Genomic DNA, 144,179 nt, shown 5'->3' with positions numbered 1-144,179 from the left:
AAATGGACTTTCACCGAAAACCTTCCAATCCTCAAACAACCACCCTGCATGTGTTAAAATACTATGGCCGGGAGGGTTCGTGGCGTGTAGACAAGCCGTGTGATATTTCCCATCCTCCCAAAGGACCTCGCCTAAGCCCGAGGATCCAGCTGAGTCTCAATGCTCTTATGTGAGGATTTCACTCGTCTTACACCCCGTTTACTTTACTTTGTTCCATGACAGTGTGCTGCGTTCATTTTGACAGCACAATTTGGATTTAAGCTTTAGATGTCCATTTAGTTTGAGTCATATTTTTGTTCGTATGACATGTTTTGTACACTGTGCAGTTGTACACTGTTACACTGTATGGTATTGTCGTTGTAGGGACTTGTCTTGTGTGGCCTCCATGGTATGTGGGTCCACACTCCTGTCGGTCACTGTGACCATCCATGTCTTTGTGTAATAAGGCTGAGAGTGCTCCTGGCACAAGCATTTCATTGTATCTGGTCTGTATGGATATGTGACAATAAAACTGAACCTGAACCTTTTAGTTTTAGCATAGTTGACTTAAAGTTATAGGCCTACCATGTAACTTTTTTTATAAAACAAATCTTAAAAAAAACTGTTAAATCGCTAAAGTTTTAGAACCCCCACTCCGTTAATTTCAGCTTCTAAAGCCTTCTCTCTATATGTTTTCTATGAGCCGTGAGGGGGGGAGAATTTTGCGGCAAAATGACGTCATCTGCATCATGTGTATACGTTGTGTATACGTTGGCCAATCATATTGCGGATCATAAACACATGGTACACTACCGGCCAATCACAGGTGTATCTGCAGTATCTTCAGGAAGTAGCTTCCCTCAGCTACAGTGTTTACCATGGTGAAGGATTCTTAACCTCTTAATCCCCAAATCCTGGCCAGAAAATTACATTCTACCATGGTTTTACCCCTCCACGGACTCGTATCGTCGTGGTGGTTTGCGGCGCCGCTCCGGTGGTCCGCGACGACTCCGGGCGAAAAACGTCCGAAAAAAGCAGTACCGCTACTGACCACTAGTTTAGCAACTTACACAGTATAGCTTTAAATATCATACTAAATCGACAGTTGATTTAGTCGACTAAAATCTATTTTGCCGGGCTATGATGCCGTCACAATGCCTGGTTTATGCATAGCTGCATGCCGAAAATAGCTCAACCAAGATTAAAATAACTTTTTCTAGAATAGATAATTTTGTCCAGTTTTATTTGTCAACAAAATAATTCATAGGGGGAATACATAATACACCAGTAAGACGCCTCAGGGCGACAAGCGTCCTCGCCCTAAGGGTGAGGTTGTGCCATGTCTTGGCCATCCGGCCAAAGGGATTTGGTTCCCCTGGCATCACAGGGATCTCCATATCTCCATATATGGGCATAAAAGTGATTTGGTTCCCCTGGCATCACAGGGATCTCCATATATGGCAATACAGTAGCTACAGTAAACCTATACCCCGGTTTAGAAGAAGATATAAATGAGATTGAAGATGCATAATAAAACATAGTGTAAAAGAGTAAACAAAAGAGGCAGTAAAAGAAAGTTCTAAACATGGTTTTCTGCAAACTATAGGCAGACACTAGGGCCAGATTTATGTATTTGTAATTGGCGCTCAAAATGTGTGAAATTAAAATCGTATTTTCCAAGGCTGTGGTTCTCTAAACTTGTTTTGAGCTCTGGGCCGCTAGCATATTGGTCATAAAACAAAAGTTTTCAAATAATTGTAGTAAAAAAATAAAAACAAAAGAAAATGATTCCAACATTTCCCTCTGAAGTATTGAAAGATGCAGTACTTGACTACATAGCAGTGGTGTAAAGTAACTAAGTGCATTTACTCAAGTACTGTACTGAAGTTTAATTTTGAGTTACTTTGACTTACTTGAGGATTTCCAACTTGCAGTGCTCTTACCTCTACTCCACTACATTGCAGAGGCAAATATTATACTTAAACCCTACTTTAACTCCGCAATTATTTGAAAACTTTAGTTACTAGTTACTTTGTAGATTTTGATAATTATTACAAACACACTTTACCCACTTCAGCCCCGGCAATTTGAAAATAGCTGATCTACAAGCTCACAATGACGCAATGTGAGCTTTTTTAGATATCTGCATAATGAGTACTTTCTAGTTTTGGTTCTTTTAAGTACATTTTGATGCCAATACGTTTGTACTTTTACTCAAGTGAATTTAGAATTCCGGACTTTTTCTGCCACTACTGTTCCACGCACTGCTGAATGACCACCCTGCCATGCTGTATTATGTTCTGATGGGTGCTCAGTGTCCAGGGGTGTCACACCAAATTCTGGGACCCCCCCCAGAAGCAAAATTTGAGTTACAAATGTTCGCTTAAAAATACATATATTCAAAGATTTGCACACATTTTCACGACTTTTCAAAAATAGCAGATCTACAAGTAGAGTTGTAGACTTGTAGATCTGCTATTTTTCAATAGCTAAAATATAATAATTAAGGCTCCCACCACCTTGGGCCCTAGTAACTCAGTCCCCCCCCCCCCCCCCCCCCCCCCCTTGTGACACCCCTGTCGGTGTCAATAATGTTATATTTATGTGATAAACATAACACTCCCCCACCCCGAGGCAATGCATGTTCCCACGGCTATGTGCAGAGCCATCAACCAACTCCATGAGTGAACTGCAAAGATCAATGCGCTGAAATATTGATGAATAAAAGTAACAACAGCAAAATGCTAAGTTTCGGAAGGGACACGACAAGTTCCAACTGAGAGAAATACAAGGGATACAAGCAGTGTGGTTCCCAAACTTTATTTTAATTTATTCTTTTTCAATATGCGACAAAACAAGATGAGATATAAAACCTGGTCCCGCAGGCCCGGGGAAATTCAGTCGCCAAACTTGTAGATGCAGCATGATAGAAAGACAAACGCATTTGCATGCAAAATGGTGTGAGTAATCAATTAGATAAGTGCTTAGGTAACTACTATTTTTTGTTGTGGGTGTCTTTTTCAACTGTTCTCAACACTGTATATGTATATTTTTTAACTTAGTATATTTTTTAACTTTAATAGTATGGTTGATTCTCCTGTATTGTTGATTCTTCTTGTTGTTTTTGTCGCTCGGCTGTACACAACAGTCCTTTTTCTTTTTCATACCTTCCTGTAACTTGTAACTGCTGTGCCGCCTCTGGGTGACTGAATTACCCCCTTGGGATAATAAAAGGTATCTATCTATCAATAGAAATAGTCATTTTGGTGGTGAACTACTCCTTTAATCACTCCTTTAAAGTGGGGCCCACTTGCTATATCCTCATGACCCCCTAAGTGGATCCGGGCCCACAGGTTGGCATCGCTGCAGTGCAGTGCATCATTCAGGACTCACAATAACAAACTTGAAGATGCAAAGGCTGTGCTTTATTGACAAGCAGACTTTCCTTTCCATGCCGGTGCAGCTTCTTTGATCAGTCATTCAAAGCACGGGGACGTCTTAAGCAAGGTGCAAAAGGCTTAGTGAATGAATTCTACCTCCTTTAAGTGCCTGCTTATAGTTTGTGGAGCCTGGCTGGCTGTGGTGTCATCGCCAGGGGCGTCACAAGGGGGGGAATGTGGGACTGCGTTACTATGGCCCAAGGTGGAGCCTGAGGGGCCCTAATTATTTTATTATTATTATTAGTATTATTTCGTATTATTTTATACTCTTCTTGCTTCTAGGACGTCCCTGGGACTAAATGTTTTGAGATGGGGGTCCGTGGCCAAATACATATCATTTTGGGGGTCCTTCACGTGAAAAGGTTTGAGCACCACTGACGTAGCAACATAGGTTTTTCAAAAAAAAAAAAAAACCTTAGAAGGATTTGAAATAATTTATTCAAAGACTTAAAAAGACTCAAAAATAGCAGATCTACAAGCTCTGTGAGCTTGTATATCTGCTATTTTTCAATAGTTAAAGCACAAAATAGTTAAAGCTCATTGGGAGGGGCCCCCGCAGTGAATCCTTGCACCCAGGGCCCATAATTTGGTGTGGCACCCCTGGTGCCATCGCTATACGAGGAGGGACACACTACGAGATGTACTGGGCGGGGGATGCAGAGTGACACGAATCCCCCATGCGTCCAGAACACATTAATTGTGCATAATGAGCTGTTTGCGTACGCTAGACTGCGGTCTAGTCACACTCCTAGCCGTCTGGGATGGTTGCATAACAGAGGCAACGTCAGGACAAGATGAGAACGGGGGATCTGTGTGTCTAATGCTGTGTTCTTCACACTGGCAGACAAACAGCCAGAAGCTTTACCATTCACTTTGAATGGAAGCCAGAGACACGAAGGTACAAAGCTAAAGGCTACCATCCATCTTCAGTGGAAGCCATGACAGTCATGAAGACGCAAAGATACAGTTCTACCAATCATTTTTAATGGAAGTTTGTGGCTGCTACAAAATCTACAAAGCTCTAACCCTGCAAGACCCGAATTCATTTCTACTTACCAACAATAAAAAATCTGATGGTGTTGGAGCCTAATCACAGGAAAATGTACAGTTTAAAAAAAAGTATTTTTAAGTTTTATAACCATACATCATAACTCATGCTCTAATTGGATACGCTGCTTTGCTTCATACCTTTGTATCTTTTGTAGATGGGAGTGTGAACGCAGCATAGCAGCATAGCAGACTGTAGTCTGTCCAAGAAAACTCCACTAGTATCTCAATCCAACCGCAACCCCGGCCCCACACAGGGCTAAACTATTTACTGTACTAGCCCCAACTCTACCTACACATGTCTGATGCCGCACAATGTTTCATCATCATTTCATTTCATTTCCGGGTTCTCGCTGGAGGCTGCGTGGGGGGAGTACAGTAAGCTATGTGTCCGAAGAGAGAGAAAAAATAATAACTCATTACTTGTACATCATGAGCTAGCTGCCCACGGCAGTCCTTGCATTGCATCATTATCCCTGGCAGACACTGCTTTGTAGTACTATAGGCTCCAAGACCTCCGCACTGTTCAGGGGTCTGAGGGGAGAGCAAACGGCACAAGATAGAACCGTCTGAAAGAAGCCGGTGGAAGTTATGTCTCCAGATATCCCATTAATGTCTAGATTATATGCTCTGCTGTGCGTTGGTTTCACGTGGGTCGGCTGTTGCGGTGCGCAACACTGCCGTGTGACTAACTAGCAACAATCTAACACACTATCCCTGCCGGTCTGACGGCATCAGCTGTGTGCGTGTGTGCGTGTGTGTGTGTGTGTGTGTGTGTGTGTGTGTGTGTGTGTGTGTGTGTGTGTGTGTGTGTGTGTGTGTGTAGTGGCATCATTACACAAGGATTTGGGACGGGCACATTTGAGTGGTACAAGATGTAAAGACAGTTATCTAATTTATATTGTTCAGTTATATTTCTTCCTCTTTCCGACATATTTCCGCTCATATTTCTGTATTTTATTGTTCAGTAATTAGTCAGTTATGGCCTTTCTTACTGTAGTATTGTTTACCTGGTGTAAATGTACAGAAGTCGTTCATTCATTCATGTACAGAATATGAATGTAAATTGATATGTTACATTCAAATTAGTATTGTTTAGGTTCTTTGATTACCTGAGATCCTAGTTTATTGAGGCACTAGTACTACAACTACTGTCTCTGCTTCTACTGTATGTACAGTATAATGTGATTACCTTGCTTATTGTAACTCACTCTCTACAAAAGTATCTGCTAAATGCAAATACTACATTATACTATCATCTTTACAAACAGCTGGTATAGGTGGTCTGCTTTGTGATTTGATTAAATCTCTATCTTCAGAGTAGTATCTTTTGTTAACAATGAAGGCATCCCGATCTTTAAAAAAATATCTTTTGTTTATGACTAGGGCTGGAGCTCGTTAATTTTGTATTAATAATGAGCACCTTATTGATCCTGCTTATTGAGACGGGCTTTTATCGAGTTCACTATTGAACGTTTTCTAATATTTCGTGGAAAGATGTGAGACGACATTTTATTGGCCAGTTGTTGCAACTGTGAGTTTGTTGCTGACCACATACTATGAAGATTACAATTGACAAAAGTAACAAATATAATTAAATATCATTAAAACAATCATTCATTAGTGTGCAATAAGTGTTAAATGGCTTTATATTATGGATATTACTGTAATAATTTCTTGATCGCCTCGTCTTGATTGTTTAAACATGACATCATGGGCCGCTATGCTCGATAACAAGCTTGATAAGCCCAAAGCTTATTGATACAGGGTACTCAATAAATCTGTTATCGGGTTATCGAGCTACCCTTGTTTAGGGCTCCGTCCCTACTTATGACAGGGAGACCCCCGTTTGTCACAAACACAATAGCTTACACCTCTTTTAAGTGTAAAAGAACAAAATAAGAAAAGAAATGCAATGTTATTGGAGAACTAGTCGACCCCCTTTGAACTACGGTGCTGAAATATTCAGCTTGTAAACACGCTAACGTTTGATCGTGCAGCTTCACCTCGCCTGCAGGGCAGAAAGCAACCTTACTGGAGACAAACACTGCGTGCTTTCATGTGTGTGCGTACCTCTGTCTTTCTCATCCTGATCTCTAGAAAGCGGTCCGTTATCTCCCACAAGCAAGCTGGGCTCGTGGGAAATCCTCAGATCCTCGTAGTTTAACCCTGGTGGGTAAAACATAGAATAGTTGTCTATGATAAGTAGCCGAGTAGAGGTGCATTATGATAGAAAAATATAAGTACTCAAGTAAAGTAGAAAAATATAAGTACTCAAGTAAAGTAAAAGTGCCTGAAAAAATTGGACTGTACTTGAGTAAATGTACTTTGTTACCTTCCAGCAGTGGAGATCCTCACGGATTTAACGCTGATGTTTTGCCTCTGAGACGTAATGGAGTAGAACAGTGGTTCGGGTTTCCCCTGTAAATAATGTTTTCATCAACGGCACCCCTGAATTACATTGTAGTGCCTTTTGTCACATTAATGGCACGTAATTATGTAAAGAAAACTGGAGAGAATATCTGTTTCCATTAGGACAGACTGAAAATTACTTTTATACTTGCCGTTTAACCACAAAATAGCAACACAAAGTATCTACAAGCTCACAATGTGTCACATTTAGACGCGTTGTGAGCTTGTACTGTTAGGTCTGCTATTTTACTGGTGAAGAGACTTGGTGTATAGGCTTACTGTAGCTTAAAAAAAAGTACAGTTTAACGCAGGTCCTTTTTACTAAGTATTATGTTTACTGAGTGGTGGAAGTGATATTGATAAATTACAAATGTTATCAAAGTATTCTGAGGCACCTCCGGACGTGAGTCAAGGCAGCCTTTGAAAAACCCTGGAGTAGTTCTAAGCATAGCCTACATGATCAAAAACTAGAAATGCTCAAGTAGTCAACTAAAAAATGTAAGTACAATACTTGTTGAAAAGTACTTTAAGTAGTTACTTTCCACCACTGAGATCCTCACAGATTTAACAGTGGTGTTTGGTAGCCCCTCCCCCAGCCTCCCAGGGGAATGGCGCTGCCAAGCCTCATTGTTATTCGCCAGATTAGTGGCCCGGTTAGCCTATGGGGAGTTAGCAGCGGGTTCCATGCTGGCTCCAACGCGGCAACGCTAACCATGCAGGCGTACTCCCGCAGGAAATGAGCTAATCAAGCATGGCATGCACTGGGCCATGCGGGATGGATACAAACCCCATGAGATTGTTTTTGAGCCGTACCTGAGGCCGTCACGTTAGCTAGCTGTAAGTACATCGCATAAGCTATGCGAGCACAAAAACAAATATGTCCCAAAAGCCTGTGGCGTGATGGGTTTAAGCCCTAGATTTAAATACAACAGCCACAATACCTCTGCAAACAAATGTTATTATTTTTACTTTTTTTAAGGTTCGAGCAATACCGTAGGTGTGTAAAACTTAAGGTAGCCTCTGTCCAAAACAGTTTGTGTTCAGAAAGAAAAAGGTAACTAAAAAAAAAAGTTATTATTTAGTTTCAACCTCTTGTTGATGCTTTTATAAAAACCACAGACACGCTGAAGTACTTTCACTGTAATCTTTCTTTAAATAGCTAGAATAGCCAATCTGCGATCTCAATATGTGTCGTGAGCTTGTAGGTTGTCTATTATTGCTACTTTTCCACCATACTCTTCCCTCAACAAAGTAGAGCATTAATTAATGGAGAAAAAAAGAAAGAAACACAAGTTTTCTGCCCGACAACAACATCGTGCCAACTCCAGCACAAAACAAATATTTCCCAAGTGCCTATAGCATGATGGAAAAATAATTAAAGCAGCCCCACTACCTCAGCATACCACTACCTCAGCATACATACCAGTGTTGCCATGCCGGCTTATTATAAGCATATCATAATATGTGTGGGACTTTTTTTTTAAATGGATGGCAACACAGCACGCTGCAAGCTTGAAGATCTGTTATTTTCCAATAGTCGACGTACAATAGGCATATACAATTCCAATGTTAAGCTTATTAATTAATGTATTATTATTTCTTTTGGCTTCTTTTGCTTCATTTGTGCCTGTTTTTCTTGTTTTTTTTTTGTTTTTTTTTTGACCGGGCCGCTTGTTTCCCTCACAAAAACTGGCAACACTGCCACATACAATACGTGTTGAAAGCATTTCCCTATAGGAAGCCACACACACACACACATACGCACGCGCGCGCGCGTGCACACACACCCCACCGGAAATATTGAAATAAGGATTTGATCTACAGTAGGGTATGGAGGCCTGTAGGCAGTCCCTGTGGCCGGCGTGCACCAAATCATGCAAAGCCTTGGTGATAAGCCTCAGTCACGGTTCAGCAGCCCTATACGGGCTGGAGAACAAGCTGTGTGCACGCACGCTCTCATCAATGCAGCTCTCCCATAGGAGGCAAAGCATGACTGCTTGCACATGCCAGGGGTGGGAAGGAAACCAAGTACATTTGCTCAGGTACTTTACTTGACAGAGTAGTTCACCCCTAGCCTGGCTTGGCCCGACTATATTCTAATGCAGCTAACTATATAGTACAGTGGTTCTCAACCTTTTCAAGCGGTGACCCCCAAAATAATCATATTTTAACTGGGGACCCCTCCCCACCCTGACGAGCACTTGGTTGTAAGACTTGAGGCATTACATTTTGTTTAACACAGTTCTATTGTGAAAACAGCAGATCTACATGCTCAGAATGTAGATCGGCTATTTCCACAATTTCTGCTTCTAATATGACAATATGGAGAATGTTATTTTATTTGATAAAAAGGTATTAAAAGTCCTTAAATTGTCACTTTAGAAATGTGCAGATACCGTCTATACACTTATACTGTATGTTGGTTTGTTTACTGTTGATTGAGGAAAACAATGTTTCACATTAAGCTAATCATCTGGGGACCCCCCAACATAACTTAGTGACCCCCCTGAGGGTCCCGGCCCACAGGTTGAGAACCACTGTTATAGCAGTCTGGAGCCTATCCCATTCAAAAACAATTCCATGATGGGAGGTTACAAAAGAGGGGAGCTGGTGAGGGGGGAGTCACTGTCACTGTTTACAGTATACCCAAACTATCAGCTAAACACAGCAGGTGACATTCCTATTCAAAGACAGAAACCTCAGGAATGCACCCACCAGGAGCCCTCAGTATGCAAATAAGACCCATGTTGTCTGTTCTGTTGCTGCATGCAGAATGAGATGTGCTCACACGAGACATGCTGCGAGAGAGACAAAAACTAGCCAACCAAGGGCTACTCGCGACTCTGGAACATGTAGCCTGGAATTCATGGAGATTTCTTTGGTTTTGTCGGCACTCCTGAGGCAATAATTTTACCACTGGGGGACTGGGATGTGTAATTGATAGAACATAATACAGTATCTCTTCATGGGACAACACTGAAGAAATTACACTTTAGTAGTCTGTGTACAGCTTGTATAACATTGTATTTTTTTTTTAATGGCCCCTCAAAATAACTCTACACACAGCCATTAATGTCTAAATAAACCGCTGGCAACAAAAGTGAGTAAACCCCCTAAGTGTCAATATTTACTTTTCAACACTGCTATAACCCTCTTGGTCATGGAGTTCACCAGAGCTTCACAGGTTGCCACTGGAACCCTCTTCCACTCCTCCATGACAACATCACAGAGCTGGTGGATGTTAGAGACCTTGTGCTCCTCCACCTTCCGTTTGAGGATACCCCACAGATGCTTAATAGGGTTTGGGTCTGGAGACATGCTTGGCCAGTCCATCACCTTTACCCTCAGCTTCTTTAGCAAGGCAGTGGTCATCTTGGAGGTGTGTTTGGGGGCAGTTATCATGTTGGAATACTGCCCTGTGGCCCAGTTTCCGAAGGGAGGGGATCAAGCTCTGCTTCAGTATGTCACAGTACATGTTGCCATTCATGGTTCCCTCAATGAACTGTAGCTTCCCTGTGCCGGCAGCACTCATACTGCCCCAGACCATGACACTCCCACCACCATGCTTGACTGTAGGCAATACACACTTGTCTTTGTACTCCTCACCTGGTTGCTGCCACACACACTTGACTTGACACCATCTATAAAGACAAGTGTATCTTAGTTACAGACCTGTAATGGTCAATTAGGGCTAGCTCCTTTTAGAGTTGCTAGTTATTACCTTGTAGATTTTGAATGACAAAATATGCATGCAAGATGGCGTTGTGCAGCGTGTTGCACTGCACACATTTTGCACTGCCAGGTTGGGAAATGCGCCTACAGTACATAATCCATGTGCCAAATCCCTATGGTCAACAGAACAACTCTGGATATGTACTGTACTAGGGGAATTCACACAAGCCATTACAATATCATGCAATAACAATAACATAACATGGCTTTTTCACCGCAATCCATCAAAAAAATGACACATGCCCTGTATCTATTTGTCATATAACACCTACTGTATGTGTTATGGTTCCCAATAGAGGCAGGGGAAGATATAGTATGGTGTTACACATTTCATAATCCCAATCCTCTATTGTTAATACAGAATAATATCCTGTCTTTTCAGAGCACACATTATGAGCTGTGGAAATGGGTGTCGCAATAACCTTTACCACAACATAACTCTGCTGTCAGGCACTAGCATCATAGGTCTACTGTATCTCAATGTTTTTTGACGTAGGGTTCTTTTTTTATTTTATTGTATTTATTTATTTTGATTAATGCTCTACTTTGCCATATATGGTGTAACACAAAATGGGCAAAACAGCCGATCTACAAGCTCACATTGTGTGTTTGCTAAATTGAATCAGCTTTGAAAGTGAAGTGAGTAAGTGGGTGTTATAAATAGTGTTGTATGTCCAAAACCGTTAGTTTTATATTCATTTTAAAACTGATTTAAAACAGTGAAAATATAGTGTACTTGTAGATTGGCTATTTTCACTATAGTTCTGTGTGACAGTCTTGCATGATGAAGAGCTTTACTTTCCAAAAGAAAACATACAAATTCTAAACGCTGAGATACAAGGTTTCTGCCCGACAACGACGATATATATCGCTTGTGACTTTTTTTCCCATGTGCTGAAAAAGTAACAGTTTTAGACATACAACTTTCGACAGTGGCAGTGTGTACTGTACATGTACTGTACATAATATTCCATGGCCCCTGGCTCAAATAAAAGGCAGCGAGCCTCTTGTCATCCATCTTCCCGGACGTGTGTTCTGTTCACCACCTTCTGTGGGAGGAGAGCCAAAGTTCCTCACCTACACCTCCATAGTCCATCATCCACAACACGGTCGGATCACCAGATGCATCAGTCACACTGGAAATAACCATGTCGCGCGAGCAGTGGAGTTCTCAAGTTCTGTTCTGAAAAGCTGCACTATGTAACTGTCCTGTTCTAACCCGGGGTTGAACCCAGGTCTCCCTCGCAAGTGCTGTTTTTCGCGTGTGTGCGCGCGCGCGAGAGTGCGTGCTTGTGTGTGTGTCTCTCCTCATCCAACAGCTTGGAGGGTGATTGCACACACATATGTTTAAAGAATGGGGAGTAAGATAGTTATTAAACTATATAGAATAGCATTCACTATATTGTTGCTACAGTTAGGTGCCCTCCACACTAGGCGCAGTTGCCATCGGGGCTGCCGCTAGGATCAGTGGTGGCCGCACCACGGTGAGACACATACACACTCGCTCAGTGAGTAAACGCTGCACGGTATTTCACAAAGATGAACACAATCCATCTCTCACCGCCCGCGTACGCATGCACAAACGAGCACGCTCACGTGGATTTCGCCTGCTCTCCTCGCCGCCCCAAAACTTCGCTGCACGGCCGAAATAGCCGCCCGCCTCTCATTGAAAATGAATTGCTAGGAGGCGGTGACCGCGCCTAGTGTATGAGGGTACCTTATGGTGTGGAGTCTGTGGACTCTACCATTCACTTGATTTTTTAAACTATATTTTCATAGTTATATAGGGCTTGGTGTGGCCGGAGTCAACTCATATTGGCCAGCCCCCCCGGGTCTGGCAAAGATATTATACCGGTAGGCAAGTCACAAATCATACAAGCTTCTAAAGGTGTCATGGCTGACATGCTTAGGCTATATTGAATAAGCTGTCGCCTCCAACTACTTCAAAGTATTTCCCTTTGAGGCATGAAGCACTGAGTGCTGGCAGCTTATACCAGAAACAATATCACAAAGCCACAGGATTAAAAAAACTAAAAAAAAAAAGAACGTTCTAACCATTCAGCAGCAACCCATTAAGCCATTTAGGTCTAGAATTATTGAATGCTTTAACTATTGAAAAATGGCAGCTATACAAGCTCACAGCGCGGCACCGAGTGCCGTGCTGCGAGCTTGTAGATCTGCTATTTTTGAAAAATCCTGAAAATCGTGAGTCGTAATTATATTTTGAGATGGGGTCCACGACCAAATATATATCATTTTGGGGGTCCTTGACCTGAAAAAAGTCTGAGAACCACTGACATAGAAACATAGTTAAAAACAAAAACGTATAGAATCGGGTCAAAATCCGGTCACAATTCAAATGTTGACGATTTTTCAAAAATAGCAGATCTACAAGCTCGCAGCACGGCACTCAGTGCTGCGCTGTGAGCTTGTAGATCTGCTATTTTTTAATAGTTCAAGCATAAAATAATAATACGCAATAGTGCGTACCCGGTCTAAATGGGTTTTAATGTAGGTCATTACCACATGCATGTTGAAGAAAGTCATGGCCTGTCAGCTTAAAGAATACAATGTCACATAGTGTACCACACTGTACAGCACCCATAGGGGACTTGAGACCGTATGCTTACATAAATGTTCTTAGAAACAAAACGCAAAAAAAAGCTTTGAATACAACCCATTCCCACTCTCAAGACGGAAAACGGGTCCATACTGTCTCCGACCACCGAACTTTTAGGTCCGGTTCAAAGTACAAAATGACGTCAATCTCAATTTGCTGAAAAGAATTACCCTGAATTTGAGTACAATTTGTACAACAAAAATAACATACACAACAAAATGGAAAATAAAATCATCAAGTTGAAATGAATGTACTGTATTGTAGAAGTTTGTAGTACTCTTGTCTTTCCTGGTGTTTCACGTTTACGCCTGAAGATTCAGAACTGGTTTTATTGGCATATCACAGGTTTCCAGATGGAGAGAAGAATTGGTTGAATCTTTAGTTGTTTTTTTTGTGCAAGCATCATCGTTTGTAGTTTTCAGGAAAGTGGGAGAAGAATAGAGGTAGAAGAGCGAGCACATCCTGCATGTGGAATATCCTGTGATAGAAATAGGTCAGATCATCAAAAGTTCCTTGTAGAGTGAATACATAGTAAATATAAATACAACTATACAGCAATGTAGGTCATTACAGTACAGGCAGTCAGATATTCCAGATAAGGCTAGGGCTCCACCAAAAAGACAGCATCCTGCTGGCGTCGGACGGCGTCGCTGCGCGTTGTGAGCTTGTAGATAGGCACTTCTGAAACATTTGTTTTCTAATTTTTGTATTCATGAAAATCTTAGCTTTTTGGGAATGTTTTTTGAAAATGCTTTGATAAACCCCCCCATTTGAAGAATATAAAATCACAAATAAGAAATGGAGTGAAAGAGTTTCAAACGGTGCCTCCTGAGCACTGAGAAGATTTATTTTCAACACTGTGGCCAAAACATTTCAGTCCAGTTTTCATGTCAATAACTATAAAACTTTCAAGCACATCCCAGGTGCCTGGTATGTAATTTGGCTCACAAAAATGTCTCCATGTGTCATCATTAAATATAAATGTTTTCCCCCCTCCCGATTGAATGTTTTTTTTAATTGTTTAACTACAATATGTCTTTTTTGGGGGCATTTTTCTTGAGTACCTCCACCTACCCCTAGTCCAGTTGTTATATGAAAAAACCTAAAACAAATTGCAATAGTAGCAAACTCAACTGATTCTGTATCCTCATTATGTCCTTAGTGAGGGAAAAAAAGTCCCAAGGAATCCCATCGGGGCAAAGTTTTGAAAACCTTCACTTACTATACACTACACTATAAAGGAAAAAATGACTCCCAAAAAATCTCCTTTAAGTGGGATGTGAGGGGTCAAACTAGGGGTTTTTAATTATTCTGAATCCATTGCAAGCATTTATTTTGCATGAAAAACATTCCTTGGGCTAAAAACTGACCCCAAAAGACTGTGAAAATCACTAAACCATCGTTTTGAGGGGCCATTTCTTGCCCAAGGAATCTTGCCCTCACATCCCACTTAAAGGATATTTTTTGGGAGTCATTTTTTCCTTTATAGTGTAGTGTATAGTAAGTGAAGGTAGGTAGGTCGTTTTCAAAACTTTCCCCTGATGGGATTCCTTGGGACTTTTTTTCCCTCACTAAGGACATATTGAGGATACAAAATCAGTTGAGTTTGCTACTATTGCAATTTGTTTTAGGTTTAGCCTAATTTTGGCCTAAAATTACTGGACTATAGAGAGAGAGAGAGACACTGCTGTAAGTAACAGTTGTGTAACAGATGCGATGTTGCTTCTACAAGCATCTGTGTTCACGCCCGCATGGGATGGCAGTAAAGGTTTATCACATCTTTTAGACACACAGACATGCGGCCAGAGTCTACAAAGACAGATAGAAACAGATATAAGGAATGAGAGATAAGGCATCCAGCTCCTCCGCCTCAGAGGGAAAGAGAGAGGTACAGCGCGGCACGGGGACACGACAGGCGGGGTAAACAAAACCCTTTCATATGTAGCTGCACTCTGCTCCAGACCGACACACACCCTGCAAGGATGATAAATGACCCTATAGTGTGTGTGAGAGAGAGAGAGAGAGAGAGAGAGAGGGAGGGAGGGAGGGAGGGAGGAAGGGAGGGAGGGAGAGAGAGGGGGAGAGAGAGAGAGAGAGAGAGAGCAGGGGTGTCACAAGGGAGGGGGGGGGGGGGTGTAACAAGGGCCCAAGGTGGATGGGGCCTTAATTATTTTGTGCTTTATCTGAAATATATAGCAGATATACAAGCTCACAGTGTGGCACCGAGTGCCACGCTGCGAGCTTGTACATCTGCTATTTTTGAAAAGTCGTGAAAATGTGTGCAAATCTTTGAATATGTATTTTTTGCTTCTGGGGGGGTCCCTGGAACTAAATATTTTTAGTTGGGGTCCGTTGCCAAATACATATCATTTTGGGGGTCCTTCACATGAAAAGGTTTGAGCACCACTGACATAGAAACATCGGTTTTGTTGTTCACGATTTTTCAAAAATAGCAGATCTCTGTGCCGCGCTGTAAGCTTGTATATCTGCAGCAGTGAATCCTTGTACCCAGGGCCCAGAATATGGTGTGACACCCCTGGATAGAGGGAGAGGGAGAGAGAGAGACCAGCTGACCACAAGTGTCTGTATAATATTATAATATAAATATTGTCGTTGTCGTATGAAAACCTTGTATGTTCGTTTTGCATTTATCATTTTAAAAATAGAGAGTAGTAGATCTGCTGTTTTCACTACGTTTGTGCGACGGCCTTGTCTGATGAAGCAGGGCTTTACTTGGATACAAGGTTTCTGCCCGACAGTGGCGATATGTAGTTGTAGAAACCTTGTATCTCCATATATGTCAAAATGTTTACGTACTTTCTTTACTCAAGTATACTGTCCTGTGCTTTGAGGTGTTTTTTACTTAACATGAGTATTTCAATTGTTGTATACTTTATACAGTACTAAATCATACTACAAAGCACACCTACAGTAATCGCACGGACCTCGACAGTGGATCAAAAAGTTTACATTTTGGTAAGGTATTGTAAGCATATATTTTTTTTACTCAAGTAATACAGGACTCATAACAGAGTATTGGCAGATCTGTTGGCATTTAGCAGATGCGCTTATCCAGAGGGAGTAACAATCGTCACAGCGTCACAGGGGGGGGGGGGGGGGGGGGGGGCTAGTGGGACTGAGTTACTAGGCCCCAAGGTGGAGGGGCCCTAATTATTTTATACTTTAGCTATTGAAAAATCTACAAGCTCGCAGTGCGGCACTTGGTGCCGCGCTGCGAGCTTGTAGATCTGCTATTTTTGAAAAGTCGAGAAAATTGTGTGCAAATCTTTGAATATGTATTTTTTAAGCGAACATTTGTAACTCGAAATTTGCTTCTGGGGAGTCCCTGGAACTAAATATTTTGAGATGGGGGGGTCCGTGACCAAATACATATCATTTTGGGGGATGGGGTCCTTCACATGAAAAGGTTTGAGCACCACTGACATAGAAACATAGAAGGATTTGAAATATTCAAAGACTTGCAAAAATATTTTAAAAAATAGTAGATCTACAAGCGTGCAGCGCGGCACTCGGTGACGCGCTGTGAGCTTGTAGATCTGCTATTTTTCAATAGTTAAAGCACAAAATAATGCGTAATAATGCGTTCCCAGTCTAAATGGGTTAAACCCCCTCCCCCTATGAAGAACATTCATGGGGGGCCCGCAGTGAATCGTTGTACCCAGGGCCCAGCATTTGGTGCGACACCCCTGCTAACAATACAGTGCACTGCCTCAGTAAACTAGGATCACAGGTGAACCAAGGACACATCGGTCTAAACAATATACATGTGGCGGAGAGAGTCGCAGCCCCAGCCTGAAGCCTCAAAAGTCTAGTATCTGCTCTCGTTCCATAGGGATGTCCCTTTGGAGTAATGGTTAAGATACTGGACTTTCACGCGGGAGACCCGGGTTTGAAGCCGGGTGGGGAGGTTCGGATCACCTCCGTTACATACAGTCCAACTGATAATCTGTACGCTGAAACTTTAGGGTACCAGGTAAACAATGAACCATCATAGCGACTGAATAGCATGCCAACTAAACCAGTGGTTCTCAAACCTTTTCATGTCAAGGACCTCAAATTGACACTATCCCGCAGACCCTCAGAGAGAGAGGGCGAGTGCTGGACCCCCATTTGAAAAGATATGCCACCAACAACCATACAAGAGAAGATGTGTACGGCTCTAGCAGTGATTCTCAACCATTTTAATTTCAAGGTCTCCCAGTTTGACATGCATCTATATATCTTTGGAACCCCAATTTATATAGTAAGATCAATGTTAATTTACACACTCATAAGGGTCCATTTGGTTCCTAACTTTGAGAACCACTGATCTAAATTACATTGGTACTGCATTGTAGGTAGTACCGTCAGTAACAAAAACATGAGAACAAAATAATTACCAAGTTATGTCTGCGTGGCCGTCATATCTAGGTCAAAAAATGCAATTGTTGGCAGTATTTTGTTTATTTTTCTATTTTTGTTGCATTGTTGTTTTTATGTGTGGGGGCTGGAAATTAAGTTAAAGTGTTTTGGGCTGCTACACTGTGGTATTGCTACTTTTACTTAGTACAAAAAAAGTACTTCCACTGCCGGTATACGTGGCAACACACATCATTAAAGAGCGGAGCGGCAAACAACTAACGCTGCTAGCATCCAAGGCACTGATTCAGGATCAGAAAGCCCTTTGTTCAGCTCTGGGTTTCATGTTTTTTGTCTCATTAGTGTCCTGACGCCACAACACGACGATAGAAAAACAGACACTTTAAGCTGTGCTGTGCGACACAGGGCCTCTAAGGATAAAGCACGCTAATTATGATCCGTGTCAAGCTATAGCGAGCAAAGGAAGACGCACTTGACTCCAAGCGGCGGATAATCCTCCATAGTGGGGACGCGTCGTTTCTATGCTATGTTTCCTTATGAAACCTTTTACACATCAGCCCATGTTGTGAACGGTTAAAAGGAACTGCAAGCAACTAACGATTGTAGATCAAAGGGATTCTACGGGGCCGGCGCGCCTCAGCCTAATACGGCTAGTCCTGAGCGTCACACAAGCAGGGGCAACCGTGGCAGAGGAGAATGACTCTAGAGTTAAAGATTTATAAGGGTCCGTTTGGTTGCCAACTCTCAATCATTTAGCTGGGGACCACCTGGATTGATTGATAGGAAGAATTTATTAGAAGTTTGCATAGGAAAAAGTGTAAGTTTGCATAGGGAAAAGTACAGTTCCATGACAGTAGAAATCACTGGGTACAAGGTCAACTAAAAGGAGATCCTAGTAAGCTTTTTGGCTTATTTACACAAGAACCACTTTGTGTATCTCATGGTTGAAAACCATTCCTATAGAGCATGGTTCTTCAACAGGGGGTCCCCAGAGTTACTACAGGGGGTCCTGGGGGAAACTTTTTTTCCTCCTTTTTTATATTAACCACTTGAACCCTAGTGTCCATATTCGGAGAACTTTAGCCAAAAATAGCGGATCTACAAGCTCACAACGCCTCGCGCTGCGAGGCCTTGTGAGCAAAGAGCTTTGGTGTAGTGGGGGAAAAGAGCAGACTAAGTACAGACTGAAAGGTCAAGTTTATTAAGTATTGACGGCTCAAGTGGTGAAATATCTGAAAACACAAATTGACACGAATCCAAAATACACTGATGGAACACTATTATCAGATCGACAAGCTCACAACGCGTCCATCGTAGCTTGTCAATCGGCTATATTCAGCAAAAGCTATCCTCACGACAACAGAAAACAGAAGATGCAGTAGTATAAAGCCCAGAGGGACTCAGATCAACCGTATGGGGTTTAAGTGGATGCTATATAAATTAATGACTGACGTTTGGATCTTTCAGACTTCCTCAGAGTCATAAATAGCAGCAACTAGGGAGGCATTCATTTACATACAGAGGTAGTTGAGGGCTGTGCGCTCAATGAGCCAATGGCATTTGGCTCTCTGTTACATTGTAATACCCTGTTCTGCACGTCTCAGGAATGCAGCAATCAGTAGTGATCGTCACAGGGTTCTGGCTCTGAATACATAGATATTTACACACCATTTGTCCATTGTCCATATCGTCGTTGTCGTGTGGAAACCTCGTTTCTCCAAGTTTCAAATTTGTTTGTTCTTTCGCAAAGTAAAGCCCTGCTTCATCGTACAAGGCCGTCGCACAAATGTTGTGAAAACAGTAGATCTAAAAGCACACAACGCCTCGCGGTGCGAGGCGTTGTGTGCTCGTAGATCTGCTGTTTTCACTAGTTTAAATCATTTTTAAAATGATAAATGCAAAACGAACGTTTTTGGACATACAAGGTTTTCACCCGACAACGACGATATGTATTGTCATACAAAATAGAGTTATAAAACAAGTTAGTGTGTACATAGAAAAATAAGGGCCAGAAATATTTAGGCCAATGCAATTTTTAGCATTGGCAAAATGCTTGTTTGCAGTCTATTTCCAGAAGCTTTCAGACTGGGGAAGCATGAAAGGCTCAACTCTTCATTTAGGCCGCTGAGTTCTAAAGCGTTGAGACTGTGTATCTACAGTGCTTCTCTACAGAACAGTGTGTTTGTTATGTCAGTGTGTGGATGGGTGAAGAATTGTGTGTTTGATGAATTTGAGTATTGGGCGCATGTTGGCACATTTGTAGAAGCCCTGTGGAGGTTTAGGGAGCCAGGGATTCATGTCCGAGTAGACTAGACGGTCTCTGAGGCTTCTGAAAAAAATGCCAGGTAGTTTTTTTTATAATTCAGAAATGCAATTCCGTTAGCGATTTTCATGCTTTTACCTTATTTCGAAGGACCCACGGAAAGTCACGGGCGTGACCACGATGTGTGTGTACACGCTATGTGTAATCTTCCTTCGTATGTCCTTCTTTAGCTATGGTCTGTTGAAAAAAAAATGAAAAAACATCCTGGACGATTTTGGATGATCTGGGAATAGAATCCCAGATAAATCCACTTTTCTGAATTCTCTGGCGTACCCGGAAGACTGCATCTCCCGACGGATCATGGGAAATTTCCATGCTTTACTGCGGGGTGTATCAGACAGCCGTCTGATATTAATAGCCGGGGATCCAGTCCCTCAAAATGGGAGGGGACCTGTGATGTTCTGCCGCACTTTTTATTTCTGTTTTATCTATTAGTTTGGTCATTAAGGTCCACAGAATGAGAGGCCTGCTCTGCCAGAAACATCGCGAAAAAAAGTTATGGCCATTTGTATATTCACTGTCCCATTGACTCCACTACACAGGAAAGGAAATATATTATAAACAAGCAAAACATCTGCTTTAAGTAGCATGTGAAGGATCAAAATGGAGGGTTTTCATGATTCTGAATCCATTGCAAGCATTTGTTTAGCTCAAAAAACATTCCTTGGGCTAGAAAACAAACCAACAAAAGTGTGAAAAGTGATGACTCATCACTGTGATGACTGTGAAAAGTGATGACTCATCACTTTTCACACTTTTGTTGATTTGTTTTCTAGCCCAAGGAATATTTTTTGTGCAAAACAAATGCTTGCAATGGATTCACAATCATGAAAACTCTCCATTTTGACCCCTCACATGCTACTTAAAGCAGAATTTTTCTTGTTTATAATATATTTCCTTTCCTGTGTAGTGGAGTCAATGGGACAGTGAATATACAAATGGCCATAACTTTTTTTCGCGATGTTTCCGGCAGAGCAGGCCTCTCATTCTGTAGACCTTAATGACCAAACTAATAGATAAAACAGAAATAAAAAGTGCGGCAGAACATCACAGGTTCAACCCTATTCCTTGAGCTTTTGGGCATGTGGATCCCGACTATAAACAATGAAAAGAGTTTACGCGTATTGGCCAACTGCAGTAAAATCTGAAAACGCGTTTTAGCGAAAATGGCGAGAAAAGTGTTAATTATCCCTGTGGAGTGGGTGCCTGCTATGGGTGCTATGCTAGGCACAGGGGCACGCGTTCCCAACCAAAATCAGCCTATACTTCTCTGAATTCTAAACTGTTCCTTGGGGACCCCCAGCGGACCCCTGGAGGTCACCAGAACACTGTTTGACTGTTTGATCAACCGCTGTCCTACTGGACAGCGCAGAACATCCATTCAGACAGCAGACGTGTTGAAGGTGTCACACACTGTTGATATTAAGTGAAGGTGACCATGTCGGTGCTTAATTATCTCACTGTCACACCAGGAGCAGTGGGGGAAGAGCTACTCCCATGTACTACTTAAGTAAAAGCAGCAATACCACAGTGTAGAAATGCCAAAGTGCAAGAATATTGGCAGCAAAATACCAGTACCATAACTTTTTCTAACTTTCTTTGACAAGCTTGTAGGTCGGCTATTATTGGATTGGCAAAATATTAAATGTGGCTTAAAGGACAACTTTGTTTTTTTTACAACAAGTGTTCATATTTTAGAAAAGATGATTTTTAAAATGTTTTCATTTACTTCTATGGTTTTAGTGATTTTAACGATTTTGATTTGCATGCATGCCCCAGGTTGGGGGCATGCATGCAATTCAGTCATTTGCAAATCCCGCCCCATTCTGCCCTGTTACTATGGTGGTACATTTGACCCTGGGCAGATTGTTTTTATAGTGGCAGTGAATGGGGGGAGAGGGTATTTTCATTGCCTCATTATTGCAATTTAAAGTACCAAAGGAAAAACATCTAGGTGATATTAATAAAAAGGGAAGACAAAGGTACAGTAGTTACATTGCAAAACAGGGGGTTTCCCCGAAAATATATGTTTTAATTTGTTTAATCCCAGTGGGACAGAATCACCATTGCAGATTCTTTTATAGTGGAAGTGGATGGGATTTTTTTTTCATAGCCTCATTACAGCTATATAAAGTACCAAAAAAACACATCTACGTGATATTAATAAAAAGGGAAGAAAAAGGTACAGTAATTACATAGCAAAACAGTAGTTTTCCCCCGAAAATATATGTTTTAATTAGTTTAATCCTCTGGATCAGAGAGAGAATAGAAATAGAAAGAGAAAGCGCAGTGCATCTTGGGTAGGAAGATGACAGCCATTATAGTTCTCCTCACATAATAGGCTGGCTTTTCGTAATTCTGCCCATTTAAAATATATGTACCCAATCGTAACTCTTAGTTACATTGATAAGGTCCATGTGAACTAGTTTGTTGAAGCTTATTCATTATGATGAGCGAGATCGCTATCAGCTCGCGGCGCCGTACTGCGCGAACGCCGTGCTCCGCAGAGCGGACCGTTGTTGAAAGCCTGAAGCAACATTCTCCACTGCACAAACTCCACCCCCGATAGCAAAAAGTGAATGGTTTTTTCTGGTTGGCCAGTCAGGGAGTCTCAGGGACGAATCAGAAGGCTGACAAACGGTGAATTGGCTAAATATGTCTTTTTAGACACAATAAGCCTATTCCCAAGATGCACTGCAATGTCACACCAGGAGCATCTTTCATGGGCAGATGTGACTTATGGGTGCTGGTGTAAATAGTAACAAAGAAATTGCAGGCTTATTGTGTCTAAAAAATACTTATTTAGACACTTGTACGCATGCCCCCACCCACTGAAATCATAACACTAAAATCACTATAACAATAGAAAGCAGTAAAGGAAAACATTTTAACACTCATCTTTTCTTTCCTCTAATTACAATCATGTTTTGGTAAAAAAAAACAAAGTTGTCCTTTGAGTAACCAATCTTGCAAATTTAGGTTATTCTTAGTTGTATACCATAATATGGTATGTTTTGTAATTATAAGTAATATCACAACAATTAAATTACAACTATAAAGTTTTAAAATAATTGTAGTGGATTCAAAAGTAAAAGATTTGCCTTTTGAAGAATAAAGTATTGTAAAATGTACATATTGTAGGTAAAATAAAAGTACCTCAAAATAGTACTAAAAGGTGTGGTGAGTGAAACAGAAATATGTTTAGTTAAAAGGTGAAAGCTCTATGTTCTGACATCATTGCTATAGAGAGTTTGTTCAGTAACAGGAGTCTCCCCCCCTAAATAAATGTTAAATGGTGCATTTATATAGCGGATAGCGCCTTTAGCCAAGGCGATTGTGCATTACATTCACCCATTCACACAGATTCATACAACAATAGCGGAGGAAACCATGCAAGGCACCAACTAGCTCTGGTCCATATAGCGTTAGTGGAGTTCTCCCTAATGCTATGTTCCTCTACATCCCGAATCCTTGGCAAATCCGGAAAGACCCGTCGTCTGGACCGAAAAATAACATAAACTGTTTCGCCCCTCACCAAACCAAAGGTATCAGTGGACAGTTGAAAGCTTACTCTACTTAGTGGACGCGGTCTGAGCCCCTCACCACACAATTAAAATACATTTCTAGGGCTAAATCGAATCGGTCGAAACAGATTTTGTTATTTTCGGACCAGACGACGGGTCTTTCCGGATTTGCCAAGGATTTGGAATGTAGAGGAACATAGCATTGGGGAGAACTCCACTAACGCTATGAACCAGAGCTAGGCACCAACCTGCTCATCTGGAGCAACTAGGGATTCAGCGTCTTGCTCAAGGACACTTCGACACTAACTCTGCTTAATATGTATCCTGTCTGAGTTCTCTATCCTGATTGGACAAAATTGGTGTCCCGACCTAAAACAATAAATAAATGTTTAATGAAGAGCTGAAGAGACTTGGAGATGCCTCAAACACTGAATGATTACTATCCTAATATAGAGCTATTTAACACTTATTTTAACCCAAGAAGATCACTATACGCACTTGAGTAGATGTATTTAGTTACCTTTCCAAGTTGCGTCCACAGGGCAGCAGACAGACACACTGTTAGGATGGGTGATATTAACTGAAGGTGACCATGCTGGTGCTTAATAGTGTGTGTGTGTGTGTGTGTGTGTGTGTGTGTGTGTGTGTGTGTGTGTGTGTGTGTGTGTGTGTGTGTGTGTGTGTGTGTGCGTGTGCGTGCGTGCCAAGGCCTGTAGTAGCAGCAGCAGCAGTGGTGACGGATGGCCACGCAGTGTCACTTCCCATTACTGCGCTGTCACCCCAGCCAATCATTTGTAATCTATATCAGATTGCAGGTCCGTCTGCGAGATGCTGTGGTGGCTGCGGCAGCAGCACACCGGCCACAGCCCCGCTCCGCACAGTAAATGGGACACAGTGTTATTTTCTTTTATTTATACTTCAAAGGGTTATTTCGCTTTCGAAACAAGTTCGGGGTCATTTTAACGTCTACTCTGGCTTTTGTGTGCAACCCAGCAACCCAGACAGGTTTTAAAGGTAGGGTACGTACGTATACGTTATTGTTGTTGGTTAAAATAAGTGTTAAATAGCTCTGTGTTATGATATCATTGCTATAGAGTGTATTTCTCCAGCTCTTTACATACACAGGATACAGAATTACAGATTAAACCAGTAAGACTCCCTAATCGGGAGATAAGCGACCGTCAGGTCACATACACAAACTTTAGAAAGCAATCGTATAGCCAATCAGGAGGGAATATGGAAAATGGGACAGATCCATGTTGATGACATGACTTTAGAGATACTGTGTACCGCTTTGCATGATTTTAGGCCAAAATCTGTAGGAGCAGTGTATGTGTTTTGCAAAAATCAGCCTGATGGTGGCGCTAGAAGAGGGCCATGTGAGAAATGAGGGGTGGAGGTTGTGAGTTGCCATCCAAGGAGTGTGTGTGCAAAGTTTGGCATGGATAGGGGCAATGGTGCCAGAGATAAGAGTAGGGCAAAAGTGTGACGTGACGGACATACGGACAGCCGGTGGAGCTTTTCATAGTAACTTGCGACCTGACAACAAGTGGAATTGAAAGTGATGACCACAGAGAAATGAGCAGACAAACTGGAACTGGAACACTAAAAATTAAGCTTTCGCAGGAAAATAGCAGGTCGACAAGCTCACAACGCGTCGCGCAGCTCTGCTTTCCCCACCGTAACAGAAAACAGAAAACACACTAGTATAGAGCCCTGAGGGACACAGAGGGTCAACCGCATGGGGTTTAAGTGGTTTTAAGGGCTTTTCAGAGGGGAGAAGAGTAGACGCACTGCCTGCGTTCTCGCTTTGGGTCAACGGGGGGTCTCACTGCACTTCTCATGTGAACACGCCGGACCCTCTTCGGGGCAGAGCAGTTAGGAGTTCAGTGTCTTGCTCAAGGACACTTCGACTCATAGACAGGGGGGTGGGAGTCGAACCGGTGACTTTCTCATTACCAGACAGAATCCCTAAGCTAGTATACAGCAGTGGTTCTCAAAATAATCATATTTTGGAATTGTAGGAGTAGGCATTACATTTAGTTTAACTCAATCTATTCCATTGTGAAAATAGCAGATCTACATGCTCACAACGCCTCGCAACGCAAGGCGTTGTGAGCATGTAGATCTGCTATTTTCACACTTGCTCTCTATATATTTGACAATTGACCAATGTTTTGACCAGAGGTCAAACTAAAAGGTCTAAAAGGTACTAAAAAGTTCTTTAAAGTCACTTTAGAGAAAACAATGTTAACATTTAGCTAAACATCCGGGGACCCCCCAAAATAATTTGGGGACCCCCCAGGGGGTCCCGACCCACAGGTTGAGAACCACTGGTATAACAGCATGCTGATAACAGACATTTTTTTAAACAGAATATTGCGCTGTGTTATTGTTCTGGTTCATTCAACCTCATGTCAGCTGTTTGGCTGCTGACTGCATCGCTTATTCTGTTAGCATGGAGTGACTCAACTTGACCCTGTACCTCTCTGTACTTAACACAGCTCCAGTGTCCTCTTGAAAATATCACCAAAATGAAATCTGAGCTATCATTTTATTATTATTTTTAACAATGGTTACAGTGTGTGTGTGTGTGTGTGTGTGTGTGTGTGTGTGTGTGTGTGTGTGTGTGTGTGTGTGTGTGTGTGTGTGTGTGTGTGTGTGTGTGTGTGTGTGTGTGTGTGTGTGTGTGTGTGTGTGTGTGTGTGTGTGTGTGTGTGGCTACTTTTTGTCACTACAATGGCATTAGAATTTAGACCAGGGGTCTTCAGCAGGGGGTCCCCAGAGTTACTACAGGGGGTCCTCCAAATCTTTGTGTGATACAAACTTTTTTTCTCCTTTTTTATATTAACGATTTGAACCCTAGCGTCCATATTCAGGGAACTTTAGCCAAAAATAGCAGATCTACAAACTCACAACGCCTCGCGCTGCGAGGCGTTGCGAGCTTGTAGATCGGCTATTTTCGGCAAAGAGGTTTGGTGTAGACTGTAGAAGAGAAAAAGAGCAGACCAAGTACAGAGTGAAAGGTCAAGTTTATTAAGTATAATATCTGAAAACACAAATTGACATGAATCCAAAATACGTTGATGATTGTGCCGTCAAACGATGAAACTATATGGTAACTATGGGTAGTGGAGGGTCCCTGCTTCATCTCGCTCTCGACTAAGGGGTCCTTGGCCTGAAAACGTTGAAAACCCCTGATCTAGACATTTAGCAGACACTCTTTATCCAGAGTGACTTACAACAAGGAAGCAAAACATGAATGGAATGCAGAGAGACAGTGTAGTGCCCCAGTAAACTGGGAATCACAGGTAAACCTGGCATCAGTCTAAAACAGGGGTCTTCAACGTTTTCAGGCCAAGGACCCCTTAGTCGAGAGAGAGATGAAGCAGGGATCCCCACAACCTTATCATAGATTCCATATACCGTAGTTTCATTGTCTGACAGCACGATCATCAGTATATTTTGGATTCATGTTAATGTGGGTATTCAGATATTTAACCACTTGAACCGTCAATACTTAATAAACTTGACTGTTCACTGTCTGCTCTTTCCAAAAATAGCCGATCTACAAGCTCACAACGCCTCGCAGTGAGAGGCATTGTGAGCTTGTAGATCTGCTATTTTTGGCTAAAGTTATCAGAATATGGATGCTAGGGATCAAGTGGTTAATATAAAAAGAAAGGTTTCTATCACACAAAGATTTGGAGGACCCCCTAGAGTAACTCTGAGGACCCCCTAGGGGTCCCGGACCCCCTGTTGAAACCCCTGGTCTAAAACAACTACGGTATGAAAATAATAAATATCTCTGTAGCACGCACGCATGCACACAAGCTACATGATTGATAGCTGGCAACATGACAACTGCAACAGTCACTGTACGGATGGCCGGGATCTTTGCTAAGCCATTTGTACCGCTAACATGACTGACAATGACGGAATGACTTTCCTCTGGAAATCCATCCATTATGGCTGAAATCAGTTCACGTCCACGATGATCAAATCATCTGTGTGTAAAATGTCCAAATAAATACTTTAGTCGGTTTCAGCTGCCCCTCAAAACAAAAACAAAAAAAAAGATAATGCTGTGACACTGCCCAGCTGGCAGCTCCTCTGCCTCTCTCCTGTCAATATGTTGTTGTTGTTGTTGTTGCGACCATCAGGTCGCAGTTACTATCAAAACCTCGACCAGCTGTCCGTCAGTCTGTCAGTCAGTCTGTCACACGTCACACGTCACACGTCACACTTTTGCCCTGCTCATATCTCCGCAACCCTTGCCCCGATCCATGCCAAATTGTGCACACACAGTCCTTGCCTGCCAAACCACAACCTCCACCCATCTAATTCTCACATGACCCTCTTCTAGCGCCACCATGAGGCCGATTCTCGCAAAACACATTTTTGGACGCTTCTCCTACAGATTTTGCCCTAAAATGACGCAAATCGGTACACAGTATGTCTACACTCATCTCATCACCATGGATCTGTCCCATATAGCGCCACCATCAGGCTGATTTTTTCAAACACATTTTTGGACACTGCTCCTACAGATTTTGCCCTAAAATCATGCAAATCGGTACACAATATGTCTACACTCATGTCATCAACATGGATATCTCCCATATAGCGCCACCATCAGGCCAATTTTTTCAAACACTTTTTTGGACACTGCTCCTACACATTTTGCTTTCAAATCACGTTGCGACCTGATGGTCGCTTATCTTCCAACGATTAGGGAGTCTTACTGTTTCTTTTTATTTTTTTAGGACTGCCTCTTTCTTTCCCTTTTGCCCAGGTGGCCGTGGTTATATGCCTATAGGCCAAACAATGAAGTCTTGATTATTTTTTTTATTTTTTATTCTTTTTTCAGAGTTGTCTCCTGTAATGATTCTCCTATTGACCAACCACCCAGTCATCGAATTATTGGCTCAGGAATGCGATGACAATAATAATAATACTAATCTCCATGAATTCAAGACTTCGTGGGGTGTGTAATTCATAGAAAAAAAGTCATTTAGGGCCCCCCCGCTGGCCTACCGGTCCAGGCACATACCATAAAGGCTCTGATGCCTGACTGCATGTTGCAGGTTTCGAGTCCTGATCCCGACCTTTGCTGGATGCATAGTGTGAGCAACGTAGTGTGAGCTTGTAGATGTTCTATTTTTAAAAAGACTTTCATACATTTGAATACTTGCAGCACAGGAAATTCTGCATAATGAGTATACTTTACTGTTTTAATGCCAATACTTTTGTACTTTTACTCAAGTGCAATTTGATTACCGGACCTTTACTTGTAACAGACGATTTCCACATTGCACTATTAATAATTTTACTTGGGTAAAGAAATGTAGTACACCACTGATGAGGACATTCTCCAGTACACCCGTGGCCCGATCCTACCCACACATACCACTGACATGTGTGGATTCATCTAGTTGATGAAGGAGGAGGCTATGGGGGAAACCCCAGGCTAGTAGCTCACATGGGTGAATGGATGGAGGGAGAACATGAGGAAGGTTGGGGACGGGGTATACACACAGTAGGGCATTCGCGAATAGTGATTTTTAGTATTCGAATTATTCAACCTCAAAGTATTCGAACAGTCGAATATTCGACAGGACTGGCCAAACTGTCAAATATTAAGTAAGCAAGAGGCGAACATTGTGAAAATAGCAGATCTACATGCTCACAGTGCCTCGCGTTGCGAGGCGTTGGGAGCATGGCTATTTTCACAATATTTATCTGTGGAACCAAGTCACATTAAATGTAATATCTATTAAGTGCTTGTCAGGGTGGGGGTCCCCTGTTCAAATATGTTTATTTTGGGGGTCACGGCCTAAAAAGGTTTGACAACCCCTGGTATAGAGCATTAACAAATTCATCCACCATGGGCATTTGTATGACTTCCTATCTAGACAAGCTTATATCTTTTCTGAAGAGAAAAGAATATAAAAAAAAAATACAAATAAGTGAATATTCGACTTCGGTGAACAACGTCGAATAGCGACTTTGATATTCGAATATTCGGTGAATGCCCTTGTATACAGACAGAAAAGGGTGTAGAAGTACATTGATATAGAGAGATAGGACAGCCAAGCAATGCTCCATCTCTTAATCTCATACTGTGTGTGTGTGTGTGTGTGTGTGTGTGTGTGTGTGTGTGTGTGTGTGTGTGTGTGTGTGTGTGTGTGTGTGTGTGTGTGTGTGTGTGTGTGTGTGTGTGTGTGTGTGTGTGTGTGTGTGTGTGTGTGTGTGTGTGTGTGTGTGTGTGTGTGCGCGTCCATATTCTAACATTGGAGTTTCTTTGTAAATGAATGCCCTCCTTGAGATCATACTACAGTGTCACACACACACACACACACACACACAAGCATCAAAAGTAGCTGATCTGCATTCGCGCCACATTACAAGCTTGATGATCTGTTACTGTTGTTCATTTTTACATTTGAATCCTGAAAATGAACAGTTTTGAACATATGAGGTACAGTACACGCACACACACACACACACACGCACACGCACACGCGCGCGCACACGCACGCACGCACGCGCGCGCAGACAGAACGACATACAATCACTTTGCCTTTGTGGTATTGTTCTCACTGTAATAGCTAGGGTAATTCAAACGCAGGTTGAATTGTATTATGCTCTCCTATGTGGCACTAATCCTATTGTGCCGTGTTACAGCTTCATCCAAACACAAGATGAATACATATTTGCAAGAATTGTGCTCTTTATGTAAAACAATAGCTATGGCTACTGCCTCTGTTTCTGCTACATTTTCTCCTCCGTCATTTTCTTTTCTTTCTTTTCTTTTTCTAACCCATTAAAGGAGTAGTTCACCCCCAAAATGTAATTTTTTTCTATTGATTACACACAACATGGAGACTTGAGTTCAATAATATCTTTTGTTTTTTGTCATAATTCTAAGACAATAATTTGATTATAGTAAATTTACCCCCATTGATTCTGGATGGGACCCAAATGCATTTGGGTCATTTTGGGGGTGAATTACTCCTTTAAAACCTGAGGCCCGATTATACAATGCCTTCTAAACTTCTTTCAAGATTTTTAAAAATCTGCAAACTTTATCGTATATCTGCTATCTTCGAATACCAAAACTAAAATAAAAATTTAAAAAAATCCCACAGGTGCTTTTTCCCCCACATGATGGGGGAATGATCTCAAAAGGCATATTGTCCCAGTCTTTGGCAAAAAAAAACCTTTGACACCTTGTTTTCTAGATGTGAAACTTGAGGTCTTTTAACACCTTGACGTCCGAAATAGAATGGTGGTTGGTAGATTAGCCGTGACATTTCTATTATTGTATTGTGATCTGAGACATAATATTATGTTTATAAACATGACCCCGCAGCCCCTCCATCTTGAACAGCGCCGCTGTTTTTTCTTTTTTTTTCCCCCCCAGGCCAGTAACTCACCATGATTTTCTCGATTTCCGTTGGGATAGAATGGGGGTTTTGGCCGATCGTCGATGTCCCCGTGCGTTTCGCGTGCGCGATCCTTTCACGTAAATGTCCCCGCAAATAGTCCATGTGTGACTGAAGAACAGAACTGAAAAGTTTCGCTAGCATAGCCCCAAGCATGGCTGCAGGAGGAGCTCGAGTGTGTAGACAGTAAACGGATGGGTGGAAGGTGCCTTGGAGAAGGAAAGGCGCTGACGTCACCTCTGCTTCATGCACGGTCTGCATGAGCTATCAGTGCACGAGTGGTGACTAGGGAAGGTTAGACGATCGCCGATTTTCGGATCAAAAGCTTTTATTCCGGTTTTAAAGACAAAGTCCGGGAATGTACGACGTGGCTGAGAGTCCCTGGGGGGATGTGCGATATAGTACGGTTTTAACATTAAGGGGCTCCCCTTGGCTTAGAAGGTGTTAAAAGATGTCTTTCAAAAGTATTTCTCAAGAAGTCTGTCCAAATTCTTTCTAATGTGAGAGGGTGTCAGACTTGAGTCTTTAAAAAAAAGTCACTGGTAGTGTGTGTGTGTTTGTGGGATAACATAAACATGTTGTCAGATACAACCACTTCGTATTGCACGCTCCCAGCAACACAAACACAGATCTTTTTATTTTTTTATTTTTTTGTGACCAACTTTTTATTTTTATTTTTTTCTTTAAAATATTCTCAGAGTAGGAGACATTACATTGCATTGCATCTCATTACATTAGACGTATATATCGTCACTGTCGGGCAGAAACCTTGTATCTCCAAGTTTCAAATGTGTGTTTTTTTTATTTGAGTAAATTAAAGCCCTACTTCATCATACAAGAGTGTTGCACTAGAGTAGTGAAAATAGCCGATCTACATGCACACAACGCCTCGCGGTGCGAGGCGTTGTGTGCATGTAGATCGGCTATTTTCGGTGCATTTAGATCGGCTATTTTCATTTCTTTTTAATAATTAATTGTTGTATTAAATGTTTTCCATTTTCCCAGAGAATTATTAATAAATAAATGAAAAACGTTATCGAAAAAACACGTCCTGCTCACATAATAGGAGGGTAGTATGAGTCAACAGAAAAAAAAATAATGAGTGTTTTTGATTAATCTATCATGGTTAAAAAGGAGTTTGAAGTTACAATGGGTGTATGTGGAGCATTTACATCAAATATTTAGATATTTGATGTAAATGTTATCAGGAGGCTTGATCCAAAGATCAAGCCTCCTGATAACATTTACATCAAATATCTAAATATTGAATGAAGCATATTAAAATCTGTTCAGGGTGTTCATAAAAGCCTGATTACACGATAAAATGACCAAAAGTTTTTTTGAAAGTGAAGTATCCCTTTAACACCCAGACCCAGAATTTTGAATTAAGCCAATTTCAAAGAATAGTGGAAAAAGCAGCTCTACAAGCTCACAACGTGCCACATCTTGAGTCAATGTGAGCTTGTTGATCTTTCACCATTTCCTCCTTCATTTGTTTTTAGAAATGTCAAACGAAATAGAAAGAAAATGTACCTTGCAATTTGAAAACTTGTATTCTTAAAAAAAAAAGGAATTAGTCCAGTACTTTAACTCGAGTACAGTACTTGACAGAGCAACTTTCCCTTGTAGTTGAGTACTATTTGACCATGGAAGTATCAATATCTATCTATATAAGTGCGGGAGTTGGGTTACTTTGTCTACCGCTGCTATAGTGTTTTCATCTGCAAAACTCAGACCTTTTTTTCCTCTTCTCTCTCGCACGATGGATTGTGTCTCCCTGGAACTGCTGACCGTAGTCTGTGATGACTATGTTAAGGCGTCCGCGGCGTGAAAGACGTCGATCAATGTTGGTCGGCCTACACAGACAGCTGTGTGCGCGTGTGTGTGTGTGTGTGTGTGTGTGTGTGTGTGTGTGTGTGTGTGTGTGTGTGTGTGCGTGTGCGTGCGCGCTATCAGCATGTCTCATACAGCTACCGTGTGACAAGCCCCCTGGATTGATGTGCTCTAAACATAATGATGACACCGGGTTTCGCTCCAGGCATCTTATAGATTTATCCATCTTTCACGCCGCGAGCTTCGGCGTGGCGTGAATACCTCAAAGACCTGAGCTGTGAAATGATGGCCTTGTTGCCCGGGCGGAAAGCGCGTTTCACCTTTTCTAATGTTTTTCTTTGTAAAATAACCACTTAAACCCATGTAGAGAACGTGGGTTACAAGTGTAATATATATGTCACGGTTAGATAGAGAAACGGTTAGATAGAGAAACGGAGCGCTCGCCGTGCCGCACGGGGCGGAACAAGCGGTCGCCACAACAACGTCCTCCAGGCGGAGCCGCTCGATTGTCCACGACATTGCAAGCGGCGCGAAGGCCAGCGGACCTTGGTCCTGCTCTTCGCCCCCGAGCGCCGCAGGCGCGAGTGGCCGCGAAGAGCGGGCCATGGCCGCGCGCCGCGCGAGTTACGAAGCCATGGTGAATGCAATCGTTATATTTATGCCCAGGCCGTAAGGCCTGGGCAAGCTAGGCTAGGCTAGGCTAGGCTAGGCTAGTAAATAAAGAAAGAGAGTCGCAAACGAGTGACGTCAGTGCCTTCACTAGTGAATGGCTGTCGTCGCCATCTGGTGGTGATTGGTGTGTGGTGAACGACAAAACAAGCGCTCTTACCACAGTCTAACCGAGTTACCCAAACTAACCGTAACATATATATATATATATATATATTTTTTACAAGTGGACATTATATTTCAACACATATGGACAAACCTGCACCTTGACATGAACACATTGAGATTACAAACATTTATCGATAGACCAAGAGTAGCTATATGGAATGGAATTAGTAACAAAAAGTATTTAGACCCCTCTTTTTTATTTTCCCTCTTAAAATTGCTAAATACAATTATTTGCATTGCAAAACAATTTGATACCGATTATCTGCGTTGTAAAACGATACGATACAAAACGGTACGATATTTTGCTTTGGCATATCGATAAAAGTAGATCATTGCAAATCAGTGTTGTTTTTGACATGAGACTATGACTAATTTTAGTCATAGTCTTTTGAATAAAATGTCTTTTAGTTTTAGTCATAATTTAGTAACCTGAAAAGTTTTAGTTTTAGTCGACTAAATATCATAAGATTTTAGGCGACTAAATCTACAGTTGTTTTAGTCAACTAAAATGTATTTTGGCAGGCCTTGATGACATGGTAATGGCTGATTTTACACTTGGTTGCGTGATGAAAGTAGCCGATCTACAAGCTTGGCTATTTTCAGCACGCAACACCTGAGAGCAACCAAACATACAGTAAAATGACTTTCTTCTCCACTAGTCCCTCCCTAACGTTTTAGTGTAGTTTTTATTTTGTTGACGAAATTGTCAATATATTTAGTCTTAGTTTTAGTCATCAAAGCTTAGTTTTTATTTAGTTTTCATTCCGTTTTCGTCAGTGAAAAAAAAAAAAAAACGCTGTCGACAAATATTTTTCGTCATAGTTTTAGTCGACGAAATCAGCACTGTTGCAAATTAAAATAGATTTTCCGATTCAGTTACTATATCGTTACACCCCTAACCTACACACAAAGCCAGACGTAGGAGCGGTTAGCACCACTAAAAAAAAGGACAGTTTTGGACATGCAAGCTTTCCGGCCGACATCGGCGATATATCTCTGTCTGGCTTTGAAACGCAGTGACACCGTTTTGTTTGCAGGCGGCGTACCCAGAGGCTTTGTTTAATACTTTTCACTGGTGTTTTGACATATCGGCTGCAAACCTGCAAAGCCTTGCCCTGAGCCAAGCTCTGACCTGACTCGCCTTATTTTTATTTTTTGTATTCTTTTATGTGTGACGACAGTTGGTGTTTTGGTCCCCAAGTAGGACAAGGTAGGAAAACAAGAAGGTTGTTGTACTAATAAATAAAATAAATGAATAAACAGATATAACAGATAAAATAAATAACAGATTTGTTGTGAGGGCTGAGGCCGGGCTAACTTAATTGGTCGAGTAGTAGAGCATAACATGGACAGTGTTTTTATTGTATTTATCCGGACACTGTTACAAGACAAATAGAATACTTAAAAAATGAACATAATCAATTATAAAATCTCATGTACTGTATGTAGTATAATAGTCTAATGAAAAAACATCACAAGGATGCAACTGGGACGTATCATCAGTGATGTAGCCTGGGGTCGACGGGTGTTTCGGGTCTCGCAACATCATACACCCTCGCCCAGGTGACCCAGGCGGGGTTGATCAAGTCCCGACTTACGTCCCAGTAGCTATCCACTATCAGTCCTATTAGGGAAAGACCAGGGTCACTCAATGTGCTGCACCGGAACTACTCTGCCGGGATTGGGGGCAGCACCACTCTGGCGCATGGAAGAACTAGGCTCTATGGGTTGACTCCTGGCCGGGCTCCTCCTACGTCTCACCAGGTCCTCTCCTGCTCTCACCAGGTTCAGAACCTGTGTGTTGCACCAGACTCCCGATCCAAACATTCCATTCAGCTGCTGCAGGTGGTTGGGCCGCAAGGGTTGGCCAGTGGTAGTACTGCAAGCTCCACTTGGGCAAGGTGGTGCTGCAGGCTCCGCTTGTGGCTGGAATGGCCCTCCTAAAGGCCTCACCGTGGATTTGTTGGGCTTCTTCCTCACGGAAGACACAGGCTGGGGCGTTAACCCAACCTGCTCCTGGGTCTAGACTAGAGTGCTCAAAAAGGACAGGGCGAGGTTTAAAGCATATCTAGTTTGAGTGTGAATAACGTGTGAGCATGAATGCCTTGCTTGCCTCGCCTAGAAGGACATCTTGCTTCCTATCTTCGTTGTCGGGTGGAAACCTTGTATGTACAAAAATAGCCGATGCCGATTATTGTCTTGTGAGTAATCAATAGAAAAAAAAAGACATTTGGGGGGTGAGCTACTCCTTTAAAGGGGCACATTGTGAGCTTGTATAATGGGCAAAATATTGAAATGAAGCTTAAGGGTTTAAACTGTTCCTCATTTTGCTGGGGACCCCCTCGATCTCCCCCAAAGACCCCTGGGAGATTCCCCGGACCCCAGTTTGAGACACGCTGACCTACAATTATGACTGTGACAAACATGATTAGATAAACAATTTCCAGCACTTGCTTTTTGGAAATTGCCTATCGAGGCTGCACTTCCCGGGCGATACTCATGTGAATGTCATTTCACTTACGGCTCTGATGACCTTTCATGGATAAAAGGATTCGTTTTCAAGGCTGTCGGGCAGAAACCGCGTACCTAGCTCCATATTTAAACTTCTTATTGGTTTCTCTCGTAAATGAATTCCCTACTTCAACATAGAGTGCAAGAGTGTTGCAAACAAAAGTAGTGAAAATAGCCGGTCTACAAGCTCACAACGCCTCACGCCGTGAGGCATTGTGAGCTTGTAGATCTGCTATTTTCACTGTGTCATCATGTTTTTAAAACAATAATAAAAGCAGATATTTTAGACATGCAAGGTTTCCACGCAGCAACAACGATATGCTCTTTTTGCGCTTTCCAAGTGGAAGTGAGAGTGGTTAAGCGTAACACTTTTGGACATACAAGGTTTCCTTCCCCCTTGGATGATTTGATAAATGGTGATAGAAACGCCTTTGTTGAACGACAGTTCTCCCCTTCCCCCGCTGTCATGTCGTCGGGGGAGTGATGTTGAGTGATGTTGAATTGAGCGTGAGCCGTGACCACGCACTTGTTGTCTCTTATGCTTGAAATCTCCTTCAAATGACCACGGTAAATATGTCCTTTTAAAGTACACGCAGCGGCCTGTACCACTGGCGTTGTGGCGTATATCGGTCGGGGCACCGAGGCTCCAAACTAGCCTGACAGCCCGCTGCGAGTTCCAATCCAGTCTTTGCTGTGTCACTCCCAATCTCTCTCCCTGTTTCTGTCAAACTAGGATTATGACCTATCAATAAAGGCATAAAAGCCCACAAATAAATCTATTTTTTTTAGAAAAAAAGTACACACAGTGTTTGACAAATTAAAATACGAGTAGTCTCATCCTGCAACCTTTCAGCTCAGATGGGGGTTTGCTTTCGTGACTCTGCTGTATTGCTAATCCAGTGTTCTGAGTAAGGGGTGTAACGATACATTTTAATAGCGATTCGATACATATCACGATACATGGCTGACGAAACGATACATGGACAATTAAACCTCTCTTTCTTCTTAAAAATGCTAGTAAGTAGGTAGGTATTGATACAATCGATTATTTGCACTGACGATTCGATTAGAAAAACTATATTTCGATGCAGTTACTATCGTTACACCCTTAGTTCTGAGTCAAACGGACCTGTGTTTAACCCTTTTCTTTTTTCCTTGTTCTAATCTATAACGTCAAGGCATCGGCCAGACTCTTTTGAACAAAGCGGCAGTGGCTCAGGAGGTAGACCGACCGTCTTGGAATCCTAAGGTTCTATGTTCTAACCAAGTTACAAGTTTGAAGGAGGGGCCAAGCTTCTTCTCCGGGCTTTACGTGTCCAAGTGTCCTTGAGCAAGACGTTGAAGCCCTAACTGCTCCTGATGGGCAGGTTGGTGTTTCCTCCGCCATCGGTGTGTGAACGGGTGAATGTGAAATACAATGTAAAGCACATTGGAGGAAAGTTATATGAATGTACTCCGTTTACCATTTAGCGAAGCAAAGCGAAGGTGAAAAATACAAAAAAATGTACTGGCTCCCGTGGCGACTACAAAACAAACAGTCCCTAACAAGAGATGGTGAAACAATAAAGCGAACAGACCCTGGTCTCTTGTCACACAGCGGGGCCCGAAACAGGAGCAGCTGGTGGCCGGTTCCCCCGGTCCTGACCCAATAATTGGAGTCAGTGACTTCCACTGCAAGACACTGTGTGAATGCTAATGTGCTACTGAGGCCTATATGTTTGGCTGCTTTTACTTTAGATGCAGGGCTGTACCATCGAGGGCTGGCTTTTAAATCCCCCTTAACCCATTAAGAACCAGCTCAGAGGAGGCCTTGTGGTTAGAGTGTCCGTCCTGAGACTGGGAGGTCGGGGTTCGAACTTATACTTGGACATCAAACTGCCTCACGCTACAGAAACAGGAGATAGGCTCCTACCGGGCCTCATGGCTTACTTACTTTACTTAACCCATTATAGGACAACTTTGTTTTTTTACAACAAGGGTTCATATTTTAGATTGCAATTAGATAAAATAAAGGCTGGTTAATTTATTCCTTTCTATCGTTTTAGAGATTTTAATGATTTTGATTTCGGTGGCTGGGGGCATGCATACAAGGGGCTGAATATGTCTTTACACACAATAAGCCCATTCCTAAAGATGCAGAAAGCCATCATGATGCATCGTTTGGAAATGTGGTGCAAAAAAAAACAAAAAACAAAAGCCTGCTCTTATATTGTCACTGATCAATGTTATGGAATTTAACTTAAAAAGTCTGGCCTATAGTCGTTGTCTTTCATTGTCTATTTTTATTTTCATTATTATTTTTTTATCCATGATTTACAAGTGTCTCATCCAAAAACAACCGTGGTGTGAGGTCTGAGAAAGGCCATTTTAGTACCAGCGGCCATCATTTGAGCCATCTGTCCTATCCGCTATGACTCTCTTCTGTCCTATCCGCTATGACTCTCTTCTGTCCTATCCGCTATGACTCTCTTCTGTCCTATCCGCTATGACTCTCTTCTGTCCTATCTGCTATGACTCTCTTCTGTCCTATCCGCTATGACTCTCTTCTGTCCTATCCGCTATGACTCTCTTCTGTCCTATCCGCTATGACTCTCTTCTGTCCTATCCACTATGACTCTCTTCTGTCCTATCCGCTATGACTCTCTTCTGTCCTATCCGCTATGACTCTCTTCTGTCCTATCCGCTATGACTCTCTTCTGTCCTATCCGCTATGACTCTCTTCTGTCCTATCCGCTATGACTCTCTTCTGTCCTATCCGCTATGACTCTCTTCTGTCCTATCCGCTATGACTCTCTTCTGTCCTATCCGCTATGACTCTCTTCTGTCCTATCCGCTATGACTCTTCTGTCCTATCCGCTATGACTCTCTTCTGTCCTATCCGCTATGACTCTCTTCTGTCCTATCCGCTATGACTCTCTTCTGTCCTATCCACTATGACTCTCTTCTGTCCTATCCGCTATGACTCTCTTCTGTCCTATCCACTATGACTCTCTTCTGTCCTATCCACTATGACTCTCTTCTGTCCTATCCGCTATGACTCTCTTCTGTCCTATCCGCTATGACTCTCTTCTGTCCTATCCACTATGACTCTCTTCTGTCCTATCCGCTATGACTCTCTTCTGTCCTATCCGCTATGACTCTCTTCTCGCTGCTAGGGATGGGACGATATGAACATTTCATATCACGATGATTGTGAAAAAAGATTGTGATTTACGATATTATTGCGATAATAAAAAAAACATTATCCTGGGACGGAACATTTGCCCAAAAAATGCCGATCTACAAGCTCACAACACGTTGTGAGGTAGATAGACATTTTTTTGGCAAAGACATTTGATAGAGTGAAAAAAGACGTATATTATAAGCAGTGTTGGGCAATATTACTTAGGAGAGTAATCGTTACTTATTACTTATTACTCCTTGGAAAAAGTAATAATATTATATATATTATTATATTATAATCAAGAGTAATATGTAATATATTAAGTTATATTACTTTTTTTTTTCCCTGCAAAATCTGTTTAGCCAGCTCCTTTTAGAACTGAATCCAATGTATTGGAACAATAAGAGTCTCTGGGATGCGATTAAAGAAATTATAATTGCAGGCTTTGTAATTAATTAATCTCAATTAATCACATTTTAATCACACATCAATATATGACCTGGGAACAGTTTACTTTTTTTAATGGATTTTGGTATAGGCCTACAAGCGAATCAATTAATAATTAAGACTATAACCCAACAAAACATTGCTTATTTTTTATTACATTTAAAACTCTCAGCTCTGTTGAAGACCCCTGCCTATATTATCCTTAAATAATAGGCTACATATTTTCTTTTCTGCCTAAAAAGTGTAGGCTATTTTAGACGTGAGGTGCAGTGGCTCTGGGTGTTCCCACTAAGGAAAGTAGGCTTTCAACTCCCTGAGGGTGCTGAGGCCTGCTTTGCACCCTCATTTTGGCCAGGGAGCACCCCCACCTCAGTAATTCCCAAAATTTACATTATAATACAGTAGATCAGCATTGGCTGGCCACAACCGGTTTGGCACACACTCCCATTGGTATGCAAATTTAGCCTTTTGTTTTCACCTGGCCGATTTGAGTTGGGTATCCTTCACTTAACTCATTGAGTGCCTATCCCGAATTAGTTCGGGATATATTTTCGCATCCCAGAGTGCCTATCCCGAACTAGTTCGGGATATTAAAAAAAAAAAAAAAAAAAAAAAAAAAAAAAGAAATTTGAAAAAAAAAAAAATTGAAATTTTTTTTTTGGACCCCATCAAATCTAGTGAACATGATTTCAATCGCGATTTTGCATGTTCCACCCCCATACAACCCCATCTAACATACAGGGCAGCCATGTTTGTTTACATAACATGTAAAACATAATGGCGATTATCTCAAGAATGCCTGAACGGATTTCCAATCAGATTTTTTTGTTTGAAAGCTGTGAACAAACTGCACAAATCCACTCCAATGCAATCCAGGATTGCATTGGATTTTTTAGAGCTCATTCTTCTCTGTTTTTTTTCCCATGCATGAGGTGTGCAAGGTTTAATCATGGCTAAGTTGACGAAAATAAGGCTTCTAAAATGCTTGGTAGCCAATAGCTAACTTCAAGCTAACTTCATCCTCTTCCTGTACATGCACAAAGGAAAGTGTTCAGGCAAGTCATGGCTGCAGGGCTTCTGCATATACCAGCATATCTCTATGGGATTTTCTATGGCCACTGGGCGCCCTCTAGTGGTGACTAGGGTGGCACTAAATGAGTTAAAGCATAGCACCCTCAGCCATAGCACCCTCAGCCATTGTGGGCTGCCGCCGGCCCTGACATGACAGACAGTGGAGGCTACGCTAACTGGCTAACCGCAGCAACTCAGTCCGCAGTGGTCCACGGTGGTCCCGCTGAGCTCCGCGGACGGTCCGCGGCGGACCCCCGCGGCGGACCCCTCCGCGGCGGACCCCGCGGCGGACCCCTCCACGGCCGAGAGGAGTGCTTGTAGATTGTAAACGTCCCATCCATGTAAGCGCATCGCACGTTGTATGCTCTCTCTGTGACTGTGACAGGCAACGCAGCGCTGACACTGGTCCATGCACTGGTCTCATGACATAAGCAACGTCATAACTGTGCGCGCTGCGCAAATGACTGATCTACAAGCTACATCGCATCTCTGTAGATGTATGTTGATATCTTGTAGATCTGTTCTTTTTCTGCAATCGGCTAAAATGGCTAGTAACGGAGTAGCGAGGCTTTTTTTTGCGAAGTAAAGCGTTATATATTACCATTTTTTTAGAGTAATACCTTACACTACTCGTTACTGGAAAAAGTAATAATATTACAGTAATATATTATTAGTAATTCGTTACTGCCCAACACTGATTATAAGTACCTTTTACCAATTCTAAATGGGTTTAAGTGGTACCGGATATGCAGCTCGGCAAATAAAAGGTAAAATTGATCCCAGTGCATGACGGAGGACGATATCACGATAAATAAAATCTACAAGATATGATTATCATGAGTGTTTTTTTTTATCACGATAAACGATAATATTGCTTATCGTCCCATCCCTACTTGCTGCATAGTAACCTCGCAGCCGTGCGACATCCCAACAGCTGGCTAGCTCAGCACGGCCGCACCACAAGGTGACAAGAACCTGTTGATCGATTTGGTTGGAATTACTACAGTGGTTCCAAACGTGTGGATCATGGTTAGGGCTGTATTAACCATTGGGCCGGTGGGGCCGTTGCCAGGGGCCCTTGGCTCTCAGGGGCCCTTGGGGAACTGGGCCGCGTGGTCATTGACAATTTACTAAAATTAAATGTATACGTTAATTCAATATCAAATGTGTGGGCCCCTCCTCTGTTGTCTACAGGTGCTTTCTTGGCCCACAGATGATCATCATGGCTTAAAATCCGAGGTAGTGTGCGTCGGTAGGGAGGTGGGGTTATGTTGGAGGGTGGTGGGGCCCTTAAAAGATTATCGACCAGGGGCCCTCGCGGGGACCAGGCTGCTCTGCTGGTCCATGAGGGTACTGCAAGTGGGCCAGCAAATAACTGAAAAAGATAATTAATTACATATATTTTTAATGCATTGTACTTTTCATTTATCCCATTAAGAACTAAGGCTGATTCTACAAATGCCTTCTAAATCTCAAGCTTTTTCGTGGCAAGGACCCTAGTTAATTAGTCCGTATTAGTCCATCTGAAAATGTATTGTGCCAGGAATATAACATATTTAAAAATGTATAAAAAATGTTATGAGCTTGTATATCTGCTATTTTTGAATAGCCAATGCAAAAATCTAAAAGGTGGCTTTCCCGGTTTTAATGGGTTGAAAGTTTTCATAAAGAACCGAATGAATAATAAATTGTATACTATGTTGGATCCACTGATCCAAGGTGGAACACAAATCGATCCACTGATCATTGAAACAAACAACTTACTGTAAGTGTTAAGTGGTCATGGTGGACCATTTCAAGATGTAGAAACGTTCACACGTGACATTTAATCCGTTATGCATCAACAGGCTAAGAAACTCTTCACAAAAATATAGGCTACTAGTCGGGTGTGTTAGGGATATTTCTTGCTAATCAGTCTAAAAGCGCCACATTTTGCACAGATGTAGCCCAGATCATGCTCTAATGATTTAGCAAGGTCGCCCAAGCCGCGGACTTTCGGGGTCGCCACAGCGGCCAAATCAAGTTGGGCTCCCATCGACTTTTTATACAGGAGGAAAAAAATCTGCTTCAAGTAGGATGTGAGGGGTCTAACTAGGGGTTTGTCATGATGCTGAATCTATTGCAAGCATTTTACGATGAGCCCAACTTGATTTGGCCGCTGTGGCGACCCCGAAGGTCGCCGACTCGGGCGCCCTAGCTAAATCATTAGAGCATGCTCTGGGATACATCTGTGCAAAATGTGGCGCTTTTAGACTAATTAGCAGAAAATGACCATGTTATCTCCCTAATGCTCCCGACTATACTGAATGCAATATGACATCAGGTGCAACAGCGTTTTGTCCTGGATATACTGACTGCATACCAACATATATACGGCTCTAGCCTCTAAGCTGCCTGACACTCGGATGTTTTAACTTTCAGAAGCATTTGTTGTGCAATGTGTTTTGTTCTCTCTCTCTCTGAACCTCGTGCTTGTTTGAAATGCATGTACAATGCTGAATTGTTTATGCCGCCTCCTTTTTCTTTTTTGTCTGTTGTTTGAACATTTCCCTTTGCAGTTCAGCATTTGTGAGACTTTCAGGTTTATTGGACCGAAGCATGTTTGTTGACATTGAAGATTCTTTTTGCTGTTGAGTCGCGACTTGGGAGACATTTTTTTTCTCTTGGCAAAAAGACAGGCAACCCCTGAATTATTCTTAAACAATATTGTCCTTGACATGAAACTTGCTTGAAGTGCTATAGCCTAGTGTTTTGTACACAGATACACTGTGCAATAGGTAAGCAGAGGCAGACAGTAGAGAAGGCTCTAGTCTAGTGCAGTGGTTCTCAACCCGTGGTCCGGGGACTCCGGATGAAAAGGGTTGAAAACCACAAGCAGACAGTAGACTCAAACTCAGGCCCGCGGGGCCACTTCCGGCAGGATAAAGGTGATGTCATAGAGAATGCTGCTTCCTCATTGGCTAAAACGTACTCCATAAAAAGTTTGAACAGAAAGTCATTCTAACCCAAAATGGACGGCTGCTTTTGCTTTCATTTTACCATCACAGCTAATTCAATACAACTACCGGTATGTTTAATTTGCCTGAAAACGGTGTCAGTTGTTAAGATCGACAATATAAGGCACCAATGAAATACAGAAGTCATCAAGAATAATGTTGTTATTTTATCAACTGGCCCCTGGCCCCTTGTCTGTAATAATGCCCACAGGTTCATCTATTTGAGTATCCCTGCAGTAGAAAAGGCTCTAGTCTAGTGGGTTGTGATCCTTTAGAGATGTGTGAAGTGCATTACCGTGTACATTATCTGGTACAGATGTACGTTATAGACCTGCATGGCTTTCAATGAATCAGCCTGGAGGAGAAAACACTGTATTGACTTCTGTGCCTTTTCCTGGAAAGGAAAACATGAAAATACATTGTCTCTGTCGGGTCAAAACCTCACATGTCCAAAACTTTTCAGGATTCAACAACTACACGTGCGCGATGCGTCGCTTCGCGCTGTGAAGTAGCCGAAGCCTTCAACAACCTTGCACGCAACGCGACACGTTTGTAGATCAGCTATTAACTGCTGTAAACAATGCAAGAAGCAGCATGTTGAGTGTTGTTAATGCATCCAACGCCATCTGTTGGTCTCTAAATTCTAGCCCTTTGAGTTGGCAAAATGATTTCACTTGTACTGTACACCCAATGTGACTCTGTCTGTCCTATATTGGGCATTCACAGCCAGCTAAAACACTTTCTTATAATAAATCCAGTCCAAATACAACACCTGCCTGTTCCTTGGAGGAGAAGGAACCGGTACGGGCACCTAGACTCATAAGCAGCCTAGCAGCGCACCGCAGGTTCGAGCACCGTTAAAGACAGTCAGGGGCGTCACAAGGAAGGGGGAGTGGGACTGAGTTACTAGGGCCAAGGAGGAGGGGCCTTAATTATTTTATACTTTAGCTATTGAAAAATAGCAGATACATAAGCTCACAGCGAGCTTGTAGATCTGCTAATTTTGAAAAGACTAGACCTTACCCGTTCAAAGATATGTGCTCCAAAATATGTGTGGGTTGTGGGGAAAGTTACTGTAACTGGTGCGTGCGTGAGAATATGTGGGAGCATCATAATGTAAGCAGCAGCCCATGGAGGAGTGTATATTTATGATGGATACAACTAATTTAACAGCAAAATTAGGTGAATAGAGGTATGGGGATGTATGCACTTAATCCACATAGTTTTTCCATACCCGTTGAAAGATGACCCGGTGCATGCATGACCCATGCATGAGAGAGAGAGAGAGAGAGAGAGAGAGAGAGAGAGAGAGAGAGAGAGAGAGAGAGAGAGAGAGAGAGAGAGAGAGAGAGAGAGAGAGAGAGAGAGAGAGAGAGAGAGAGAGAGAGAGAGAGAGAGAGAGAGAGAGAGAGAGAGAGAGAGAGAGAGAGAGAGAGAGAGAGAGACTCTTCACTGCAACATTCCTAACTGTGAGAGAGGTGTGTGTGGGGCTATGGGATCCCATGGCCTGGAGGAACGGACCGTAACCCTGACAACAGGCTGAGCTGAACAGGCTGTGCTGTACAGAAGTGGTGAAGAAACGCGAATTAATAGCTTGAATTTGGTAAAAATGGAAATCGGGCTCCGTCATCGTCTGTATAATGATAATGGCCAATGCCATGTGAAAATTGGGATCAGTTGCTGAAGAGAGAAAGGTGGCAATGCATATTCTGACTGACTGACCTACTGACTGACCTACTGACTGACCTCCCTAATTATAGAATGGATGTGCAAATCTTTGAATATGTTTTTTTTTAAGCGGACATTTGTAACTCAAATGGTGCTTCTGGTTGGTCCTTGGAACTAAATATTTTGAGGTGGGGGTCCGTGGCCAAATACATATGATTTTGGGGGTCCTTCACATGAAAAGGTTTGAGCACCACTGACATAGAAACATAGTTTTTTTTGAAAAAAACCTTAGAAGGATTTGAAATATTCAAAGACTTGCACACATTTTCACGATTTTTCTAAAAATCGCAGATCTACAAGCTCCGAGTGCCGCGCTGTGAGCTTGTATATCTGCTATTTTTCAATAGTTAAAGTACCCAGGGCCCAGAATTTGGTGTGACACCCCTGCCGAAGGTCTTTGCTGCTCTCTCCCCAACTCTCTCCCCAACTCTCTCGTTTTCTGCAGTCTCTGCTATGAAACTATAAATAAAGGCAGAACAAGCCCCCAAAATATCTTTCAAAAATAATTGTTGGTTAATGTGATTAAGTCTTGGTGGGTTAGACACATATTGAACCAATGACAATTATGTATTATAATGACTTCCAATGGAACACTCCCCCCCACCCCATTTCCTGAAAATGAACCGTTTTGGACATACAAGGTTTTCACCCGACGGTGGGCATTATATATGCGGGGTGTGTTTGTTTTCCTGTGAATCTGTGTAATTCTACTCTAAGTCCTTGCAGAGCTTTTATGGCAGACGGCACAAGCCAAGGCCGCTGTTCTGTGAAGTCATAAAAGAAGTGTATCTTTTTTCTTGGTAATGCTCTGTGAGAAGTGCACAGTTTACAATTTAGGGATTCAACAAATGCTCTTATCCGGAGCGATTTACAAGTGTGAGATCAGAATGAGCTGAGTAAGCATGAACTCTAGACAACAAACAACAGCGTAAAATCGTAAATAGTCGCGTAAATAGAGTGCAGTGGCAACAATGTAGTGCCTCAAAGAAACAGGATAGGCGTACCAGGTAATAAAAAAAAAATCTGCCTACACAGGGAGGCTCTCTCCATTCCGACATGTTGCCACTCCGAAATTGACTTCTTATTGTCGGAGTGGCGACACTCCCATGGGCCCAAGGTTTAGGGTTAGGGTTAGAGATAGGGTTAGTGTCGGAATGGAGACATGTCGGAAAGGAGACATGTCGGAGTGGAGAGATGCACTCGCCTACAAATACCGTTGTTTCCTGTTGAAATTGACACATTTCACCCAGTTTTTTTTTCTCTCAAAATAAAACAATTCACAGGAGGCAAGCAGTTATCACCCCATGATGTGCACTGCAATGTAGTTTCAAATGCACTAAATTGCAGGCGCTTTTTAGAGTGAAAAAATAAGAAGACACATGTGACGTGATCTGGGCAGCTTGCCCCAGGAAATGTGCCAAGCTCAATAGGGAACAACGGTACCACATGCCCTGGTATGAGCGAATAAGGGAAGGGCATCAACGTCACATGCTGTTTGACCGGGCAAAAACTTGGACGTGTGTCTCAAAGAATATGATCATTGTCATCATTGTCAGAATTCCGGAAAAAAAAGTTTGAATATTTGGAGGTCCCGTTTTCATTTTTCACAATTAGCCCTATTCACGGCCCGCCCACTCAGCATCCCCCTGGTGCTGAAGTCACATTTTGAAGGGTAAAACCCTGCTAAAAGCCCATAGAGTTAACACAGAAATCGCAAATCTAATGCAATTTCCGAATAGTAAAGTATAAAATACGGCTAGCATGATCAAGAACACAAGATAGTAAAAGGCACAAAGCATTATAATTTTGCGACTTGTTGTGAGCTTGGAGGTCTGCTATTTTCGATGCTTGATGCCACACTGAACTAAGCATAATCAAGTCAATACTGGAGATGTGAGCATTGGTTTCTACACAGAGAGGGCAATTCTTTCAACATGAGAATGCATTCAAGTTAAAGGAGAGTTTGGACAAGGCAATTCTCTTGAATGCTGCCTTCAGGTATGGCATGGAATGGGGGCATTTGCATTTCTTTCACCATAGTAAAAACTCTATTCATGGTCTGGAGAATTAAGGCGCTTTCTTACAGACAAATAAAGGGCAGGGGCTCAAACCCCTTTCGATGTCTATGTGTGCACGTGCCTGGCGGAGACGTAGGAACACATTCAAGAATGAAACCACCAGAGTGGTGCATTATGGGAATGTACAAGTGGACCAGGAGCTGCTCGTATGGGGTGTAGAGACGCTCGGAGACGCAACGCGACTGCAACAGCCCTCGATTTATCCACTCTTTTTAATCCGCGTTGTTATGAATGGAGCAAATAAATAAGCAATGAGTCAGTCGGTAATGTGATTTCTTTTTGTGCTTTTCATATTTCATATTTCTCTTTTTATCCGTTTTGTATTTTTTCATTTGCACTCTCGCCGTGCCAGGGAGATATTCCTCTCGTGTGTTTGTCTGCGAAGCAGGCTTCATGAATAATTTAATCCCGCGGGGGGGAGCGTCACCAGATGGAAATATATTTAGCGTCTTGGCGGTTATTAATGTTAATAGTGGTAAGCCTGTTTGCTTCCAATTCTGCCCGTTGACAATGCAATCTCCCTCAAATTTATTACGCACGCACACAGCCCCCACAAATATCGTGTGATATTATTATTTTTTACCGTTCTCCTGCAATCCAGGACCGCGGCTGTCTCCGGAAAAATGACGAATGGCGTCTGTTGGCGAGACGTGTGAGTAATGGTGGTGCATTGGTAAACAGCCGCTGGCGTTTTCTTTTTGGTTCATTACGGACGTCATCCATCTTCAAGGCTATTAAAGAGAGACGTTGAGATCTATTTAAACATTTATCTGAGCGTGAAAGTTGACTATTTGCTGCAGCCAAATGTGGTGACATGTATACTGGATTAGTATACCGGATTATTAATGATGTCGGCTTATAGTACAGTACTGCTGTCTGCTACACTGATATGTTTTACAGTGTACCTTCTCCTTTGAAATAAACACATGTCTGCCGAGTCGGTGGCTGGATTACAAATTCAAGGTTCAACACTATTATCGGTATGGTTGATTGGAATTTGGCTCAATCTGGCATCCCTATTTTTGGGCATGGCATTATTGGACAGAATTTCACCAGAGGATAAAAACTGTAAAAAAAAAAAGAATTAAATTAAATACATTGACACAAAACGAATGGGGAATATATTGTCACTGTCGGGCAGAAACCTTGTATCTCCAAGTTTGAAATTTGTGAAAAAAAAATCGCAAAGTAAAGCCCTGCTTCATCATACAAGGCCATCTCACAAAAGTAGTGAAAACAGCAGATCTAGATCTAGATTGGCTGTTTTCAATAGTTTAAATCGTTTTAAAAATTATAAATACAAAACAAACGGTTTTGTACTTAAGTACAATTGTGTATTACAGTATGTACAGTATGTAGTACAGCCATTCTTTGAAAAAAATATTTTAAGTTTTTCAGATTATTTTTCTATGAAAGCCAAAGGTGTAAGCTATCAAATAGTTTTGGAATTTTGTTTCTAACTGCTACAGAGGCAGAGTAATATGTTTTCCAGAAAAACAGTGGGTAATTTTCAAATCGGACTTAGGCCTAAGAATATATTCATCTGAATAGGTCAACCAAGTCGACCTATGGTCTGGAAACGTGAAGTGGCTTGGAGGGTCTAAAAACGATGAGCTGAACGGGTAACCTCAGCTGATATTGCAACAGTCCATGGACAGTTGGCTTTTGCATGGCTCATTGCATGTGGCTCATCTCATTAAAGACCACTCATTTCTTCATCTGTCATTTCTTCATCTGAAATCCTCAACAGCACTAGATCTCAGAGGGGACTAGACAGAGGGTCAGAGGCTGTGAGCGTGGCGTTTTAAAGACTGCTCTGTGCGTCACCGCTGTGTCCTTGTGCGTCCTGGCTGAACTGTCACCAGTGTAACCACAGCAGCGATACCAAACGAATGCCCTGTCACACACACATGCTGAGAGGGCAGGAAATACACCGACAGTGAGCGAGACAGACAGACAGACAGACAGACAGAGGAGAAATAGTCTACTGTGGCAGAGAGAAAAGAGGTAGATGCCCTCGAGACATGCAGACATTCAGATCTTATATTGTTGTTGTCGGGTGGAAACCTTGTATGTCCAAAACCGCTTTTATTCATCATTAAAAAAAAGTTTTTAAAATAGTGAAAATAGCGGATCTACAAGCATGCAACGCCTCGCACCGCGAGGCGTTGTGTGCTTATAGATCCGCTATTTTCACTAGCTCCGTGCGACAGATCTTGTATGATGAATCAGGGCTTTACTTTACTAAAAAATGTATCACATTTGAAACTTTGGAGATAACAGGTGTCTGCCTGCCCGACAGTGACAATATGCTCGATTACCTTTCCCACCTGCAGAAGAGTCCTTTCCAGTGTTGTAAAGTAACTAAATAGATTTACTTGAGTACTGTACTTAAGTACAATTTTGAGTTATTTGTACTCTACTTGAGAATTTCCAACATCCAATACTTTTACTTCTACTCCACTACATCTTGGATCCAAATATTGTACTTTTACTCCACTGCGTTTATTTGAAAACTTTAGTTACTAGTTACTTTGCAGATATAAATTATAATGTTATAAAACCTACATAAACCACTTTAGCCCTATTTTATACCATGGCTATTTCAAAATAGCCAATCTACAAGCTCACAACGCTCACAAACTTTTTTGTACTTTTACTTTAGGTACTTTAAGTACTTAATAATGATGCCAATACTTTTATACTTTTACTCAAGTACATTTTGAATTCCTTACTTCTACTTGTAACAGAGCATTTCTATATTGCAGTATTGATACTTTTCCTTAAGTAAAACAATTGAGTACTCTTTCCACCACTGGTCCTTTCTACCTTCCTTCTGTTATTTGACCCGTTCTTTTTCATCTCTATCCTCTCTTCTTCTATCCTAACAATTCCTAGTAAACACAACGTCAAGAGCTTCATGCACAAACAAAACAACGCCTCGTAAATCTTCGATTGTGTGGCGCGTGACAATAAATTGACTCCGTTCCCGAGATGAAAAGGAGAGAGGGAGAGACAGAGAGCCTGCAGAGAGAGAGAAAGCAAAAAAAAGGAGAGATGGATCGAGACGAGGCTGAAGGGAAAGAGGAGGGGGGGACCAGAATTGTCTCGGCGACCGGGGTGGCGTCTGGCTGTCACCGCGGGGTGCCCTGTCCCACACAGACGCGTGGCGAGGCTGTCTGTCTGCATTCCCTCCCGCGCTGGCTGGCTGGCTGGCTGGCTGGGCTGACGCGTGTTGCGCGTGACGTCCCGCCGCCATGTGTCTGTCCTATAGACGAGTGGCACCTTCACCTGGAGAACAGCTGTGTGGCTGTGACGTTCCTGACAGCCTCCTACGGGCTGCTTTTAACTGGAGCCGAGGAGGTGGCTGGTGGAGGTCTGGGCGTCACGCGGCTTTCTGGAAGGTAGACAGATTGTTAATTATAAACAGCTCCAAAAAGATGCATTTGCTGTCTCCCCAGGACTAAAGCTATTCCAAGCTTACAAAATGCATTATTATGTATCCCAGGCAAATTTCTCTTGTGGGTCTTGAGCTCAAAGTTTTGAGAACCACTACGGTAGATGACATACAACATGACATCATTATATACATGTCACCACATTGGCTGCAGCAAGTAGTCAACTTTCACGCTCAGATATGTTTAAATAGATTTGAACGTCTCTCTTTAATAGCCTTGAAGATGGATGACGGCAGTGGCTGTTTACCAATGTACCGCCAACAAGTCTCGCCAACAGACGCCATTCGTCATTTTTTTTCGGAGACGGCCGTGGTCTAGAATTGTAGGAGAGCAGTGAAAATAATATTACTGATATTTGTGGGCCGTGTGCGTAATATTTATTCTGTATCTCCGTATGAGTGCTCTTTCCTGATTAGAATCTGAAAATGTATTTTCTGCGGCCTGGAGAGACCCCTGTTACTGAACAAACACTCATTTGCAACGATTACCATCAAAATTCTGACCTATTTTACACTTAGTTTAACAAAAACAACAAATAACTTGCCATTGTGTTTAAGCCCCCATTTCAACAACAGCGAAAAGAGTAGCTCTTAATAAGCTCACAACATGTCACATTTCCTGAAAAGCGACGGTTTCGGACGTACAAGGTTTCCGCCCGACGGTGGCGATAATATAGTGGTCTCGAGGCTCCAACTGAATAGTGACAACACTTCACTGCTTGTCAACTATATGCTTCACTACAACCCACACTCTCTATGGACACATTCATGGTGATTTATTTTGCTTTCCTTTTGCTGACAACTTCATTGTCATAATGTCACGGGCGCTGACACTGTTAGACATCGACAATTTGCCAGTTAGAGAGAGAGACTGCAGGGGCGAAGCGACTTTATTTCTATGGCACGCAGGGCCGTCACAAGGGTGGTGGGAAGTGGGAATGAGTTACTAGGGCCCAAGGTGGAGGGGCCTTAATTATTTATTTATTTTAGGCTTTTTATGCCTTTATTTGATAGGATAGTAGACTGACAGGAAATGGGGAGAGAGATGGGGAATGACACGTGGCAAAGGTCGTCCGGATCGGGAATCAAACCGGCGACGCCAGCAGGCATCACAGCCTAGTATGTGGTATGCGCCTTGACCACCAGGCCAGCGGGCGCCCCGGAGGGGCCTTAATTATTGCAGATATACAAGCTCACAGCGCGGCGCTGCAAGATCTGCTATTTTTGAAAAGTCATAAAAATGTGTGCAAATCTTTGAATATATGTATTTTTTAAGCGAACCAAATGCATATAATTTTGGGGGTCCTTCACATGAAAAAGTTTGATCACCACTGACATCAGAAGGATTTGAAATATTCAAAGACTTGCACAAATGTTCACCTATTTTTCAAAAACAGCTGATCTACAAGCTTGCATGTATCTGCTATTTTTCAATAGTTAAAGCATGGGGGGCACAGTGAATCCTTGTACCCAGGGCCCAGAATTTGGTGTGACACCCCTGGAGGCAACTTTATTTGTATGGCACCTTTTTGACAAGGCAATTGACTGTGCCTTTCGCCTCGCATTGGGCATGAAGACATCAAGATATAGAGCAGAAAATAAACACGTTGTAAGTAGAGATGTTACCGATCAATCGGCAATGGATCGGATCGGGCCGATCACAGCGTGATCGGCGATAATCGGTGGTTTAGATCAAAAGGTAAATTCACCGATCCGATCCGATCGGTGCATCCGATCAACCAGCCGTTCAGTTTGCCCACTTGAGGCCATTTTGGGGTATTGATTTCCACAGTGCTGAAGGAATAATTAGTTACTGCTATGATAATAAATACATAGTAATGCTGGTAAATAACTATAAGGCAAATATATAAATTAATTCATGAGTGAATTAATTAATTAAAGTTAAAACATTAACATTTAGAAAATATAAATAACATATAAATAATAACTTGATCGGATCGGTGATTGATCGGTATCGGGTGATCAAACTTTTGTGATCGGTGCTCGGTGATCGGTTCCAAAAAACCTGATCGGACCATCCCTAGTTGTAAGGGCTTTCGAGGACGATAAAAACATGAAAATTAAACAGAGAAATACTAGAAAGTGTAGAAGAACAATGCAATTATTTTCAGTACAAGGCAGCAGCAAGCAATATTGTTGTGTGATTTATAGGTTGGGTGCCGTGATATTGCCGTGATCCCCCCCCTAAAACATGATCATCAGGTATCATGATTATACTTTTATTTTAGTCTTTATTTTTTTCTCCAAAAAGTGTACAGAAAGTGTTAAAGTTATGAGGCCACGTCCATTGCACCACCCACCTGAACAGTCCCTATGCCTCCTCCTGCAAGGTGTTAGTTAGCCACACCCACATCCGGGATGATTGGAGGGGATGATTTTATGTTATTAAATCTGTGTATTTCAATTGGACTTTTTGACTCGGAGGCTTTCAGCTGTCAGGAAAAAAACAAAAATACACAGGGAAAACATATTTGCACACTTGGGGGTCTATTCGAGTAATGTTAACTCCATAGACACATACTGTACAAAACAGAAAAAGTACAAAACTATGGTACCACCTCTTTAAAAGAACAGAGTTGTAGCAGGCCTGCAGTTTTCTGGGAGTTTGTTCCAGATTATGTGTGGTGAGAACTGAACGCTGGCCGCTTCTCCACGTTTAGATTGGATTCTAGGGACATGAAGTAGACCTGTACCTGATGGCCTGTGTGGTCTGGATGATTCATGATATAGCATAAGCTCAGAAGTATCCCACTGAGCACAAAACCTGATTTAGACGTCTAGTCTATATCAAGACCTAATTTCACCGGTCTATTTTTGGTCTTTCTTTAGACCAATTCTAGCTGATCGAATGATATGCATTATTCCATACTTTGTTGCTTATAAAAAATAGCTTTAATTTGCACTCTTGATTGTCAAATATTGGACTAAATGCTTTTTAAGAGGTATTGGTATTAAAATAGTTTGTTTAGTTTTAGCCGTCATTTGGCGTTTTCACTTGAACCATATATCAACGTTTTGATGAAAACCATTTTTAGACCATAACATATGTTTTACATTTTTATCAAGTTGTTCATTATCGGATGCTAACAGTATAGCTTGAAATGATTAGATCTCCCGGTTCTACCTTAATAGTTGTAGTTTGCATCCACTGAGCAGTTTTCTGGCCATTGCACATCGTTTACCCGTCTAAAAATCTGGTCAAGGTTTAGTCTCAATGTTTCATAAAACAACATGATATATTATGTTGAAATCAATTCTTCCAGAAAGTTGTCAGTGCACCACTAGGGCGTGATTGTCAACCCCAGTTATTTTATTTGTATTTTATATTTTTTTCAACATTGCAAAACGGAACACTAGGGAATGATGGGCATCAAAGTTATCTTTCTCCAACCCTTGTAATTAAGATTTATTATTCACTGTTATGCCAATTACTTCCAACATGTATGTGTCTCGCACTTCTGTTGTCGCCTACTTGCTCACCTGCCAGTGAGACCAGGAAGAGTTGCCTTTACCATATTCCTCCTGGCCAGAATTCCTTACCGACAGGCACCGAGAGCATGTATGCTTGTATCTGCTATTTTTCAATAGTTAAAGTACCCATAGGGCCCAGAATTTGGTGCGACACCCCTGACCTTTGCCATATTCCTCCTGCCCAGAATTCCTTACGACAGGTCCCCCACCCCAGCCTGTAGGGGGACGAGCAGTGACAAATATCACCCTCCCCACCCACGACTTCCCACCCGGGAACACGACAACTATCTTCTGCGTTTGCAAAGATTCTCAACAAAAGCCGGATATATAATTATGCTTTTAATTTGATTGAAACGCAGTGGTGTGTGTATTATGGCTTAAAAAGGTTAGTCCATAAAATCCTCGCAAGACTGACAAAAGCCGGACGGGAAAATGATGTCTTTCGGTTGTTTCAGGGAAAGGGGCGGAGTCCACTTCCAAGCCTTATATGAAGGAAAAGGTCAGGTGAAATGCTAGCCATTAATTTCTACGCTCTCCTACTAGGACTTTTCTCTCTAGATGGAACAATAATGGATGGGTGAGAGATTGATAATACATAATATGATAAATGTGACAAATGTTCGGCGATTAAATATTTATAACGCCCACAGACTGACTTAACCTTACTCTTTTTTTTTTTCATTTCTTTTGGCCTTTCCGGCATACAATGTTCTATATTTTTTCGCACTTTGTTTTATGACACTTTTTAAATCGTGTGCAAATTAAAATGTTTCAAATCTCACGATGCAACGTGTTGAGAGGTTCGGGCTATGTTTCCTACTTTTGGCGTGACATTCTTGTACGATGAAAATAAAGAAAGACAATGATACGCAATTTCAAAAATAGATGATGGATGGATGGCAGTGTGTAAAGTTTGCTTAAGCACTGTAATTAAGTGCAATTTTCTGGTATTTTTACTTTACTGGAGTATTTTTAATGTTCTGTAATTTTACACATGTCAAACGCACAGTACTTTTACTCCACTACAATTATTTGACAACTTTAGTTCCTTTGTATAGAATTACCGTAGATTATTAATACAACACATGCATTAATTACCTTTTCCACCACTGATGGTTGGACGGACGGACAGACAGACAGACAGACAGATATATACCGTTGTTCCCTATTGAGCTTGGCACATTTCCTGGGGCAAGCTGCCCAGATCACACATGTCACACGTGTCTTCAATCTTTTTCACTCTCAAAAAGCACCTGCAATGTAGTGCATTTGAAACTACATTGCAGTGCACATGGTGGGGTGATCACTGCTTGCCTCCTGTGAATTGTTTTCTTTTTCTTTTTGTTTATTGTATGTTTATTTCGTTGCTGAGTGAGGTCAGCAGACAAAGTGACGTGAGTGAGAAGATGAAAAAACCTGGGCGAAATATGCCATTCTCAACAGGAAACAACTGTAGATAGATAGACAGATAGATATATAGATAGATAGATAGATAGATAGATAGATAGATAGATGAATGAATAGCTTCTAAGCTGCTAAACAAGTGGAATGTCTACAATAGCTACATCATAATATCCATTGTGCTAATGCACGGTACATCACCCATTGCTCTAGGGGGGCATTTGCTCCTTTCAGTTTTTTTTTTTGCTTTACAGAAAAATCCCATTCTAATTCCTCCTCGTGGAATGAAATGGATATTACAAGATCACTTGACGAGCCGCTAATCCCGTCATGCTACCTTGGCCCTGAGCGCTGTAATCTCTCCAATAAGCGCTGAGGGGTTGGGATCCGTGCCGTGTGTGTGTGTGTGTGTGTGTGTGTGTGTGTGTGTGTGTGTGTGTGTGTGTGTGTGTGTGTGTGTGTGTGTGTGTGTGTGTGTGTGTGTGTGTGTGTGTGTGTGTGTGTGTGTGTGTGTGTGTGTGTGTGTGTGTGTGTAATGTAAATGCACGCTCCGAGGTGTGACATGTCACCGCGTTTTTGTGTGAGGACTGCTTTAGCGCAGCTGCCGCCGCGGCTGCTTATGCGGCTGATTATGCAAGAAGGGGGGGAAATCCAATATGTCACCAGCCCACGCCGGTTTGTAAACGAAAACATTGTTCCAAGGGAAAATCCACATCCGCTCCTCGCAGTGGCGGCTCCAGGGAATAGTCAGCAGGGGGGCCTTCAATTTTCCAAAGGGGCGCTTTTATTTTTCAACACACCCCCTATATATAGCAAGCTGATTTTTGTGGCATTTTGAGAAGCTCCTTTCGGAACCCCTCCCTCCGCTGCTATGCAGCAGCTCCGAGATGAGGTTCCTCCTCGTAGTCAACCAGAATCTTTCTGCTGGGTGGAAGATCCGCCGTTAGCGATCACTTCCTACCTTTGGTGAACATTCTATCCAAAAAGTGAAGGTTTTCTGCTGATCTCTCATCGTTTTACTTCTCAAGCGTGGAAGAAATCGAAGCAACGTGTTGAGATAAAGAGTTTATATCGCTCATTTTGTCTAATATAATCACAAAGTCTAATCTGGGTGGGCTGGGCATTGTCCCCCAGTGGAGCTGCCTATGGCTCCTCGCCGTCGGCATGCTTGATGATCGACCGCAACGTTGTCTAAATAAGAGGTGTCGTCAAAGACACGTCTAAAAGGTAACATGTCCTTGGTTCGAACTCCCTTTGGTCCGACCACCTAAACCTAACCTTAACCCTAACCTCAGTAAAACTAACGCTGGTGAATGATAACCTGCTGACTAGCTAACCTGCCGACGCTGGTGAATGCTAACCTGGTGAATTTTAACCTGTTCAGACCAACGGGAGTTCGAACCATGGGGCACGGGGCAGTCCCCGTCTAAAATGAATGTTAAAGAGGCATTTTTTTATTTATTTTTATTAACAAAATGTAATCTTGTCCAATCTGTATGGTAGAGTATGTTAATATGATATAACTGGTGGTTAAACTGATTTTGATGCGATATCAACGCATTTGGCCGGTGAACCCTTGGACCCCACTTTGAGAACCGCCGAATTAAACAAGTTATGTTTTGATATCTTTCACAGCCATGATTTTCACAATAACCATTCCACAAATTATTATTCCAGGAACACATGTATAATCACGTTCAGAGTAATGATAGCTATTTGAATAACAATTACACGTGGATGAATGACAAAAGGTGTGTGTGTGAAAACAAAGAAACAAAGTAAACATATTATTCATTGTCGTTTCTATTTTCTGTTTCCACTGGTTGTTCAAGTCATGGCAGGAGAGATGGATTTCTTTTCTTTTTTTTTGCTGCAATCATTTCATATTTTGGGGATATTTCCCAGTAAACAGAGCAGTTTCTGCTTGTCTGTTTTTGGAATCATCATTTGGGAAGTGTTATATTTTGGAACTGTGTCTTCGGTAAAAGTTTGGTTGTTTGGACATGATCTGTCTGTCTGTCTGTCTGTCTGTCTGTCTGTCTGTCTGTCTGTCTGTCTGTCTGTCTGTCTCTCTGCCTGCCTGCCCAGTGCCTAGGTTGATCTCCATCTATCTGTCTCTCTCTCATTCCCTCTCCCCCCCCCGCCCCCCCCCCTCCCTCTCTCTCTCTCTCTCTCTCTCTCTCTCTCTCAGATCCAAATATTGTACCGGTACTTTTACTCCACTACATTTATTTGAAAACTTTAGTTACTATTTTGTTTTATAACTTGGCTAATTCAAACATTTCGTACTTTTACTTTTGGTACTTCAAATGTACATTTTGATGCCAATACTTTCATACTTTTACTCGAGTACATTTTGAATACGGGACTTTTACTTGTAACAGAGAATTTCTATATTGCAGTATTGATACTTTTACTTAAGTAAAATATGTGAGTACTTTTTTCCACCACTGTGAAATGAGAGAGAGAGAGAGAGAGAGAGAGAGAGAGAGAGAGAGAGAGAGAGAGAGAGAGAGAGAGAGAGAGAGAGAGAGAGAGAGAGAGAGAGAGAGAGAGAGAGAGAGAGAGAGAGAGAGAGAGAGACACACACACAGTAAAGTGTGTGCATAGCGTGTAGGACGGTGTTTGCAGGAGATGACATCTTCAGTAAAGTGAGAGACACCATGCAGAAAATTAGCTGGCCCTCTGCAGGGGGTCCATCTGCATACTGTACACACACACACACACACACACACACACACACACACACACACACACACACACACACACACACACACACACACACACACACACACACACACAGAAGACTGATTGAACTGCTCTGTGGTGGGAAGAAGTACTCAGATGTGTTGCCCACGTTAAAGAATTTACATTTTGTTTCACTCCATTATTCATGGGCGTTGCCAAAGAGGCAGTCTTCTGCGATTGGTTCACCGCCTGACCAATCACAGCAGTAGCAAAGCAGATGACGTAGTTGTTATTGGTGTTATCTGGCTGGCTAACCTAGCCTGTTGCTACTTGCTAACCAAAGAAACAGGCAGAATAGGAGCGCTATACAAACTAGTAATCAAACACAACAAAACATGTCTGCTACTGATGTTTCATAGCGAGAGCGATACGATCGCACGTTACCGCGGCGGGCGACGCGATGTTCATGTTTGGGAATGTACGGTGCGGCGCTGGGTTATTTGGAATCGCACATGAGTTCTGGGAAAATCCCACCCACGCTGCTCACAAGCCCCCGACGTCATCGAGTTGAAGCGGCGCTGATTTGCCCGTTCGGAATATCAACCGAGAAACCCTCTCCATTGAGAGAGTCACCAGACCGCCTAAAACAAATGTTTTAATGGGAGTGGCTAGTGATTCAGGGTCTGGAACCAGGCTGGTACATAGGATGTTGTTGACGGGAATTCCTCAGGGCTCTATGCTAGTGTCTTTTCTGTTTTCTGTTGAAAATAGCAGATATACAAGCTCACAATGTGCAGCGATGCGTTGTGAGTTCATCAGTCAGCTATTTTCTGCAAAAGCCTTCCCCACAACAAGGGATGCGGGGGCTTAAGTGGTGAAGAAAAAGCACACTCAAATTCAAATAATGCTAAAAGTATTATTTAAATATTGTCCTCTGCAAAGTAACAATATTGTTCAAATAATTGTAGTGCAGTAAAAAGTGCAATATTTGCTCAAATGGAGAGTGTTTTGTTTTTTTGTTTTTTTTACATAATGTTTCTAGACGGCAGGGAAACAATCATATAAATATGGATAAGTCTATAATTATTTTCCATGTTGTGTCGTTGTATGCATCCAGGTGCGGTAATCCACTTTACACGTTTAAAGCCTGTTGCGATAGCATTATGGAAAACAGGCTCTTTTGGAAGGCTGAAATAAAGCCGAGTAGCTACTGAGCACGTTTCTAAACCCTACCTATTATCCTGTACATAGGCTAACCGCTAACGCAACTACTTAGAGTACAGGCACACAGCCAGGCTTTGTTCTCAAGTACTCAATAGTTGTATTTATGTATTTAAGTAACAGTAGCAAAAGCACAATTTAGAAATGCTGTTACTTAAGCCCTGAATTTTCAAATTAAGCAAAAGTACTTCTTTAAGGGATCTTAACATGGATTATCATGGATGCCTCACAATGTGTCACATTGTGACTTGTTTGTGAGCTTATAGATGAGCTTGGGCTTAAGTACTTAATGTTCTGTGTATTAATTGTAGTGGAATCAACATTGCAATATGTGTCTTCTGTACTGTTGTGTACAGAGTATAACTATAAATTATTTTAAAAACGGAAATACAAGGCGCATGAGTGTCGAATCGTCATGTTGCATTCAGCTTTGTCAAGCGTCTATATGAACACAATTGGTGTGTTCGGGGAAGAGAAGCCAGGCAGGTTGGGTGGTATTTGTAACTGCACACGATCCTATAGACTATATTCACAACGCGGCCATCTTTGATCACATGACTTCCTGGGATAGCAGCCTGCATTACAAACCATTGTGAACCATGGTCCCAAAATATGAGTTCAATTCAACCAATTTATTTTCACCAAATTGACAAATGGGCAGATGACAACATCAACATCCCTAAAAGGATTAACTAGAAGGGTACATTCACAATATTCATGGTAGTTAGGTACTGTGTACAAAGACTTGCTATCTGTGCAGTGCTTGCTCCACTATATCATATTAACTATTTGTTGTTAGATTGTTCCTGATTATTATGCAAAAATCACGATAAAGTAATATTAACTAGAAAAATATTGTTCCTTCGAAACAATTGTGGGCTCGCTTCAAGCCAGAAAACAATGGCTATAAAAGTACAAAATGTCAAGATCGCAGGCAGTGCTCTCTTTGACGTTACTGACGTCAAAGATTGGTCCATTTTGTTCCAAAAATGTGTTGTGCAAAAGTTGACCCGCTGGTGGCGCTATAACAGGCCAATGTAAGAAGGGTGGTATCTGTTCCTTGACCTATTGGGAATGTGCTTGCAAGATTTCACGCACATTGCAGGCTGTGTTCATGATTTGAGGTGTTTTTGGCTTTGGCCACTTTATCGCTGCTTGCAGCTATATTCATTATTATTATTTTTTTTGTGTGTGTGCACTTCATAGGCATATTAGATAAAGGTCCTTAGATTGTGTGTAGAATGTTTCATGCAAATTGCAAAAAAAAAATCCTAACGGGTTTAAGTGTTTCACAAACTGCTCAAAATGATATAGCGCCCCCCTTTGGCCAATTGGGGTAAGATTGGTTTTAGTGATATTTGGACTAACACTCTACATCTTTGCCAAATGCCATGAACATGTTACTTTGCATGTATGATTTAGAGGCAGAAGAATAATTTGCATAAAACTGCAATATTCATTGAATTTATTTTAAAAAGCATGTTTCAATTTTAAAGAAATCCGATCTGACAGATCTTTAGATATCGGTCCAAAGTTCACGTAAAAAAAGTTTTGTGCACGTGGAGCGAAAATTCCAGAATAAAAGCGGGTTTACGCGTTTTACAAACTGTTCAAAATGGCGGAAAATCGAAGGGCGGAGCTTACTTAACAACGACACAGATGTCTTCCGCTTGAGTCAAAGCACGCGTGTAACAAGTTGCATGTCTTCAAACGAAACGAGTCATGACTTATGCCCGTTTGAAGTTTGAATTTTCAAACGCTTCGTATAGCGCCCCCCTTTGGCCGATTGGAATAAAATTGGTTTCAGTGATACTTTGACTAACCCTCCACATCTTTGCCAAATGCCATGAACGTGTAACTTTGCATGTATGATTTAGAGGCAGAAGAATAATTTGCATAAAACCGCAATATTGATAGAATTATTAAAAAATTCCTACTTCCTACAGCGCCACCATTTGGCCGATTGCTATAATAAATAATAGCACACTTCGCCACTGTAAGCTGAACACATTGATGTTTTTATTTTCATTTTCTCACTAAGTATGTAGGAGTAGAAAGGAACCGAAGTTCCCGTCTACAGTATGATAGATAAACAAACTAGAAAATGTGCAATTTGTGAAATTGCGAGTGTGGTTGCCCGCCCCGCCCCGGCGCGAGTCTCGGGGATGTGCCGCCGGGACCCCGAGGAAAACGCCGGGGCCCGAGGGAGACGACGTTGGGGCGGATACTGTCGGGCCGCGAAATGTGCGATTCTAAAAGGTGCCGTTCGGATCCTGTGTTCATGATGTAAGGATGGGGTTTCTTGTTTTTAAGAAATAGGCTCCTCCCACACATTTTCCAAGGTGATTACGTTCTCATGTCACTCCAGAGATTGTTTGTGTTTCGTTTTGAGAGGGTTGTTCCCCCTGAAAAACACATTTTGGCATGAAACAGTTACGTTTTGCGCGTTTGTGGCGCCCCCTATGGGTCGAAGTGGAAATGCTTTTGGGGATTTGTTGAGTATCCCACCCGCAACCTGTGGTTAAAATTTGATGTTGACTGGACATTTCGTCCGTGATTTATGGCTATTTCTTGCAAAATAGGCCCCTACCGCTAACTTTGGAAGCCTGTTACGGACGAACGGTTTGGACTATCGAAATATCGCTTGAATATGTTTATCGCATGGGTCCAGAGATCATTTGTACCGATTTTTGTGACATTTGGAGAAAATATGTAGGAAAAGGAGCAAAAAGTGTGTTTTGAAGAAAATTCAAAATGGCGGAAAATCTATCCTGACGCAAATGGGCGTGGCCTATATAGGGAGATGCGTCATGACCCAAGGAATCCAGGGAAAAAATAATTTTAATTTTCCAACCTACGGTTCAAGAGTTATAAGCCAAAACGTAAAGTGAGCTGTTATAGCGCCACCATGAGGCCGAATGATGTAATTATTTTTCAGTTAATCCTTGCCTGCATTATGAACCTCCTCTCCAAGTTTTGAAACTGTAGCCCCAATGGTTTGTGAGAGAAAAATAATTGAATGTGCGTTTTTGTGATTCCCATTATAAGTCAATGGGCAAAATGAATTCACTAATAAATTAATATCAATTAAACGATACAACCTTTCTCTTAGCAAAATGATAGCACACGATTCCCGATGAAGCCGGTCGATTTGACATATGGCGCGAGTGTGTGGCGCAAAAACTGTGGGCCGTGAAACGCGCCGAAAAAAAAGTTTATCTAGAAGAATAAATAAAGAAAAATAAAGTTTCCCTAGAACTATAGTGTGTTGCCCTGTTAGGGCAACCACACTAATAAATAAATAAATAATGACAACATCTAGAGTGTGCTCGCCTTATAGGCGAGCCCACAACTAGATGATGGCAGAGCATGCAAGCACTAGTCTGCATACTGTAGCAAGTCTTTGTACAGAGTAACACTGCAACCTAACTAACATGATTATTGTGAATATACCCCAAACTGTACTGGCATAAACATAGTTAGTTGCTCTCCACAACTGCGGTCCACCTCTAATGACGGGTGTTGGATTGCAATGTGTTACGTGTTTGGTGCCTTCCAGCGCTTCCAAAGTGCCTTTGGGCAACGAGGCTTAATTCAGAATTCATAAATGTCAAATGGGGATGTCAAATGGCGTTTTGAAAGTGTTGTGAAAGCCATTTAGATTTTACTTTTTTTTTTTGTATTTAGCGTCCTACAGGAGAGTCGGCAGCACTGATGCATTTTGTCAAAGCCACTAATTGCCTAATGAAAACAGCTTTGAGCGTCTTTACAACACATGAGGGTGAGGGACGGGAAGTGAGAATGATGAATTGATGTGTGTTTGTTTGAAGTTAGAATTGCCGCTTTCGGGCAGAAACCTTGTATGTCTATTTCTTTTCTTTTTTTTTAAGGAATTTAAAGATCATGTTGTCATAATTGTTTTGTTAAAACAAAACTTTAGCCATTAAAGCACTATATTATAATTGTAATAACTGCTACAGAGTGTAGCAACCTTTTCATAAATTCCATGTCGTTTCGTTGTTTGACAGCACAATCATCAGTGCATTTTGGATTCATGTCAATTTGAGTTTTCAGATATTTAACCACTTGATCCGTCAGTACTTAAGAAACTTGACCTTTCACTCTGTACTTAGTCTGCTCTTTTCTCCCATATACACCAAACCTCTTTGCCGAAAATAGCTCAACAACGCCTTGCAGCGCGAGGCGTTCGTGAGCATGTAGATCTGCTATTTAAAATAAAGTCTGGTTATGCAAGGCTATCTCAACCTTGCCTATCGTGCTTTATTATCCCCAGACCTTCTAACCCTGGGCTGATCCTCTAATGTAGTAGTTTCTGATCGTGTCCTTCCTTGTCACTCCGAGTCCTAATGAGAAGCGCGGCATCTTTAATTCTGCCACGTCTAGCAGAATCATGATTCTCATCAGTAGTGAGCTCCCAGTATTTTTTTTATAATTTTTATCCCACGATTTTGTAACCCATGCACCCAGTGCCAATTGCCTATGTAATCCTGGGCTCTGCTCTCCCTCTGCCTCGCCTGGGGAGACAACGGACTGACCTCATGCTTCTTTCTATGCATGAGGAGTCCAAGTTGCTTCTTTTCACCTGACAGTGGGGATTTCCCTGTTTTGAACGTAGCGCGTGGAAGGAACACGTTATTCCAACCAGTTCCTTTCCCCTCCATCACGCGCCTCGGCTGGCAAGGGGGAGGCATTATTGAGACCAGGATTAAAGTTGAACCACTGAAACCCTGTACTGTTGACCCCGGAATCCCCCAGGGATTTGTACTAGTGAATTGTCTGTTCTATTTTTCTATCTACGCTAAATGTATTCACTGAAAATAGCAAATCGACAAGCTCACAACACTTTTAGTGAGGGGATATCTTCAGAAATAGTGTAAAATCCTGGAATACATTCCTTACCAAAAAACCTCTTTACCAATGTGTGTAAAGGTCTCTATAGTAACACATCTCACAAAGACTAAAATTCAGTTTCCCTAGGAGAATCCTTGACAGCTGCTGAAAGTGGGGGTCCCATTACATTAACTATACAGGATAAAACACACCAAAATAAATATGCTTTAAGTAGCATGTGAGGGGTCAAACATTCCTTGGCCAAAAAACGGCCCGACAAAAACTATGGTTTAGTGATGAGTCATCACTTTTCACTGTTTTGTGGGAGCCGCCTTTACCCCAAGGAATGTTTTTTGTGCAAAACAAATGCTTGCAATGGATTCAGAATAATGAAAAACCCCTAGTTTGACCCCTCACATGCTACTTAGAGCATATTTATTTTGGTGTTTTTTTCCCCTGTATAGTTAATTTAATGGGACCCCAACTTTCAGCAGCTGTAACAGATTCTCCTAGGCCTAGGGAAACTGAATTTCAGTCTTTGTGAGATGTGTTACTAGACACCTTTACAAACACATTGGTGAAGATTTTTTTTTTTTTTTTTGGTTAGGAATTTATTCAAGGACTTTTTAAGATATGCCCCTACTATTTTCTCTGCACAAGGTTTCCCTATGAATACGGATGCCGGGGTTCAAAGTATTTAACCGTCTCTCTCTCTCTCTCTCTCACACATATTTGATGAATGTGTTTACCTTGCTGATACTGTAAGTCTCTCTGAATAAAGAGCCGTCTGCTAAATGCCTAAATTGTGAACCGAGCGGCAGCCTGGCTTCCTCTTGTAAAGACTGTGTGGAAGCTGTGGCACAAAAGGCTGATTCTTCCAACATAAAGACGATCAATACTCCATTCCTGTGAGGGAGGGAAACGGATAACAATGATCTCAGCGGCTTCCAGATCATTACAAAACGTTTTGTACATTATGTGTGTAGCAGTAGGAAGAGACCTTGATTCTCATGAGTCAATCGTGGCCATTCTGCTGGTCTGTTATTTATCGATATAACAGAACCTGCTCCTGTGAAAAACGGTCCGTTATTATGGATGCATAGATAGTGCCGATCTATATAGACTGAACAACGACATGCAGCATATTGTTTCTGTCTGGCGGAAACCTTGTATCTCGGATATTTCATCGCTATGTTTCATGAATCGATGCCAGAGTGTCGCACACAAGTAGTGAAAATAGACAATGTACAGGCTCACAACGTGTCGCAATGCAATGCGTTGTGAGCTTGTGGATCAGCTATTCTCACAATGTTAAATTGTTTTAAAAGTAAGGTAATGGTTTTGGACATATGAGGTTTCTAGCCAACAGCAACAATATCAGGGTAGTTCACGGACCGGAATCAAGTGGTGGAATCACGACACGTTTTAAACTTGTTTAGTATAAAAGTATGAAAAAGGCCAGCTCTGTTGTTGGCTTCTGAATGGAAGGGCCGCAGTCAGTCACAGACAGAAGGACTAGGGACAAACTCAACACTCCACGAGTGTCTTAGGGTATTGATGGAATGCATAGCTGGACACTCACCTTCGTAGCTCTACGGGCTCTGAACATGCATCAAATGCAAAATATAAGGTGCCATGGTCTTCTGCCAAATGTTAGCGAGACGCGCGGAATCTGCATTTAGGGCTTTGCACACAGGCGAGTTGTGTTTTCTCCGTTAGCAAATGACTTTTTACCGCATGCGAAAAGACGATATGAAAATGTCATATCACGATTATTGTGACAAAAGAAATCACGATTTACGATATTATCGCGATAATCAAAATCCATTATCCTGGGGCCGAACATTTGCCAAAAAATAGCAGATCTACAAGCTCACAACGCGCTGCGAGCTTGTAGATCGGCTATTTTTTGGCAAAGACATTTGATACAGAGTGAAAAAAGACTGTATCAAGTACTTATATTATAAGTACCTTTTACCAATTATAGAGGGTGGTACCGGATATGCAGCTCGGCAAATAAAAGGTGAATTGATCCCCCAGTGCATGACGGAGGACGATATCACGATAAATGAAATCTCCACGATACGATTATCGTGAGTGTTTTTTTTATCTCAATAAACGATAATATCAATTATCGTCCCGTCCCTAGTTCAGAGCCCGTAGAGCTCCGAAGCTCTGCATTCCCTTAAGACACTCCCCTAAGACACTTGTAGGGTGAAAACGTCAGTATCAATGAAATACCTCTTCATGCAATCTAAGGCTATACCTCCAGGCCCTGAATCCCTATGGCCTCGCATTCAGGGTGGGCCGACACTGTAGAGAAGCATAGTTTTCTCGGTTGAAAATCTAACCGCCCCAAAGAGTCCCTCTTTAGCCACACCCCCATCTCTGAAAACTGCTGCACTGAGAGGGCTTTCAGACTGAATAATGGAGTGAAACGAAATAAAAAATTGAGCGTCAGGCTAATCAGACTGTATAAATAATGCATGAGAACTCTTTCCCTCAATGCATATATGGATCTGTCTCGGCCTTGTTCTTATGTGTGATTATGTCCATCTGCGTCTGATGTGTTTCAGTTTGTTACCGTAGATTATTCATTTTTATCACATTATGCCCCTCAATTTTCCTTTGGGGATTAATAAAGTATAGCTCATCGTATAAAACAGGACTTACTTGTTCATGTGTTTTTTTTTAAATAATTATCGAAATCAGCAAAGTAAGTTTTCAAATAACTAAAGGCGCTCACCTAAAAGGCTTCCAGGCACCCGCGCTGAAAATATCTTGGCTCTCGGCAGGCAGGGAGAAGAGATGCGCTGTGTGCGAGGTGAATGCCGGAGTACTGTTCTTAAGTACAATTTTGAGGTATTTTCTGTAGGCCTACTGTTACTTCTACTCTACATCTCCACTACATCTCTGAGGCATGCAAATATTGTACTTGCTAATTTGTAGATTCAGATTATTATTACAAAAAGATACATTACCCACTTAGTCAAATCTATCTACAAGCTTGCGATGCGACACATTGCAAGCTTGTTTTAATACATTGTATCCACAAGTTTCCAACGTCCCATCGTGCATTGCGCAGAAGGTGTGCGGCAGTTTCCGGCGTCGCAGCCGAGTGTGATCTACAAGCTCACAACGGTTGCATCTGTGATGCGACGTGAGCTTGTATGTCTGCTGTTCTCCGGATGTGTCCCACATATAATGCTACAGCAAATTCTCGCGGAAACAGGTGGATACATTTGAAAACTTGTAAATTGGACGTCCTGCATAATGAGTACTCTGCTTTTGGTAGTTTAAGTACATTTGATACCATTGCTTTTTTACTTTTACTCAAGTATTTGATACCTATACTTTCCACCACTGCTAGAAAACGCAGCACTCCAAGGGGCCTCCCGTTCCACCGCTGGGGTCCTGCATCACCCTGTTTGGGTTTAATAATGTCCGCCTCTCCTTGTTTCATTATCCCTTAGTTATGTCGGATGGGGACGAGGGAAAGTAACGTCCATTTGGGACAATAATGGTTGTTAAGTCTGGGACAGTTGAAATTAAAATGCGGGACAGGTGTGGGAAACTGACTCACTGAGGGGGGGCACTCTTGAGAGCGCTTAATTTGAAGCGCTGACGCGACATCATAACAGCAGACACTGCAGTCCTGCATGTGATGATGAAGATATGGACTTCATTAAAGAGAAGAGCAGTACTTTGTTAAGTTCTTTTTCACAGACGGATGCAGCAATTTTACGCGGCCCACAACTCAAATTTTTTAACCTTTAAAGATGCAGTGCCATGATTCTTTCCCCAACTAAAACAGGGGACCTCGCCCTTTAGGTCGCTTGTCGCCCTGAGGCGTCTAACTAGTTTTGTAGACTATGATGAAAAAGAGGTTGTCAACAACATTTTTTACTGACTAAGATGAAACAAAAATGTAATATAAACTAAGCTAGGATTACAAAAAATAAACTAAATATATTTACTATTTTGTCAACAGGTAATAAGTAGTTAGGGACTAGTGGAGAGAGATCCAGTAGAACTAAATTATGCTTGGTTGGGCACAGATGTCATGGCAGGCTCACAACGGCATGAGCTTGTAGATCTGCCTTCTTATGACGAAAACTTGAATCAAACATTTTTGTCAAAATAAACACGGTGCTGTGGCTCAGGTGGTTAAAAGACGTATGTCTCAGCAGGATTGGAAGAAAAAAGAAAACAAAACATGTCCATGTATTCATGTTTTGTGTAGCCTTGACCAGGCAAGTATACACTTAGACATCAAAGGGGTCTTGAGCCCCTGCCCTTTTAACCCTCATGTAAAAAGTGTCCTCTCCAGACCATGAATGCAGTTTTTTTTACTATGGTGAAACAAACACAAATGCCCTCTTTCCATGCCATACCTGAAGGCAGCATTTGTTGTAGATTAGAGATTATCATGATTGATTATGTGTGACGTTATAGAGTAGATCAAGTGTTCATTGATTATATTAACTAGCCCTTACCCGTTCAAAGATATGAGCTCCAAAATGATGTGCAGTGTGTGGGTTATGGGATGTGCACTGTGCATACAGTATGAGGGATGGAAAGTAACTTTAACTGGTGCTTGCATGATAATATGTAGGAGCATCAATGTAAGAAATACCCGTTTCGTTTAATGGCTACCCCCCCGACCCCCCCCCCCCCCCCCCCCCCCGCCCGCCGGCCCGCCTGCACACACACACACACTCCCCCCCCCCCCCCCCCCGTGTGTGTGTGTGTGTGTGTGGGTTTGTGTGTGATTGTGCATGGCCTGAACAACAGCGCCCCTCCCTTAACATGTGTGGTCACAAAAGGTACTGTAGGCTAAATAGATATAGATAGATACACCATAAAAATGCTAATATACAGCATATGATTTGTGAAAGTTACAAACGGGCTTCACAGTTATGTCAGGTGTGTTCATATGCTATTGGTGATGCGATTTCAGATCAATTGCTCCAGCCACTGAGGAGAAACGCTGTGACAGACAGACACTCACTCAGACACTCACTCAGACAGACATTCGCTAAATTATATGTTAGATATCTAGCCTAACGACACATCATTGATACTGTACAGCTTGTAAGAGTCTAGATGTCTACCTAGGACTGAGTAGCTATTGTTTTGGTAAAGCCTATCTTGTTATGGTACAGCTTGTTCCAGTGTCTTACCAGAACTACCTTACCACTGCCCAGAGTGTTAATTGTACTTGTACTAATTGTACTAATACAATTGTCTTGTCTCCTCATTTTCTCATGATTATTGATTGATCTGAATTCCACCACACATTCAAGAGAATGTTCTTGTCGAAACTCTCCTGAACTAGAATGCAGCATCTTATGTTTAAATAATTGCCCTCTCAGTGTATAAATCCATGCCGTTACGCCATATCTCCAGTATTGACTTGATTATGCTTCAGTTCAGTGTGGTATCAAGCACCGAAAATAGCCGACCTCCAAGCTCACAACGCGTCACGCTGCGACGCATTGTGGGCTTGGAGTTTGGCTATTTCCGATATTTTCACCAAAAGGCCCTTTTGAAAATGTCAACACCTGCCTCTCTAACATTCTCTGCATGTCCCTAGCATTGACTACTGTAAAGGTGTGTTTACAGGTCACATCAAATGGATCAGACTGCAGTTGTATGAAAACGCTCGAGGCCTTATCGATACCAAAGCAAGTGGAGCATACAGTATAATTATCGCTTTTTGGATCTTTACACTGGCTCCCTATACGTAAAAGGACATGTCTTCTGTCGTGTCGTGTCGTGTCGTGTCGTGTCGTGTCGTGTTGTGTTGTGTTCTGAACCATCCAGACCTCTCAGGTCTGCTCCCTGAGCCCCAGGGTAAGAACTAAACGTGGGGGAAAGCAGTGTTCGGTTTTTATGCTCCTGAAAAAAAAAAAAAAAAAAAGCTCCAAGTCTGCTGGAACTCTCACTTCTTTTAAATCAAAGCGCTGGATACCTTTCTGTTTGCTGCTGCCTTTTATTGGGTTTTCCTTCAATCAATTTGCACAGTCATTTTATTATTTTTCTGTTTCCTTATTTTTTTCAACAAAAAAGACAGAGAGAGACTGAGAGAGACTGAGAGAGAGAGAGAGAGAGAGAGAGAGAGAGAGAGAGAGAGAGAGAGAGAGAGAGAGAGAGAGAGAGAGAGAGAGAGAGAGAGTTTACAGTGTGCTATAGTACTGTACAGTATACTGTGCTCATTATGATGAAGTTTCTGCTAAAGTTTCAGTTTTCTAAAAGCTGTGTGGAATAAACATCCGGGTAGTGTGTGTTTGTGTGCACGCAAGCGTGTGTGCGTGCGTGCGTGTTGCAGTGTTTTTTTTTACTGCATGGCAGTGTGATTGATTGGCGGGGGGGATTATTGCCAGCGAGAGACGAGAGACATGTTCCCTCCATGGGGACGATCAACACCACTGTACACTCACTCTCTCCTCTCTCTCTCTCTCTCTCTCTCTCTCTCTACACCACTCTCTTTCTCTCTCTCAATCTCAGTCTCGATTTTCTTTCTTTCTCCTCAGTTGTCTTCTCTTTCTCACGTATTCGTAATGACACCTCTCTCCACACACACACACACACACACACACACACACACACACACACACACACACACACACACACACACACACACACACACACACACACACACACACACACACACACACACACACACACACACACACACACACACACACACATCTCTCTCTCTCTCTCTCTCTCTCTCTCTCTCTCTCTCTCTCTCTCTCTCAATCAATTCAGTGTTCATCAGGCTTTATTTGCATGACATTCGACACATATTGCCAAAGCACGATTGCAATTATGGCATAACAACAAACAACATACTGTAGCAACAATGAGATGACATAAAGGGACATCTCTCTCTCTCTCTCTCTCTCTCTCTCTCTCTCTCTCTCTCTCTCTCTCTCTCTCTGGTAGTGTGTTCTCCAGTGTGTGGAGAGTCTTGTACCTTAGTGTGTGTCAGAGGAAATGAACAAACAGTGCAAAGCCATCAGCAGAACAAACAGATAAATACAAATGGCATCGTTTCATCCCCGGCGCAGCAAGACGATGAAACCAAGTGGAACAGCGAACTAAAACAGAGACATAAAAATATACACTTTATTGTGACCGAAGGGTCACAATAAAGTGTGTGAGAAACGTCACAGCTTGTCCATGTCCGTGTAGATGTTTTTTTATGGGTTTCTATGGGTTTGCTGCTCTGACATCATGCTCTGGCTTCACTGTGATGTCACAGAATCCCTTTATGCCCATGTATGGAGTTCCCTGATGTCATCAATATTAATGATGCCCTGAGATCCCTGTGATGCCAGGGGGCATAGTTTTCAAAAGTTTTAAAATATTTCCGCAATTAGATTATTCTATATTTGACTCAGAGGGATGTTTGGTTTTCACCCTTTTATGCCCAGATAAGGAGATCCCTGTGATGCCAGCGGAACAAATCCCTTTATGCCCATATATGGAGATCCCAATGTCCACATCCTTGATGTCCACATCCCTGATGTCCACAGCACTGTGGGGCTTTTTTATAGATTTTTAATATCTCTTAAATGACAAATTAAACATTGGCCAAATTGTCATATATTAGAGGCGAAAATAGCCGATCTACATGCTCACAGCGCCTTGCAACACGAGGCGTTGTGAGAACCTGATCGGGGGCAGACCTCCATTCAGAAACACCCCCACTTAGAAACATCTCCATTCAGAAATACCCCCCTCTGAGGTCAGGGTTAGGGTCTAGGTTGGGTACCATGTAGATCGGCTATTTTCACAATAGAACCGTGCATGTAAACTCTTAATGATTGTCAGGGTGAGGGGGTCCCCAGTTAAAATATGATTATTTCGGGGGTCGTGGCCTGAAAAGGTTGAGAACCACTGCTGTACATGAGAGGCACTGTGGAATCTAAGATGTGAGTGAGAGACTGACAGCTTTTACAAATCCATGACCGTGCCAAAACGTGATGGCTTTTTTATTTATCGGCCCCCCTGGACTTCCGTCCAAGGACTGAGCAGCAGAAGCTGTCCTTCTGTTGGAGTGACGCGGCGGTGTCTAGTAGCTCGGCGGGGGAGCTGGGCTCTTCATTAGGCAAACCACCAAACTGCAGACAATCGTCTGGGCGTCTAACCAGCCAGAAGACTTCACAGAGCCATGCCAGACACGGCAAGGCTCTCTCTCTGCTGTGTGACTTACTGCACACTCTGTGGAGACAGAAGTACTCTACAAGTAAGAGGCCTGTAATTTGACGTTAGTATTGAGAATCTTTTCAAATATTTATAATAAAAGTTCAAAATAATTGCGACACTGGGTTTGTCTGTGGTCCAATAGGTTTGTTGCTCTGACATCATGCTCTGATGTCACTGTGATGTCAAGGGAACCACTCTTAACCGAATGGGTTTGCCGCTCTGACATCACGCTCTGGCTTGATAACCCATTTATCTGTCCTTGTCTGTTTTATGCCCATATATGGAGATTCCTGTCTCGATGTCATCAATATTAAGCGCATATCTGGGAATGCCCATGGGCATATTCTGACATCACATTGTTGATTATCATGCAGGGGTCTCCATATATGGGTAACTGGTCTGATATCACTGGCCAGATGGCCAAGAACTGGCGCGACCTGGGGGGCTACCTGAGGGTAGTGGTCCAGGCACCTAGGCTGGTAGTCCGGCCTGACAGTGTGTTGCGGGTTCGAGTCCCAATCCCGACGACCTTTGCTGTGTGTCACCCTCCCATCTCTCTCTCTCTCTGTTTCCTGTCAGCCTATCAATAAAGGCTGAAAAAAGACCCCAAAAAATATCTTAACCCTTACAGTGCCTATCCCGAACAAGTTCGGCTTTATTTCAATCCAATACAATATTTTATTTGCTATTTTACTTACCCCGAGCTGCTTGGAGCAACGTGGGTGGTCCTTGCTCGTCCAGCGCTAGCCAAGGAGAGACGCTAGATGGTTCGACGATTTATTCCATTGAAAATGGTTTAAAATAAAGTTTAGAGCCCCCCCAATGTTCACCGAATGTTCACTGTAGGCGGCGCGACGTATTCCAGTGTGCCTATCCCGAACTAGTCCGGCTTTTTTAATAAAATGAATAAAATAATCCGAGGCCGCACCAAGCCTGGCTCTAAATTTAAAATCTAGGCGGCCGACCGAAAGCCCTTTCCCCCGGCCCGTAATCGGGCAACGCGGCCGCATCGCGCCGCCCACTCCAATGATAAATCACATCTTTAGACAGGATTTTCTCCGGATTGTGTTCCCAGACCCAAAGAAAAAGGTTTTTGCGACTGAAATAGCTTTAGATCGGGCTTCTAAATGATTTAGCATTTTGGCTACGTGTCAGCTAGCTTCCTCCTATCGTCACCCATAGCATTGGCTGGAGTGAAATCCCAAGGCACTTGGGACAGTGTCGACGAAAGCTAGAGCGAAGGTCTATGGAGAAATTTCTGGCACTCTAGCGCCCCTTGTGGCCGGCGGCACTGTATGAGTTAAAAGACAAAAAAGCTTGCAGATCGTGATTAAGTGATTTGGTGTAGACAGAAGAAATAGTGGTCTTCTGCTGCATTCACACTGAGAGAAGCCAAGCTAATGGTTTGCTTGGTAATTCAATGTATTCTCTATGCAAACCAGCTTTAAAAATGTCCAAGCTTTTTTTCCAGCTTGGAAATTTTAAAAGCTGGTTTGCATAGAGAATACATTGAATTACCAAGCAAACCATTAGCTTGGCTTTTCTGTATGTGAATGAGGCATATGTGTAGTTGTAACTTAAGTCCAGTTCTTGAAGACATGAGGTTTAAGTACATGAGTACACGTCACTGTCGGGCAGAAACCTTGTATCTCCAAGTTTCAAATTTGGATGTTTTTTTCCGCAAAGTAAAGCCCTGCTTCATCACGCAAGACTGTCACACAAAACTAGTGAAAATAGCTGATCTACAAGTGCTTGTAGATAAGCTATTTTCACTATTTTAACTAATTGTTTAAATGATAAATACAAAACAAACGGTTTTGGACATACAAGAAGGTTTCCACCTTCAACGATGTACTCAGTTGGTTTGTTCCACTGCCAGGCCCAGTACGCCTCTAACATGACTTTACACAACAAGTGTTCATGTGGAACTGTGTGTGTCTCTCTGTTGGGTACAGACAGACACAAAACAGATGGCCTCCATTTCCAAACACGCCATCTTCTCTGTGTGTTTTTTGGCAGTTTTGATCGTGTCCCGCGTCCAAGACGAATGTCCTTCACAGTCACAGTCATTCGCTAACAAAATTTGTGTTATGTTCTTCTGAGAACTTTTTTTACTGGACACATTTTCTATTACCAATAGTTTTCAAAAGTTTTAAAATATTTCCGCAAATTAGATTATTCTCTTTTTGTCTCATTTTCGGTTTCACAGACTGTTCAACATCAAACGTATAAGAACAACATACGACAATAATAATAATTATTTGCTGCAATGGCTGCATTAAAACTCCTATACCAAAGGTAACTTTTTCCTCAACGTTCTTCTATATCTCCGTCCAGATTTAGAACTTTGAACATTAATTGTCTTTTAGGAAGCCATTATATGACAGTTAACCTACAGATGTGCCGTTTCAACTCTAAGTATTTACTGCTCTTTTCCTGAAAATGTCCTGCAAATGCAGGTTTCTTTCCCTGTTTTGCCTTTCAAACTTTTATGGAGAATGGAGCGTATGTTTGCAGAAACTCGCAAATGGCAAGAAACCACTCCATTCCCATTGAAAAGCAGAATCCACCTTCATAGATAGACTTCAAAGTCAGAGAATGTCATATAAATATAGAGGATATGCACGTGACTTGATTGATTGATTATTTTATTAGACAAAAATGGAGAACAGTACAAGACAGTATAGTCAATAAATACAATTGAAATGTAGTACAGTACAAGTACAGTTAAACACCCTGCCTAAAAGGAACATCTCAAATAAGACCTTTTATGGTATTTTTTACATCATCATTTTACATCATCATCATAACCGGAAGTTAAATGCGGGAACGCCTACTGAGTGGCAATAAACTACTTTCTGGCCTTGACAGCCCTACATCCAAACAGAAAAGTCCTATCTGATTGCATTAAATTACGTTTAACAATGTTAAACCTACTTTTCCACTCACTTTGCCACTCGATTTGCCACTCGATTTCCCATTCACGTTATGCATGCGCATACCCTCTATAGCAAAAATAGCTGAAAGCTCAATGTTCTGCAAATCCCCTGAAGATCTACTGAATGAATCTACTACTTTTGAAATGGCACATCTGTATGTTAAATATACCCAGAATATTGTTGCTGTCGGGCAGAAATCTCCATATTCCAACTTTTTTCTGTTTGTGCGTACATATTAACGCCCTACAAGATCATACTACAGCGTCACACAAAAGCACCAAAAGTAGCGGATCCACAAGCTTGAAACGTGGCGCGAAGAGACGCGCTTCGACCTTGTAGATCTGCTACTTTTGCTGTTTCTGAATTTGATATCCTGAAAAGTAAGACTTTTTGGACTCCCTACCAAACTGTTGTGTCCTACTCTTGTCCTTCCTAAATGACACAGGCAACAATTCCACCCTGGATCCGTTCCAGTCTGGTTTTAGATGTGTCCATAGCACACGGCTCTGCCCTCCTGAAGGTGACCGGTGAACCGCTGTGCAGCAGCGACCGTTGTCTCTGGTGATTGTAAACACCTTTTTTGTATTTTATTATACTGGTATATGACCCCCAATGAAGGTCAACATGCCGAAACGTGTTGGAAATTCGAAAAAATAAAGGCTCCTTTTTTTACAGTGTTACAAGCCTGGGTTGACGGGTTCCCGCCCAGTCCAATACAGGATCGATGTGAAAGGGGTTTTTATTGGTTGTTTTGCTTTGCTAAACGGACCGGTCTCGGACCAACGTCACCAGGCACGTGCACACAAAGGGGGCTTGAGCCCCTGCCCTTTTATTCGTCTGTAAAAAAGTGCCCTCTCCAGACCAGGAATGCAGCTTTTACCATGGTGAAAGAAATACAAATGCCCTCTTTCCATGCCATACCTGAAGGTAGCATTCAAGAGAATTGCCTTGTCCCAACTCTCCTGAACTTGAATGCATCATTCATCTTATGTTGAAAGAATTGCCCTCATTGTGTAGAAATCCATGCCGTACGCCACATCTCCAGTATTGCCTTTTTTATGCTTAGTTTAGTGTGGTATCAAGCACCAAAAATAGCTGACCTCCAAGCTCACAGCGCGTCGCAGCGTGACGTGTTGTGCGCTTGGAGGTCTGCTATTTTCAATATTTTCACCAAAAGGCCCTTTTAGAAATGTCAGCCCCTGCCTCCCTAACATTCTCTGCACGTCCCTGAACGTCACTGATCGATGTGTTGTCCTCCAATGATCTGCTCCAGGTCGTTCCACAGGGTCCAATAAAGCTTCAGGGTTGATGGTGTCTTTGAGGTCAGATACCTCTGCATCGCGTGTAGAGCACGGGTCATCAATATGTCCTGTCATCAATATGTCCCTACACAAATGTGACTGTGGCCAAGACGGGGACTGAGCATCGGTTAGACCTCCCGCGGGTTAGACCAGGTTAACATTCACCGGGTTAGCATTCACCAGCATCAGCAGGTTAGCTACTCACCAGGTTAGCATTCACCAGCAGGGAGTGTTTTTGCAGGTCTTTCAGTCCGAGTGTTAGGAGCGTAATATGAGTCACCAGAAAAAAATATATATAATAATGGGTGTTTTTAATGAATCTATCATGGTTAAAAGTAGAAGTTACAATATGTGTGTATGGGGCCCCTTATAACATTTACATCAAATATCTAAATATTGAATCAAGCAAATTATTATTATTTTTTTTAAGTGAAATATCCCTTTAACATTCACCAGTGTCGGTAGGTTAGCATTTCACCAGGTTAACATTCACCAGCGTTAGTTTTACTGAGGTTAGGGTTAAGGTTATGTTTAGGAGGTCTAACCAATGCCTTTTCGAAGGCTAAATATTTTATTTACTATCATTTACATTTGGTCCAATATTACCCAGGCAGTTATTCGTTTGTATAGTCCCACCCCAGTAATACTGTATGTTGTTATCCATGAGGTGTGGTTTCTGAAAGCTAGGAAATTCGGAAATACTCAGTCAAAGTTGCCGTGACGCAGGGCCAATTATGAGAAGCGAATATACAGAGTTCGATAAGCTGGTTTATTCAGAGAAATGAATTCTGAGACATGCAGAGTAAAGCAACAGTTTTCACACAGGAATAAAGTCACTCCCCTCAACGGAGGGAGGACTTGGTACATCGTTGAGAAAGGGGAAAAAAACTCTGTTCTGACGAGGGACGTGCAGAGAATGTTAGAAAGGCAGGGTCTGACATTTCTGAAAGGGCCTTTTAGTGAAAATATTGAAAATAGCCGACCTCCAAACTCAAAACGTGTTGCGCTGCGACGCATTGTAAGCTTGGAGGTCGGCTATTTTCAGTACTTAACTAAGCATAAAAAAGGCAATGTGGCGTACAGCATGGATTTCTACACAGAGAGGGCAATTCTTTCAACATAAGATGCTGCATTCAAGTTCAGGAGCGTTTGGACAAGGCAATTCTTTTGAATGCTGCCTTCAGGTAGCCAATGTTATGGAATGAGGGCATTTGCATTTCTTTCACCATAGTAAAAACTGCATTCATGGTCTGGAGAGGGCACTTTTTACAGACAGGATAAAAGGGCAGAGGCTCAAGCTCCCTTTGATGTCAACGTGTGCACGTGTCTGGTTCTGACCTTATCTTTCTGTACCAGGCACCTTGGTAGCACAGGGTTGCAATATTATGATCCAATCTCAAGTTGATAAACACGGTTTAGGTTTAAGGTCACGCTGACACGGTAAAGGTTACACTGTTGGAAACTCAAATAATGAACTATCAAGACAATTGTTTAATAACACTTTTAACATACACAAGATTAAAATAGAAGCACAATATAGCATTCTCGTTATCAGTTTCAACGTTCGTATAGCATATAGCTCAGCTGGTAGGCGTTTCCTGCATGGGTCTCTCTCTCTCTCGTCTCGTTCATTGAGCTATATACATTAGAGGTCTCCTTATATAATCCATACTGTATGTACTGTGTGCTGAAGAGAGGATAAAGTTGAGAAACAGGGCGGTAGCAGCAGACACACAGTGTTAAATCAGCAGGTTATAAAACTGCTTCAGCCTGGGAGAGGCGTCCGTAGGTGGTCCTCTTCAAAGGGGCTTCAAGGCCCACGCTGTGCCCAGGAGGAGAGCTCACAGACAGGGGAGAGGAGTATAACCGACCGGACACTCGTCTAGCTCTGGCAGCTTGCTTGTTAAAGGATTTATAATACATTCCAGGCAGATTTCTTGAAGGTTGTACAATGGGCTATGTGCACAGCAGCCATTTTTTGTAGAGAAGTTGTGTCTCGTCTCGCTTCCTTCACAGGCGTTGCCGATAATACTAACGAAGGCTCTGTTCCATTCCGTCAAACAGAGTCGAGGTGCTGATGTTATGCATGTTGGCTCACTAGAAACACCAGTGGGTCTCAAAGTGTGGTCCAGGGACCCTCATGGTTCCTAGGGGGTTCCAAATGAGAACTTAAAAGGACTCTGAGAGTGTACAAATGGTTCCATTTGTTCCATTTGTGCACTCTCAGGAGTTATGGGGGTCCTTGAATTAAAAGGTTTGAGAACCACTGTGCAACATGAAATGGAACAGAGCCTTCATTAGTATCATTGGTAACACCTTTGAAGGAAGTGAGAAGAGATCCAACTTCTCTTCAATATGGCGGCTGTGAATATAGACTATTAAAGGGGTATTTCGGTCAAAAACGACTTTCCTACCTTTCAAATGATGATTCGGGAAGCTTCTGGGTTGATCCAGGTGTTGTTTGACCCATAGCAGCATTTTGTTCCATTTTCGATTTTCTCCCCTGCACCCCACGGCTCCAAAACGGCACCTTTTGGGTCGTTCCGTAATCCGGTTATTATTCTCGCTCAAAATTCACTTTTCTCGCTCGGTATCAGTCCCTCATACTGTTGTTAGCATATCCGAGCTACACCAGCTCCTGGTCGCCGCCATGTTTGTTTACTTCAAGCTCAACTCTCAACTCGCAGCCCAGGAGAGAAACACTGGGAAATCCCTAACCCGTTGGGAAACGCGCGTTCACGAGCTGCTGCTGCTGCTGCTGCTGCTGCTCTCACAGCTCCACCTCCCTCCCCCACAGCCTGTTACCTGTTGAGGCAGACAAGAGGCTACACCATACATCACTCTGCAGACTTTGTCAACATAGTTACATCTTTTTTCTTTGGCTAAGAGCATTTTTGTGTTTTATTGTTCGTCGCGCGTCGGGGAATCACGCGATACAAAACGGGATTTCCCAGTGTTTCTCTAGTTGGCCTGAGTTTCAGAGTTGAGCTTTTTGTAAACAAACATGGCGGCGACCAGGAGCTGGTGTAGCTCGGATATGCTAACAACAGTATGAGGGACTGAGATCGAGCGAGAAAAGTGAATTTTGAGCGAGAATAATAACCGGATTACGGAACGACCCAAAAGGTGCCGTTTTGGAGCCGTGGGGTGCAGGGGAGAAAATCGAAAATGGAACAAAATGCTGCTATGGGTCAAACAACACCTGGATCAACCAGAAGCTTCATGTCCTGAAATACCATGTACAAATAAGGGAAAGGGGGCGTTTACAGTGCCCCTTTATATATGGTGGGACCTTTTCAGATGAACACAATATATTTTTTTATGTAATCTTTCACTGGCATATCATTTGTTTTATCTATTCAACGTATTTCTCAACATAAGAGAGCGGCAGTGGCTCAAGAGGTATCCAAATATTGTTCTTTTGCTCCACTACAATTATTTGAAAACTTTAGTTACTAGTAACTTTGCAGATATCAATTATAATATTATAAAACATTGATGAACCACTTTAGCCTTATTTTTATACGTAGGATATTTGATGCGATGTGTTGTGAGCTTGTAGATCTGCTATTATTTTCAAACATGTTGTACTTTTACTTTAGGTACTTTAAGTACATTTTGATGTCAACACTTTCAAACTTTTACTCAACACTCATACTCATTGAAGTATTTCAGTACTTTTTCCAACACTGGTCAACGTGTCCCTGAGTCCCTGAGAATCAGAATCCGTTTTAGTGTCACTTCCACAATACACGCTATAGGCCTAGGCATACAGGGGAGCAAAATACCGTTCTCCACAGCTCATTATGCTTCACATTTAGAAACAGTGGACACATTAAAAAAAGAGGCAAAGCCGTTAAAAAGAAATTAAAAAGAAGAGAGAGCAGACAACATTGTTAAAAAAAAGAAGCGCAATGCAGATATGGCGCTATTCATCTCTCAAGGTGTTGGTTTTGGGGGAAGTAAATGGCGAGCAGAGTTCTGATGGTTTGGGGGCGTCTTACTAGTAGTATATTAATTACACAGCTTTGTTGAATGCTTGATTCCGTTTGCCGATGGGTCAATCGATGAATTCAGCGGTGTGTTATTTCTGGGATAATGACCGCGCAGCTCTATACATACAGAACGCTGTCCAATCAAAGGCTCAGCGCACCTGGCTGCGCTCAGTGTCGCTGCTTGATTTCAAGGCTGTATCCTAAATAAATGACATGCAATGCAAACACACCAAATACATATAATTTTGTTCGTCCTTGATATTGAAAAGTTTGAGAACCATTGATGTAGCGTGCCTAAAAGCACATCCATTTATCTCCAAACCAAATAAATGTATTTCTAATCCAATGAATTAGCTGTCCTGGCTTTTCCCCTGCTAAGGTTATGCATGGGACTCAACTCGCCGGTACAGTTTAGTTCAAAGCTTAGCGGAGAGAACCACAAGGCCCTCCTGCTTTGACCTTAACGTGCCCATGAATAAACGCAGCCGTCAAGCAGGCCCACGCGGTAATAATTAATTCATTTTTAATTCATCCGTTTCATTCGTATGTGATTCCGAATGACAGATGAATTCCGCTAACGAGCTCCGTCTCATGCCGGTGAGCGATTCCCGTTGAGTGCACACACGTACATGCGCGCGCACACACACACACACACACACACACACACACACACACACACACACACACACACACACACACACACACACACACACACACACACACACAGGGGCGTCACACCAAATTCTGGGCCCTGGGTACAAGGATTCACTGCGGTGCGGGCCCCCCAATGAATGTTAACTATTGAAAAATAGCAGATTTACAAGCTCACTGCAAGCTTGTAGATCTGCTATTTTTGAAAAATTGTGAAAATGTGTGCAAGAAACCTATGTTTCCATGTCAGTGGTGCTCAAACCTTTTCATGTCAAGGACCCCAAAATATTCAGTTCCAGGGACCCCCCAGAAGCAACATTTGAGTAACAAATGTTTGCTTAAAAAAATATATATTCAAAGATTTGCACACATTTTCACGACTTTTCAAAAATAGCAGATCTACAAGCTCGCCGCGCTTTGAGCTTGTAGATCTGCTATTTTACAATAGCTAAAGTTACTAGGGCCCCTCCACCTTGGGCCCTAATAACTCAGTCCCACTCCCCCCCCCCTTGTGACGCCCCTGCACACACACACACACACACACACACACACACACACACACACACACACACACACACACACACACACACACACGCAGTCCCAACTCCACTCCTACCATCGAAGGTGTTCTTCAAGGGCACCGAAATGCTAAGTTATGGAGGTGGCGTTGGAGAAACTTTCAGGAAGCTTTGATAAATAACGCTCGACCCAAATGCTAATTCTACCCTCCTTCCTGGACGCGGACCAAAGCACTTCCGCTAAAGTGGCAGCGACTTGGCCTGTACTCTCCTTAACGCCAATAGGGCAAGGACGTCCTTTTTTCTGGCCACTTTTGAACCAACCTGGCGTACGTACCTATTCTGGGCATGTCCGTCATACGAGGACACACACTTTGAGGGAACAAATTGTGACATTTTGGAAAAAAAGTTTTTGAAATGGTCCAAAAATAGCCGATCCGCGCACTCTATGGCGACGAGTGGCTATTAGTCATACGATGAAGTACAGTACACTGTCGAGCAGAAACCTCTATCTCCATATTCTAACTTTGTGTTTTTTGAGCGCTCCCAAGCTTGACTGTATAATTATGGACAATTTTGCAAAGACAGTTCTGATGTTGTGCAGTCGTACATTAAGATTTGAGCACTCGTAGCTATGAATTTGCACAAGCGTATGATGGAATCTGAAAAAAAAAAAAAAAAGAAAAACATGCTTGTGCCCTGCCCTACACACGTACGCATTTCCATTTACAATCTCAACTCCCTGACAATGTAACTAACTATGTATGTTGTATGTATGAGTATACTGCAAACAGCTGCAATACCGCTGGGTGACCAAGTGGCACTGTTGAGCAGCCAAGACACACATCAAACTGGGTTAGACTTCTCATAAATCGCCACACAAAAGCATCAAATGTAGCACATCCACAAGCTCAAAACGCGGCACAAAGCGACACGTTCCGTGACAAATAGCAGCAATGTATTCAAATGTAATTAGTGGTAGTTGCTCATGTTCATAGATATACATGCTATGAGATATGCTCTCTCTCTCTCTCTCTCTCTCTCTCTCTCTCTCTCATGGACACTGCTCATCACATACTTATGCACAGATGGATTATAAGAGACTTATCGTAGCCATCAGCCATTGTCTCAGCATTTATTGTATCCATATAGCATAGTCTTAAACACGGGCTCATTACCGCAGTTTTCTTCTTTCTCTTTAACTTTGTATCAATCTGATCAACCTATAATCCTATGAAATTCTCACATCAGATTATTTTATAGGCCAACTTGCACACTACGTGATAGCATTCAGTATGTACAACTCGTAGATTGCTACTTTTGTTTTTGAATTTGAATCCTTGACTTAAAGCTATACTGTGTAAGTTGCTAAACTAGTGGTCAGTAGCGGTATTGCTTCGGCCGTTTTTCGCCCGGAGTCGTCGCGGACCACCGCCGCGGACTCACCGGAGCGGCGCCGCAAACCACCGCGACCGATACAAATCCGTGGAGGGGTAGAACGCATGGTAGAAAGTAATTTTCGGGCCAGGATTTGGGGATTAAGAGGTTAAGAATCCTTCACCATGGTAAACACTGTAGCTGAGCGAGGCTACTTCCTGAAGACATGGGCAGATAAGCTGTGATTGGCCGGTAGTGTATCATGTGTGTATGATTCGCGATGTGATTGGCCAACATATGACAGATGATGCAGATGACGCTATTTTTCCGCGAAAACCGGACCCCGGTCAGGATCATAGAAAACATATAAAGGGAAGGCTTTAGAAGCTGAAAATAACGGAGTGGGTGTTCTAAAACTTTAGCGATTAAACAGTTAGGACGATTTTAAGATTTGTTTTATAAAAAAAGTTACATGGTATAACTTTAATATGAGGTTTCCACCCGACAGCGACGATACAGATCTGAAGTGAAGTTGTGTTGAAAACAGTTACTGAGTGCTCTGATATATACAGATCAGTGTTTGCTAAACCATCTGTAATTTAGAAGAAAAAAAAACAATTTTAAACATATCTCGTTCACTGATGTCTACTTTGGGGGATACGATAGTTATAAGTGGGCTCAAACGGCAAGATAATCAGGGTGATTTTGAGGTCAAGAAAGTCCCTTAATCTCGACTGTCAGGAGGGGACGAGGGGCCGTTCACTGCTGTATGTAGCCTGACCGGGAGCCATTCTGTGACGATAATATCACATAGTAATAATAATGATATTATTATCATGATAATATATCATGATAATATTATGATATATTATATACATATAAGATGTCATGATAATATCATAATCACGCAGTGTGCTAGTTGTGCAACTATAAGATAATCTGATGAGACGATCTCGGTGAGAGAATTTCATAGGATTATGATGTATGTTGATCAGATTGATAAAGCGTAAAAGATGGCAAAACTGCTGTGAAAGGACCTTGAGTTTAATTAAGACTAGGCTATAAGGATAAACAAAATGCTATGAGACAATGGCTGATGGCTATGATAAAATAATCCCTTTGTAAATAAGTATGTGCATGTGTTGTGCAGTATCTAAGAAAGAGAGAGTGCGTGTGTGCGTGCGTGCGTGCGTGCGTGCGTGCGTGCGTATCTCTGCACTTGTTTTTATACCAAATGACCATAGAAATACTGTATACTGTATGAACAGCAGGGGCGTCACAAGGGGGGGAAAGTGGGACTGAGTTACCAGGGCCCAAGGTGGAGGGGGCCCAAGTAACTTTAGCTATTGCAAAATAGCAGATCTACAAGCTCACAGCGCGGCACGGAGTGCCGCGTTGCGAGCTTGTAGATCTGCTATTTTTGAAAAGTTGTGAAAATGGGTGAAAATCTTTGAATATATGTATTTTTTAACCCTTAAGTGCTGTTCGGGTCATTTTGACCCGTTTTACATTTTCATTTGGAAAAAAAAGGTAGAAGTTAAAAATGTTTCCACCTGAAACTCACTGGCCTTAAAGATTCTTCTGAGATGAACATGTAAAAAAAATATTTTTGCACTACACCCATGCTACACCCCCCTCATATTTTTTGAACCTTAAGTGCTGTTCGGGTCATTTTGACCCGGAAGCACAGAAATACACAGTATTATGCCAAAACACAGACACACAGTCACCCCCACTTCTAACACCCCCCTTCCGAAGCCCCATTCCGAACCCTCCCCCCCTTCCTATAAGCATGAGCAATATTGCCCAGTATTAAATGAAGTAGTTTTTTTTACATGGATTTCAGCTAAATCAGTAAAAACGCCTAGCTCTTTCAGTGTTTAATGTGATATAGCAAAGCAGAAATGCAAACATTTACCAAATATATCATATGAATTGTTTGGTATTGAGTCAAAGTCAATGTATCATGATGATTTGTTAAGTTAAAATTTATATTAGTGTTGTTATTTTTAAACCAAATATCCACCGGGTCAAAATGACCCGAACAGAACGAAGGTGTAGTGAATCTGAACAGAACTTAAGGGTTAAGCGAACATTTGTAACTCAAATTTTTCTTCTGGGGGGTCCCTGGAACTAAATATTTTGAGATGGGGATCCGTGGCCAAATACATATTATCATCTTGGGGGTCCTTGACATGAAAAGGTTTGAGCACCACTCTCATGGAAACATAGGTTTCTTGCACACATTTTCACGATTCTTCAAAAATAGCAGACATACAAGCTCACAGCGCAGCACTTGGTGCCGCGCTGTGAGCTTGTATATCTGCTATTTTTCAATAGTTAACATTCATGGGTCCCGCAGTGAATCCTTGTACCCAGGGCCCAGAATTTGGTGTGACGCCCCTTGAACAGAGCAACTACCACTAACTACATTTGAATACATCGCTGCTATTTGCACGAATGTTTTATACCAAGTGAATGCAAAACATTGAAATACTGTTTCAAAAGTTCACATAAAGCTAACCTCTCCTTCACGGAAAGGTTTGTATACACGTCTTCTTTCCCATTTAATTTTCTCACACCAAATAATGCTCTGTTGGAGGGAGGGAGGGAGAACTATCTGAACAGAGCAACCATCTGTAATTGTGTCTGAGTAAATTGCTATTTGTCGCGAATGTTTTCATACCAATTGAATGCAAAACATGAAACACTGCTGTAAACGGTTTCAGAAGTGTGTACCAAGCTAGCCTTTCCTGTATGGAAGGGTTAGGTAGCTCTGTATAAGCTCTTAAATTGAAATGGCTCTTGTTTACGCATTTCTTAATTGCATTTAATTGTTCACAGCATACGTTTTCTCTCATACCAAAAAAGCTCAATTGAGAGAGAGAGAGAGAGAGAGAGAGACACTGTGCGTAGAATGTGTGTCAGGTGGTGAGAAGCATGCACGCTGTGCATTTAATAAAAGTGTGGGAGCAGCAGATGAGATTTACGCTGCCGCCTTACTGTTCAGTATGCAGACTAGTGCCTGCTGCACTCTGCCCACTGTACACCCTGCCAAAAATATACTCCTCTTTATGGGCCCCGGGAAACCTTTGAGACCGTCATGATGATGATGTACAAAGGCACCATGAGTGGGGGGGGGGGGGGCGAGAGAGAGAGAGAGAGAGAGAGAGAGAGAGAGAGAGAGAGAGAGAGAGAGAGAGAGAGAGAGAGAGAGAGAGAGAGAGAGAGAGAGAGAGAGAGAGAGAGAGAGCGAGAGAGCGAGCTGCGGTATATTGTCGCTGTTGGGCAGACTCCTCCTATTTCCATATTCTAACTTTTTGTGTTTTTCTCCCCTAAATGTATGACCTACTTGATCATGAATGGTAAATGGTGCATTTATAGTTGCCTGGCTCCAGCCAATAGACCCGCCCACTCTCTGAGTGGACTGCTTCTCTTGGTCTGGTTTTGCCATATGACGCGCCTCTTTCTGTTGGTATCTTGGCAAACCAACCAATGAAATCAATGCAAGACGGAGGAGGGGTGGGTCTAACTTTTGAAAATCAACAGAAACAGTGGAGGGAGGGGTGGCTCACCAGAGCTCTTAATTGCTCCGTTTGAACTTCAAAGGGGTTCTGAACTGCAGTAATTGATTGAGCCATACAAGTGTCAGCTCGTTAGTGCTTCTCTCTAATCAATGAAACATCAAAGACAACAACTTTTTTGATGGGAGGGGGGAATGTTTTGTGTACACAAGTCAAACACAACCCCTCCCACCAGATCTCTTGTGATTGGGAATTTCAAATTTTAAATCCCCTCCCCTTTGAAATCAAATAGAATAGGGATAACTTCAGACTCAAGCTCCAGCGCGGAGTCTGAAATCATGCTACATTTATAGAGCCTTTGTCCAGGGCGCTTTACATAGATTTGAGCATTACATTCACCCGTTCACACATACCTTCATACACCGATGGCGGAGAAAACCATGCAAGGCACCAACCAACCTGCTCACCGGGAGCAATTAGGGGGTTCAGCCGCAGCGTCTTGGTCGAGGACACTTCAACGCTAACTCTGGAGGGAGCCCGGGATCGAACTGGGGAACCGGGAAGGTTTCCAAGCGGCTGCGCTAACTCCTGAGCCACTGCTGCCCGATCATATCGTCGTTGACGGGTGGAAACCTTGTATGTCCAAAACCGTTGTTTTTTATCATTTAAAAAAAGGAACTAAGCTAGTGAAAACACCCGATCTACAAGCACACAACGCCTCGCTCTGCGAGGCGTTGTGTGCTTTTAGATCTACTGTTTTCACTACTTTTGTGTGACGGCCTTGTCTGATGAAGCAGGGCTTCACTTCGCGAAACTTGGAGATATGAGGTTTCTGCCCGACAGTGACGATATATATATGTACCACAGTGTCAGACACAAGCATCAAAAGTAGCAGATCTACAAGCTCGAAACACGGCTTTTAAGCTCATAGATCTACTTGCGATTTTTTATTTGAAACCTGAAAAGTAACAGGTTTTGGACATATGAGGTTTCCAGCCGACACAGAAGTTTTTTCTTACAGTCTCAAAAGTTGCAAAAGAATTGGCAATTGCCGATCTTGAAGCTCACAATACATCGCACCATAAATGCCTGATGTGTGATCTTTTGTGAAAGGTGGTTCAAGTGGGTATGGCATTGGTTAGACCAACTAAACCTAACCTTAACCCTAACCTCAATAAAAGCAATGGTCTAACCAATGGGAGGTCTAACCAATGCTCAGTCCCCGTTTAAGTGTTTGTGTGAGGTTTTATAAATCTTGAGTAAAATAATAACTGCAATGGATACATTATTGGAACACACGATTCTTTTGTTTTCAATTTGGACATTCAAGGTTTCCACCCTACAGCTGTGTGTGTGTGTGTGTGTGTGTGTGTGTGTGTGTGTGTGTGTGTGTGTGTGTGTGTGTGTGTGTGTGTGTGTGTGTGTGTGTGTGTGTGTGTGTGTGTGTGTGTGTGTGTGTGTGTGTGTGTGTGTTTAATAGACAACATGTAAAATAGTGCTTATTTGTTTAATATAACCTATATGTTTTGTAGTAACCTCGCGTCACCAGGTTTTCCCAGGGGAAAGCCTGGCGTTCATTTACAACGCGGGCCGTTGATCCGTTCTAGACGGAAACCACAAGCAGAATATGCGGCTGTTTTGTTTCCCCCCGTTTGTTTCCCCAGTCCCTATTAAAATACTCGAGTAGCTTAGTGTAGTCTTGCCAGTCGCTACGAGTTAGACTAAAAGTTGCATAGGCCTATACCAAACAAATTTTCCATAAGCAGAACTAGGCCGCATCAAGGGGTTTATTAGGTAGGCCCTACTTTAGTCAATGGGAAATGAGCCCAATGCCTACCTAGACTGAGGGCAGATTTCAAAGGAGTACCGTTCAGACACGCCCCTTTCAGAAAATCACTGAAATGAAAGGCAAGAATTAGAGTTAATGAATTGGGTTTTTTGGGGGGGCTGGAAGAGACAATGGGAAGACCAAAAAAACTAGAAAAAAAGGAACATTTGAAATTCATGGTGTAGTACCTTTAAGTAAATATACTCACTTTACACCGCGAGAGGAGAGGAGAGGAGAGGAGAGGAGAGGAGGGACACGGGAGAGTAAGGGAGAGGAGATGAGACTAGAGGAGAGGAGAGGAGAGGAGGGAGATCTTTATTTACACAGTAGGATTGATGCCCCCCCCCCACCCCCCCTTCCCCCCCGTGCTCTGAGAGCCCCCGTACACACACATCCAGGCTCACACTTCTGACACCAGGAAACATCATTTCAAGCTTGAGTAGACCGCTACACTCTCAAAACACACACCAGGAAACCGCACACACACACGCACAGACACACACAAACACAAGGACGCACGCGCGTACAGACGCACTGAACAAACGTGCCCAGTGCCCACACGGACAGTACACACGCACGCACGCACGAGCGTGTGCTGTGCACACACAGAGAATACCAAAAAAATAACAACCTGACCTTTTCCCTTGCTGCTGTGTGCCTTGCTCATCTGAAGAGAGAGAGAGAGAGAGAGAGAGAGACACACATCCATGCAATTCGCTTCAATAACATCTATTTTTTTTTGTTTGTTTGTTGGTGTTGTCAAAGCAGGGAATTCATTCTCTTCAGAGCATGAACGCAGTTTTCACTATGGTGAAAGAAATGCAAATGCCCTCTTTCCCCGGCTGCCATACCTGAAGGTGGCATTCAAATGCCTTGTCCAAACTCTCCTGAACTTGAATGCAGCATCTACTGTATATGTTGAACAAATTGCCCTTTCTGTGTCAAAATTATGCTTACGATTATGCTTAGTTCAGCGTGGTCAAACGCAGTGAAAATTGCCAACCTCCAAGCTCTGCTATTTTCGATATCTCCGCCAAAGGAAATGTCACCCCTGTCTCTCTAACATTCTCTGCACGTCCCTGGATTGGAGGATAAAGCCCTTGAGACCAATCATCTCGTTCTCGAGATGTCTTCAGGCACAACGCACAAACAAAGACAAGAAACAATCACACAGCAATCAAAACTATCGTGGGCGAAACATACACACGAGGGCTCTCACACTATCCCCAACCATTTTATTTCTGTTATACTGTACTGTACCACAAACAATGAAATAAATAAATACATGAAAGAATGGAAAATAAAATGAGCAATCAAAAGAAAGAAGGTACATTTGAGCGTATCAAGCAAATTGTCACTGTCGGGCAGAAACCTCGTATCCCTCATAAGTTTCAAATGTATGTTTTTTGGTAAATTAAAGCTTTAGTTCATCATACAAAAGTGTCACACAAAACTAGTGAAAACAGCCGATCTACAAGCACACAAGTGCTTGTAGATTGGCTATTTTCACTAGTCTAAATCATTTTTAAATGATAAATATAAAAAGAACGGTTATGGACATACAAGTTTTCCATCCGACAACGACAAAATATATTTTGAAAGCAGGAAATTAGGTAATTGATCTAATTGAAGTGGGTAAATTGCTCCTGTCAGAGGGTGCTTTAAACTTGAATGAACGTTACCCAATTTCTTTCTGAATACCTCGGAAAAGCTATTTCAAATATAAAGGACATTTTTAAATATGATGAGCAGGTTGGTGCCTTGCATGGTTTCCTCATGCTGATCGCTGCGGAAATGTGTGTATGTGGAAAAAATGCACCATTTAAGTGGGTTCCAGACGGTACGCGGTCACCGCCTCCTAGTATTAATTTTCAATGGGAGGCGCTGTGACGTTTTGGGGCGGCGAAGCGAGCGGGCGCAGATCCGTGAAATCCCTGCGCGCGTGCTCGTTTGTGCAGGTGTACGCGGGCAGTGAGAGATGGATTGTGTTCATCTTTGTGAAATACCGCACGGCGTTTACTCACTGAGCGAGTGTGTTTGTGTGTCAACGTGGCGCGGTCCCTGCAGATCCAAGCGGGATCCCCTGCGCCAACCGCTGCCCGTCTGTAGAGCGCCTTACAGTAGCATAGCATACCTATTTATAAACCTTTTCACACTTGGACAACATGAAACATTCCATAATGCGTCCAGGTTTTTATTTCCTGTTGCAGTCTTTAGCTCCTTTTCCGCTGAAATGGCCCAACACCACACCACTCCATACCGCCCATGCACTTATGCCAGGTTTTCCACTACAAGGACTTGTGCGGTGAAAGTGGTACTAAAGGTGGTACTAAAACGTATCCTATCTAAAGTAGGTCTGAGCTAGGCCAAACAGGGCCAAACATTTAATAATGACTGAGCACTCAATGACTTTTCATTTAGACCACCAGGATATACCGTAATTTCCGGACTATAAGCTGCAGCTTTTTTCCATGTTTTGTACCCTGCGGCTTATACAACGGGAACGGTGCAGCTTATATAGAGATTTTTACATCTAACGGCCAGTTAGTTCGTTTTACAATGGTCTTTAACAAGGATTTATATCACCAGGGGCGCTCTAGCAGGAAGCAGGAAGGACACCTGCGGCTTATAGTCAGGTGCGGCTTAAATATGTTAACGTTTGTTTTTTGTTTGAAATTTAGCTGGTGCGGCTTATATTCAGGTGCGGCTTATAGTCCAGCAATTACGGTAGTTGTAATACATGATAATAGATTCTATTGTGTTATAATCACAGTTATGATCTATTATAGTGTATTATAATTATCATAGTTGTAATACATGTGATAATTTATAGTGTATTATAATCACAGTTAAAAGGGTCAACTTGTTTCTTACTGATAGGGGTACTTTTGTGAAATGGAAGATGTAGATATTTTTATGTGGTGTGGTGTGGTGTGGTGTGGAGTGGTGTGGTGTAGTGGCATGTAGTGTGGTGCTAAAGCTGCAGTGGAAAAGGGGCTTAGGTGAATACACTAGCTGTACAGGAAACTCACATTTGGACCCGAGCGGTTCCCATAGCAACATAATTCCCCTGACGACGTACGGTACAGTACAGAGGAACACAACGTTGTTACCGGGCAGAAACCTATTATCACCATATTCTAACTTGTTATGTTTTGATTTGTTTTCTCTCGTAAATTAGCGCCCCAGGGGGTGCGCAAGCACTCTCTAGGGGGTGCATTCATTAATTAGTGTAATGGTGGTGCTGGCGTTGTAATTATTTAAAACATAAATAGCTAATACATCATATCAAAATGTATTTTTCATGATATCAAAACATGAAATGAAAGAAAATCCTTGTATTTTTTTTTTCATACATTTTAATAAATAAACACATGTAACCCAAAATTACTTGCTTTCCTGCCAGCTTAACTAAGTAGGTCAGGAGTAACCTCGCGTAGCCAGGCTTACTCATCTGCAAAGACAAAAGCCTGGGCACGATATGAGGCAGAGAGAGTTCTTGGAGGTGGGGTTGTATTTCCCCGGAAGTTTCCCGGAAGCATTTTCCCGGAAGTTTTTTTCACAGTGCGGTGTTCCTGCAAATGGAGGTAAAGTTGAGTATCATCTGCATAACAGTGGAATTGGAGGTTGTGGTGACGGAGGATCTGACCAAGTGGTAGTATGTAAATGATGAAGAGGAGGGGACCAAGTACAGAGCCCTGGGGGACACCGTGGGTGACTGGGGCAGTGGAGGAGTGGCAGTTGTTTATGAGGACAAACTGGTGATGGTCGGAGAGATATGATGTTAACCAGGAGAGTGCAGTGTTGGTTATTCCGAGGGAGGATTTGAGGCGGGAGATGAGGATGGAGTGGTTGATGGTGTCAAAAGCGGCAGAGAGGTCGATGAGGATGGAAAGGAAACCATTGTCAGCGGAGAGGAGAATGTCGTTGGTGACTTTGAGGAGGGCTGTTTCAGTGCTGTGATTTGAGCGTAAACCGGATTGGAATGTTTTCAATATTGTATTCAATATCCTAAGTAGAGATCTGTATGATAGTAGAGTATAAACATAAACCTATAATTCTAAAGGCCCTTTCCCACTGGGTGCAATAACGATATGTCGGCGTTCGCATCAATTGGCGGCTTTATCGTTGTGGTGTGGACGCTGCCATCCACTTCAATTGAAAACTATAGTTTGTATCGTTATCGCGACCAGTGGGAAAGGGCCTTAACACCTAAACCCATAAACACAGCCTATAATCCTAACACCAACACGAATGCTGTATTTACTTGTCAAAGCCTAAAACAACCATTTTCTCTTGTGAGGAGCAGGAAAGTTGTGCTAACAATGTCTGTTTATCAAATTCTGCTATAATTGTGGACACGCACGCACACACAAGCGCACAGCAATAACACACACACGCACAAGCAATTAAAGCCAAAGGGGGTGAGAGCAGTGTGAGGGGCATGTGTAATACAAGTGTGTGTGTGTGTGTGTGTGTGTGTGTGTGTGTGTGTGTGTGTGTGTGTGTGTGTGTGTGTGTGTGTGTGTGTGTGTGTGTGTGTGTGTGTGTGTGTGTGTGTGTGTGTGTGTGTGTGCATAGGCGATTCTAGCCTCTTCCAGCAGGGGGTGCACGACCTCTATTACCTCATGCACGCGCGCGCAGCGCGCGCGCACGCGAAAAAAATTGCGGATATTAGCGGTTTTGTAATGTCGTTTTAGCGGATTTCTGCAGTTAATTTTGTACCCAAATGTAACACAATATAAACAAAAAAAAGTGTAAAACAGGTGCTTCTTTTTCTAGACACCATATGTCTATCTATAGGATTTATTTACTTATTTTGCAGACAGAGGCAGCACAGCCAGGACATATAAAGCCAAACATCAAGTTAATCATCATTCATCAAGCAATCAAGCAGTCATTTACAGTGTCAAATAAGCATTTCACAAAAACAAATAGTAGACACATCCTTATTACACAATGAACTGCAGCCTCCGGGTTTTGGAACTTGCAAACCTTTCAATTATTTTCTGCACTTTAATTTCGTGTATTTTCTCAATCTGTAAAATGCCTATATCTGACACTCTTTTATTAGTCATGGTTGTCCGTAAATACGTTTTTAGTTGTCTCAAAGTAGAGAAACTGCGCTCAGCTTAAGCACTCGTAACTGGTATGGTGAGGTACAGTGTGTAGACGTGTTTTAATGTTCCAAATGAATCAGAATTATGCATTCCCTTCTCTTGAAAAAAAGCAAGTTTCTTTTCAAACAGTGTCGTGTCCTCCATTTCTTTTTTTTTGCGCACATTCTCTTCCCTGTACATGGAAGTCATTACAGAGATTTCAGCTTTCAGAACATCTGCATGTATGTCTGACATACGTCTGTCACACTTTTTTCTGAAGGGCTATCTGAGGTTACAACATCAGCAAGACACTGGAGGATATGAAAATCGTTTTCAGAAAAGCGCCCCTCAAGCTGTTGTATGAGTGTGTCCAGTGTTCTATACCTCATTTGGCTCCTCTGGGTCTGGGCCTGGGGTAACAACAGTTGAGTCTGGAGTGGGGCTTGCTTGCTGTGGAGGAACCGGGGCCTCGGTCTCCGGCAACGGCGAGCCTTCCACAGTGATGTCGGTGGCTGGATCACTGCTGCTGCAAGCTCCGTCCACCTCCTCTGGTTCACGTTCATTAGCATTACTGTCAGTGTCGAGTGAACCCGTGTTCACATTTCCTGATGATGAATTATCGGTTGTGGCACTGGGTTTGCTCTTTTTTATAAAGAATTGGTCAATTGTTGTCTTTGTATTTATAGTTCGTTTCGCCATTATTGCTGCTCTGCTGCTGTATCCATATTGTTTTAGGCGGGCGGAAACAGATAAGGAAATCACGGAATTGTGGGTCATCATATCAGAGAGTCACACAGCCGGCCAGCACAGGTGTCAATCTCACAGCCCACCCACAGTGCCTGCCAAGTCTGCCAACAGCGCCGCCGCCAAGCAAGCTGATAGGTCTTACATTGCAAGCAAGCAAGCTGAAATACTTGCCCCTCCACCTCTCTTCTTGCGCACATTTTACAAATCACGATCACTGTTTTATTTAATAATTATAAAATAAAGTTACATTACAAAAAAAAATATATATCAAAATGGCCGCCTGGCGGCCAGGGGGTGCACGTGCACCCTAGGACACCCCTTAAAATCGCCTGTGTGTGTGTGTAATTAAAGTCATTAGTGTGAGAGCAGCTCTGACGGACAGCAGGTGTGTGTGTTGATGAGCACAACATCACTCTGTTCTCTACCTCCTCATCCTCCCATCTCTCTCTCTCTGTCTGTCTGTCTGTCTGTCTGTCTGTCTGTCTGTCTCTGTCTAATGGTCCGCAGGCACGTGCACACATAGACATCGAAGGGGGCTTGAGCCCCTGCCCTTTTATCTGTCTGTTAAAGTGCCCTCTTCAGTCCATGAATGCAGTTTTCACTATGGCGAAATAAATGCAAATGCCCTCTTTCCATGCCATACCTGAACCTGCATTCAAATGAATTTCGTTGTCCAAACTCTCCTGAACTTGAATGCAGCTAACCTGACTGCGCCAGATGGTGGCAGCAGTGCGTATGCCTGCATAACGCTCTGCCTTTACCATCTGAGATCTCTCGGGGAGAGATTACACTCGTAAAGTCCCGGGCCGAATCAGCGGCAGCTCCGGGCGGGCTCTGAGCGGCTCTGAGCCAATAGAGTCTGAATGCAGACCACGTGGAAACCCAGGAGGCGAATTCTGGATGAAACGTCATGCAGACAGGCCAATATCACCTGCTAAAGAATTTGAAAAAATTGCCCGCCCCTTACATCGGGTCTGCCCGAGCAATCCCAGATGTAAGGCAGAGCGTTATGCAGGCATACGCACTGCTGCCACCATCTGGCGCAGTCAGGTTAGAATGCAGCATCTTATGCTGAAATAATTGCCCTCTCTGTGTAGAAATCCATGCCGTTATGCCACATCTCCAGTATTGACTTGATTATGCGTATAGTTCAGTGTAGTATCAAGCACCGAAAATAGCAATGCGACGCGTTGTGAGCTTGGAGGTCTGCTATTATCGATATTTTCACCAAAAGGCCCTTTTAGAAATTTCTGCCCCTGCCTCTCTAACATTCTCTGCATGTCCCTGATGGTCCGCTTGTCTGTCAAAACACCTTTATTTCTTTTACTGTAGAGCTAGTGTTTGTGTGCAAATTATATCAACCTCCGTTGTGAGCCTCCAGAGAGAGTGTATACTTAGAAAATAGCAGATCTACAAGCTCGCCGCGATGCGTTGGGAGTTTGTAGAGCGGCTATTTCCGCCTAGCAACACCGTCATAAAACGGAGAATAAAAGTTTACATAACGTCTACGTCCTCTATATTGCAGTGGTGACATATGGTCATTGTAAAAAAGAAAAGACAAAAACGAGCCGGGAGGCAGGGACGTGCTGGCCATTGGGAAAAGCGGGACAACTCCGAACGGCCGGTTCATTCCCGGCCGGTCCAGGCCTTTGTTCCATTTTGGGGGCTGGGTGGCCAACAAAGTAAATCGTCACTGTTGGGCAGAAACCTTGTATCTCCAAGTTTCAAATGTGTACATTTTTTCGCAAAGCAAAGCCCTGCTTCATCATACAAGGCCGTCGCACAAAAGTAGTGAAAACAGCAGATCTACAAGCACACAACGCCTCGCGGTGCGAGGCAGTTGTGTGCTTGTAGATCGTCTGTTTTCACTAGTTTAAATCATCTTTAAAATGATAAATACAAAACAAACGGTTTTGGACATGCAAGGTTTCCACCCGACAACAACGAAATATAATATGTAATTGGCCCACTGGCTTGTCACTTGTCATGATCTGAAATGACAAATCTTTGAGTAGCAGCAGCGCTATAGAGAGAGATCTCTCTCTATAGTGCACAATGAGGGCCTCTACAACTCTTTTTCCCGGGCTGAATCGGGCCCAGCACGTCCCTGCCGGGAGGAACAAGGTGACAGCTCTGGTATTGTCACACACTGAGGTTTATGTAGCGCATGCGGAGAATATGTACGTACATTCTGAAATGAGCCACGTTACGTGACTGGAAGATATATATGATATATATGACTCATCATGCCTGGAGAGGAATCAAGTGGTACAAGGTATAGGAGCAGACAGACACGGTGCAGACTATATGCAGGCAGGCCAAACAGAGCTATGTGATACAGAAAGTATATCGTTGTTGTCGGGTGGAAACCTTGTATCTCCAGATTTCAACTTTTTTTGTTAGTTTTTTTTTTTTTTTTTTGTAAATCAATGCCCTACTGCAAGGGTCTTCAACAGGGGGTCCGGGACCCCTAGGGGGTCCTCAGAGTTACCACAGGGGGTCCTCCAAATCTTTGTGTGATAGACACCTTTGTTCTCCTTTTATTATTAACCACTTGAATCCTAGTGTCCATATTCTGAGAACTTTAGCCAAAAATAGACGATCTCCAAGCTCACAACGCCTCGCAACGTTGTGAGTTTGTAGATTGTCTATTTTCACCCCCTTTCAGAGGTGAAAAAGAGGGGAAAAGAGCAGAGTAAGTACAGAGTGGAAAGGTCAAGTTTATTAAGTATTGATGGTTCAAGTGGTTAAATATCTGAAAACACGAATTGACCTGAATCCAAAATACACTGATGATCGTGCTGTCAAACAATGACACTAAATGGAATCTATGAACAGGTTGTGGTGGTCCCTGCTTCATCTCTCTCTCAACTAAGGGGTCCTTGGCCTGAAAACGTTGAAGACCCCTGCCCTACTGGCCTACTCCAATGTATTTATGAAGCCCACAGACACATTTAAGCACTTTCAACCTGGTCTTGCTGTTTTGGGCATGCTTTACATTAGGTGAGCATGTTCAACACATGTCCTTCTTGTAAGATTGCCTGTTTTTTAACCTGACTCCGCCAGATGGTGGCAGTAGTGCGTATACCGCATATACCGCCCTACTTTTACCATCTGGAATTGCTCGGGCAGACCCGATGTAAGGGGCGGGCCATGTTTTCAAATTGTTTAGCAAGTGATTGGATGGGGCCGTCTGTCTATCACAGTCTGGGAATGCCAACTCCAACCACTCATATTGGCCTGTCTGCATGAAGTTACACCCATAATACGCCTCCTGGGTTTCCACGTGGTCTGCAGTCAGACTCTATTGGCTCAGAGACGCTCAGAGCCCGCCCTATAGCTGCCGCTGATTCGTCCGGTCTGGGACTTTACGATTGATATCAACTCTCCCCGAGCAGTCTCAGATGGTAAAGTAGGGCGGTACGCACTGCTGCCACCATCTGGCGGAGTCAGGTTACCTGTTTTTGCTATACTTTGCGAAACTTATGACTGCGTGACAGCATGATATGGACGTACGTCTCAAAATGCAGAGAAAAGCAGGTCTACCAGCTCACGACGCCTTGTGAGCTTGTAGGTGGGTTATTTTCAAATAGCCAAAGTAATAGATCTGAAGTGGTTAATGTATGCTTTACGAAGTAACCTCAATTTCCAAATATTGTAGTGGCGTGAAAAGCACAATATTTGCCTTTGAGGTAAATAGAAAAAAGTACTGTACTTGAGTACATGTGCTTAGTTACTTTCCACCACTGGAAAGAGATACACACGCACCGCAGTGTGTGTGTATAGTGTGTGTGTATAATATATTATATACACACACACCGCAGTGTGTGTGTATGATATCGTTGTTGTCGGGTGGAAACCTTATATGTCCAAAACCGTTTGTTTTCATCATTTAAAAGAATTAACTAAACTAGTGAAAACAGCCGATCTACAAGCACACAACGCCTCGCACCGCGACGGCCTTGTCTGATGAAGCAGGGCTTTACTTTGCGAAAAATTTGAAACTTGGAGATACGAGGTTTCTGCCCGACAGTGACGATTTATTATATACACACACTACGGTGCCAATGACATTTCCCCCCCAGGGATTAATAAATTACCTATAAAGGTACAGTAGCTACAGTATACATACCTCCCCTCCGGCTGTAGAGTCTACATTATCTGTCCTCAGGAACAGAACATATCCTGGGGCGCTACCATACCTCAACTCTTAACGTACTTATATCTGCACAGCGAGCACTGTAGCCAACAAGCCCTCTAAAATAGAGCTACTAGCGGCATAAAGCCTCCTGCGTTTTGAAACCAATGGAGCAGCACTTTTGGATTTTATCATATTTCCTTTATGAAAGTATAAAAAGTGTTTTGGCTGATATCAGTGCTTCATGGGCAGACAAACTCTTGTATGTCCAGAGTTCACAAACCCACTACCTTTTTTTCCTATCAATTTCTCACCCCATCGATTCATGGAGATTCTTTGGTTCTTGTTGCGACCGGCAGTGGTTCCCTATGGAGACACAAAGAGATTCCTTTGTGTCTCCATAGGAAACAAGTATACAGTACATGAGGCTAGACTCTAACCTCATGTACATACCTGCTACTTTTGTATCTTACATGTATGAATGCACAACTTCATTTTGTGAAATGAGTTATTCTGCATAATGACTACTTTCCACTTTGGTACTGAATCGGTACTGTAAGTATGGTTTTATGTCAATACTTTTGTAATAGGCCTATGTCTTCTTTGTTTATTCAATACAGGCCTTTACTTGTAAAAAAGTATCTCTACGTAAAAACAAGCATCCGAGTCCCACATATGAACCTATAGAGGGTATGCACGTCCACTGGGACCCGCCCCCCTAATCTAGACTGAGTGGCAAAACATTGAGCAGCATGGAGCATTGGACTTTGGAAGGAAGTGCCAGTTGCAAATTACTAACGGTCCTGCATACCACCTTGTTGTGTTGTTGAACACGAGTGCTTCCAAACTCTGACACTTGGAGAAATAATCACCTGAACAGAATGTCTTGACAGAAAGTAGTTCATAACATGCCTATGGTGGATTTTTATAAAGCAAAAACTTTGCAGATAGAAATAGGATAATTCCAAGCTTTCAGTACAGCCGCAATGTTTGTGAGTTTAGTTTAACTTTGTTTAATACAATCAGATAGGACTTTTCTGTTTGGATGTATGGGCTCAATGGGCTGTCAATGGCAGACATTAGGTTTTTGCCACTCAGTAGGCTTTCCCACATAACTTCCAGCTACAGTGATGTCACGTGCATGCATACCCTCTCTATACTTACAGAAAATCACTTTACCTCCTCTCCTCTTTACTTTCAGAAGAGCACCTTCCACCAAGGACTCACTCAAACTCCTCCCCACTTCACTTTTAGCCACCTCTCCTAATAGTTAGCATGGGTAAACACATGCAGAGGACAAAATGCTAGTCCTATATATGTGCAAATGTACCGCAGCAAAAACACCCCCAACGACCACCAAAAGGGGACAAAATTATTATTATATCAAGGACTGGGTAAAAAACACCATCCCAATTTCACTTTTAGAAGAGCAACCTCCCATGAAGGACGGCGTTGTTCACACTTTTAAACCAAACACGACAAGACGCTTTTGGCTGGAATGACATGGCAACATGGGGCAGCCAGTGCAACAGTATGACAATTCACCATTTGTTAGCCTCCTGGTTGGTCCCTGACTGACCAACCAGCAGGCTCTATCTGCCTTGTCCCGCCCTGGTTCCGCCCTTTTTATGTTGAATTAGCTAAAACATAATTTTTGGAGAAATAAAAACATTTAAAAACATGCTGATTCACTATGCTGCCACTGAGCAGCTCCAATTGACTGAAACAAAGTTTGAAATTAGAATTGAGCACACAGAATAACAATATGAAGCAACTGAATTAACATGGCAGTGGATGGAATGTCCCACTGAATGTCCCTCCAAGTCAAAGCAACCAATGGGTGTGGAGAGGGGCAGGACAATGGGCGGGACTTGACAAAGGGTGAATTGTTGAATTGTAGGCTTTGAGGTATTTGTACTTTACTTTTTCAATTTCAAATACTTTTATTTCTACTACATCTTGGATCCAAATATTGTACTTTTACTCTGCTACATTTATTTGAAAACTTTAGTCACTATAGTTAATTTGCAGATACTGTATAGATTATAATAATATAAACCATACATGAACCACTTTAGCCCTATTTTGTACCTTGGCTATTAGGCAAAAAGGTCTTATGCACACCTGATATAGGCTAAGAGACCTTGGCTACTTGGAAACTAGCCGAACTAAAAGCTCACAACGCTACTTTTATTTTTGGTACTTAAAGCACATTTTGATGCCAACACTTTCATGCTTTTACTCAAGTACATTTTGAATTCCGGACTTGTACTTGTTACAGAGTCATTCTCTATATGGCAGTATAATTGATACTTTTACTTCAGTAAAATATGAGAGCACTTTTTCCACCGCTGCACATAACCGTGTACAAAAAGTTTTATAGACAAAGTTTATCAACTGTAGCACAACCTCTGTGGTGACTAATCTGCCCTTGTGGGCCAGACAAAACTCTGTGTGTAGCAAAGGGTGTCCGAGCACTACAGAAACCATTCTATTAGTTTAACCCATTTAGGCCTAGGATTATTGACTGCTTTAACTATTGAAAAATAGCAGATATACAAGCTCACAGCACGGCACCGAGTGCCGCGCTGTGAGCTTGTAGATCTGCTATTTTTGAAAAATCATGATTTTTTTTGCAAGTCTTTGAATATATCTACTTAAAAGCGAACATTTGTAACTCAAATATTTACTTCTGGGTGGTCCCTGGAACAACATATTTTGAGATGGGGGTCCGTGGCCAAATATTTGGGGGTCCTTGACATGAAAAGGTTTGAGAACAGCATGATTTAGGGGAATGATTTAGAAGTCGGGTCAAAGATCGGGTCAAAGATATTCAAAGACTTGCACTCATTTTCAAAAAATAGCAGATCTACAAGCTCGCAGCGCGGCACTCGGTGCCGCGCTGTGAGCTTGTATATCTGCTATTTTTCTAAAGTTGAAGCATAAAATAATGGATGAATCAAAAGGAAACTAAAAATATGTATTTTCAAAAGAATGCAAACGGTGGCGCTGTCGCCTCATAGCTGGAAGATCCTGGGTTTGTTTCCCGCTGGGGACGCTTTTATGGCTGGGGGCGTGTTCTCTCCTCTGCGTCATACCCTAGTTGGGGTAGGGCCTTTCCGTGTGGAGTTTGCATGTTCTCCCCGTGTCCCCAAGGGTAGGTACCCTCACAAAAAACATGCAGTAATCCTGGTCTCAAAACTGCCCACGATTTTGTTTTTTAAACAAAACTTATGAAAATGAAATCAAAATACAAAGTTGAAAATGAACAATGCAAAACTATAATAACCTTGCAGGAACCATACATGCAATGGACAAACAATATCATGAAGCTGGAACATGCAGTATTCTATTTGTTGTATCGTTGTCGGGTGAAAACCTTGTATGTCCAAAACCGTTGGTTTTGCATTTATCATTTTAAAAATGATTTAAACTAGTGAAAACAGCCGATCTACAAGCACACAACGCCTCGCGGTGTGAGGCGTTGTGTGCTTGTTGATCTGCTGTTTTCACTACTTTCGTGCGACGGCCTTATGATGAAGCAGGGCTTTACTTTGCGAAAGAACGTACAAATTTGAAACTTGGAGACACAAGGTTTCCACCCAACAACGACGATATGCCACATGATGAACCCCAGCCTCCCTAGTCCCTATATAGTCCAACATTCAGCTAAAATAGCCCATATATCTTCAAGCTGGCCGGGGGTTGGGTGAGAGCTGGATCAAAGGCCAAGGAATTGGGTGAGATGATGAGGCTGGAATGGATGAGGGTGGGAGGAGGTTGTTATTATCCATGATGATGGGTCCAGGACCACTACTTAGTAATCCCACTACGACCACTTCCACACATGGGAGAGGAGGCAGGCAGGTCTGGCCGGCTCTGATATTAGGGTCAACCAGAGGACAGCCAGAAGAGCCACGAGACTGTGTAGTTGTGTGTGTGCGTGCATGTGCAGGGGCGTCACAAGGAGGGGGACGTGGGAGTGATTTACTGGGGCCCAAGGTGGAGGGAGGGGCCTTAATTATATTATACTTTAGCTTTTGAAAAATAGCAGATCTACAAGCTCACAGCGCGGCGCTGCGAGCTTGTAGATCTGCTATTTTTGAAAAGTTGTGAAAATGTGAGCAAATCTTTGAATATATGTGTATTTTTTTAAGCGAACATTTGTAACTCAAATTTTGCTTCTGGGGAGGTCCCTGGAACTAAATATTTTGAGATGGGGTTTCCGTGGCCAAGTACATATCATTTTGGTGGTCCTTCACATGAAAAGTTTTGAGCAACACTGACATAGAAACAGTTTAAAAAAAAAAAAAAAAAGAAGATTTGAAATATTCAAATTGAAATAGACAAATCTTGATTTTTCAAAAATAGCAGATATACAAGCTCACAGCGTGGCACAGAGCGCGGCACTCGGTGCCGCGCTGTGAGCTTGTATATCTGCTATTTTTCAATAGTTAAAGCAGAAAACAATTGTGCGGGGGCCCGCAGTGAATCCTTGTACCCAGGGCCCAGAATTTGGCGCGACACCCCTGTGCGTGTGTGTGTGTGTGTGTGTGTGTGTGTGTGTGTGTGTGTGTGTGTGTGTGTGTGTGTGTGTGTGTGTGTGTGTGTGTGTGTGTGTGTGTGTGTGTGTGTGTGTGTGTGTGTGTGTGTGTGTGTGTGTGTGTGTGTGTGTGTGTGTGTGTGTGTGTGTGTGTGTGTGTGTGTGTGTGTGTGTGTGTGTGTGTGTGTGTGTGTGTGTGTGTGTGCGCGTGTGTGCGTGCCACTCACGTCTTGGCTGCATGTGCAGTCAGTGAGATTACCAGAAGCGGTGGCGGGCCGTGGAAGCACTAGCCCTGGCCCTGGAGGCATCATTTACATTCTCCTCACAGAACCTGGCCGGGTCTCAGCTCTCCTATAGGAGGAGACCCCACTCTTTGCTTCCAGCTTAACCTGTTGAGACCGAGAACGCACTATGGGCTCTATTATGATCCAGGTCTTATGCCTTATGCCTTAACTTCTTTGCCTTTTTTTATTATATATTCACATTTTATTTTTACATTTCAAATAGCTGATCTGCAAGCTCACAACGTGCAGATGTAGATCAGCATTTGAAGTATTTAAAAATGATTTTCAAAATAGTAAAAAAAAAAAAGGCAAAGAAGTTAAGGCATAAGGCATGAGACCTGGATCATAATAGAGCCCTAGACTAATCATTATTTTATGCTTTAACTATTTAAAAAATAGCAGATATACAAGCTCCCTGTGCCGTACTGCGAGCTTGTAGATCTGCTATTTCTTTTTATTTCGTTTTAATCGTGACAATCTGTGCAAGTCTTTGAATATTTTTGACGCAATTCTATGAATGTCTTCTAAATCCTTCTTCTAAATCAGTGGTTCTCAAACTGTTTTCATGTAAGTGTATTTGGCCACGGACCCCCCCCATCTCAAAATATGTTGTTCCCGGGGACCCCCAGTAGCAGAGATTTGAGTTACAAAGGTTTGCTTTGAAAATGATTTGCACACATTTTCATGCTAGCAGACGTGCAAGCTCGCAGCGCGGCACTCGGTGCCGCGCTGTGAGCTTGCACATCTGCTATTTTTCAATAGCTAAAATATCGAATAATTCCAGTTGTTACTGGGTTAAAACACGTAGCTCCCTGCTCTCCGCCCTTGAAATAGGTTACTGTACATTTAGAAATATGCTGTCATACCGCCTGACAGCCCCAACCCAGCCCTGAACTTTCCAAACCCCATATCAGCCTCCTGCTGGGTTTCCTGGATACCACAGATATAACTCTTAGGTCTCGGGCAGGTCGGCTGTTGTAGCTCAGCTAATAGATACAGTACAGTGTAATGTCCAGTAGAGTCAGCTGCCAGGGAGTTATAACAGCCAAAACGGAAAGATAAAGGCATGGGGGTGTTGGGTTAGCACCGGCCTGGGGGTAAAGTACCTGTCCACCACCCCGCAGAGTCTGACATGTGAGCTTGTAGATATATACTATTTTTGGAATCCCCCCCCCCCCCTCCCCCGCCCCCCCCCCAGAAAAGGGGGCGCTATAGGGTTCAAATGGTTAAAGCAGAGTGACAGTACTAGTAAGACACCTGAGGGCGCGCCAATTCTTGACTATCTGGCCAACCACAGCGTTTCTCTGACGATTCTAGTTGTTATCATTCTGGGGGGAGTTTGTTCATGTTTTTGTGAGGGTATCAACCCTAGGAGACACGGGGAGAACATGCAAACTCCACACAGAAAGGCCCTATCGCCAACCCCACCTAGGGTGTGAGCGATAGGGCCTAAACATGGAGATGTGGAGAACACTATATATGGAGATAGTCCAGTCCATCATGTCATATGGGACTACCGTCATAGACAGTAGCCATTGTTAGGCCGGAGTCAATGGCTGTCTGTCTGACTGTCTGTACAGGAAGTGATGTCACATGACATACTTTTTATGCCCATATATGAGTCATTCTGTACCACATCTCCATGTTTAGGCCAAACAGGTTCGCTCCATTTCTCCATGTATAGGTCCAAATGACCAACGTCGAGCTTGACAAGGAGGATACCGCACATTGTACCTCATCCACCATTTCTTCTCTCTCCTTTTGGTATCTTTATCCTCCTCCTCCTTTTTTTCTTTTTTATTCTTCTCTTTTTTTCACAGCCGCCCCCATATTTACTTTAGAAAATATATATTAAATTCTAAGAACATTTCGAGTACCAGTTTGATACAAGAGCGAATAAGCGCTACACTTCTGGAATCCTGTGCGTCGACTTAAAGTCGGATCCAGGCCTAATAACTTTATCTAGCCGCCCCCGTTGCCACCTCCTTTTCTTTTCTGAGACACATTGTACCTCATCCACCCTTTCTTCTCTCTCCTTTTGGTATCTTTATCCTCCTCCTCCTTTTTTTGTCTTTCTTAGTCTTGTGTATCCTTCTCTTTTGGCTACTGTCTATGACGGTAGTCCCATATGACATGATGGACTGGACTATCTCCATATATAGTGTTATCCACATTTCGTGTAGCCGCCCCGTACAGGAAGTGATGTCACAACTCGCTGACATCACACTGACATCACAGGGGTACGGAAGGACACTCAAGCGACACGGTTCTTCAGAGTATATGCGACCTTTGGTCGCAATAACAAGTATAACTTTACAAAGAGATGTAAAGTTATACCATACAATATACATGTTCAACATCTGAGTTGTTTGAGTTTGTGTTCTAAAAATGTAACTTTAAAACCTGCATGTTTAATTGTACAATTTAGTCAACGAGGAGACCATTTTTTAAAATCCATTTCTGATCAACAGAACTATTGCATATCTCACCAGTACGTTGAGTCAGCAATATCTATAGCAAAGCAAGGTGTCATTTGATGTTTTTAAACTGGGACGTGCAGAGAATGTCAGAGAGACAGGGGCTGAAATTTCTATAAGGGCCTTTTGGTGAAAATATAGAAAATAGCTTGGAGGCCGGCTATTTTCGATGCTTGGTTTCTACGCAGATAGGACGATTCTTTCAACATAAGATGCTGCTTTCAAGTTCAGGAGAGTTTGGACAAGGCAATTCTCTTGAATGCTGCCTTCAGCTATGGCATGGAAAAGAGGACATTTCTTTCAACAGAGTAAAAACTGCATTCATGGTCTGGAGAGGGCACTTTTTTACAGAAGGATAAAGGGGCAGGCGCTCAAGCCCGCTTTGATGTCTATGTTGTGCGCGTGCCTGTTTTTAAATGACCATGAACTCCCCTGAGGTTCTACCCATAGTGCACTTAGGGAGGCTCCTATAAGAGGCTTCACTGGGCTGGAGAGTGCAGACAACAGGCCGGCCGCATTGGAAGGTTCTGTGGAAGTTGAATGATGTGGCGTCTCCACAGATTCAATAAAAGGAGAGCAGCTGTATGGGCCTCCACTGGACCACAGCATGAATACCTCAGTTGATGTGGAATCTGCAGTGCACTGGTGGAATAAAAGTACTCAAATGTTTTACTTAAGCAGAAGTATCAGGAGTGCAGACTAGTGTAGAAATAGGCGGCTCTGTTACTAGTAAATGGCATGGCATGGAATTCAAAATGTACTTGAGAAAAGTACAAAAGTATATCGTCGTTGTCGGGTGGAAACCTTGTATGTCCAAGACCTTTCGTTTTGTATTTATCATTTTAAAAATGAACTAAACTAGTGAAAACAGCAGATCTACAAGCACACAACTTCTCGCGGTGCGAGGCGTTGTGTGCTTGTAGATAGGCTGTTTTCACTACTTTTGTGCGACAGCCTTGTATGATGAAGCAGGGCTTTACTTGGTGAAAAAAAACGTACAAACTTGAGACTTGGAGATAAAAGGTTTCTGCCCGACAGTGACGACATGAACAGGTACGTACATGAGATTAGAAATTAGCTGGAAAAAATAGCAGGAAGAGGAGGTTTAAAAAAGACATCTGCAGGCGATGTAAATGAGATACAGCGCTGAGATGTTATAGACCGCTGGTTCTCAAACTTTGCATCGGGATCCATTTTTGGGTCACGGGCCAATTTGTATGGGTCCCGACTCAAGTAAAAGTCTAATTTTCTTTTCTTACAACAAATAAACTATACAGTTGTTCCCTATTGAGCTTGGCACATTTCCTGGGGCAAGCTTCCCAGATCACACAGGTGTCACACAGGTCTACTTATTTTTTTCACTCTCAAAAAGCGCCAGCAATGTAGTGCATTTGAAACTACATTGCAGTACATTGCAGTGCACATCATGGGGTGATCACTGCTTGCCTCCTGTGAATTGTTTTATTTTTATTTTTTGTTTATTTTATTTTTATTTCGTTGCTGAGTGAGGTCAGCAGACAAAGTGACGTGAGTGAGATGAAAAAACCTGGATGAAATGTGCCAATCTCAACAGGAAACAACGGTATACTTCAAAAGATGGAAAATCTTTTGTAATATAGGCCTATAATTTCGTTTTTAGAAATTGAAGAATTGTATACATTTTCAAAACAAACACATCAAAGTCATTCCATAAATAAAATATAATAATAATTAAGAAGTAGTGAAACTAGTCGATCTACAAGCTCTAATGCTCCCTCAGATCAAGCTTGTAGATCTGCTAGTTTGGGTCCCGGGCAAATGTCTAACTTAACTTTTGGGTCACGGGCTGATACGTTTGGGAACCGACCACTGCTATAGACGTATAGCCTAGGGCATTAACGACTCATGATTTTTGCAAGTCGACTCGATTTGAGTTGAAGTCGACTTTATCGTTTGATGACGTCATCACACACATGAGCCCAAATTATTTTGGGGGGTCCCCAGATGATTAACTTAATGTGCAACATTGTTTTCTCACCCAACTGTAAACAAACCAACATAAAGTTTAAGTATATAGAGGGTATCTTCACATTTCTAAAGTGACAATTTAAGGACTTTTTAATACCTCTAAAATGACAAATTAAACATTGTCCAAATTATCAAATATATAGAGGCAGAAATTGTGAAAATAGCTGATCTACATGCTCATGTGAGCATGTAGATCTGCTATTTTCACAATAGAACCATATTATATCAAATGTAATGTAGCACTATAATATTGGATCATTCCGTCCTTGACAATAAGCAATCCTACTGTTTGAATGCTGTACAGACGCACACATGGAGCAAAAATAATGATAGAAAATAATACCTAGGATTCGACTTTCGACTTTCTCTGGTGGGAGTTGACTTCTGTAATGAAGTCGACTCAGTCGACTTGTCGACTTTTTCGTTAGCCTTACAGTACGCGTGAGTGACATTGTCCACAAGAAAATAAAACAATAAAGATCGCACTGGTAGAAAGAAGAAGAGTGAAGCCATCTGTTGACGAGTTCCTTTGGCATTTCTTTCCCAAGGCCAAGCCCCTCCTGTGTGACTAATTATCTCCACGACCCTCCAGACACTGCAGCTCACACACACACACACACACACGCACGCACGCACGTGCGCGCGCGCGCACGTTCCTCCAATCAAAGAGTCCTCACCTCGCCGCTCCTCTCCTGCCATTATTCATGGTGGTTTTCAAGGCCCACACATACAGACGCAATACTGTGAATATTTACTTGAGTGAAGCAAGACCAAGATACTAAAACAATGCTTATTGTGTAGCAACACCAAGATTATAAACAACACTCAAGTAAAGTAAATACCTGAGTAAATAGTTACTTTCCGCCGCAGGGGGCGTGTCATTATTTCAGGACAGAGGCGGAGGAGGTGTGTGCATGTTTTTTTTGTTTTACTCTGTCTGCAGATATGTGGAAATGGAGAAGGGTGGATCGGAATGTCTTCAAAATGGGTCTGAAGAAACCAATGGGTGACATCACCGTTCCCCTTAGTCCATGTTTTGACCAGCTTGCAAGAATGGTCTACAGATCGTCTAGTCCAGTGTTTCTCAACCACTGTGCCAGGGGACCTTTGGTGTGCCCCTGAGAAGGGTCAAGTGTGCCCCTTGAAACTGCTTGGAAGCCAGTATTGTATTATCATTTTAAAAATGATAAATACTGGTCTCGAAATTAAACGGGTTGAGGATCACTGAAATACACTCTTATTATCCTCTCAAAGAAAAGTTATCTGGATTGAGAATCGCTCAATGTTCGATCAACACTGTAAAATCCTCGGTGTAAATTTAACTCTAAGAGTGCAATCAATGAGTAGTAGTAACTAGGGTGGGTATCTGGAAGGAGGGGAACCGTTAAGGAACCGGAAACCGTTAAAGTTTTAAAGTTTCCGAAGCCTAGCAGTAACGCAAAAAGTACCTCAACGTTGTACTTAATCAGAGCAACTCAAGTACATGTACTTAGTTACTTTCCAACCAGCGTCCACACAATCCATTTACCGCTTTATGTCAAGACCACGACCCCTAAGCTCCGCCACGCCATCCATTAAATGCAAATGAGGACATTTATTGAGCCGCAGATATGAACGCCGCGGTGATAAGATTAACTGAAACGTGATGAATGGTTTTGCAGGCCAGCAGAGCCAACCCACCGCCGCGGTGCGGAGAAGATTATAGCCTACAGAAGGATTCTCCGTATAGCTCCGGGGCACGCCAGACCCCCCGGTGGGGAAGATGAGAGGGGAATGAATAGGCTCTGTGCAAAGCTGCCTTATTGGGAAGAAATGTGGCCCCTGCCTTACTCCCTCCACAGCAGGCACGTGCACACATAAGCCCCTTTTCCTCTGACATGGCCCAGCACCACACCACTCCATACCACACCGCCCACTTGTGCCAGGTTTTCCACTACAAGGACCTGGGTAAAGTGGTGTGAAAGCAGTACTAAACGTGGTATTAAAAAGTATCCAATCTAGAGTAGGTCTGAGCTAGGCCAAACAGGGCCAAACACTCGCTGACTTTTCATTTAGACTAACAGTATATAGTTCTAATACATGATAATACTGTATATTCTATTGTGTTATAACCACTATTATAATCTATTATAGTGTATTATATAGTTATCATAGTAATACATTAATACTTTAGTGTATTATAATCACAGTTATAATCCATTATAGTGTATTCTAATTAGGATAGTTGAAATACAAATGTAAATTGTATTATAATCACAGTTAAAAGGGTCAATTTGTTTCTTACCGATAGGGGTACTTTTGTGTAATGGAAAATGTAGATATTTTATGTGGTGCGGTGTCGTGTAGTGTGGTGTGGTGTGCTAAAGCTGCAGTCGAAAAGGGGCTATAGACATCAAAGGGGGCTTGAGCCCCCCTTTATCCACCTGTAAAAAGTGCCCTCTCCAGACCATGAAGTTTTTTACTATGGTTAAAGAAATGAAAACGCCCTCTTTCCATTCCATGCCATACCCTGAAGGCAGCATCCAAGATAACGGCCTTGTCCAAACTCTCCTGAACTTGAATGCACCATCTTATGTTGAAAGATTGCCCTCTCTGTGTAGAAATCCATGCCGTTACGCCAGTATCTCCAGTATTCACTTGATTATGCTTAGTTCAGTGTGGTATCAAGTACCGAAAATAACCTCCAAGCTCAAATAGACAATCTACTAGCACACAACGCCTCGCATCGCGAGGCGTTGTGTGCTTGTAGATCTGCTATTTTCAATATATTTGGTCGACACTTTTTTTATGATGAAGTAGGGCTTTAATTTAGTAAAACAGATACACATTTGAAACTTGGGAGCTACAAGGTTTCTGCCCGTCAGTGGCGATATGAGTGCTACTGACGTACGTACAGTGGTGCACAGAGTTCAAGCAGCACTTTAAAAAGGTACAGCGTGTGCTACCAGTCTGCTGACATCCTACTGTGATCCTGGTAGTTTGAAGTGCTGCTTGAACTGTCTGCACCTCCTCACAAGCACCAATACATGCTTTTCTGGATTTGAGGTTTGTTTTATTAAATCATCCTACTAACTAATAAACCAGGGGTTCCCAAACATTTTTGTTTCAGGGCACCCCATATATAATTTTGGCGCCCTACATTATAATGTTCACTTGTATGTAAATCTTGCATGTCCAAACCCGTTCGTTTTGTATTTATCATCTAGAAAATGTACTAAACTAGTTAAAACAGCAGATCTACAAGCATCGCGAGGCGTTGTGTGCTTGTAGATCGGCTGTTTTCACTAGTTTTGTGCAACAGTCTTGTATGATGAAGCAGGGCTTTGCTTTATCAAAAGACGTACACATTTGAAACTTGGAGATACGAGGTTTCTGCCCGACAGTGACGATATTTTAGTGATTATGTTGCGAGGAAAACGTTGAGATAATAGCCATTTTGGTTAGAACTGACTGAAAATAACTTTGTACTTCAAGTTTAAAATTGTCCAAATAAATTCCAAATATTATCAAATGATCTCGCGGCACCCCTGGACTGCTGTCACGGCACCCCAGGGTGCCCCGTCACCCACTTTGAAAACCCCTGCTTTAAACGACACAAATATGGATGAGGAGCACGAGCAGGCTATTACCCTTTATTTCTCTACGTGACTGTATAAGTTCACGTTCAAGTATATTCTTTGTTGGTCAGAGCGTATGGAATGCAGAGTGAAGGGAGAGCAGATCAGAACGGCCCCACTGTGCGGTCCCCGAGTTATGCGTAATGCAGTTTAGCATGCATGACATTCAGTGTACGCCCTTTTATGTTCGTCATATTTCTATTTGCATATGAGTGATGACATATCGTAAATGTTCTGTTCACAGAGGACACTGTGTGTACATAATGTATCTGTATAGTGCACGCACGCACGCACGCACGCACGCACGCACGCACGCACGCACGCACGCACGCACGCACACAGTCACACACACACACTCTTGTGCGAGCACGCGCGCACACACAAACACACACACACACACACACACACACACACACACACACACACACACACACACACACACACACACACACACACACACACACAGAGGTGTGCACACAGTCATACACAAACACATTATGAGTGTTCCACAGTGTGGAGAGAGGCCTTTGCTGTCTTTTAACAGTTCTACTGCCATATTTATTAATTTGTGCTGGTGCCAACAAAAAGTAGCTTACCTTTGCGATGTTATAGAAAATTATCTATGGATGATTTCCAAAAATAATCTTTTTCAATGGACACAATTATATATCTGTACTGTAGCGAAACTGACGGCAGGGGGAAGCCTTATACAAGGCATGAATGTGAAATGGCTCTCCCATCTTTCCGTCGTTCAGAGCGTAGAAATGGATTTTATAGATCAGGTCCACAGAATACAGCCAGGAAGTGATTTGGGACTCAATTGATGTTTACGTGTGGCGGAAATTTGAGAGCAGCATTACGGGAGATGTTTTTTTTTTTACTGTACCTACCCGTGCGACCCCTCCTCAGCTTACAGTGTTCAAACAAGGTAAAAGAACAAGCGTTCGTATTGGCTTTGCGCCGCTGTCAGAATTGGGACGAGTGTTAACGTTCGAAGCAGTAATAGAGTTAATGGCAAATACATTTGCCATTAAAAACATTGAATTATTTTGCTGATTTTTGAGGTGCATCTAAAACACACTGGTCTAAAGCTAACAAAAACTATTGAATTAATGTCATGTCACCATTCATAAAATACGTTTTGGGAGCTTTAAACCAGCGTTTAGTGATTATGTTGCGAGGAAAGCGTTGAGATAATAGCCATTTTGGTTAGAACTGACTGAAAATAACTTTGTACTTTGTACTAAGTTTAAAATGATACTAAATATTTTCTCAAGTGTCCAAATAGACTCCAAATATTATCAAATGACCTCGCGGCACCCCTGGACTGCCGTCTCAGCACCCCAGGGTGCATGCCCCGTCACCCTCTTTGAAAACCCCTGTATTATTAGAGTCTGATAGAGTCTGCCATAGAACAGTTGTAGAACAGTTGCACAGAGAGAGAGAGAGAGAGACAGACAGACAGACAGACAGACAGACAGACAGACAGACAGACACACGTGCATGCACAGACGGCAACATCAATAACAACTATAATAACATTCCACAGCCATAATCCCTGGAAACCCTTGCTCCACAGCCACAGTCACCGAGAACGGAAGTTGGTCGTTTACTAGGCTAAGTCACCACTGCACCCAGCCTACAACAACCTAAAGGTTTTCTCCCTCACCTCTGATTAAAGTTGGGTGTCCTTGGTGAGATTATGTTCACTTTGTGAATGAGGCCCACAGCACTGTCAAATCCTCTTTCGCTTTTCTTTTGTGTGTGTGTGTGTGTGTGTGTGTGTGTGTGTGTGTGTGTGTGTGTGTGTGTGTGTGTGTGTGTGTGTGTGTGTGTGTGTGTGTGTGTGTGTGTGTGTGTGTGTGTGTGTGTGTGTGTGTGTGTGTGTGTGTGTGTGTGTGTTTCAATGGAAAGAAACCAGTGGCAAAAAAACAAGCAGTTAGGAATTGTAGGAGTCGAGGCATTACATTTAGTTTGACTCGGTTCCACATAACAAACCTTTTGAAGAGATGCTGATCTACAAGCGTTGCGAGCATGTAGATCGGCTTATTTTCACAATGTTTGCCTTTCTTCTTTGTAATATTTGAGTATACCACACATTTTGTGTCAGAGGTTGACTTCGACTGCGGCATGGGGGGTTGTGTGTGTGGCATGCGCGTGTGGCCCGCGATCGCTGCGAGCACACGGCCGCATGGCGCGTGTTCATCATCCTCACACAAACAAACGGCCGCTCCTCCGTCCTGCTGTATAGCTGTGAACACAGGTTTATTTTTCTGTCTCTTATCTGGTGATGCGATCGCTGATGTGGAGTCTCGGTGTCGTAGCCAGGAGCCAGAGAGGGCCGTGTCTATGATCTGATCCACCCTGTTATCAGCCGACAGCCCCGAGCGGCCGTCACTGCTCCCACACGCAGTATAGTGTAACTAAGTACTAGTGCATCGAATGTTTGAATATTCGAATATCAAAGTCACTATTCGACGTTGTTCACCGAAGTTGAATATTCGCTTATTTAAATTGTTTTATTGTTTTCTTTAAAAAAATATATATAGTTTATAAAGCTTGGCTAGATAGGAAGTCATAAGAATGAGTTGTCACTGCCCCATGGTGGATGCATTTGTTAATGCTCTAAACCAGGGGTTCTCAAACCTTTTTAGGCTGTGACCCCCAAACATATTTCAACTGGGGACCCCCACCCTGACAAGCACCTGGAATTGTAGGTATTACATTTAATGTGACTAGGTTCCACAGATAAATATTGTGAAAATAGCAGATCTACATGCTCACAACGCCTCGCAATGTGAGGCGTTGTGAGCATGTAGATCGGCTATTTTGTCTGCCTCTTGCTTAGTTAATATTTGACAGTTTGGCCAGTCCTGTCGAATATTCGACTATTCGAATACTTTGAGGTCGAATAATTCGAATACTAAAAATCACTATTCGTGAATGCCCTACTAAGTACATTTACTCAAGTAGGCCTGCTGTACCTTAGTTGGACTGTAGGCCTGTTAAACTCTCACTCTATCTCTAACCCCTAAACCCAACCTCTAAACTTAACCCTAACCCGAATCTTTTTGTAGCTGTAAACCTATATATTTTTTTTTTATAGAACAACCATTTCTCTTGGAGAGGACCAGGGAAATGGTCCTCACGAAGTCTATTTCTCAAATTATACTTTTGACATTTGGTCCTTGCCGTGTACAATGAAACCATATCCAGATATTGCCATGAATTACATATAGGTTATATATCTGTATCTACATTTGTCAGAAGGCTAGTATTTGCATAGATTTAACTCAATTAAGTTTGTCTCTTAATGCAACAAATTTTTGGTTTATTTACATTTATGTATTTACATCTCTGCCTACCTGGCTCTCCTCTTAAACTTCTTCTTAAGCAACAAAGGTTGAGAATTGTACAGTAGTTAAACTGCAGTCTCACAGTAACTTCAGGTAATGTTTTAGACTTTGTCTAAAATATACTGTACTTCATCCTCACAAGTTTGCCACACACACACACACACACACACACACACACACCTCTCCGCAGCACTCTTCCAGCTGCGGGAGCTGGCCAATAAGAGGGCCACAGCGGTAGGAAGCTGCAAACTGTCTGCTATAACAGCTGTGCAGCGACGAGAACATAAACATGTCCTTCTGAAGTGCCGCCTCCGCTGTTCAGCCCGTTCGATTTTGCGTTTAAGTGCCGGCACGACACGGCACGCCAAATGCCTTATTATGAGACCAGAATGAGACGCACAGCGCCGGGCTTATTAGCCCCGGCAGCGAGCTATAGAGGCTCCGTGAAGTCTTGTGTTTATTTTAATTAACCCATATAGGTCTAGAATTATTGAATGCTTTAACCAGTGAAAAATAGCAGATATACAAGCTCACAGCGCGGCACCGAGTGCCGCGCTGCGAGCTCGTAGATCTGCTATTTTTGAAAAAAGTCGTGAAAATGTGTGCAAATCTTTGAATATAATGTATTTTCAAAGAGAACGTTTGTAACTCAAATTTTGCATCTGGGTGGTCCCTGGAACTAAATATTTTGAGATGGGGGTCCGTGGCCAAATAAATATCATTTTGGGGGTCCTTCACATGAAAAGGTTTGAGAACCACTGACATAGTAGTCTCTCAAGAACAGACTAAAGCCCTTTGCACACAGGCGCGTTTAACCGCACGGATAAAACGGACAATATAATTTTTTGAAAAGAAAACAATGATTCTCTATGACCTCATGCACACCGGCTCCGAATTAGCCGTGCGACGAGTGGCTGCCGCCGTGCGTTTTTTTCTCGATCGAACCCAGTTCGATTTGTGCGTCTTGTCGCATGCGGTAAAAAACTCATCACTCCTTTTATGACTCCTTTTTGGATCCGCAGCGCCGATTCCGCACAGCCTTGCACACCAAATCCAATGCATTTTATTCATGCCGCAAACGAAAAAAACGCAACTGTCCTGTGTGCAAAGGGCTTAACTGAGCTCCAGTTAAGTGAAAAGGACCTTTTCTTTGACGATGGCTGGCCAGATTGCTGACATAGAAACATAGGTTTTTCAAAAAACCTTATGGATTCAAAAAACACTTATAGAATCGGGTCAAAATTCTAATTTTCACGATATTTCAAAAATAGCAGATCTACAAGCTCGCAGCGCGGCACTCGTGCCGCGCTGTGAGCTTGTATATCTGCTATTTTTCAATAGTTAAAGCATAAAATAATGATACACAAAATATAGTGTACCCGTTCTGAATGGGTTAATGCATGTAATCGTGTTCTCTCCCTCATATAGCGGCGGTAATTGAAAACACAGCTGGCGAGCTTGTTAGGAGGGCGGAGATGAATTTTGTTGCGCCGTCGTCGCTGGCTATAGTCTTGAAAGTTGAGCGACAACTCCTTTTTTTTTTGGGCTAAATCCAATCGGGGGGCTCGCCATGGCGTATCGTCTGTTTCCATCTGCTTCTGTTTTCTCCGTCGTCCTCGGTTACTCCAGCCACCTGCATGTACTCTACTAACCCGGGCACGTGCACACATAGACAACAAAGGGGGGCTTGAGCCCCTGCCCTTATATCCGTCTGTAAAAAAAGTGCCCTCTCCAGACCATGAATGCGGTTTTTACTATGGCCAAAAAATGCATATCAATTTGAGGGCTGGAAAAGTAAGGAAACAGGTTCAGAACTATTCTGATTTGGAGGGTATTTGTACAGAATCAAGCTCCGGTCTTAAAACTCATACAGTGCCATCCGGCCACAAGGGGTGCTAGAGTGCCAGAAATTTATCCATAGACCTTCTTTATAGCTTTCGTCGACCCTCTCCCAACTGGCTTGTGTTTTCACTCCAGTCAATGCTATGGGTGTCGAGAGGAGGAAGCTAGCTGACACGTAGCCAAAATGCTAACCCATTTAGAAGCCCGATCTAAAGCTATTTCAGCCGCAAAAAACTTTCTCTTTGGGTCTGGGGACACAATCCGGAGAAAATCCTGTCTAAAGATGTGATTTATTATTGGAGTGGGCGGCGCGATTTGGCCGTTAGCGCGAATACGGCCCGTGGATGGCCGAGTCTAAGTTCCGGCCAAGGATGGACGTCTAGACCGGGGCTTCGTTGAGGCCTCCGATAAAATAATTCATTTTATTAAATATCCCGGACATGTTCGGGATAGGCACCCTGGAATACGTCGCGCCGCCTACAATGAACATTCGGTGAACATTGGGGGGGGTCTAAACTTTATTTTAAACCATTTTCAATGGAATAAATCGTCGGAGCATCTAGCGTCTCTCGTTGGTGAGCGCTGGGCGAGCCGGGACCACCCACGTTGCTCCAAGCAGCTCGGGGTAAGTAAAATAGCAAATAAAAAATTGTTTTTGATCCAGAATATCCTGAACATGTTCGGGATAGGCACTTAAAGGGTTAATGGATTGATGTTGATGATTATCATAAAAGTAAAAAATACTGTTTTACTAATTATTTGGGGGCCAACTTGTAATATCCTCAAGGCCCACCATCGGGGCCGCCGGGCCACAAACCTGTGTGGCCCGGCGGCGTACAATTGTTTGGTTTCTCTGGGGGGTACGAGTCGGCTGATTGGCTGCTGCAGCGTGTATAATGTAAATGAGCAGGCGGGAGCACTTTTCACATGCTTCCCGAGTCTTAATGCTGTACATGTTAATTAATCAACTTCTGCTAATTTATGGGAAGGTATACAGCGTATGCATGGGGAAGCTATTGTTAATCATGAAATAATATGATGCATAGCTACGCTGTACACATTATGGTAACGACACCACTGAACTGCACACTGTTAGTTCACATGTTTACTCTCTCTCTCTCTCCCTCTCCCTCTCCCTCTCTCTCTCTCTCTCTCTCTCTCTCTCTCTGTCTCCCTCTCCCTCTCTCCCTCTCTCTCTCTCTCTCTCTGTCTCTCTGTCTGAATTCAATTCAAAGGGGCTTTACTGGCAGTGGTGGAAAAAGTACTGACATTTTTGACTTGAGTAAAAGTATCAATACTGCAATGTAGAAATACTCTGTTAGGGTGCCCTCACACCAAAATACCTATGAGAGTGGAATCTGCGTTCCGCCAATGCATTTCAATGAGAAGGGAGCGTTTTTTGCAGAAATCCTCTGCTGGCATGAAACCGCTTCACGGGTTACTAGGGCCCACGATGGAGAGGCCCTAGTAACTTTATAGCTATTGAAAAATAGCAGATATACAAGTTCACAGCGCGGCACCGAGTGCCGCGCTGCAAGCCTGTAGATCTGCTATTTTTGAAAAGTAGTGAAAATGTGTGAAAATCTTTGAATATATGTGCTTCTGGGTGGTCCCCGGAACTAAATATTTGGAGATGGGGGTCCGTGGCCAAATACATATCATCTTGGGGGTCCTTCACAACATGAAAAAGTTTGAGCACAACTGACATGGAAACATAGGTTTCTTGCACACATTTTCAAGATTTTTCCAAAAATAGCAGACATACAAGCTCACAGCACGGCACTCGGTGCCACGCTGTGAGCTTGTATATCTGCTATTTTTCAGTAGTTAACATTCATGGGGGGCCCGCAGTGAATCCTTGTACCCAGGGCCCAGAATTTGGTGTGACGCCCCTGCCTCTCTCTCTCTCTCTCTCTCTCTCTCTCTCTCTCTCTCTCTCTCTCTCTCTCTCTCTCTCTCTCTCTCTCTCCCTCCATGTGTGAGGTACAGCTGAGGGACTACAGTGTAATCCAGCAGGGTTATCTGTGCTACTGGGATTTGCTCGACTTGAGTCACATAAGTCCTCTCCCCTATTTACTGTCTGACTCACACACACACACACACACACACACACACACACACACACACACACACACACACACACACACACACACACACACACACACACACACACACACACACACACACACACACACAGGTTTGCAATTACTACTTTGTAGGGACATTACACATAGTCTACTATATTTGTGGGGACATTCCATTAATTTTTAACCCTAACCCTTAACCTAACCCCTAAACACCTTGTGGGACACTAAAATGTGTCCCCACAAGGTTTTTTTTCTCCTATTGTACTATCTTTGTGGGGACATGAGGTCCCCACAAAGTAGTAATTCCCTGTCCACCCCCCCCCCCCACACACACACACACACACACACACACACACACACACACGCAAGGGTGACTGCTCTCCATTCCGACATGTCGCCACTCCGACATTGACTTCTTACTGTCGGAGTGGCAACACTTCCATAGAGGTTAAGTTTAGGGTTAGGGTTAGAGATAGGGAATGGAGACATGTAACCACACGCAAGTGCGCACACACAGTATTAAACACACATGCGCACATGTACAAAGATGTGCACATACCGGTACATGCATCATGCAAAAGGTTCACGGCAGTGAACGTGCGCAGATCGGTCAAACGCACTGCACACACACGCACACTTTGTTGTCCAACAAAGTCTGTATGGCTTACCTTAAACCCTTTAGTCTTAGATAAATGGACTTTAGTTACAGCTATACTTTGACCCCCCAAATAATTGCAGATCTCCAAGTTCAAAACCTGTCCCAATTGAAATTGTGGATCGGATTTCTGGGGGCAAATGTCCCCCCCGCTAAGCATGCTGGGATTGAAGTGGTTTACTGTTAAATATACACACACACACACACACACACACGCGCACACGCACACACACGCACCCGCACACAGACACGCGCACACATAGTCATACGCACATGGTCGCACACAGCCACAGGGAACAGGCTTGTGTTTCACATGGCTACTCTCTGGTTCAGGGGCGTCAATTGGGTATGTCTGTCTGTGCTGCTTATTGTTAAATTACAGTAAAATACGGTAACTACAATTGCAAAATGTAACAAAATGGTCACTTTAACAAGGTATTACAATTATATTCTCCACACTTGTATTGTCCCCATCTTGACAAAATTGTATATTCCCAGGTTGTCAGCTGCAAAGGCACAATGCATTATTATTGTTAATTGTGGCACGTTGCTGTACATTCCAAGTTTAGCTGCACTTGAACAACCGTTCCAGGCTGCCATATTCAGCCCAGGAAACCGTAGAAACCCTCGTGCGCACGCCCTGTGGGTGTCGGAACTCCCGTCTTTGCCATACCCTAGCTTTTGCTGAACTGACGCCACTGCTCTGGTTTCAACACTTCCATTAAAAAAAAAACAAAAAAAAAACACTGCCGCATAGTTTCTCTCTCTGCCGCCGAGCAGACGAGGGGAGGAGATCCTCCTCAGGCATGATTGGATGAAACATCTGCGACGTGAGGAGGTTGTAACTCTCTCTCTCCTCCTCTAACATGTAAAGCGGCTCTCGCTCTCCCCAGGAGCAGTGCCAGGATATTTTACATACAGCCCGGGGTCCACGTTGTGTCTGTGTGTACTCGTATTACTACAGTATACTTGGGAGGACCTAAGGGGTCCCCACCAGTGGTGTAATGCAGTGGTTCTCGAACCTTTTTCAGGCTGCGACCCCCCAAATAATCGTATTTTAACTGGGGACCCCCCACCTTGACGAGCATTAAGAGTTGAGGCATTACATTTTGTAGAACACGGTTGGTTCTATTGTGAAAATATTTTCACAATTTCTGCCTCTAATATTTGACATTTTCCAATGTTTAATTTGTCATTTTAGAGGTATTAAAAAGTCCTTACATTGTCACCTTGGGCCGGCTACAGACCTAAAGGCACAAAGTCTAGTGAGAGTTGTGTGGGGGGAGCGGGGGGCAGAGACAGCACAATGCATTCCGGATGGAAGTCACATGGTTTGAGTGCTTGTGAGAGTCCTGTGGTGTTGCTTAAGCACACAAGCACACAAGCACACAAGCACAAGCACACAAGCACAGGGACTGTTGTAGGCAAGCATTAGAGGGCAGACCAGCTGCACTTGATGAGACAGAAGGGCAGGGTTCAACTGCCAACCAACAGGACAGAGAGGCCATGATGCAATCCCACACAGGTGTGTTCACTTGTAGTTTAGTACTCCACTCCACAGTAGCAGAGCCTGTCTGCACTGCAGTGACATGAAACCTCCATTTCAGAACGAAAAATATTATAAATAAATTAAAGTTAAGTGTGTGTAACAGTAAACATTCGACAATAACAATGAATATTACAAATATTTCTTTACATGTCATACATGGTGACAGTGATGCCTACACAGATGCAATTGATTGAATGTGCTATTCATAATGAAATGTAAGCTTTATACAGTGGTGAAAAAAAATACTCAAATTCATTGCTTAAATAAAAGTATCAATACTGAAACATACAAATATACAGTGGTGAAAAAAATACTCAAATTCATTGCTTAAATAAAAGTATCAATACTGAAACATACAAATACTTTGTTAAAAGTAACTTTTTTAAATAGCAGATCTACAAGCTCACAACGTGTCGCATGGTGGCACGCTGTGAGCTTGTAAATCCATTTTACCTGTCACCAAAAAGCAGCAGGTACTCTGCCTTCACCCGATGACACCTCCAAAAGAACTACATGGCCAAATACCATATCTGCTTCCTCCTCAAGCAGAACCGCCCACTTCCGCAAAGCATTGTGGGAAATGTATTCTTTTTTGGAACAGACTTTGACTGAACACACAACTTTGACTGAACTTTAAAAAAAAAAGTGCGTCTCAGTGTGAGTGCAGCCTTAGAAATGTGCAGATACCCTGAGTATGATATTCTGAGTTACTAGGGCCCAAGGTGGAGGGGCCTTAATTATTTTATACTTTAGCTATTGAAATATACAAGCTCACAGTGCGGCACCGAGTGCTATTTTTGAAAAAAAGTTGTGAAAATGTGCGCAAATCTCCATGGGTCCCTGGAACTAAATATTTTGAGATGGGGGTCCATGGCCAAATACATACAGTATCATTTTGGGGGTCCTTCACGTGAAAACGTTTGAGCACCACTGACATAGAAACATAGGTTTTTAAAAAAATATTGGAAGCATTTGAAATAGACACATTTTCAAGATTTAAAAAAATTAGCAGATCTACAAGCTCGCAGGGCGGCACTCTGTGCCACGCTGTGAGCTTGTATATCTGCTATTTTTCAATAGCTAAAGTACCCAGGGCCCAGAATTTGGTGCGACGCCCCCGCACTCACCCACCCACCCACCCACAATTTACAATGCAGGCCTTCAGCAAGTGGTGCATCCTTCACAAGCTTGTAGACTTTGGGCAAGAAGAAATACTATGTGTGTGTGTGTGTGTGTGTGTGTGTGTGTGTGTGTGTGTGTGTGTGTGTGTGTGTGTGTGTGTGTGTGTGTGTGTGTGTGTGTGTGTGTGTGTGTGTGTGAGTGTGTGTGTGTGTGTGGGCTTGAAAAGCTATCTTTGTGGGGACCTCATGTCCCCACAAAGATAGTACAATCCAGGGAAAAAAAAACATGTGGGGACAAATTAATACGTCCCCACAAGGTCTTTAGGGGTTAGGTTAAGGGTTAGGGTTTAGGGTTAGGGTTAAAATGAATGGAATGTCCCCACAAAGATATAGACTATGTGTAATGTCCCCACAAAGTAGCAATTGCAAACCTGTGTGTGTGTGTGTGTGTGTGTGTGCGTGTGCGTGCGTGTGTACGTGTACGTGTGCGTGTGCGTGTGCGTGCGTGCGTGTACACACTCATTCTGTTGATTGGGTCACGGCGCATTCTAAACAGACTGCATTTCAGGGCAATTGACATGAACACACACACACACACACACACACACACACACACACACACACACACACACACGCCACTGATAGCTTTTCCCTGTTTTTAATTTGGAGTGAGCCCGCGGTTGACTGGGTTAGCTTAATTAGGTAACACAGCAATTATTTATAACGATAGCTTAATGACACTTCATTTGAAAAGTCAATCAGGCTAGCAGCCCCGGTGTGTCCAAAGCACAACAGATTGGCCACTAAGTTTCTCTTCTTTCTTATCAATTTTATTTTAAGTATTTTTGTTTTCTTTTGAGCGGTGGTAAACCGCTCCATAGAGTGGCTGTGCGTGTGTCTGTAGCCTTTTTCCTCAGCGTTTTGCCATAGCAAAACGTGTGTGTGTAGCATAGCCTGTACATCCTAGACTCAAATCCTAGTCTGAAGATGTTATGCAAGCACGACCACCGCGGCTCGGAAGCAACTAGAAAAGTGTGCTCATCGGAGTTGTGATATCAAGGGAACCACTATAACAGAATCCCTTTTATGCCCATATATGGAGATCCCTGATGTCATCAATATTATGCCCATATCTAACAGGACTTAATATGGGAATGCCCATATATGGAGGAAGACAGGCCATATCTGTGTGGCTGCATGTTCAGACAGGGATCTCCATGTATGGGCATAAAAGGGTTACTATATACAGTACATGGATCTCCATATATGGGTAACTGTTCCGATATACATCACTGGCCAGATGGCCAAGAATTGGCGCGACTGTGTCGCCCTGAGGCGTCTCACTACTGTACTCATTGCGATGTATGTACACACTCCGATTTGTGTACTCATGCCGCTGTGTGTAGTCATTCTGAATTGTGTATACTCATTCTGATCTGTGTACACACATTGTGTGTGTACACACTCCCGTCTCCAGCGTCAGTCTGTCAGGTTGGGCGTGGAGCCAAAAGCTGTGTGCGTGTGCGTGTGCTCGTGCGTTCCTGTATGTGTGTGTGTGTGTGTGTGCGCGGCTGTGCGCGTGTGCTTAGGTAGTGATTGGTAGGGGAGTTGTTTGTCCCTCATCGCTCATCCTCATGCTGCCTTCAACAGCGAGGAAGCTATTCGCAATCTAGTCTATGAAGGGAGCGCTCGTTTTATGGTTAGATACGCCAGCCAGTTACTGTCCACGACATTGCAAGCGGCGCGAAGGCCAGCGGACCTTGGTCCTGCTCTTCGCCCCCGAGCGCCGCAGGCGCGAGTGGCCGCGAAGAGCGGGCCAGGAGTTACGAAGCCGTGGTGAATGCAATCGTTATATTTATGCCCAGGCCGTAAGGCCTGGGCAAGCGCACGATAAACGCAACGTTTGGTGCACCTCGCGCGGTCCAAGTGACTACAACCGAGCGCTCCCTACGTCCGGTTCAGCCAATCACAGGGGGCTTGGGGGAGACCGGAACCAGACCGGAACAGGGACAGGCTTGCTTAACGGCCAGACGCCCTTCAACACAGACGCGTGCAAAACAACAAGAGGTGTTCATTCATTGGTGGGCTGAGAGCCAATTAGGGACGCTAGAAGTCGTCCTTAAAACTGGCCACACCCCTGGTGGTTCCTACGATGGTCATGCAACCTAAAGGGCCGATATCCCACCCCATCCCTAACCTTAATCTCAACACTTATGTCTATCATTTTTTTTACCCTAAAAGCCTGAGTAGATGATACTTTTTTTGTTTTGTTTTGTGGAATATCCCTTTAACCTTTATCACCACTTATGTCTATAACTTAACCACTTAAACCCTATTCTGTATGCTTGCTGGTGTCTATCAGGGCTCTAGTGAGTGAATTTTCCGTTATTGTGGGGAAAGCTTTAGCAGAAAGCAAGCTCACAACGTGCCGTGCTGCGACGCGTTGAGTCGATCCGCTATTTTCTGTGAAAGTCTTACCCACAATTAGGATCGATGCTCGGCTTTACGTGGCTAACCCAGTGATGCTCAACCTCAAGGACCCCCCAGTGTGATTAGACCAGAGAGAGAGAGAGAGAGAGAGAGAGAGAGAGAGAGAGAGAGAGAGAGAGAGAGAGAGAGAGAGAGAGAGAGATAAAGACCCTTAACCTGCCAACAGTGCCTAATAATTAATCAGAGAAGAGGGTCAGATTCGATCCTATATAGATCTTTGTGCTCCCCAGGGATACATCAGTCTGTATACTAACTATCTGTCTGAGGCTGAGCAACCAGCTAACCCTGGTTTTGAACACTTTTGTGAGGAAAGAAATACGAATGAAACACGAGGACGCACATCGATAATACCCATAGGAAATAGGCCAGTGGCACGTCAACTTTACTTAATTAAACCAATGCCCGAAGTTAATCTTAAATCTATGTGCATTAATTGAACCGAATTCAATTAATTAATCCGCCTCATCTCACGGGACCTCCCTCCTCCTTAAGAGTGTCGATTTTAGAGTTGCCTCCTCGTCGTGGTTGATCCATCCGGTCACGTGCCGCCGAACTGGAACATCTGGAGTCGTTGCAGCTGCAGTGCTCAGCAGGTCAAACTATCCGTGGAAAGCAAATAAAACTCAAATCAGGCTAGGGCATTAACAAAAAAGTCGACAAGTCGACTCAGTCGATTTCATTACACAAGTCGACTCCCACCAGAGAAAGTCGAAGTAAAAAAATCTATTGTGAAAATAGCAGATCTACATGCTCACAACCCCTCGCGTTGCGAGGCGTTGTGAGTATGTAGATTGGCTATTTTCACAATTTCTGCCTCTATATATTTAACAATTTGGTCAATGTTTAATTCGTCATTTTAGAGGTATTACAAAGGTCCTTAAATTGGCACTTTAGAAATGGGGTTAGTTAGGGGTTAGCTGACATTTGGTGGGTCAAGAGTAGCCACAATCATTGTAGTTTTGTGTCCACAACTGTTACAATTTGGACATACATGTTAGGCAGATTTTCCCCCTGGGGATCAAGCGGTGACTCTCTACCTAAGCTGAGTAACTCTGCTCTTCTCTCCATCCGTAACTGGGTAGCTCCCAATTTGTACGGGTCAGCTCCCAGCGACCAACAATAGTAGACTGTGGTTGTACTCGTCAGCTCCAACAGTTGAAGACTGGGGGTGTACTGTGCCTGTACTGATTTGTAAAACTTTCTCAAAAACAGCATGTGAGTAAAAGCAAAGAGATGTTTTCTCTCTCTCTCTCCATCCCCCCGCCCCCTCTTCCCATCCATAGATCCGCCACCCTCTCCTCGTTTCGATCCTCTCAGACCTATTTCCTATCTTTTCTCGCGTCCTCATTATCTCTCTGTCAGCCTAATGGCCATCGTTTTAACAATTAACCAGTCTCATTCGTTATGCGGGCGGCATTCCGTCTCTCAGCCCGAGACAGACAGTCACTGATGTTCTGCTGTGTATACAGTTGACCTGCGAACGCACAACACAGGGAGGCTTTTTATTAATTCAGCACTTTAAAGAACAAGGCGATTTGAATAAAAAATGCCTCTTTAGCATCATGGGAGCGATCGTGTGTGAGGGGCCTGATGGAAGAAGTGCTCAGATATTTTACTTTATAGAGCAGGGGTCTTCAACGTTTTCAGGCCAAGGCCCCCTTAGTTGAGAGAGAGATGAAGCAGGGACCCCCACAACCTGTTCATAGATTCCATATAGTTTAATTGTTTGACAATGTATTCTCTTCCCTACGCCCGGAGGGACACACTCACAACCCACAGAAAGCAACTTCCTCTGCTCGCACAGGGCTACTGGGCTAGCACTAAAGCTAAAGCTAAAGACACAAAATAATTAGGGCTGGGATGCGATAAAAAATGTTAATCTAATTAATTACAGGATCTGTGATTAATTAATCGCATTTTAATCGCACATCGATATTTGACCTGAGAAGCATTTTTTTCCAAGTAAAACACATTTGGTTGTACTATTGAATCAAAGAGTGCGTTTTTTAAATCTAAATTTCGCATCCACTGGGCCAAGCAAAGCGCTCTGATCGGCTACTTCTCCCTTTGCGTTTGTTGTCTCTTCTTGGTTGGTGCATCGCTATGATCGGTATGCCCGAAACTGAAGGTTCTGTGGTGCAAAAACTAAGTGCGAACTAAAATGCGTTTTTTTAATCGCGTTAATTTTCTGTAATTAATTAATCGCAATTAATCAGTTAAAGTCCCAGCCTTAAAAATAATATATATATAAATCTGTGAATATAAAAATTATATTTCCACACAAATCTGGTTGTTACATTCCCATTGTTCATGAGAATATGTTTGTTTATGTTTATTTGTTGAAATGGAGGATTCGCTAAAATTCACAGAGAGGTGATGTTGCCTTTCGCCGGGCAGCGGGGCTCTAAAATCGGGGGGCTTGCCACCTTTTAAAAACAATTAAAATGTGTCCGAAATAGCCAATCTTACAAAGCTCACAGCGTGTGTCTTCATTGCGATGGGTTGAGCTTCTAGAGTGGCAATTTTTGAGTAGATGAATTAGAAAATAGGTCCTTAAGTGGTTAATGCATGTTTTGAAATATCTAAATCTGAAAAGAAACAAGATTGTTTGTTTGATTGATTGATTGATTGATTTATAAAGGTTTGCATAGGAAAAGGTACAGTTTCATGACTACAGTTCACTGGTACACAGTCAACTAAAAGGATATGGCCAAGAAAGCCAATGGCTTGTTTCAATTGAGTTTATAATAATTGTAGAGAATATTTGCCTGGATAGACAAAATAGACACTCAAACCTTTACTTAAATATTTGACCTAAGTGTATTTACATTTGTCATTAATTCAAGACTTCAGGAACAAGATGATTTTAATTTCCATGGGAGTGATCACGTACTGTATATACTGTATATGAGGGGCGTGCTGAAACCCTAAAGCTCTCTTCTAAAGTGTTGCCCTCAGCAGGAATTAGCTATGCATCAAACCCGCATGGTTCCACCTCAGTGTGTGAGCGATGGGGGACCGGCACCACCACAGATGGAGCCGTGTTCCACTTGTACCTCAGAGGCACCCGACCAGCAGCGGAAAGAAGTATGCAGAAAAGATTTTTGTAGAAGTACTCTGTTACAAGAGTACTACTTGTGTATTCAAGATTGTACTGGCATTAAAATATTACGCTTAAAGTCCAGTGAATCATTTCTCTCGCCAGAAACACAAAGGCAGGTCAATTTGTCGATGATGACGTGTCATTGCGTGAATGAAAAAGAAGGGGGCCCTGCACGTGGGGCCCCCGATGTTTGGGGTGGATCAGAGTGACGTGACGGTGCGACAGTGGCACCTATGGGGCCCCAATCTGAGTTCCCAGAGGTTCTTTTTTTCGCCACTAGGGGGGCGAGAAGAACCTCTGGGCCAAAACTATGATATTCCTGGCCAGGAAGTTGTCCCAGGCTCAGAATCTGAGCTGGGACAATACAGGAAGTAGAGCCCTGTGAAAACCTTCAAAACATTCAGAATAGAAACCAAACAACAACACTACAACAATATGCAGCCCATGTTTCAAGGTGAATCCTACCAGACTAATGGGGCCCCAACCAGGTGGCCCCTGGTGTGGCTGCTGTGATGGCAAACCTCTAACCAGTGTGACTTGGCGCCGTGCAGGTCCGCATGTTATGTTTGTGACATACACAACGCACCCGCTCGCCATAGTAAATTTGAATATAGGATATATCTCCAAGTTTCAAATTTGTACGTTCTTACGCAAAGTAAGGCCCTGCTTCATCGTACAAGCCTGTCGCACAAAAGTAGTGAAAACAGCTGATCTACAAGCACACAACGCCTCGCGCCGCGAGGCGTTGTGTGCTTGTAGATCGGCTGTTTTCACTAGTTTAAATCGTTTTTGAAATGATAAATGTAAAATGAACGGTTTTGGACATATAAGGTTTCCACCCGACAACGACGATATAGCACATGAGTTTAGACTCCTTATGGCAGTGGGGGGTGGGGGGGGGGGGGTGACAGTTAGTGAAGCAATAAGATGTGTTGCATAATGACCTGTGGCGCCTCCCTGAGGGCATCAGCTGTAATAGATGAGCAGGGGGTCAGAGATGGTGTCGTGGACATGCTTAATGGTCCATTGGATGTAGAGACATTCCACTGAGGAGAGAGGGTGATGTGTTTATAATGTGCTGCTGTTCTGTTTGTGCAGTGACTGAGTGTCCAGGTTGCTGCATCAAACTGTGACGGATGATGGGAGAATACGCTGAATGAATGGATGATGGCGAGCGGTGGAAGAACTAAACAGATGTTCTTTACTTACTCGGGAGTAAAAGTAGCAATACCGGGATCTCAAAATGCAAGTTTGAAATCTTCCGGGACGTCTCTGAGACATCTGGAGGGGACGTATTGCTGTGGCCATGTTTTATTTCAAGGCGCATTTATAACTTGTTAAAGCATAATGTCATCAGTTGCCATTGTGGTGAGTTTGAAATCATTTCTTTGCGTATATATACCTAGGTATTTGTAGAATGCCTGGATGTGCTTTACTCCCTGCTTCATCTCATCTTCTCAGCCAAGGCTGTCCTTAGCCTGGAAAAACATTGAAGACCCCGGTCTTTAAAGTGTTAAAATCCTCACAAGTATACTAACGTACGTGTGTGTGTGTGTGTGTGTGTGTGTGTGTGTGTGTGTGTGTGTGTGTGTGTGTGTGTGTGTGTGTGTGTGTGTGTGTGTGTGTGTGTGTGTGTGTGTGTGTGTGTGTGTGTGTGTGTGTGTGTGTGGCTGTGTCATGGCCGTCTCCCCCATTCATAATGATAAAACCGTTAAAAAGATACCCATATCCAAAGGAAAATGAGGGGGGAAAACGGCCCGAAATCCGATATCGTGCAAAAAAAAAAGGAAATCGCGCGCGCCCTCCGGGCACGCGGAATTGTCCCCCCCTAGCGTTTCCTTGGATTTCCACCGCTGGGTTGAGTGTGTGTGTGTGTGTGTGTGTGTGTGTGTGTGCGCGCGTGTGCGTGTGTGTGTGTGTGTGTGTGTGTACGTGCGTGTGCATGTGTGCTCAAGAGTTGGTGATCAGTGAACCTATACCTGGATTAATAATGCTACAAATAATAACGCCATCATTCATCCTCTCCTCCCTTCATCCATAGTTTAAAGAGAGAGAGGAGGGGAGTTATTGGAATGATCTTTGCATTTAATGGAGAGTGTGAGAGTGTGCTCTCTCTCTCTCTCTCTCTCTCTCTCTCTCTCTCTCTCTCTCTCTCTCTCTCTCTCTCTCTCTCTCTCTCTCTCTCTCTCTCTCTCTCTCTCTCCTGCACGGTGACAGAGACAGAGCAGGGACATGATAGTTTCAGTTGTGTAGATGAAGTGTGACATCAATCACTGCTGTGTGTCAGAAAGACCACTCTGTATAATGTGGGAGGACGGGCCTGTGTGTGTGTGTGTGTGTGTGTGTGTGTGTGTGTGTGTGTGTGTGTGTGTGTGTGTGTGTGTGTGTGTGTGTGTGTGTGTGTGTGTGTGTGTGTGTGTGTGTGTGTGTGTGTGTGTGTGTGTGTGTGTGTGTGTGTGTGTGTGTGTGTGCGCGTATGTGCATGTGTGTTTCCTGGCATTGTGATGGAGTATCTGTGAGTGTGTGCATGATGTGTGTAGGCGTGTGTGTGAGAGAGAAAGATGGAGAGAGAATAATATCGAGATAGAAGGGTGAGATACAGAAAACAAGAGAGAGACAGACAGACAGACAGACAGACAGATCAGTGGTTCTCAACCTTTTCAGGCCGCAACCCCCAAAATAATCATATTTTAACTGGGGACGCCCCATCCTGACGAGTTCATGCATTACATTTTGTATAACATGGTTCTATTGTGAAGATAGACGATCTACAAGCTCACATGTAGATCTGCTATTTTCACAATTTCTGCCTCTAATAGTTGACAATTTGGCCACTGTTTAATTTGTCATTTTAGAGGTATTAAAAAGTCCTTACATTTTAGAATTTTAGAAATGTGCAAATACCCTCTATACGCTTTAACTTGATGTTGGTCTGTTTACTGGTGAGTGAGAAAACAATGTTTCACATCAAGTTAATCATCTGGGTTCCCACCCTGGGGGTCCCGACCCACAGGTTGAGAACCACTGCGATAGATGATCGGTGAACTTATAACCAAATCTCCGTTGACTGTCATAAAAATGAACAAGTAGCATACTTTTATAATAAATCATCCCTTCAGTCTCCACACGGTCTCCTGATAGGATGACTGATGGACATGCAACGTCCATCATCAACATCGCATTCATAATTCCCTTCTTGTTAATCATCACCATAATAATAACACATCATCATGATGATCATTCTCTTCCTGCTGGGTGTATTTTAGAGGTCACGTCCTCTCCTCCCTCCTCGTCTAGATTACTCCATAACTCACACCACACTGTGCACAGGGAGCCAGCGTGTGTGTGTGTGTGTGTGTGTGTGTGTGTGTGTGTGTGTGTGTGTGTGTGTGTGTGTGTGTGTGTGTGTGTGTGTGTGTGTGTGTGTGTGTGTGTGTGTGTGTGTGTGTGTGTGTGTGTGTGTGTGTGTGTGTGTGTGTGTGTGTGTGTGTGTGTGCATGTGTGCGTGCGAGCGCTTGCTTTAGGGCTGCTGAATTAATTTCATAATCGATTAATCCGCTGATAACTTTTACAGCGTGAGACCGGAGGGGCCAGCTGTCTAGAACAGTGGTCTGTCTCTGAGACTCTCACTGTGTGTGTGTGTGTGTGTGTGTGTGTGTGTGTGTGTGTGTGTGTGTGTGTGTGTGTGTGTGTGTGTGTGTGTGTGTCAGTGGGAGTCCCCGGCAATCTTGTGAGCTTGCAGATATACAAGCTCACAGCGCGGCACCGAGTGCCGCGCTGCGAGCTTGTAGATCTGCTATTTTTGAAAAAACTTGAAAATGTGAGCAAGTCTTTGAATATCTTTGACCCGATCTTTGACACGACTTCTAAATCCTTCCTCTAAATCAGTGGTTCTCAAACTGTTTCTTGTCAAGGACCCCCAAAAGTGCAGGTATTTGGCCACGGATTCCCATCTCAAAATATGTTGTTCCAGGGACCCCCAGAAGCAAATATTTGAGTTACAAATATTCGCTTTTAAATAGATATATTCAAAGACTTGCAAAGAAAAATCATGATTTTTCAAAAATAGCAGATCTACAAGCTCGCAGCGCGGCACTGGGTGCCGTGCTGTGAGCTTGTATATCTGCTAGTTTTCAATAGTTAAAGCAGTCAATAATCCTAGGCCTAAATGGGTTAATACATGAGTGCAGTGGTGGGAAAAGTGCTACATTTTTTTACTCGAGTAAAAGTATCAATACTGAAATGTAGATGTAGACTCCGTTACAAGTAACAGTCCAGAATTCATAATGTGCTTGAGTGAAAGTATGACAGTATTAGCATCAAAATGCACTTAAAGTAGCAAAAGTAAAAGTACAATATGTTTGAAAATAGCTGATCTACAAGCCTACAACGCGTCGCATCGCAACGCGTTGTGAGCTTGTAGATCGGCTATTTTCAAATAGCCTATAGGTATAAAATAGGGCTAAAGTGGTTAGTGTATGTTTTACAATATTATAATTTATATCCGCAAAGTAACTAGTGACTAAAGCTTTCAAATAAATGTAGTGGAGTAAATGTACAGCATTTGGATCTGAGATGTAGTGGAGTAGAAGTAAAGGTATTGGAATTTGGAAATACGCAAGTAAAGTACAAATACCTCAAAGTTGTAATTAAGTACAGTACTTAAGTAAATGTACTTAGTTACTTTACACCACTGCATGAGTGTACACGAGCTGGCGCTATACAGCACTTTACTGTAGGCCTACCTACCCGCTAGCTTCCTTCCCGGTCCTGGTGTTGGGTTGGTGAGTTTGTTTTGAGCCCCTATATCCACAATTTTGGAATCCAATTGTATCCAATCGGCATGGAATATGAAACATATGGCTGTTACAGCCTGTTCATAACACTACAAGAGATGACGCGTAAGCTACTGATTTCTAGTTTGGGCCAAAATCCGTGGAAGTAGAAACACAAAGTGTAAACACTCAAAATTACCTTGGTTTATATATGGGGAGTTGCATCGTGATCCAAGGGATCCGGGGTTATGACTGTATGTACCTACGGTCAGGGGTGTCGCACCACATTCTGGGCCCTGGGTACAAGGATTCACTGCGGGGCCCCCGCCCCCCAATATGAATGTTCTTCATAGGGGCAGGGGGGTTTAACACATTTAGACTGCATGGGAACGCATTATTACGCATTATATGTTGTGCTTTAACTATTGAAAAATAGCAGATATACAAGCTGCTGCGGGCTTGTATATCTGCTATTTTTCCATAACTAAAGTATAAAATAATGAAGGCCCCTCCAACTTGGGCCCTAGTAAATCAGTCCCACTTCAACCACCCCCCCCCCCCCCCCCCCCCCTTGTGACGCCCTTGCCTACGGGTTTAAGAGTTCTAGGCCAGAACGTGGAGCGGCCTGTTATACGACACCATGAGGCCTATTTGAAAAATGTGCAGTGCACCTTCCTTTTGCATTCGCTGGAAGTGTGCGTGTAGCTAGGTTTCACTCCGATCTGTTTAGCTGTGCTCGAGATTAGCCTCTCTCTCACACACACACACACACACACACACACACACACACACACACACACACACACACACACACACACACACACACACACACAGGCGAAAATATAATCCCCGCCAAGAGCCACTTAGGCCCCTTTTCCACTGACATGGCCCAAGACCACGCCGCCCACTTGTGTCAGGTTTTCCACTACAAGGACCTGGGTAGAGTGGTGTGAAAGTGGTACTAAACGTGGTACTAAAAAGTATCCAATCTAGAGAAGTTCTGACCTAGGCCAAACAGGGCCAAACACTTCATAATGACTGATCACTCACTGACTTTTCATTTAGACCACCAGGATATAGTTGTAATACATGATAATAGATTCTATTGTGTTATAACCACTATTATAATCTATTCTAGTGTATTATAATTATCATAGTAATACATTAATACGTTATATTGTGTTATAATCACAGTTAAAAGGGTCAATTTGTTTCTTACCGATACAGGGGAACTTTTGTGTAATGGAAAATGTAGATATTTTTATGTGGTGCGGTGTGGTGTGGTGTGGTGTGGTGTAGCGTGGTCTGGTGTGGTGCTAAAGCTGCAGTCGAAAAGGGGCTTTAGCAGACACTCTCTTAGCCAGGATGACTCAGAAAGAGCCCTGTTTGAATTAGTCCAGGATAAATGGATAGCAACACTTGTTTGTGTCCCCCCCCCCCCCCCCCCCCCCCCCAATTTCCAAACAAAAAAAAGTTTTTTAAATAAATCAATCCAGAGGTCATTAGTACGTGGTAATTCACTTTTGTGTTCCCGCGGAGGCTAGGATAAGTACCATGAACCCTTTGTCAACAAACTGTGTGAGAGCCTTCAGTAATTAGAGTAAAGTCAAACCTTGCATCCATCTAAATAATAAGTCTCTCTCTCTCTCTCTCTCTCTCTCTCTCTCTCTCTCTCTCTCTCTCTCTCTCTCTCTCTCTCTCGCTCTCTTGCTCTCTCTCTCTGGATTGAAAAAAAGAAAGAAATGTCTAAGGAAGAGAAGACATGGAACTTGTGAGTAGAGGTGGGACGTTCGCGAACGAATCGGGTCTTTTGAACGGCTCTTTGAAATGAGCGATGGGATCCGGTTCGCAGTAGCCAGCCGTTCATTTTGTAAATGAACAGTTGTGGATAAAAGTACAAACATTTTTTACTTATGTAAATGTATCAATACTGCAACGTGGAAATACTCTGCCACAAGCTCTACTTGTGAGCTGGTGGCATCTCTACTTGTGAGTCTCCATAAGGGAGAGGAAACTACAGACGAGGGGAACTCTTTTCCCAGAGTTTACTTGGAACCGTTGTCTTGACTCAAAGGGCAACTCGGGAATCTTAATATCTAAGACGGGATGTGAGACAGTGTCAATACATTGACGGTACTCTTGGTGACAAGCTGTTGTGTCAAGGGACAGGCTGGGGGTGTGAACGTCATTTGTATATATTTACATGGGCTGCGTTCCGTGGCGTATCTGTTGCATATCTGTTTGTGTTTACGCCTGTAGCCAATCAGGGAAGTAGGTCAAGTTGTATATTACAGGCACGTGCACACATAAACATCTTTTATCGGTCTGTAAAAAGTGCCCTCTCCAGACCATGAATTTAGTTTTTTACTATGGTGAAAGAAATGCAAATGCCCTTGCCATACCTGCAGCATCTCGTGTTGAAATAATTGCCCTCTCAGTGTAGAAATCCATCTCTTACGCTACATCTCCAGTATTGGCTTAATTATGCCTAGTTTAATGTGGTATCAAGCACCAAAAATAGCCGACCTCCAAGCTCACAACGCGTTGCGCTGCGACACGTTGTGAGCTTGGAGGTCAGCTATTTTCCATATTTTCACCAAAAGATTCTCTGCATGTCCCTGCTATATTATACAGTATATCTATATTTAAATCTCTCTCTCTCTCTCTCTCTCTCTCTATCTCTCTCTCTCTGACAGGTGGTCAAGCTAAATCTACCTGAAGGCGTGTCCGTCCCGTGCGGAGCAGCAGTCCCTGGGCCCCATCTTCCGCCGGCGGTAAGTCGCACAGTGCCAGTGCAAGGTGCACGTCAGCATCTTATCCCCCGACACTGTGGTTGAATTTCCACCTTGGCTTAATTAGCGTGTGCATTGTCTACTTACATACCAAATCGTACGCTGACTTTGTGGGTGTGGGAGGTGTTTGTTGTGTCTTATTGTGAGGTGTGGCCTGGCGCGATCACGGCGCAACGTTATTTCCCACCACAGACTTTGCACTTGAGAGCAGCTTGGAGTGGAGTGCATTGTTATTAAGGATTTAGGCGCATCCCGGTCTGGGTAAAATGGAAAAGAAGAAATACTGTGCGATTGCAAGTAACAGTGCCGAAATATTGTCCTGTAGGACTAATGAAGTACTGCTAAAATGGTGCCGAACCAGGCTCCCCACTGATGAAGCAGCATTTCTGTCTGCAGCATTTCTGTGCGTGTGTGCGTGTGTGTGTGTGTGTGTGTGTGTGTCTTATAAGCTAAAGGCCAATCCACACCAATGCAACTACTTGCAACTAATATCCCCAAAGGCAGTTGCAAGGCGTTGCATTGCTGTGGACTGGCCTCAAAACCTTTTTGTTGCGTACGGTCAGACCAACACTGTTGGCCCTTTCAAGGTCAACATTGTGACTCAGACCTCCATTCAGAAACACCCCCACTTAGAAACATCCCCATTCAGAAATAGGGTTAGGGGTAAGGTTAGGTTTAGAATAATGGAAGTCAATCTTCTGAATGGCAATGTTTCTGAATGGAGATGTGTAACCATGATGTGCATCAGTGGATGCTGCTGCCTGAGAGACGCTGCAGGACCAGGGGTGTAGTTGTCCCCATTTAAAATGAAGCAAACATGGAACTGACAGTTCCTATGATTGGCCACTAGTTGCACTGTTCTGGCACCAGAAGCAACATGTTCTCCATAGGATTCCATTCATTTCCCCCGAACTTTTACATTTGATTTTCTTACCTTAACAAACATTGTCATAAATACCTTATGGTTCCTTTCCCTAGTCAATCACCATGATTTGCGTTTTGTGAATATATGCTCCAATTTATGTTATATTAATGTTATAGCAGGGTATGCTGTAGGAGGGGCTTGTGATCATAGGCTTGTGATGATTCTTCTTCATGTGGTTTATTTTTGGCAAGCTCAAGACAATGTCCTAAGTATCCCTGCAGTTGCACGTGACCATTGGCAGCCAATAGCATTGCTTTGGTACCATTAAAACAATGACCCATATAACAGCCAAAAAAGCTTCATTTGCGCATTTCCACCGTCCATATTTTTTTACAGTCTGTGCAGGACCCGTGACATCTGTTGAACTGCAACTGCTGCTGCGCCACCTTGTTAAGGCGGAGCTTACGGTTGCCGTGGTAACCCATGAATCATGGCTGACATCGTCTTTTAAATCTGCCCTGTGTGGTAGAAGAAGGGGGGAAAGGTCTTCTCTCCTTTCACTTCTGCTGCTGTTCTGTAACCTCTCTCTCTCCCTCCCTCTCTATCTCTCTCTCCACTCTTCTCCAGTCTCTCTCCGTCGCTTTCAATTTAATGCTCTAGCTCGCTCTCTCTGTCTCTCTCCGTCACACACTTTGTTCTCCCTCCCTCTTCATATCTTTCATTTCCCCTCTTGTTCCGTTTCCCCGTCAATTTCAATTTGAATCTCTCTCTTTCTTTCTCTCTATCTCTCTCTCTTTCTCTCTCTGTCCAGTATTAGAGGAAGTATAGAACATACTACACACAGGAAGAAGTGCTCTTGTATTCAAAATGTCACTTGAGTGAAAGTACAAAAAAAGTACTCATTATACAACATTTTTTTTTTTTTTTTTTTTCAAAATGTTTTCGAAAATAGCCGACAAGGCCCAAGCCTTCTTACCTTGAAGGTAAGTGAGAAATACAGATTGGTCAGACACAAGCGTTGAGTCCTGTCTAGCCTCGCGTAGCCAGGCTTACTCATCTGCGAAGAGAAAAGCCTGGTGACAATATCAGGCAGAGACTGTTCAACTTCCGCCGTGAGAATTTCAACGGAAGACTACAACGCATGACGTAACTTCCGTTAAACACAGAACTTCCGCCACTTCCGCTAGAACCAACCGGAAGTCATATTGTGGCCAGGGTGGGTCCTGTCTGGTTTGCTCAGGCATCTCATAAGCTCTACTCAGTGATGTTCTTCTAACAGTGGTTTTCAATCTTTTTCATATGGACCGCCGTTTGGTGAGATTTAGCCTTGCAGACCCAAAATGAATATTGAATATTTTGTGATCATTGCATAAGATCTTGTCGACAATTCCATGCTGTATTGATGTGGTACCATAGGAGAGATAACAGGCAAAAGGTGATCAAAATGACAGTTAATTAACTAGTATTATTACCCGGCTTGGTTGAATGCTTGATTCTGATTGGTCGAGCGTTGAAATCAGCGGTGAATTATGAGCGTATAATGACCGCTCCGCTCTATAATTCACCGCTGCCTAATCAAAGGCTCAGAACAGCTGCTGAATTCAGGCTGCACTGCGTGGATTTCGTGCCGTATCCAACATGTCAGCCATGTAAACAAACACACAGCGACATTTACAACCAAACGTTGCTCTGAAGAATGTCTTTAAAAACATTTGAGGCGAGAAATAGACGACGCAGGAACAGAAATGGATTCTATTTGATCAGCACTTCCTTTCCGTTTTCCAAGGCGACCGTGTTGCGCTCGGGGGGACGCACTTTCAGCCGTCTGTAAACAAGGAAACACTTTGTTTTGATTTTAGTTTTGAGTCAAATTATTAATTTTATGTATTAGCCGGGTAATAAGTGCTATAAGGTCTTACTGCTTGGTCATTATGGCTTATATGGACACTTCGGGCTGATAATTCCCCTCGGCTCCGCCTCGGGGAATTATTACCCCGTCGTGTCCATATAAGCCATAATGACCGCGCAGCAAGACCGAATCGCATACAGACGCATTAGGGCGACAAGCGACCTCACGGTCGCGCCACAGTGATGTGGACATCATCGATGTGGACATCAGGGATCTATATGGGCATAAAAGGGATTTGTTCCCCCTGGCATCACAGGGATCTCTCTAACAGGGCATCATTAATATTGATGACATCAGGGATTTCCATATAGGCCTATAGGCAAAAAAAGGGATTCTGTTAGTGTGACATCACAGTGAAGCCAGAGTGTGATGTCAGAGTGGCAAACCCATTCTGTTAGAGTGGTTCCCCTGACATCACAGTGACGTCGGAGCATGATGTCAGAGCGACAAACCGACAAACACAGACAAGCTGAGACGTTTCTCATAGTAAACTGCGACCTTCGGTCGCAATTAATTCACAGTCACATTGTGTAGACAGTTGTAGACCTTCTGTATTAATATTGCAGTGATGTTACAGCTGTTGTTATTTTTACCGTTGTTGCTCAATTTACTGATCTCAACCCGTTTTATATTGAGAGCAACAAGAAAGAAGAAGTGATTGTATTCGGCATGCAAGCACGTGCACGCGCGCGCGCACACACACACACACACACACACACACACACACACACACACACACACACACACACACACACACACACACCCTAAAGTCAGCAGTAAACCCGGCACAGATTTTTCTGTAGAGATCACATATAGGCTACCATATGTATACGCACGCGCACACACACCCACACACAAACACTGATGGCATTCCGAAAGATTCACAGTGGCTGTAAAATGATCTTGTAAAGGGTTGCTGATGGCTCCGCTCCACGCTACTGCAGGCTTCATTACACACACACACACACACACACACACACACACACACACACACACACACACACACACACACACACACACACACACACAAGCACACACACACGACAGAGAATGACCCAATGGATTGGAAAACAAATAAACAGACGTGAGGAGTGATAAAAAAATGAACCCAAACCTCTCGGGCGTCACTATATGCTGTGTGTGTGTGTGTGTGTGTGTGTGTGTGTGTGTGTGTGTGTGTGTGTGTGTGTGTGTGTGTGTGTGTGTGTGTGTGTGTGTGTGTGTGTGTGTGTGTGTGTGTGTGTGTGTGTGTGTGTGTGTGTGTGTGTGTGTGTGTGTGTGTGTGTGTGTGTGCCCCAGATGAGTCAAGCGATAAAAGGAGATGAGAAACTTGTGTTGATTTTTCAGTATCCTCCCATGGGGTTATATGGCAGCCGACCAATAAGCATAAATCAATATGGAGGTGATAAGTGCAGGGATCGACTCTGGACCTCTGGGGGGGGGTTTTGGATTCCCTGGACCACACCAGAGACGACGCGAGTGGTGTCTGTGTTAGCGTCCGCTAAGCTCTGTGCAGTGTTGATTTGGACAGCAAATATTGATTTGGTTTGTTTGAATAATGTAATGTTTACTTTTAGCCATACTTGTCACTTGTCATATGAAATGTTTTACTTTTAGTCGAGTTTTAGTTGACTAAATATCGTTATTGTCGGGTGGAAACCTTGTATGTCCAAAACCGTTTGGACATGATTTAAACTAAAACAGACGATCTAAAAGCACACAACGCCTCGCAACAGTCTTGTATGTTGAAGCAGGGCTTTATTTTTATTTTGTAAGATTTGTTTTTGGGCTTTTATGCCTTTATTGATGATAGGACAGTAGACTGACAGGAAATGGGGAGAGAGATGGGGAGTGATATGCGGCAAATGTCATCCGGATCGGGAATTGAACCGGCGGCGACGCTGTCAGGCATCATAGCCTTATATGCGCCTGGACCAGTAGGCCAGCGGGCGGCCCGGCAGGGCTTCACTTTGCGAGAAAAAAAACCCTACAAATTTGAAAGTTGGCGATACGAAGTTTCTGCCTCATATCGTAGTATCATATCGTAGTGGCGTGTTGCGCTGCGATGCGTTGTCAGCTTGTAAATCAGCTATCTTTGGTACGTGACACCCACATGCACCCATGATGGCTTGTCTTGTTCTACTGGATCTCTTCTCCATGTCCCTATCAAACATGTTAGTCTAGTTTTTATTTGTTGACGAAATTGTCAGTATTTTTATCCATAGTTTTAGTTATCATAGCTTTTATCATAGTTTTAGTCGACAAATCAACACTGGCTCTGTGATATTCAACCTTTTTCTTTTTAAGGACCCACAGTTTGATATGCATTAGACCACAGCCCAACATGCGATACCTTTACATAAAGGCCTATTTAAGGCGTTGTGAAATTATTAACTTTTTTGCTAGTTTAGCATCTATAAATTCTCCATATAAAACGGAGTCGTGTTGTGCCTTAAACAATCACAGTCTTCCTTCCACCCGGGCCATGGGATCGATGGGAACTTGCTGTGTCTCATGCAGAGAGAGAAATATAATACATGTATTTATTGTTTTTTGTTTGTTTTATGCAAACACAGGGCAAAATTACATGCTATGCCTCTATGATGTCAGCTATTTGTTTTAATCTAGCGTGCTTGATTTGACCAGGGACTGGATTTATGCTGACGTGTTGTGTTTTGCGGGGCTGCTGGGTGGTCAGTTAAGTGATGAATCTCATTAAATGAGTCAGTCATTTTTATTATTTAATCAACATTCTCTAATGAATTTATAATGATAATGGTATTTTTTATGATCATGTAATTAACTACGATTGGATAATACCGGAATATTAGTGTAGCCTAATCTTCATTGTGAGAACCATGTGATAAGTCTAAATCCCATAAGGCAGGGGTCTTCAACAGGGGGTCCGGGACCCCTTGGGGGTCTCTAGAGTTACTACGAGGGGTCCGCCAAATATTAGTGATAGGATAATTATTTTAAATTAACCACTTTAACCCTCAAATCCCTATTCTGAGGAGAACTTTAGCCAAATATAGGTTTGGTGTAGAGGTTTAAAAAAAGATCAAATTGACATATCATCCCATATGTCCAAAACTGTTACTTTTCAGGATTCAAATGGCAAAAGTAGCACATCTACTCTTTTTTTGTCAGGCCAAGGACCCCTTAGCTGAGACAGAGCTGAACCTCCCCCCCCCCCCCCCCCCCGTTACATATTGTATAAAATCGCTGGCTGAACGGCGTCTTTGCTTCCTTTTCCAACTGTGAAGTCCCTCCACCAAACTGGACAACGTACCCATTTAAGTTCAAGGATTGTTTATGCAGAGCCATGAATGAGCGGTTCTGTCTCAGATCTGTCGGGGTATTGGTTCTCATTTTCCAAATAATAGACTGGTCCATTTGGGTTCAAGTAGGTAAAATTGGACCCGCAAAGACCTCTACTGTGCGTAAGGCTAGCAGTGGTGCTGTGAACAGTTCACTGAATGAAGTGCTGTTAATAAACTTCACCTTTTTGGGCTTTTATTGATAGGACATTAGACTGACGGGAAATGGGGGGAGAGATGGGGAGTGACTCGCGGCAAAGGTCGTCCGGATCGGAAATCAAACCGGCGACGCCGCCAGGCATCCATGCCTATGTGGCAATGCCTAAGTGGTATGCACCCAGACCAGTTAGACCAGCAGGCGCCCCCTAAACCTCACTTTGTTCATGGTAAGACCAGACCCGTTGAAGAGAGAGTTGTGTCACTAGCGTAGACTCCCATTGTAAGAATGGAATGAGGAAGTTCTCTATCTATCTCAGTGAGGAAGTTCCAGTGTTTGGACCTACAGCAGCAGCCGGCTTTGCGGTTAGATCAACGCGTGACGCATCTCTCTCTTCAACAGCTCTGGGTAAGATTACATTTCATATCACACACCATGTTTTCTTTTTCGTTCCTTCGTCTTTATCATTCTGTTGTTGTCGGTAGTCATGGCTTTAAGTTCCCACTTGATGTTGTGGGGGAGTCCAGACTTCTCCAGCCCGCACTGAATAACTGCTAGCTTGCATAACGTCTTCAGACAAGGACTTACATGTAAGATCTGTAAGACGAGTTGTTTTCTATGGGCATATTTAAAGAGGAGGACACGATCACCAACCATACAATAGCTCACACCTTCCATTAGACGAGGGCCTTCCCCCTTGGCTTTAACCTCCTTCCAGGAGCTGGTCTCTGGATTGTATTTCCACAGATCATTGTAATACCTGGGACTATTTCTATTGTAACCTCCACATATGTACAGCTCTCCGTTGTAGGCAAAAGCTGCATGACGCAGACATCCATTTGGAAGGAGCTTTGTGGAAGGCGTGCTCAGCCAGCAGTTGGTCTCCGTGTCAAATACTCTGATGTTGTCGTCCTGGCGCACATTTCCCCCAAATACAAACATCTTTGTCCCAATCATGGTGGCAGAGTGAAACTGTGAAGCAGTTGATGTAGTGCCTCCTACGTTGATTGAAGACCAGACCATTGTTGTGGTGTCCAGCCTGTAGATGTCACGATCCAACCATCCAGTCACGTCGTGTCCTCCATAAATATACATCACCTTCCCTAAGACACAGGCTGAATGGCCGGCCCTCGCCTGTGGAACAGTTCCAGTAAAACGAGGCTTGAACCATCTGTGGGTGTCCACATCAAATGCATGAAGAGTGTTGTCCCAGTCGTCGTCTTTTTCCTCTATCGTTTCACCACCCCAGAGGTAGACGGTATCTTCTATGAGCACAGCTGTGTGGGCCCAACGCATGGAGGGAACCTCAAAAGGACATCTTCCTCCTCTTCTAGTTGGCACTGGGGGCAACTTCGCCCAGTTTAAAGTCACTGTGTTGAAGACATGCACCTCAATCTGACCTGTGTTGTAGGCCTTCACCTCATGGAGCCCTCCAAAGTAGAAAACCCTTCCCCCCACTGGCACAACAGCAACAGGACATCCAAACAAGAGTGTTGTTTCATTGTCCTTTTGAAACAAGAGTGTTTCTGGTCCTGTTCCCGGATGCACCGTTTCTCCTGTCACGGGCAATGCCCAGCACAACATTCTCTCTCTCTTCCTCTCTCTCTCTCTCTCTCTCTCTCTCTCTCTCTGTCTGTCTCTACCCTTTATCTGTTGTCTCTGCAGTCCGCAGTTTCTTTATCAGTCTCTCTTGGACCGATCTGTTACGACTTCCAAATATCTCTAACTGCCTCAATCTCTGCAGCATCTTATATGAGGTGATGTGGTAGACATGCATGTGTAACAGCACAGATTTGCGCAGGTGTTCTTCTCTCTACACGTTTCTCTTTTAAATGCTGCTTGGTCCACTGAGTTCCAATGCCGTCTTCAGGTAAAAACATCCCTCATGCTAATAACAAGCTAACCATAATTGATAACTTGTCGAACCACTCAACCAACATGAAGGTAGTTCAAATCAAACATACTAGTATGGGAATGTTGCAAGTCGGCAAGGATGAAAGTGCATGCCCCATCAGGTTATGCAATACCCGTTGTACAGTATATGTTGTACCTATTGTACCTGTCTGTCTGTGTCTGTTTTATAAGCTCCGGCCGCCCCCAGACAGACAGGTGTAAGTGCTTATTGCTGTAAGAGCATGCACACTCTGTCAACCTCTCCCAATTCTTAGTGAAGCTTGTCAAAGACCCAAAGAACCCGGCGATGAGCTAAGCTGGCCG

The sequence above is a fragment of the Nannobrachium achirus genome (assembly GCF_963921795.1).
Source record: "Nannobrachium achirus genome assembly, chromosome: 19".
Classification (NCBI taxonomy): domain Eukaryota; kingdom Metazoa; phylum Chordata; class Actinopteri; order Myctophiformes; family Myctophidae; genus Nannobrachium; species Nannobrachium achirus.
This window is presented reverse-complemented; position numbering follows the sequence as displayed.